Below are 144,179 nucleotides of genomic sequence, written 5' to 3'. Positions count from 1 at the left end.
CCCCCCCGTATAACTAATCCCGTCCTTATAACCCGTTATATCCTGTATATTCCTCATATTATATATTATATACTCTCCGGCCGTATAACTAATCCCGTCCTTATAACCCGTTATATCCCTGTATATTCCTCATATTATATATTATATACTCTCCGGCCATATAACTAATCCCGTCCTTATAACCCGTTATATCCCTGTATATTCCTCATTTTATATATTATATACTCTCCGGCCGTATAACTAATCCCGTCCTTATAACCCGTTATATCCTGTATATTCCTCATATTATATATTATATACTCTCCGGCCGTATAACTAATCCCGTCCTTATAACCCGTTATATCCCTGTATATTCCTCATTTTATATATTATATACTCTCCGGCCGTATAACTAATCCCGTCCTTATAACCCGTTATATCCTGTATATTCCTCATATTATATATTATATACTCTCCGGCCCTATAACTAATCCCGTCCTTATTACCCGTGATATCCTGTATATTCCTCATATTACCGTATTTGCTCGATTATAAGACGACCCCGATTATAAGACGACCCCCAAAATCTGAATATTAATTTAGGAAAAAAAGAAAAAGCCTGATTATAAGACGACCCCATAGGAAAAAAGTTTTACTAGTAAATAAATAATAATTCATGTAAACTATTTGTTTGTTTTTAATTTCCTTTTATTTACCAACCTGCCCTCCAGTTATGCACATCTGCCCCCAGGCATGCCTTATACCCTCCTATATGCCACTCTGTCCCATGATATGCCTTTTAACCCCCTATATGCCACTCTGGCATATAGGGGGTTAAAAGGCATATCATGGGACAGAGTGGCATATAGGGGGACACTTACATACTCAGACACTACCCACCCAGACACTTACCTACCAACTGAGACACTTACACTTACCTACCCACTGAGACACTTACACTTCCCTACCCACCCAGACACTTACCTACCCACCCAGACACTTACACTTACACTTACCTACCCACCCAGACACTTACACTTACCTACCCACCCAGACACTTAACTACCCACTCAGGCACTTCACTCACCGTGATGCCTCAGCAGGCGCTTGCTGCAGCTCCCGCGGGATTACAGCATGACGCTGTGTGACCCCGCTAGGCCCCGCCTCCTCCAGAAAATTGAAGAGGTCTGTGCAGGGACAGCGCAGTACCGCCGGGTTCCGGTCTTCTGGAGGAATCTCCCCAACCGGCTCTGCTTCCCCACAGTGGGCGGGCTATCCGGGGAAGGTATGCGCTTATGCAACCTCGGCTGCTGCCGGCACTTTCGCCGGCGCTCGGTGATAGTCGCCGGCGCTCGGTGATAGACGCCGGCAGCAGCTGAGGTTACCATACAGGAGGATCCAGGTCCCCTGCAGCGGTGCGGGGGATCTGGATCTTAGTCTCCTAATCAGACCTCTATTTGAGGTCTGATTAGAAGACGACCCCGATTACAAGACGAGGGTTATTTTTCAGAGCATTTGCTCTGAAAAAAACCTCGTCTTATAATCGAGCAAATACGGTATATATTATATACTCTCCCTGTATAACTAATCCCGTCCTTATAACCCGTTATATCCCTGTATATTCCTCATTTTATATATTATATACTCTCCGGCCATATAACTAATCCCGTCCTTATAACCCGTTATATCCTGTATATTCCTCATATTATATATTATATACTCTCCGGCCGTATAACTAATCCCGTCCTTATAACCCGTTATATCCTGTATATTCCTCATATTATATATTATATACTCTCCGGCCGTATAACTAATCCCGTCCTTATAACCTGTTATATCCTGTATATTCCTCATATTATATATTATATACTCTCCCCCGTATAACTAATCCCGTCCTTATAACCCGTTATATCCCTGTATATTCCTCATATTATATATTATATACTCTCCGGCCGTATAACTAATCCCGTCCTTATAACCCGTTATATCCCTGTATATTCCTCATATTATATATTATATACTCTCCGGCCGTATAACTAATCCCGTCCTTATAACCCGTTATATCCCTGTATATTCCTCATATTATATATTATATACTCTCCGGCCGTATAACTAATCCCGTCCTTATAACCCGTTATATCCCTGTATATTCCTCATATTATATATTATATACTCTCCGGCCGTATAACTAATCCCGTCCTTATAACCTGTTATATCCCTGTATATTCCTCATATTATATATTATATACTCTCCGACCGTATAACTAATCCCGTCCTTATAACCCGTTATATCCTGTATATTCCTCATATTATATATTATATACTCTCCGGCCGTATAACTAATCCCGTCCTTATAACCTGTTATATCCTGTATATTCCTCATATTATATATTATATACTCTCCCCCCGTATAACTAATCCCGTCCTTATAACCCGTTATATCCCTGTATATTCCTCATATTATATATTATATACTCTCCGGCCGTATAACTAATCCCGTCCTTATAACCCGTTATATCCTGTATATTCCTCATATTATATATTATATACTCTCCGGCCGTATAACTAACCCCGTCCTTATAACCCGTTATATCCTGTATATTCCTCATATTATATATTATATACTCTCCGGCCGTATAACTAATCCCGTCCTTATTACCCGTTATATCCTGTATATTCCTCATATTATATATTATATACTCTCCGGCCGTATAACTAATCCCGTCCTTATAACCCGTTATATCCTGTATATTCCTCATATTATATATTATATACTCTCCGGCCGTATAACTAATCCCGTCCTTATAACCCGTTATATCCTGTATATTCCTCATATTATATATTATATACTCTCCGGCCGTATAACTAATCCCGTCCTTATAACCTGTTATATCCCTGTATATTCCTCATATTATATATTATATACTCTCCGACCGTATAACTAATCCCGTCCTTATAACCTGTTATATCCTGTATATTCCTCATATTATATATTATATACTCTCCCCCCGTATAACTAATCCCGTCCTTATAACCCGTTATATCCCTGTATATTCCTCATATTATATATTATATACTCTCCGGCCGTATAACTAATCCCGTCCTTATAACCCGTTATATCCTGTATATTACTCATATTATATATTATATACTCTCCGGCCGTATAACTAATCCCGTCCTTATAACCCGTTATATCCTGTATATTCCTCATATTATATATTATATACTCTCCGGCCGTATAACTAATCCCGTCCTTATAACCCGTTATATCCCTGTATATTCCTCATATTATATATTATATACTCTCCGGCCGTATAACTAATGCCGTCCTTATAACCCATTATATCCTGTATATTCCTCATATTATATATTATATACTCTCCGGCCGTATAACTAATCCCGTCCTTATAACCGTTATATCCTGTATATTCCTCATATTATATATTATATACTCTCCGGCCGTATAACTAATCCCGTCCTTATAACCCGTTATATCCCTGTATATTCCTCATATTATATATTATATACTCTCCGGCCGTATAACTAATCCCGTCCTTATAACCCGTTATATCCCTGTATATTCCTCATATTATATATTATATACTCTCCCCCCCCGTATAACTAATCCCGTCCTTATAACCCGTTATATCCCTGTATATTCCTCATATTATATATTATATACTCTCCGGCCGTATAACTAATCCCGTCCTTATAACCCGTTATATCCTGTATATTCCTCATATTATATATTATATACTCTCCCCCGTATAACTAATCCCGTCCTTATAACCCGTTATATCCCTGTATATTCCTCATATTATATATTATATACTCTCCCCCCGTATAACTAATCCCGTCCTTATAACCCGTTATATCCCTGTATATTCCTCATATTATATATTATATACTCTCCGGCCGTATAACTAATCCCGTCCTTATAACCCGTTATATCCCTGTATATTCCTCATATTATATATTATATACTCTCCGGCCGTATAACTAATCCCGTCCTTATAACCCGTTATATCCTGTATATTCCTCATATTATATATTATACACTCTCCGGCCGTATAACTAATCCCGTCCTTATAACCCGTTATATCCCTGTATATTCCTCATATTATATACCCCCCGTATAACTAATCCCGTCCTTATAACCCGTTATATCCCTGTATATTCCTCATATTATATATTATATACTCTCCCCCCGTATAACTAATCCTGTCCTTATAACCCGTTATATCCCTGTATATTCCTCATATTATATATTATATACTCTCCCCCGTATAAATAATCCCGTCCTTATAACCCGTTATATCCTGTATATTCCTCATATTATATATTATATACTCTCCCCCCGTATAACTAATCCCGTCATTATAACCCGTTATATCCCTGTATACTCCTCATATTATATATTATATACTCTCCCCCGTATAACTAATCCCGTCCTTATAACCCGTTATATCCCTGTATATTCCTCATATTATATATTATATACTCTCCGGCCGTATAACTAATCCCGTCCTTATAACCCGTTATATCCCTGTATATTCCTATTATATACTCTCCCCCCGTATAACTAATCCCGTCCTTATAACCCGTTATATCCCTGTATATTCCTCATATTATATATTATATACTCTCCGGCCGTATAACTAATCCCGTCCTTATAACCCGTTATATCCCTGTATATTCCTCATATTATATATTATATACTCTCCGGCCGTATAACTAATCCCGTCCTTATAACCCGTTATATCCTGTATATTCCTCATATTATATAATATATTCTCCGGCCGTATAACTAATCCCGTCCTTATAACCCTTTATATCCTGTATATTCCTCATATTATATATTATATACTCTCCGGCCGTATAACTAATCCCGTCCTTATAACCCGTTATATCCTGTATATTCCTCATATTATATATTATATACTCTCCCCCCGTATAACTAATCCCGTCCTTATAACCCGTTATATCCTGTATATTCCTCATATTATATATTATATACTCTCCGGCCGTATAACTAATCCCGTCCTTATAACCCGTTATATCCTGTATATTCCTCATATTATATATTATATACTCTCCGGCCGTATAACTAATCCCGTCCTTATAACCTGTTATATCCTGTATATTCCTCATATTATATATTATATACTCTCCGGCCGTATAACTAATCCCGTCCTTATTACCCGTTATATCCTGTATATTCCTCATATTATATATTATATACTCTCCCCCCGTATAACTAATCCCGTCCTTATAACCCGTTATATCCTGTATATTCCTCATATTATATATTATATACTCTCCGGCCGTATAACTAATCCCGTCCTTATAACCCGTTATATCCTGTATATTCCTCATATTATATATTATATACTCTCCGGCCGTATAACTAATCCCGTCCTTATAACCCGTTATATCCTGTATATTCCTCATATTATATATTATATACTCTCCCCCGTATAACTAATCCCGTCCTTATAACCCGTTATATCCTGCATATTCCTCATATTATATATTATATACTCTCCCCCGTATAACTAATCCCGTCCTTATAACCCGTTATATCCTGTATATTCCTCATATTATTTATAATATACTCTCCGGCCGTATAACTAATCCCATCCTTATAACCCGTTATATCCCTGTATATTCCTCATATTATATATTATATACTCTCCGGCCGTATAACTAATCTCGTCCTTATAACCCGTTATATATCCCTGTATATTACTCATATTATATATTATATACTCTCCGGCCGTATAACTAATCCCGTCCTTATAACCCGTTATATATCCCTGTATATTACTCATATTATATATTATATACTCTCCGGCCGTATAACTAATCCCGTCCTTATAACACCTTATATCCCTGTATATTCCTCATATTATATATTATATACTCTCCGGCCGTATAACTAATCCCGTCCTTATAACCCGTTATACCCTGTATATTCCTCATATTATATATTATATACTCTCCCCGGCCGTATAACTAATCCCGTCCTTATAACCCGTTATATCCCTGTATATTCCTCATATTATATATTATATACTCTCCGGCCGTATAACTAACCCCGTCCTTATAACCCGTTATATCCTGTATATTCCTCATATTATATATTATATACTCTCCGGCCGTATAACTAATCCCGTCCTTATAACCCGTTATATCCTGTATATTCCTCATATTATATATTATATACTCTCCGACCGTATAACTAATCCCGTCCTTATAACCCGTTATATCCCTGTATATTCCTCATATTATATATTATATACTCTCCGGCCGTATAACTAATCCCATCCTTATAACCCGTTATATCCTGTATATTACTCATATTATATACTCTCCGGCCGTATAAATAATCCCGTCCTTATAACCCGTTATATCCTGTATATTCTTCATAATATATATTATATACTCTCCGGCCGTATAACTAATCCCATCCTTATAACCCGTTATATCCTGTATATTACTCATATTATATACTCTCCGGCCGTATAAATAATCCCGTCCTTATAACCCGTTATATCCCTATTTATTTCTCATATCGTATATTCTGTTGCCCATTATATCCCTGTATAATATATATAAAAATTTTTGCTTTAATGTTAGTTTAGAGGCTTCCCACTTACCCCCGGAGACCTCTTAATGCCTCTGCTAGTCTACTTGTTGCTTTTTGTGATTTAATGTCCGGTGTCGCCCGTACTACGGTCTAAAAAAAAAAGCCTACCCCCCCTTAGTGTATCTACGCCTATAGCGTGCTCCGTACCTTTACTCCCATTAGCTTATTATCCACCGTACGGTATCAATATATTCACAACATTACCTTCAACTGCCGCCACTACACTAGACTAAGAGGGCTTGGCTCACAAGCTTACAATCTAGAGGGGATCAGGTGAGGAGAAGTAGAGCGCTTGGGGGTAAGGGAGCAGGAGAGATGCCCGCATAAATAAATAAAGTGTAGAAGCGAGCGGAAGGATTAGGAGTCCAGCAGTGTCTCTACGGGGTGATAAAGGATAAATGGATCAGTAACAGGGGGCAGGATTGTGGACGATGGAGGGATGCGTTGCAGGTTTTAAGAGGGCGGTAGGGGAGAGTTTTACTGGTGGGGCAGGGGTAGTAAGAGGGCAGATATATTTATTATTTACACACACGGGACATTCAACGAGTTTATTAAAAAAACAAACACTTTTCTACAGTCAGCTTCCTTTGAAGGTCAACATCAACTTTACAAACGCCTGAGCGCCTCTGCTCCTCTGTCAACTGCTCAGGCACCCACTTTACTGAACACTCACACTCAGCTTTCCTGCGGCCTCTTCAGCCGTTACTCTTCCGATCACTTCCAGGACTCTTCATTCCTCGCGCTCTCGGCTGGGGGTCCGGAGCGCTCCGCATCCGTCACACCAGTGCTTCTCAATCCGCTCCGAGGACTCTACGAGAGAGAGCTTTACCCCCGTACCGAGCACACGCCAAGAAGAGCGAGGGTTATACAGTGAATGCAATAAATCTGTTATATCGAATGGCGAGAATCTGTCAGAACAGTCACCTAAACCTGTGACGCTTCGATTAATGCCCCCCCCGTCACCTCTGTGCAAGTATCTGCCCACAAGCCCCCCCCCCCGTTATCAGCAGCCCCGGGGCAGGTGCTCGACCTCCGGTAACCCGAAGGAGTATCCTGCCGGCAGTCGTTTGGCATCGGGTAAAGCGAACGGGGGCTCCAGGGGGCACTCGATCTGCTTGCAGTAAAGCAAACGGGGCCCCGGCTCAGCCTCCAGGGACTTTGTTTATCCCATAGCAAGGAGCGAGAACAGGTCCACTCCTCCCCGACGCTCCCTGCTGTACAGACGCCTCGGATCCTGAGGCCGCGCTCCCGCGAGGGAATTCTTTCCTCGCCTCCCCCGGATCTCAATCTTTTTTCCTGAAGACAGGCAAACGCAGTAAAGGAATTCATGAACGGCGCACAAAGCTCTTCTGAAGCATTAAGGGGGATTGCGGAAGGTCAGACTAGATGCAGCAACATCATATTCCCTTCTAAATGGGGGCCAGTTCAGCGAGTCACATGGTCAAGGAAAACATTTCCCGGCCGGTCGGCCCCATCCAGCCCCCGTCTCTCCTGCTGTAACGACTCAAACCTTAATCAGTCGTCGGTCTCGTCTTAGATTCAGGAGCCGTATGTCTATCCCATGCATGTTTAATCCCCTCACTGTATTACCACTTCTGCTGGGAAGCTGTTCCACTTATCCACCAACCTCTCAGTAAAGCTTCCTTCCATTCAAGCCTCTTGTAACATTTTTCCTTCTGCTTCTGTTCCAGATGTTTGCAACGTCTGCCCCCCCTGAGATGTTCCATACCCTGGGCTGCTCCGCGCCGTACAGGACCAGGTGGACCCCCTTATAGGGCTCCTCGGACCTGAAACCACCCAAAATATCCCCGCAGCTCTCTCCGCTCCCTGCATCTGGACCCCTATGGAAAAAACGAATAAAGCGGCGCGGTAGGAGGGGAAATCGGGAATAGTTAAAACAGACTATCCGCACTCCCTGAAACGAAGCTTACCCAGGTAATAACCCCCCCCAAAAAACAGCGGCTGTAAACAAATAACCGAATAAGAGTGATACGCGTTACCGTACAGAGAGCGTCACAGAAGTCTCCGGCACGCAGTGCCGCTTATTCCGAGGCCTCTCTCTATCATCCTTCCACGCGCTTCCCGCAGCGAAGCCGTCAGTTCCCTCTCTCCAAACGCCGTCCAGCTCGAGGGCCGCAGTGTGCAGGCTCAGCCCGACCCAAACACAGAGCTCGGCCCTCCATTCGCAGTCACATTCATGCACACACAAACATTCATACACCCTCTAAGAGCTATGTCAACGTAGGGCTCACGGGCGATTCCAGAGCCAGTGGCTTCCGGTGTTACAACCGGTTTCTGGAGCAAAGGCCCGGGTCCGGCGGCTGCCGTTACCGGAACACACGGACAAAGGCTGAAATCCCGCAGATTAACACAGCCTGCGGAACAATAAAAACATTTAACACCCACACTGCACCTAAACATGCGGGATTTACCCCAAACACATAACAAAGCTGCCCTCTACCCCTCAGAAACCCTGCGCCCTCGCACAACACTATCACCCGTTACATAGCGCCAACCGATTCCGCCGCGCCGTACAAAGGCCACAAAATACACGGAAATGTTCCGTTAAAACAAAAGCCGCGGCTCCTGGCGGGTTAATTGAGGACGGATCTCACCGATGCAGTAACATTCGCTTTAAGCAACGTTTTTCTGGAAAGAAGCAGCAGAGGCCTAAGGAACTCATAGAAGCCACGGCCTTTCCTGAAAGCCTGCCCGCGTTACTCGCCCAGTATCCAGGCTGTGCTTCTACGCAATCCCGGGGATGTGCGGCCTACAGCGGGAGATACTGAATCTAGGTAGGATTACTCCAGTTGTGTTGATGCGGTAACTGCTACCGTATTCAATAAACCGGACGTGGAAAAATGGAATTCAGAGCCGCCACGCACACGTAAATCGAAAGAAGAGTTAGGAGCGGCGGTAAATGACCACCATAACCCAATTGCGCATGCACGCAACCGCCCATATTACCCGAAGCTCATTGGTTGAGATGCACGTCCATATTGGCTGGTTCCCGCCTTCCGTATCACCAGCCAATCACAGAGTCCGAACTCTTCCCCAAAAATAGAGCGTCAGAGGGGACCTTCCAGCAGATAGTTTCGTAAACAGAACATGTGTGCGCATGCGCGGCTAAAATCCGCCCTCCCGGTTGACGTCGTGGGATTGGACCAATCCTAGGTCCAGATTGGCTTGTCGGCCCGTGCATTTTGGTCCCGGAGACCCCGCATATGGACTCTCACTCTATATAAGAAAGGAGACAGCGCACTCTGGCTTTAGTTGCGCGGAGAGCGCCAGCGGCGAACACCTCGGAGAGGAAGCTGCTGCTGTGAGCCCCCGCGACCAGTTGATTATAACGTATATACACAAGGCATCACCGCAACCATGCACGGGCCGCCCACCGGGGACAGCGCGTGCCCGTTACGAATAATCAAACGGGTCCAGTTCGGTGTTCTGGGCCCAGATGAGCTGGTGAGAGACTGGCGGAGAGGGCGGAGTCTACGGGAAGGGCGGGCTTGGAGCCGGAAGTCAGAGGCCCATGTGATTGGCTGCGAGTGTTATTGTTTTTGGCTGGGAGAATGCTGCCCCCTAAACATGTCCCGGGCACCGGTTTACTGTGTGAGGGGGTCTTTGTGTTGGGGGCCATTCTGTTGTGATGGGGGGTGCCTGGGTTCACGCTGCTGGCTGCAGTGTCCCGGGTGATATGCTGGGGTTACGGGGGTAATGTGTGTTACTGGTCTGGTTTTGGGGTATTGGGGTAGGTTATGCTGTGCCCCGGGGTGATACGCTGGTATTATGGGGTTAATAGTGTTGGTGTATCAGGGTAGAGTTATGCTGTGTGCAGTGTCCCGGGTGATATGCTGGTGTTACGGGGGTAATGTGTGTTACTGGTCTGGTATTGGGGTAGGTTGTGCTGTGTGATACGCTGGTATTATGGGGTTAATAGTGTTGGTGTATCAGGGTAGAGTTATGCTGTGTGCAGTGTCCCGGGTGATATGCTGGTGTTACGGGGTTAATGTGTGTTACTGGTCTGGTATTGGGGTAGGTTGTGCTGTGCCCCGGGGTGATACGCTGGTATTATGGGGTTAATAGTGTTGGTGTATCAGGGTAGGGTTATGCTGTGTGCAGTGTCCCGGGTGATATGCTGGGGTTACGGGGGTAATGTGTGTTACTGGTCTGGTTTTGGGGTATTGGGGTAGGTTATGCTGTGCCCCGGGGTGATACGCTGGTATTATGGGGTTAATAGTGTTGGTGTATCAGGGTAGAGTTATGCTGTGTGCAGTGCCCCGGGGTGATACGCTGGTATTATGGGGTTAATAGTGTTGGTGTATCAGGGTAGAGTTATGCTGTGTGCAGTGTCCCGGGTGATATGCTGGTGTTACGGGGTTAATGTGTGTTACTGGTCTGGTATTGGGGTAGGTTGTGCTGTGCCCCGGGGTGATACGCTGGTATTACGGGGTTAATAGTGTTAGTGTATCAGGGTAGGGTTATGCTGTGTGCAGTGTCCCGGGTGATATGCTGGGGTTACGGGGTTAATGTGTGTTACTGGTCTGGTATTGGGGTAGGTTGTGCTGTGCCCCGGGGTGATACGCTGGTATTAAGGGGTTAATAGTGTTGGTGTATCAGGGTAGAGTTATGCTGGCTGCAGTGCCCCGGGTGATATGCTGGTGTTACGGGGTTAATGTGTGTTACTGGTCTGGTATTGGGGTAGGTTGTGCTGTGCCCCGGGGTGATACGCTGGTATTATGGGGTTAATAATGTTAGTGTATCAGGGTAGAGTTATGCTGTGTGCAGTGTCCCGGGTGATATGCTGGTGTTACTGGGTTAATAATGTTGGTGTATCAGGGTAGGGTTATGCCGTGTGCTGTGCCCCGGGGTGATACGCTGGTATTACGGGGTTAATAGTGTTGGTGTATCGGGGTAGGGTTATGCTGTGTGCAGTGCCCCGGGTGATACGCTGGTATTACGGGGTTAATAGTTTTGATATATCGGGGTAGGTTATGTTGGCTGCAGTGTCCCGGGGGAGTACGCTGGTATTATGGGGTTACTGGGGTAGGTTATGGTGGGTGTGTGTCCTGGGGTTATACGCTGGTATTACGGGGTTAATAATGTTGGTGTATCGGGGTAAGTTATGCTGTGTGCAGTGTCCCGGGTGATACGCTGGTGTTACGGGGTTAATGTGTGTTACTGGCATGGTGTTGGTGTACGCTGGTATTACGGGGTTAATAGTTTTGGTGTATCGGGGTAGGTTATGTTGGCTGCAGTGTCCCGGGTGATACGCTGGTATTATGGGGTTTATAGTGTTGGTGTATCGGGGTAGGGTTATGCTGTGTGCAGTGCCCCGGGTGATATGCTGGTGTTACGGGGTTAATGTGTGTTACTGGTCTGGTATTGGGGTAGGTTGTGCTGTGCCCCGGGGTGATACGCTAGTATTACGGGGTTAATAGTGTTGGTGTATCAGGGTAGGGTTATGCTGTGTGCAGTGTCCCGGGTGATATGCTGGGGTTACGGGGTTAATGTGTTACTGGTCTGGTTTTGGGGTATTGGGGTAGGTTGTGCTGTGCCCCGGGGTGATACGCTGGTATTACGGGGTTAATAGTGTTGGTGTATCAGGGTAGGGTTATGCTGTGTGCAGTGTCCCAGGTGATATGCTGGGGTTACGGGGTTAATGTGTGTTACTGGTCTGGTTTTGGGGTATTGGGGTAGGTTGTGCTGTGCCCCGGGGTGATACGCTGGTATTACGGGGTTAATAGTGTTGGTGTATCGGGGTAGGTTATGTTGGCTGCAGCGTCCCGGGGGGATACGCCGGTATTATGGGGGTACTGGGGTAGGTTATGGTGGGGGCTACTGGTGGGGTGTTTGTGGCTGTAAGTTGAGTTTAATGGTTCTCTTTAATTGCCCCCTCAGAAAAGGATGTCCGTCACCGAGGGCGGCATTAAGTATCCGGAGACGATGGAGGGCGGACGCCCCAAACTCGGCGGGCTGATGGATCCTCGGCAGGGGGTCGTGGAAAGGACGGGACGCTGTCAGACATGTGCCGGTACGCTTCTCCCCGGGACCCCCCGATGCTTTAGGTTTTGAGGGCCCCTCGGCTCCTCGTGGGTTTTAGGGGTGCTCGCGTGTGTGTTGGGGGGCATTTACCTCGCATGCCGCCTATAAACTCTTCTCCTTGCCGTGTCTCTGCCCGCAGGTAACATGACTGAGTGTCCCGGGCACTTCGGGCACATCGAGCTGGCCAAGCCCGTCTTCCACGTGGGCTTCTTGGTGAAGACCATGAAGGTTTTACGGTGCGTCTGCTTCTTCTGCTCCAAGCTCCTCGTGGATGCGGTGAGTCGCCTGCGTTGCCTTGGTAATGGGGTATATCCGGGGTCTCCTCCCGGCCCTCGCTCTCCGGCGCTAACCTCCATGTTCCTCCCGTCTGCAGAACAACCCGAAGATCAAGGATATCCTGACAAAGTCTAAGGGGCAGCCGAAGAAGCGTCTGACCCACGTGTATGAGCTGTGCAAGGGCAAGAACATCTGCGAAGGCGGGGAAGAGATGGACAACAAGTTCGGCGTGGAGCAGAACGAGGGGGATGAAGACATCCAGAAGGAGAAGGTGAGTCCAGGGTGGAATTGTTTTTGGCCCTTTGAGGGGCAGTTGCAGAGTCTGGGGGGGGTTTGGTGGTCTCGGTTTGGAAGCCGTGCTCCCGGTCCGTTGGTTAGGGTGGGCTTTGCTTTCGCGTCATGTGACTAATCGTGAATAATGTGCCGCAGGGACACGGTGGCTGCGGCCGCTACCAGCCGCGCATCAGACGCTCCGGCCTGGAGCTGTACGCCGAGTGGAAGCACGTCAACGAGGACTCGCAGGAGAAGAAGATCCTGCTCAGCCCCGAGCGGGTGCACGAGATCTTAAAGCGGATCACGGACGAGGAGTGCTTCATCCTGGGCATGGAGCCTCGCTACGCCCGTCCGGAGTGGCTCATCGTGACCGTCCTGCCGGTCCCCCCTCTGTGCGTGCGCCCGGCGGTCGTTATGCAAGGATCGGCCAGGAACCAGGTGAGGGGAGACTGCCGTGGCTTCTGGTTGGCGTGGTTTATGCTGTATGAGGTGGAAGCCAGGGCGTAGGTGACCAGTCTGCTTTAACCGCGCAAAATAAACCCGGCAGACCGTTCTCTGGACACACCTGGCGGGCTGTTGCCGTAGTAACTCTAAGGAACGGCCGCCTCTGTGTACGCTCAGCCCGATGCTCACGTGTCCGCTCTCCAACCTCTTCCCCCAGGACGACTTGACGCATAAACTGTCCGACATCGTGAAGATTAACAACCAGCTGAGACGCAACGAGCAGAACGGAGCGGCGGCTCACGTGATCGCGGAGGACGTCAAGCTTCTGCAGTTCCACGTGGCCACCATGGTGGACAACGAGCTTCCCGGACTCCCGCGGGTAAGAAGGTGATAGGGGAGAGAGAAACTCCACGCTTGTGAGCTTTTGTTGTCGTTGTAGGGTTGTAAGGACCGGTTATGTCGTTTGTCTCGGTCGTGTAACTGGTTCTCTACCCGTGGTTTGACCCCGGCTGTAGCGCACACTGGTGGGGGGGTCCGGTGACCAGGGACGTGGGTAGGTCTGACGCCGCTCGCTTGCTCTTCCTACAGGCCATGCAGAAGTCTGGGCGACCCTTGAAGTCTTTGAAGCAAAGATTGAAGGGGAAGGAAGGCCGAGTGCGAGGAAACCTTATGGGGAAGAGAGTGGACTTCTCCGCCCGGACGGTCATCACCCCGGACCCCAACCTCTCCATCGACCAGGTCGGGGTCCCGCGATCCATCGCTGCCAACATGACCTTCCCAGAGATCGTCACCCCCTTCAACATCGACAGGTGGGATAGGAGCTCGCGCCTCGGGGTGGGGGGTGTTCTTTTAGACCCCCGCCGCGGTCCCCCCGCCACGCGGTCCCCTCGCTGAGCTGTCGTTGTGTTTGCAGGCTGCAGGAGTTGGTGCGCAGAGGGAACAGTCAGTACCCGGGGGCCAAGTACATCATCCGAGATAACGGCGACCGCATCGACCTCCGCTTTCACCCCAAACCCAGCGACCTCCACCTGCAGATAGGGTATAAGGTAAGCGTCACCCCCCCGCTCAGAGCGCCGGACGGCCAGTGGGAGCGGCTTGGCCCGCCTTCGCCTCCTCGCCGGGGTTAAAGGGACTCTGTTTCAGCGTCGGTGTTTGTTCTCCGACAGGTGGAAAGGCACTTGTGTGACGGGGACATCGTCATCTTCAACCGACAGCCCACGTTGCACAAAATGTCTATGATGGGTCACAGGGTGCGGATTCTGCCGTGGTCCACCTTCCGACTTAACCTCAGGTAAGACCCCCCCAGCTGGGTAGGAAGACGTCCCCCTGTCCCGCGGGGCTCGCTCACCGCAGCCTCTCTCTCGTTCGCTCACCGCAGCCTCTCTCTCGTTCGCTCACCGCAGCCTCTCTCTCGTTCGCTCACCGCAGCCTCTCTCTCGCTCGCTCACCGCAGCCTCTCTTGTCTCCGGCAGCGTCACCACTCCGTACAACGCCGACTTTGACGGCGACGAGATGAATCTTCACCTTCCTCAGTCGCTGGAGACCAGGGCCGAGATCCAAGAGCTGGCTATGGTGCCGCGCATGATCGTGACACCTCAGTCGAACCGGCCCGTCATGGGTATTGTGCAAGACACCCTGACCGCGGTGCGCAAGTTCACCAAGCGCGACGTCTTCATGGAAAGGGTGAGACATGGGTGATGGGAAGTTTCTCGGTGTTTCGTAATGAAGGGAAAGTTTAATGGCGGATCAGACCCTTCGGCCCCATATAGTTTATACAGACTCGTACCTTAACCAGTCGCTGGCCCTCGTCTTAGATTCAGGAGCCGGATGTCTATCCCATGCATGTTTAATCCCTTCGCTGTATTGCCCTCTACCACCTCTGCTGGAAGGCAGCTTCCTTCTTAATGTAGTTTTGCTGGTGATGGCACAGATGTTCATGTCGGTCACGCTTTGTCTCGTCTCCTCCAGGGTGAAGTTATGAACCTGCTCATGTTCCTGTCCACGTGGGATGGGAAGGTCCCTCAGCCGGCCATTCTCAAGCCGCGGCCCCTCTGGACCGGAAAGCAGATCTTCTCTCTAATTATTCCGGGTCATATTAATGCCGTCCGAACCCACAGTACGCATCCCGACGACGAAGACAGCGGGCCGTACAAACACATCTCACCCGGAGACACAAAGGTTTGTTTCCTGCTGGCCTAAACCAGAATCCGTTCTCTTTGGGGTTTTTCCTCCCCGACTAACCAGAGCCTCTGTTCAGGTGATCGTGGAGAACGGGGAGCTGATCATGGGGATTCTGTGCAAGAAGTCGCTGGGAACGTCGGCCGGCTCGCTGGTCCACATATCGTACTTGGAGATGGGGCACGACACCACTCGTCTGTTCTACTCCAACATTCAGACCGTCATCAACACCTGGCTGCTCATCGAGGGTACGTGCGAGGTCTGGGGCCACCGGGGCGGAATATTCCGGCCGGGGTATCGGGGGGAGCGTGACTGGGAGAGGGACGGAGGGGTGGAAATACACGGTTTAGACGTTCTCCGTTTGCTGCAGGTCACACCATCGGTATTGGAGACTCCATCGCTGACGCCAAAACCTATCAGGACATCCAGAACACCATCAAGAAGGCCAAGCAGGATGTGATAGAGGTGAGTGGGCCTCACGCGGCCCCCGGCAACAGATCCCGGCCAGGCTTTCTCCGCCCCTTTTTGTTGGATTCATGACTCCGTTCCTTCTCCACCAAGGTCATCGAGAAGGCTCACAACAACGAGCTGGAGCCCACTCCCGGAAACACCCTCCGACAGACCTTCGAGAACCAGGTGAACAGGATCCTGAACGATGCCAGAGACAAGACTGGCTCCTCCGCCCAGAAATCCCTGTCCGAGTACAACAACTTCAAATCCATGGTGGTGTCTGGAGCCAAAGGCTCAAAGATCAACATCTCGCAGGTGAGGAGGAGACTTCTGTGGCACCCCTGGGGGTCTCTTCTCCGTGTGGAGGTCGGGGGACGCGAGATCTCACGTGAATCCCTCTTTGCCAGGTCATCGCTGTGGTCGGGCAGCAGAACGTGGAGGGTAAGCGAATTCCGTTCGGATTCAAGCACCGAACCCTTCCTCACTTCATCAAAGACGACTACGGTCCGGAAAGCAGAGGCTTCGTGGAGAACTCGTACCTCGCCGGCCTCACGCCCACAGAGTTCTTCTTCCACGCCATGGGCGGAAGAGAAGGTCTGATTGATACAGCTGTGAAAACCGCCGAAACAGGTAAGCGCTCAGCGTGGCGGCTCGTCACCGCTCCTCTCCATGCGCAGCCTCCGGCCCCGTCCCCCAATACCCGTCTTCTCCACTCCCACAGGCTACATCCAGAGACGTTTGATCAAGTCTATGGAGTCTGTCATGGTGAAGTACGACGCCACCGTCCGAAACTCCATAAACCAGGTGGTGCAGCTGAGATACGGCGAAGACGGCCTGGCCGGCGAAGGCGTGGAGTTCCAGAACTTGGCCACCCTGAAGCCCTCCAACAAGGCCTTCGAGAAGAAGTGAGTACTGGGATCTCGGCCCCACCGTGGCCCCCGCGGCGTGCGCTTCCGCCTCGCTGGCTTTTTGTGACCCTGTGCTTCTGCTGCCCCCAGGTTTAAGTTCGATTACACCAACGAGCGCGCCATGCGGCGGACCCTGCAGGAGGAGGTGGTGAAAGATGTCCTCAGTAATGCCCACATCCAGAACGAGCTGGAGAAGGAGTTTGAGAAGATGAGAGAGGACAGAGAGGTGCTGAGGGTGATCTTCCCCACCGGCGACAGCAAGGTAAGAGAGGAACGCGGTGGGTCTCGGAGGCGCGCATGGTGCGCGGGCTAGCTGGCCAATTTGTGACTGAACGTGTGACTTGTTCCATGCGCAGGTCGTCCTTCCGTGTAATCTTCTGAGGATGATCTGGAACGCGCAGAAGATCTTCCACATTAATACCCGGATGCCAACGGATCTTCACCCTCTTAAAGTGTTGGATGGTGAGTGGCGTGCGCTCCCTCGCTCGCCTAGGGTCGCCCTGCTAGTCCCCGCATAGTCCTGTAGTCTGACGCCGGCTTCCAGGACCGCTCTGGGTACAGATATTGTTGGATAAACCGGGTTTCCGTTGTTTCTGGCCGGTAAAGCGAAGAGGTCGCCGGTCTATACCGCGCTGTCCCGAGCCTGTGATGCCAGTCTCGTCTCACATTATGTTGTCTTTACGAGCCACCTCTTCCGACTCGTGCTGCACGGTAGTGACGACCCCTGTGCGTGTGAATTACTTCTCAGGTGTCAAAGACCTCAGCAAGAAACTGGTGATCGTGAACGGGGACGATCCACTAAGTCGGCAAGCGCAGGAGAACGCCACCCTCCTCTTCAACATCCATCTGCGCTCGACGCTGTGCAGCAGGCGCATGGTGGAGGAGTTCAGGCTCAGCGGGGAGGCCTTCGATTGGCTTCTCGGGGAGATTGAGTCCAAATTCAACCAAGCCGTGGTAAGAGTCGCCGGGCCGTCCGATGAAGTCTGTCTGCGCGTTCAGCGCTCGCGGCCAGCCTAACGGGGTCTCTGCTTCCTCCTCAGGCCCATCCCGGTGAGATGGTGGGAGCTCTGGCGGCTCAGTCTCTGGGGGAGCCGGCCACTCAGATGACTCTGAACACTTTCCACTACGCCGGCGTGTCGGCTAAGAATGTCACCCTGGGGGTGCCACGTCTGAAGGAGCTGATCAACATCTCGAAAAAGCCAAAGACACCTTCGCTGACCGTGTTCCTGCTGGGACAGTCCGCCCGCGATGCCGAGCGCGCCAAGGTAAGGAACGCGGACCCCCGGAAACCCACAAAACCCCTACAATTCACCAATAACTGGACGCGATCGGCCCGTAACCGCTTAACGCTCTCCAACAGGACATCCTGTGCCGCTTGGAGCACACGACCCTGCGCAAGGTGACCGCCAACACCGCCATCTACTACGACCCCAACCCTCAAAACACCGTGGTGGCCGAAGACCAGGAGTGGGTGAACGTCTACTACGAGATGCCGGACTTCGACGTGACCCGCATCTCTCCCTGGCTGCTGCGCGTGGAGCTGGACCGGAAACACATGACCGACAGAAAACTGACCATGGAGCAGATCGCCGAGAAGATCAACGCAGGTCGGTCCTCGCCCTCCAGCCTTACATCGGCCACCTCGCGTCCGGCGGGGATTTTTACCCCTCTTATACCCCCCCTTATACCCCCTCTGGTCTGTTCCAGGTTTTGGCGATGATCTGAACTGCATCTTTAACGACGACAACGCCGAGAAACTGGTTCTCAGAATCCGCATAATGAACAGCGAGGAGAACAAAATGCAGGACGTGAGTGCGGGGCTGATAGAGCAGCGGCGTGCGAGTCGCGCATGTTGAGTTAGCGGGTCGCAGCCGTTCTCTCCCTCCGCAGCCCCGCTCAGTTCTCTTGCTCTTTTATCCCCCAGGAGGAAGAGGTTGTGGATAAGATGGATGACGACGTTTTCTTGCGCTGTATCGAGTCCAATATGTTGACGGACATGACTCTACAGGGTATTGAACAGATTAGCAAGGTAAGAAGCGCACGTCTGCGCATGCTGGGACTTTAATGGGAACACCCACCAAATGTATGTGTTACTAACGCCCCTCTGGACGTACATGTACGTCGAGGTGATGTGATGCACCTATGGAGGTCATGTCATGACTTTTATCTCCTAACGACCCTGCTAGCTGATCAGTACTGGGGGGGGCAAAATTACGATAAATATATTTAAAAATGCAATGAGGATACTTGTTGAGGAGTGCAGTGATGTCATCGTGATGTCACAGGCATCCGTTATTTTTAACCCCACTACTAGAAGTAAAGGAGAAAACCAGTCACAGCCCCAGACCCCTTAATCCGGTATAAAATACAATATGTGGTAATAGTAAGGATGGATGTTGCCCCTCTGGGGTATTTCTGTAACCAGCGGTGGCACAGATTGTAGTTTGTGTATTTCTATGGGGGGGGGCAGTGTTATGGTGTACGGCACTGGGGTTTCTGCTCATGGAACTTTTTCCTGTGTAAGATGTATGTAATATCCGTGGCTTGGTACACGCGTGTCTCCTCCAGGTGTATATGCACCTGCCTCAGACCGACAACAAGAAGAAAATCATCATCACGGAAGACGGAGAGTTCAAAGCTCTGCAGGAGTGGATTCTGGAGACGGACGGCGTCAGTTTAATGCGCGTGCTCAGCGAGAAAGACGTGGATCCTGTGCGCACTACTTCCAACGACATCGTGGAGATATTCACGGTGAGAGCGCCTGCCCCTTCTCTCCCCCCCCCCGGCACAGCCCTCCCCTTCTCCCCCCTCGGCGCGGCCCGCCCCTTCTCCCCCCTCGGCGCTCCTTTCTAACGCTCTGTCGCGCTCACGTTACAGGTCCTGGGCATCGAAGCGGTGAGGAAAGCTCTGGAGAGAGAGCTGTACCACGTCATCTCATTCGACGGTTCCTATGTGAACTATCGGCACTTGGCGCTTCTGTGCGACACCATGACCTGTAGGGGCCATCTCATGGCCATCACCCGTCACGGAGTCAACAGGCAGGACACTGGGCCGCTCATGAAGTGTTCCTTTGAGGAGACTGTAAGTTTTGGGGGGTTTTGTGGTGTTTGGGTGACTCCATTGTTTTGGGGGGTTTTGTGGTGTTTGGGTAACTCCATTGTTAATGTCTCTAGGTCGACGTTCTCATGGAAGCGGCGGCTCATGGAGAGACTGACCCCATGAAGGGGGTGTCTGAGAACATTATGCTGGGTCAGCTGGCCCCGGCCGGCACCGGCTGCTTTGACTTGTTACTGGATGCGGAGAAGTGTAAATTTGGGATGGAGATTCCTACCAACATTCCGGGACTGGGAGCCGCCGGACGTGAGTTGTGGGAGTTATATTTAGTTTTGCGGATGGGCTGGGTTCAGGGTGCATAGTTTCCCCCAAGGGGGCAGTTATGGAGGTAGTGCTGCGTATCGGCCGACGGGCAACCAAACCTCAGGGCTCCATGTCTTCAATGTCTCATTTCAATTTCCAACAGCGACTGGAATGTTCTTTGGAACGGCCCCTAGCCCGATGGGCGGAATGTCCCCTGCTATGACCCCGTGGAATCAGGGAGCCACCCCAGCGTATGGCGCATGGTCCCCCAGTCTGGGTGAGTATATAAGCTGAGAGGAGTCATTCACTCAGCCTCGTGGTGGCTCGGTTGGCCGGCTTTTGACAGCGTTGTGGCCCCCTGGCTTTGTTCCGCCTCTGTATAATGAATATGTCCAACACCTGTCTGTCTTTTATAGGGAGCGGTATGACCCCTGGGGCAGCTGGTTTCTCTCCCAGTGCCGCGTCAGACGCCAGTGGCTTCAGCCCAGGGTACTCTCCAGCATGGTCCCCCACGCCCGGTTCTCCTGGATCCCCCGGACCGGCCAGTCCGTATATACCTTCTCCAGGTACGTGACTTGATGAAGCTGCGAGCAGTTAACGGTCGTTTTGCGTAATGGCGGCAGGGTGGTTTTTGCGTAATGGCGGTGGGGTCGGTGTGCGTAATGGCGGCAGGGTCGTTGTGCTGTTCGGTGCTTCGGTACGGCGTAGGGCTTCTTCTGACCTTGTTTGTCTTTTGGTTGCAGGTGGCGCCATGTCTCCAAGCTACTCCCCAACATCTCCTGCTTATGAGCCTAGGAGCCCCGGTGGATACACCCCGCAAAGCCCAAGCTATTCCCCCACCTCTCCTTCTTACAGTCCTACTTCCCCCTCTTATTCTCCTACAAGCCCTAACTATAGCCCCACTTCTCCCAGCTACTCCCCCACAAGTCCCAGCTACTCCCCTACATCTCCGAGCTATTCTCCTACTTCTCCAAGTTATTCACCCACCTCACCGAGCTACTCCCCGACGTCTCCCAGCTACTCGCCCACCTCGCCCAGCTACTCTCCCACTTCTCCCAGCTACTCCCCAACTTCACCCAGCTACTCGCCCACCTCGCCCAGCTACTCCCCAACTTCACCTAGTTATTCCCCGACATCTCCCAGCTACTCGCCAACTTCACCTAGTTACAGCCCTACTTCCCCCAGTTATTCTCCAACCTCCCCATCCTACAGCCCTACATCTCCATCCTACTCGCCTACGTCACCCAACTACTCGCCTTCATCCCCCAACTATACTCCTACGTCCCCCAGTTACTCGCCCACCTCTCCCAGTTACAGTCCAACCTCTCCCAGTTATTCTCCCACATCTCCCAACTACAGCCCTACCAGCCCCAGCTACTCTCCCACATCCCCCAGTTACTCTCCTTCCAGCCCACGCTACACACCCCAGTCTCCCAGTTACACTCCCAGTTCGCCCAGTTACAGCCCAAGCTCCCCCAGCTATTCCCCGACCAGCCCAAAATATACCCCGACCAGCCCCTCTTACAGCCCCAGCTCCCCCGAATATACGCCAACATCGCCAAAGTACTCCCCTACATCACCAAAATACTCTCCTACGTCCCCCAAATACTCTCCGACCTCCCCCACCTACTCTCCCACAACACCCAAGTATTCCCCTACGTCTCCGACCTATTCCCCCACCTCTCCTGTCTACACCCCGACCTCCCCGAAATATTCTCCGACGTCTCCGACTTACTCTCCGACCTCCCCGAAGTACTCACCGACGTCGCCCACCTACTCTCCTACCAGTCCCAAGGGCTCCACTTACTCTCCCACGTCTCCTGGATACAGCCCGACGTCGCCCACCTACAGCCTTACGAGCCCGGCCATCAGCCCCGACGACAGCGACGAGGAGAACTGAGGGCGCGGTCCGTGACGTTGGTGCGGGAGGATGTTTCCAGGCCTGGATAACATCCATTGGTGTATATAGTATTTACCCCTCCTGGAAACGGGTGCCCCGGGCCCCTTCAGGGCAGCTTGGCGCTCTGTCGTGGGCGCCGTTGTGCTCGGACGGAGAGGCGTCCTGCGTTTTTACTGCTGAAACTTCTTACTGTGCAAAAGACACGATCGTACTTATTCCCTGGGATTCCGAGCCGCGAATACCCAGAATTCCCCTCAGACGACCTGCGATTCCAAAGGCCAGAATTTTAAGTCTTCGGTTGTGTTTTGGAGCCAAACCTGTAACTCGCTTGAATATAAACATTTTGGGGAGAGTTATGGCATTTTACTGTTTCGTTGGTTTTTTTTTTGTTTTTTTTTTGTCCTAAAAAGATGGTTTCTGGAGATGTCGTTAATGACGTTACTATGTATTTTTGGTAACCGTCTGTAAAGTGACCCTCTGCTATTTCTCAATAAATAAATTAATTTTGCATCGTCTGGTGTCTGCTTCGCAGCTTGCCGGCCGTCGGCTGGAACTGGTCACGTGGGTGGTGCGGGTTAGTCGAGGGAGGAAAGGTTTGTCAGATCTTTAGACACTCGGGCGGCCCCTGTGAAGACCCCAGAGCGAGGTTTTTAGGGAAATATCATGGTGTTAGAGAGCACATTGTAGAGAGACCTCAGTGAAACAAAAGAAAGGAAAGCCTCTGGCCTGCTAACTATTTGAATAAACAGAATCGGGGCTGCGTGAAGCCGTAAAGTAGACCTTTAAGAGACATTTAAATTCTTTAGATTTTACTAAACTACCACTCTAAACTATTAGAAAGATAAAATGTTGCGCATGTTTCTTCTGATCTGTTCGTGATCAGAAAGCAGGGCTTTACAGCCTAGCGTTACAGATTGCAATGACTGCAATCAACCACCAGAGGGGGCAATAGGAGAAGATTATCATCTAGAAAGAGCCAGCTGAGGCTCTTCCGCGTTCAGCAATGACAGGGAGAGCCCAGGCTGGCGTTAGATCTCCGGTGGAGCGGTACGGCGATGTCTCTGCCACTGTTACGCGGTCAGGATGTAGCTGTAAGTCCTACCGGTCTTGACACGGCTTTTAAGGAGAGGCGGGAACGTCCTGAGGGCAGAAGGTTTTAAAATCCCTCCGCTTGTTGGATGCGACGCGGAATCAGCCGGGCTTTGGCTCAATGCAGGGCCGTGAAAGCGTTTCCAAACCATTGGTCTAGGGCCTCACAGTATCGAGCTACGGGATTGGTTGTAGTCTAATACCAGTTTATAGTCTGTAATACCCAATTCACTTAACCCTGCGGTCGTCCACCTGCTCAGGACTTTTGTCAAAATTGGGAGAAGTAAAATGGTTGTGGGAAGGGGCAATCAAACGACTTTTATGAAACAAGAAGCTGGTTCTAGGCATGAGAGTCACAACTGTCCCTGGTGTTTAGATTGCGGCGAAGGACAAAATTCGAAGAAAATCATAAACATTTGCAGTGTTTTGAGGGGTTTTTTTAGGGTCCCCCCCACACATGCTCTCACAGTAATTATTTTCACGTTTATGATTTGAAAGGAAACCATTATTTGTGCTACAAAAAATGTTAGAAGAAGACCTAGACGGCCTCGAAAGCTTGACCTCCTTTTATAACCAATAAAGGTGTCTCCTTTCCCAGTTAATTAAGGAGGAGGCGGAACGAGATAATTGACCCAGATCATTTCCAGGTCAATTGCTGCCTCGTCTGAGTCTCTAATTTATTGCTGCCAGACAAGGAGCAAAGAAGACGAATTCACCGAGAATTCTCATTTTCTGGTTGAGTAAAACCACTGTGGCTGACGTGACGTCAAATCTCAGGGAGCGAGGCGACGGAAAAAAAAAATAACCGTGTTGGCTGGGAATCTAACCCGAGTTAACCGCTTGGAAGGCAGCTATGCTCACCATTATACCACCAACGCTGCACGGTGACTGTCCTCCTGCGCTCACCACTATACCACCAACGCTGCATGGTGAGTGTCCTCCTGCCCTCACCACTATACCACCAACGCTCGGTGACTGTCCTCCTGCCCTCACCACTATACCACCAACGCTCGGTGACTGTCCAACTTTGAAACGTACTGGGCACAATACTGGACGATGTGGGATCTGCGACTTCCACTGCTGGGGGAGAACCCGTTGCCGGAGTGGGAAGACGAATTGAGGGGTCTCATATATACAGAGCTTGACCTCCAGAGCCGCTACCAGGGTTTCTCCCAGCAGTTAGCAGGTGAAGACCACAGCGACCCTCTGATGCTGTATAGCCCCGTCGACCCAGGACTGATATATGATGCCTTCTAATTTGACTCGTCCTTCGGAAGCCCCTGCCAGTACCGCAGGGATACAATCTGGGACAACCGTGCAGAAGTCCTGGTTTATGCTATTCCCCCCGAGCTGGAGGCTGTTATGGATTGCCTGGTCCAAGAAGAATGGCAGCTCGAGAGGGACTATAAAGAATTGGTGCGGAGAGTGGGGCTCCAGGAATTACAAGGAGACTGAGAGCATGATACTACAACTTGCGGGAGTGGGACCGAGGTCCTCTTCACCTACTCCGCGGCCCCTGCCTTTGTGAGAGGAACCGAGGTCCACATCGGCAAGAAAAAGCGGAGGAGGAAGCCAAAAGCTACAACCCAAGTCCCCACCAACAACCCTGGCTGCTCTCCCCCGGCGGGAGAGATGCCTGTCCCCACCACCCGAGTAAGTGGCACAATCCCTCTCACCAAACCCCTAGCTATGCCCGTAGAAGCCAGTGCCCCAGACTGTCCCCCTGATTTCCCGAGTGTCCTGGGAGAAGGCCAGGTCACTGCCCCAGAGGATCCCTATGAAGTCCCCGGTGACCCGGTAGAGGCATCGTTCCCCGACCTAGTGAGGACGCCAGAGGGGCTGCCGAGTTCCCTGGGTCCTCTCAGTAGCTTGGCGCACGCTCTGGTTCCTATCCCTGTGTTTTCCAACATGTCCCTTGACTCCCTGAGTATCCTGGAAGAAGCCCAGATCCCTGTTCATATGTATCACCCTTGTCGTCCCGAGATTCCCGCAGAGCCACCTGGCCCTGCGTGCACCCCTGAATTTCCCCATGTCCTGGTAGCGACACTTATCCCAGAGAGGGAGATTGAGGGTCTGCGTAGCCCTCCCGATGCTTTAGTATTGACACTGGTCCCTATCCCCAAAGTGTTTCCTGAGTCCCTGGGTGAAATCCAGGCCCCTGTCTCTGAGTACAACCCTTTTGTGCCCAAGATCTCAGCAGAGCTGCTGAGTGCACCCAGTAACCCCGTAAGGGTACTGGCCCTCAGCCATGATAATGCCCCAGACCTGCCCGCAGAGACCCTGGTCCCTGTGCCTCTTTCTGCGGCGCTTGGTGGCCCAGGAGTGGCACCGAGTGTAGTCCCGGTGGTAGACGTTGTGTTTCCTGTTGGCTTTTCCCAGCTCCCTGCAGAACCACCGGTCTCCAAAGCTACCTTTGGTAGCTCCATACCAACCCCGGTACCCATCCCGGAGTGTCCTGTAGGTCCCCTCAGTGTTTCCCGATCGAGGCCCCTCTTCCTACCTCTACGTGTTTCCCAGGTTCCCCGAGTGGCCCCGGCCCGATGAGCACGGCTTTCTTTCTATGTAACCACCCTAGCCTGGCATCTGCTCCAGACCCAGTTCCCAAGCCCAAGACCCCCGGTGAGGCGGATAGCCATGTGCTCCCGGCTGAGCTGGGACAGTCCTCCAAGTCACAGAGGACTACTGACTATCTTTTTGGGCAACCAGGGCCCTGGCCCACCCTCTCTGGATGCTTCTGACAAAGGAGGCCATGAACTAAGGGCTGCACCTTTGAACTTTGTCCACTCGGACAGCCTGCAGCAGACCCGTGTGGATCTGCCTGGTCTGCCGGACCGTTGGTCAAGGGGGAGATCTGTGACAGGGCCAGGCTAGCCGGCTCATATGTTCGTGTAACGTTTAGCCGGGTCACGGAGTGCTTTTGTTTCCGGTTCCGTATACCGTGACCGGTAATATATTATATTGTGTGTTTATTATTGTGTATTCGGCCCAGAGACTGAATGTGGCTGCAGCTCCGGCCTTCAAAGAGATGATCAGGTAACCCGGCTGGGGCTCTTAATCAGCCAGCACAGCCCTGTCTGCCTAGACGGCCCCCGCACTACAGGGGGGATAACACAGGTGGGGGAACCCATTGTATCCCTTAATCCCCTCACCTGATACATCCCCTGTATACTGATGGGATTTGTGATGGATGTAAGTGATGGGATTGGGGGTTGGGTTCGGTGCGCAGTGAATTGAGATTATATATAAAGTTTGTTTGTAAATAAAGTTCTTGTTTTACTGTGAATGGTGGTCTGACTGATCCGTGGATAGCAGGAGCTCCGTATGAGGGACTGACTGGTGATTCCTCAGCCCTCAAACAGGGGGACCCAGCCTTGGGTATGGTGACCCTGTAACACCACCAACACTTGGTGACTGTCCTGCTGCGTTCACCACTATACCACCAACGCTCGGTGACTGTCCTGCGTTCACCACTATACCATCAACGCTCGGTGACTGTCCTCCTGCGTTCACCACTATACCACCAACGCTCGGTGACTGTCCTCCTGCGTTCACCACTATACCATCAACGCTCGGTGACTGTCCTCCTGCGTTCACCACTATACCACCAACGCTCGGTGACTGTCCTCCTGCGCTCACCACTATACCACCAACGCTCGGTGACTGTCCTCCTGCGCTCACCACTATACCACCAACGCTCGGTGACTGTCCTCCTGCGCTCACCACTATACCACCAACGCTCGGTGACTGTCCTCCTGCGCTCACCACTATACCACCAACACTGCACGGTGACTGTCCTCCTGCGTTCACCACTATACCACCAACGCTCGGTGACTGTCCTGCGTTCACCACTATACCATCAACGCTCGGTGACTGTCCTCCTGCGTTCACCACTATACCACCAACGCTCGGTGACTGTCCTCCTGCGTTCACCACTATACCATCAACGCTCGGTGACTGTCCTCCTGCGTTCACCACTATACCACCAACGCTCGGTGACTGTCCTCCTGCGCTCACCACTATACCACCAACGCTCGGTGACTGTCCTCCTGCGCTCACCACTATACCACCAACGCTCGGTGACTGTCCTCCTGCGCTCACCACTATACCACCAACACTGCACGGCGACTGTCCTCCTGCGTTCACCACTATACCATCAACGCTCGGTGACTGTCCTGCTGCGCTCACCACTCTACCACCAACGCTCGGTGACTGTCCTCCTGCGTTCACCACTATACTACCAACGCTCGGTGACTGTCCTCCTGCGCTCACCACTATACCACCAACACTGCACGGTGACTGTCCTCCTGCGTTCACCACTATACCACCAACGCTCGGTGACTGTCCTACTGCGCTCACCACTATACCACCAACGCTCGGTGACTGTCCTCCTGCGTTCACCACTATACCATCAACGCTCGGTGACTGTCCTCCTGCGTTCACCACTATACCACCAACGCTCGGTGACTGTCCTCCTGCGCTCACCACTATACCACCAACGCTCGGTGACTGTCCTCCTGCGCTCACCACTATACCACCAACGCTCGGTGACTGTCCTCCTGCGCTCACCACTATACCACCAACACTGCACGGCGACTGTCCTCCTGCGTTCACCACTATACCATCAACGCTCGGTGACTGTCCTGCTGCGCTCACCACTCTACCACCAACGCTCGGTGACTGTCCTCCTGCGTTCACCACTATACTACCAACGCTCGGTGACTGTCCTCCTGCGCTCACCACTATACCACCAACACTGCACGGTGACTGTCCTCCTGCGTTCACCACTATACCACCAACGCTCGGTGACTGTCCTACTGCGCTCACCACTATACCACCAACGCTCGGTGACTGTCCTCCTGCGCTCACCACTATACCACCAACGCTCGGTGACTGTCCTCCTGCGCTCACCACTATACTACCAACACTGCACGGTGACTGTCCTCCTGCGTTCACCACTATACCACCAACGCTCGGTGACTGTCCTGCTGCGCTCACCACTATACCACCAACGCTCGGTGACTGTCCTCCTGCGTTCACCACTATACCACCAACGCTCGGTGACTGTCCTACTGCGCTCACCACTATACCACCAACGCTCGGTGACTGTCCTCCTGTGCTCACCACTATACCACCAACGCTCGGTGACTGTCCTCCTGCGCTCACCAATATACCACCAACGCTCGGTGACTGTCCTCCTGCGTTCACCACTATACTACCAACGCTCGGTGACTGTCCTCCTGCACTCACCACTATACCACCAACGCTCGGTGACTGTCCTCCTGCGCTCACCAATATACCACCAACGCTCGGTGACTGTCCTCCTGCGTTCACCACTATACCACCAACGCTCGGTGACTGTCCTCCTGCGCTCACCACTATACCACCAACACTGCACGGTGACTGTCCTCCTGCGTTCACCACTATACCACCAACGCTCGGTGACTGTCCTACTGCGCTCACCACTATACCACCAACGCTCGATGACTGTCCTCCTGCGCTCACCACTATACCACCAATGCTCGGTGACTGTCCTCCTGCGCTCACCACTATACCACCAACGCTCGGTGACTGTCCTCCTGTGCTCACCACTATACCACCAACGCTCGGTGACTGTCCTCCTGCGTTCACCACTATACCACCAACGCTGCACGGTGACTGTCCTCCTGCGTTCACCACTATACCACCAACGCTCGGTGACTGTCCTCCTGCACTCACCACTATACCACCAACGCTCGGTGACTGTCCTCCTGGGCTCACCACTATACCACCAACGCTCGGTGACTGTCCTCCTGCGCTCACCACTATACCACCAACGCTCGGTGACTGTCCTGCTGCGCTCACCACTATACCACCAACGCTGCACGGCAGTAGCGTACCTAGCGGGGGGCAAGGGGGGCGGTCCGCACCGGGTGCCGCTCATCAGGGGGGTGCCAACTTGCCGGCACCCGGCACCCCTCCAGAGACGGACAGTAATGTCCGCCGCTGGAGGAAAAGGCTCGCAAGGGAGCGGTATCGGAGGTCTTTAACAGACCTCCGGCTCCCTTGAGTGATTTTAAGCCGGTTCCCTTGAACCGGCTTAAAATCACTCAAGGGAGCCGGAGGTCTGTTAAAGACCTCCGATACCGCTCCCTCGCGATCCGCGCGGCAACTGCTGCTGAAGCAACACTGAAGCCGCGCCCACCGCCGTCCGTGCCCTCTGAACCGGAAGAAGACAGAAGAAGAGGAGCGAAGAGGAAGAAAAGGAGCTGACTGCTGTAAGAAGAAAAGAGGAAAGGTAGGAAATCATTCAGTGACAGTGAGAGTGGATTGGTATGTGTGGATTGGTATGTGTGGATTGGTATGTGTGGATTGGTATGTGTGGATTGGTATGTGTGGATTGGTATGTGTGGATTGGTAAATGTGGATTGGTATGCGTGGATTGGTATGTGTGGAATCTGGATTGATGTGTGTGGATTGGTATGTGTGGATTGGTATGTGTGGAATCTGTGGATTGGTATGTGTGGAATCTGTGGATTGGTATGTGTGGAATCTGTGGACTGGTATGTGTGGATTGGTATGTGTGGATTGGTAAATGTGGATTGGTATGTGTGGAATCTGTGGATTGGTATGTGTGGAATCTGTGGACTGGTATGTGTGGATTGGTAAATGTGGATTGGTATGTGTGGAATCTGTGGATTGGTAAATGTGGATTGGTATGTGTGGAATCTGTGGACTGGTATGTGTGGTATGTGTGGATTGGTAAGTGTGGATTGGTAAGTGTGGATTGGTATGTGTGGAATCTGTGGATTGGTATGTGTGGATTGGTAAATGTGGATTGGTATGTGTGGAATCTGTGGATTGGTAAATGGATTGGTAAATGTGGATTGGTATGTGTGGAATCTGTGAATTGGTATGTGTGGAATCTGGACTGGTATGTGTGGATTGGTATGTGTGGATTGGTATGTGTGGAATCTGTGGATTGGTATGTGTGGATTAGTAAATGTGGATTGGTATGTGTGGAATCTGTGGATTGGTATGTGTGGAATCTGGATTGGTATACGTGTGGATTGGTAAATGTGTGAGAGTGATGGGTGTTATGCTGTACCATTTCCAATGTATTTTTCATTATATAATTATGCTCTAAAGTACATCATAACTCCCATCACTCTATACTGTTCCATACAGTGGCAGAGCTGGGAGGCAGGGGCCTTGCACCCCCACCGCAGGACTCCTAAAAGGTAAGTGAACTTCAAAGGGGGGAGAGGGTAGATAGTTAGGAGGGGGTAGATAGGGAGAAGGGAGTGAGACGGGGGATAGGGGGTAGATAGGGAGAAGGGAGTGAGAAGGGGTAGATAGGGATAAAGGAGGGTAGCAAGAATATTGAAAGAAAGAGTCAGAATGAGAGAGCGAAAATGAATCGATTAATGTGTGGATGAATTGTGTGAATGAGTGAGAGAATTAATGAATTTGTGAGAATGCATCAATGAATATGTGTAAATAATTTGTGTGAAAGAATAAATTATTGTGTGAATGAAAGTGAATTAGTGAGTGACTGTAAAAGTGTTTGTGTTAATCATAGGTGTATAGTTGATTTGTCAAAAAGGCAAAGATGGTATAAGCAGGGTGTTTATGGGACAAAGATGGCACAGGTAGCGTGTTTATGGGACAAAGATGGCACAGGTAGCGTGTTCATGGGACAAAGATGGCGTACACTCGGCTGTTTGGGAACAATGCTGACTCATGCTGGGCTGTTTGGGGGCAAATATGGCACGTCCTATGTGTATGTAATTTGGATGCTGGTCAGGTTCTATGTGGGCAATGTGGACGCTGTTTTTTTTGGAGGGTTATTAAAGAAAGCACTATTATATGTTCAGTAAATGTTATTTAAATGTATTTATTTTACTTATAAGTTATTAATTTATTTTTTCAGATTTTACAAATTGGTTACAAATTGGTGCAATAAATATTCTTGCCAACATAATTTTGTAGATGTCTTTACATTTGGGGGGGGGTGCCACTTACAGGATCCGCCCCGGGTGCCAAATACTCTAGGTACGCCCCTGCTGCACGGTGACTGTCCTCCTGCGCTCACCACTATACCACCAACGCTCGGTGACTGTCCTCCTGCGCTCACCACTATACCACCAACGCTCGGTGACTGTTCTGATGCACGGAGTGGGAATGAAATATTGTGCAGAGGCGTGTGACACAGAGTCCGTTTCTGCCGCCGTAGAATCCATATAAAATGACATGAGCTTTTAGGACTTCAGAGGTCTCTCCCGTCTTGGCCTAGTGCCGCTGTCTCTATGACGGAGAAACAAGATGAAGCAGGTATGTATAAAGCTCAGTAGAACCTATAGATACATCGCCTATGGCAGGTGCCACGGGGACATCCGTCAATCATCCAACGACTTCATTGCGTATCATCCGCCACGCGGTGCCAGTTCTCCTTGTGCCGTCTTCTTATTTTCAGGAATAGATGAGAAGGGTTTTTTTCGCCCAGTTTTTTTTTGACTAGTAGCTTTAGATGACCTCCAAACCCTGGCAGAGGGCCAGCCGGGGTCGATGCTCCAGGGCTTCCTACGGCCATTGTGTAGACCTTATTTTTGGGACTGATTTGTTACGGTTGTGGGGAGGATATTGAAAAAATTCCACGAAGTTGAGGAATCCGGGGCAGGAAGCGCAGAGCCCGGTCAGCTCTTTCCCAAATGTACGTGCGCAGCAGCGTTAGCGCGGGCGGGTGGCGGTACGTGTGACGGAGGGGGTTCCCCCAAGCGATGGTGTAAGGGGAGAGAGAAGCTTCTGGAGAAAATCCTGTGTGGTACCAGGGAGCCAACGTTGCCACTGCATATATTATCCCAGGGGCAGAATTACATTTTCTGTATTGCACCCGCCCCCCGCCCCCCCTTTGTTGCCCTCCTGCCCCTGTCTCCAATGTGACAGGATATTCAAAAGCAGGAATGGCATGGTATATAAAGGAGTGAGCGGAGCCGGGCATCTGTTTTACACCAAGCTGGGGGAATAGACGGATGAGGGGTGCACTCGGTATGGATCGAGCTGGGAGTATGTGACGCGAGGATGTGCAGTCCCTGGGAATCGGGCATGTGGGGTGCTATCCCAGTGGATGCTGCCATATTAACAGGTCCTTTATAGTTCTATAGGGAGCCGAGGGAGGGTAGGAAACAAATCCGCAAGTGGGGCAAACACACCTAAAGTGACGATGGGGAGGTCGTGGGGGGTCCGCCGCTTACCGGAAGCATCTTCTCTTGTGTTTTTACGTGCGATTCCACAAATGGCCACCAGTGGCGTCTGGTGCACAGAGGCTTTTAGGCAGTGTTTGCCCCATGGCTGGATCCTTCCTGTGTTTCTTCATGTGCAGTCTCTTTTACTATGAGCTGCCGGTCTTCTCTAGCACCATTCGCCGAATCTCCCACAGGCAGTGATGACCTCCATTGGTCTTGGGATATATGAGAGCTGCCTCTGCCCCCCCCCCCCGGCATGGGGCAGTTGTTTAACCATGAAATAGTTAACGGGCGATGCTGATTACTGTTCTTGGGAAGGAAGAGCATTTAGTGGATTCTGTTGATTCTGCTTATTTTAGAGATAATGGGGGGGGGAGTTGTTCCTTCACTGGAAGAGATAGGGGGTTACTGGAGCGCAAGAAGTAAAGGAGTCACAGAACAGGGATCCACCGACCAGGTAACACCAGGGGTAACAGAAGGCAAGGAAAAAGGGGCATTCTCAGCTTAATAATTAGGAAAGGAAGCCGTGTCTGTACACTGTGTATGTTGGGGTGCCGTGTCTGTACACTGTGTATGTTGGGGTGCCGTGTCTGTACACTGTGTATGTCGGGGTGCAGTGTATGTTGGGGTGCCGTGTCTGTACACTGTGTATATTGGGGTGCCGTGTCTGACACTGTGTATATCGGGGTGCCGTGTCTGTACACTGTGTATATTGGGGTGCCGTGTCTGTACACTGTGTATGTCGGGGTGCAGTGTCTGTACACTGTGTATATCGGGGTGCAGTGTCTGTACACTGTGTATGTTGGGGTGCTGTGTATGTTGGGGTGCCGTGTCTGTACACTGTGTATGTCGGGGTGCAGTGTCTGTACACTGTGTATGTTGGGGTGCCGTGTCTGTACACTGTGTATGTCGGGGTGCAGTGTCTGTACACCGTGTATATCGGGGTGCCGTGTGTGTACACTGTGTATGTCGGGGTGCAGTGTCTGTACACTGTGTATATCGGGGTGCAGTGTCTGTACACTGTATGTCGGGGTGCCGTGTCTGTACACTGTGTATGCCGGGGTGCTGTGTATATCGGGGTGCCGTGTCTGTACACTGTGTATATCGGGGTGCCGCGTGTGTACACTGTGTATATCGGGGTGCAGTGTCTGTACACTGTGTATGTCGGGGTGCAGTGTCTGTAGACTGTGTATGTTGGGGTGCCGTGTCTGTACACTGTGTATATCGGGGTGCCGTGTCTGTACACTGTGTATATCGGGGTGCCGTGTGTGTACACTGTGTATATCGGGGTGCAGTGTCTGTACACTGTGTATGTCGGGGTGCTGTGTCTGTACACTGTGTATGTCGGGGTGCTGTGTATATCGGGGTGCCGTGTCTGACACTGTGTATATCGGGGTGCCGTGTGTGTACACTGTGTATATCGGGGTGCCGTGTCTGACACTGTGTATGTCGGGGTGCTGTGTATATCGGGGTGCCGTGTCTGACACTGTGTATATCGGGGTGCCGTGTCTGTACACTGTGTATATTGGGGTGCCGTGTCTGTACACTGTGTATGTCGGGGTGCAGTGTCTGTACACTGTGTATATCGGGGTGCTGTGTATGTTGGGGTGCTGTGTCTGTACACTATGTATGTTGGGGTGCAGTGTATATCGGTGTGCCGTGTCTGTACACTGTGTATATCGGGGTGCAGTGTCTGTACACTGTGTATATCGGGGTGCTGTGTCTGTACACTGTGTATATTGGGGTGCAGTGTCTGTACACTGTGTATATCGGGGTGCCGTGTCTGTACACTGTGTATATCGGGGTGCTGTGTCTGTACACTGTGTATATTGGGGTGCAGTGTCTGTACACTGTGTATGTCGGGGTGCTGTGTATATTGGGGTGCTGTGTCTGTACACTGTGTATATGGGGGTGCAGTGTCTGTACACTGTGTATATCGGGGTGCCGTGTGTGTACACTGTGTATGTCGGGGTGCAGTTTATATCAGGGTGCCGTGTGTGTACACTGTGTATATCGGGGTGCCGTGTGTGTACACTGTGTATATCGGAGTGAAGTGTCTGTACACTGTATGTTGGGGTGCAGTGTCTGTACACTGTGTATGTTGGGGTGCCGTGTCTGTACACTGTGTATATCGGGGTGCTGTGTCTGTACACTGTGTATATCGGGGTGCTGTGTCTGTACACTGTGTATATCGGGGTGCCGTGTCTGTACACTGTGTATTTCGGGGTGCTGTGTCTGTACACTGTGTATGTCGGGGTGCTGTGTATATCGGGGTGCCGTGTCTGACACTGTGTATGTCGGGGTGCTGTGTATATCGGGGTGCAGTGTCTGTACACTGTGTATATCGGGGTGCCGTGTCTGTACACTGTGTATATTGGGGTGCAGTGTCTGTACACTGTGTATATCGGGGTGCCGTGTCTGTACACTGTGTATATCGGGGTGCTGTGTCTGTACACTGTGTATATTGGGGTGCAGTGTCTGTACACTGTGTATGTCGGGGTGCTGTGTATATTGGGGTGCTGTGTCTGTACACTGTGTATATGGGGGTGCAGTGTCTGTACACTGTGTATATCGGGGTGCCGTGTGTGTACACTGTGTATGTCGGGGTGCAGTTTATATCAGGGTGCCGTGTGTGTACACTGTGTATATCGGGGTGCCGTGTGTGTACACTGTGTATATCGGGGTGCAGTGTCTGTACACTGTATGTCGGGGTGCCGTGTCTGTGCACTGTGTATGCCGGGGTGCTGTGTATATCGGGGTGCCGTGTGTGTACACTGTGTATATCGGAGTGAAGTGTCTGTACACTGTATGTTGGGGTGCAGTGTCTGTAGACTGTGTATGTTGGGGTGCCGTGTCTGTACACTGTGTATATCGGGGTGCTGTGTCTGTACACTGTGTATATCGGGGTGCCGTGTCTGTACACTGTGTATATCGGGGTGCCGTGTCTGTACACTGTGTATATCGGGGTGCCGTGTCTGACACTGTGTATGTCGGGGTGCTGTGTATATTGGGGTGCCGTGTGTGTACACTGTGTATATCGGGGTGCCGTGTGTGTACACTGTGTATATCGGGGTGCTGTGTATATCGGGGTGCCGTGTCTGACACTGTGTATGTCGGGGTGCTGTGTATATCGGGGTGCCGTGTGTGTACACTGTGTATATCGGGGTGCAGTGTCTGTACACTGTGTATATCGTGGTGCCGTGTCTGTACACTGTGTATATCGGGGTGCTGTGTATATCGGGGTGCCGTGTCTGTACACTGTGTATATCGGGGTGCCGTGTCTGTACACTGTGTATGTCGGGGTGCTGTGTCTGTACACTGTGTATGTCGGGGTGCTGTGTATATCGGGGTGCCGTGTCTGACACCGTGTATATCGGGGTGCCGTGTGTGTACACTGTGTATATCGGGGTGCAGTGTCTGTACACTGTGTATGTCGGGGTGCCGTGTCTGACACTGTGTATATCGGGGTGCAGTGTCTGTACACTGTGTATGTCGGGGTGCTGTGTATGTCGGGGTGCCGTGTCTGACACTGTGTATGTCGGGGTGCTGTGTATATCGGGGTGCCGTGTCTGACACTGTGTATATCGGGGTGCCGTGTGTGTACACTGTGTATATCGGGGTGCAGTGTCTGTACACTGTGTATATCGGGGTGCAGTGTCTGTACACTGTGTATGTCGGGGTGCTGCGTATGTCGGGGTGGCGTGTCTGACACTGTGAATATCGGGGTGCTGTGTATATCGGGGTGTCGCGTGTGTACACTGTGTATGTCGGGGTGCTGTGTATATCGGGGTGCCGCGTGTATACACTGTGTATATCGGGGTGCCGCGTGTGTACACTGTGTATGTCGGGGTGCAGTGTGTGTACACTGTGTATGTCAGGGTGCAGTGTCTGTACACTGTGTATAACGGGGGGTGCCACGTGTGTACACTGTGTATGTCGGGGTGCAGTGTCTGTACACTGTGTATGTCGGGGTGCCGTGTCTGTACACTGTGTATGTCGGGGTGCCGTGTCTGTACACTGTGTATGTCGGGGTGCCGTGTGTGTACACTGTGTATATCGGGGTGCAGTGTCTGTACACTGTGTATATCGTGGTGCCGTGTCTGTACACTGTGTATATCGGGGTGCTGTGTATATCGGGGTGCCGTGTGTGTACACTGTGTATATCGGGGTGCCGTGTCTGACACTGTGTATATCGGGGTGCCGTGTGTGTACACTGTGTATATCGGGGTGCAGTGTCTGTACACTGTGTATATCGTGGTGCCGTGTCTGTACACTGTGTATATCGGGGTGCTGTGTATATCGGGGTGCCGTGTGTGTACACTGTGTATGCCGGGGTGCTGTGTATATCGGGGTGCCGTGTGTGTACACTGTGTATGTCGGGGTGCTGTGTATATCGGGGTGCCGTGTCTGTACACTGTGTATATCGGGGTGCCGTGTCTGTACACTGTGTATGTCGGGGTGCTGTGTCTGTACACTGTGTATGTCGGGGTGCTGTGTATATCGGGGTGCCGTGTCTGACACCGTGTATATCGGGGTGCCGTGTGTGTACACTGTGTATATCGGGGTGCAGTGTCTGTACACTGTGTATGTCGGGGTGCCGTGTCTGACACTGTGTATATCGGGGTGCAGTGTCTGTACACTGTGTATGTCGGGGTGCTGTGTATGTCGGGGTGCCGTGTCTGACACTGTGTATGTCGGGGTGCTGTGTATATCGGGGTGCCGTGTCTGACACTGTGTATATCGGGGTGCCGTGTGTGTACACTGTGTATATCGGGGTGCAGTGTCTGTACACTGTGTATATCGGGGTGCAGTGTCTGTACACTGTGTATGTCGGGGTGCTGCGTATGTCGGGGTGGCGTGTCTGACACTGTGAATATCGGGGTGCTGTGTATATCGGGGTGTCGCGTGTGTACACTGTGTATGTCGGGGTGCTGTGTATATCGGGGTGCCGCGTGTATACACTGTGTATATCGGGGTGCCGCGTGTGTACACTGTGTATGTCGGGGTGCAGTGTGTGTACACTGTGTATGTCAGGGTGCAGTGTCTGTACACTGTGTATAACGGGGGGTGCCACGTGTGTACACTGTGTATGTCGGGGTGCAGTGTCTGTACACTGTGTATGTCGGGGTGCAGTGTCTGTACACTGTGTATATCGGGGTGCAGTGTCTGTACACTGTGTATATCGGGGTGCCGTGTGTGTACACTGTGTATGTCGGGGTGCTGTGTCTGTACACTGTGTATATCAGGGTGCCGTGTGTGTACACTGTGTATATCGGGGTGCCGTGTGTGTACACTGTGTATGTCGGGGTGCAGTGTCTGTACACTGTGTATATCGGGGTGCAGTGTCTGTACACTGTATGTCGGGGTGCCGTGTCTGTGCACTGTGTATGCCGGGGTGCTGTGTATATCGGGGTGCCGTGTGTGTACACTGTGTATATCGGGGTGCAGTGTCTGTACACTGTATGTCGGGGTGCAGTGTCTGTACACTGTGTATGTCGGGGTGCTGTGTATATCGGGGTGCCGTGTGTGTACACTGTGTATATCGGGGTGCAGTGTCTGTACACTGTGTATGTCGGGGTGCAGTGTCTGTAGACTGTGTATGTTGGGGTGCCGTGTCTGTACACTGTGTATATTGGGGTGCAGTGTCTGTACACTGTGTATGTCGGGGTGCAGTGTATATCGGGGTGCCGTGTGTGTACACTGTGTATATCGGGGTGCCGTGTCTGTACACTGTGTATATCGGGGTGCCGTGTCTGTACACTGTGTATTTCGGGGTGCTGTGTCTGTACACTGTGTATGTCGGGGTGCCGTGTGTGTACACTGTGTATATCGGGGTGCAGTGTCTGTACACTGTGTATGTCGGGGTGCCGTGTCTGTACACTGTGTATATCGGGGTGCAGTGTCTGTACACTGTGTATGTCGGGGTGCAGTGTCTGTACACTGTGTATGTCGGGTTGCACTATATGGTTTACATTGTGTGTCAGTGTGCTTTTTGGTGTGAGCTGCGCACGTGTTCTAGGTATTGGGGTGCACGCCGTGTATCGGGGGGTTCTTGGGACTCGTAGAGGATAAAAGTATCCCCGGTTTTCAGAAGAGACGTTCTCTCTCCTGGGAAATGCCCAACGATCACCAGGACCAGCAGTGTCTGCAGCCAGAGGAACCTCTGGGGAGCCGCGCAGGTACAGCACTGTGTAAACACGCAGACCTTAACCAGTCGCCATATGCTGATCCCGCGCATGTTTACATTCCCTCACTGGATTAGCCTTTCCCTTTACGTATTTAAAATGTCTCTCTCCTGTCTCTTCTCTCCCCCTCTCTCTTCGCTCCCTATCTTTTGGAGGAGATCCCCTCCCCCATTGGCCGTGTGGCCCTCATAGGGGGTTCTAGACCAGGATATTTCTCCTCTATAACAGGCATAGGGTTTGTGTGATTTTCTGTCCCATGGCGGTTGATAATCAAGGAGGAACTGAACGCAGATCCAAAAATAGTCCTATAGTAGCTGGAAAAGGTGACAGAGCTGCTTCTAGGGGGGTCTGGCTGGGAGTTTCGAGCCGAGACCCCAATCAGTCCGCGGTGGGGTTAATAAGGCGTGGAGGCTGATTCTCTGTATCCCTACAGTCTTCAAGATGGGCTCCTGGTACAACTCGTCCTCCTCGCGTCTCCTCAACGGCCTGTGCTGCACCTGCGCGTTATTCCTCGTCATCATCATCATCCTCATCGTGTGTCTCAGGAGTAAGTGTCCCTCAAATCAATGTCTACTCAAATACGGGGTCTTGACACAAATCCTCTGCGTTCCCCTTGCTCTGGCACTTATTACGAGACGGGGCCCGTCTCCGGCAGGGTCTGGGCTCCTCGTAGGACCTGCCTGGTAAAGGCCGCAGTTGAAGGACATCACTTCCTTGTTAATAGATGGAGGCTCCCATGAGCTCCTCGGCATGAGAGGAACCTGAGCAACCGTCCGATGCCCCAGATGGTGGGATTTGGGACCCTCCATGTTAGAGAACCAGCCGTCCATGTGAGAAATGTCCACCCATGGGGAGCCATCTCTGTGTTACCGACGTTCACAGTCGCTGACTCCGGGTTCATGGGAAAAGTTTTCATTCCGCCATTCTGTATTTATTGTCACTTTACAGACCCGAGCGTGAAAGAGCCGGATCGGAGCTTGGATTATAAGATCGGTAACCTGAGTGTGGATGTGAACTCACGAGTGGATCGCTTGTCTCAGGACGGTGAGAATGCCCCGAGGGCAAAATTTGGTTGTCCGTATTAGGATTTTCTCTAAATGCTTTTCTGTTTTTTTAGACACAAGACTGATGGACAAGCTAAAAGATGTTGAGGCGTCTCTACAAAAGATGGTGGCTGCAAGTGCTAAAGGTGGGTATAGGCTGAGCTTTCACCCCTCCTGGGGGTAATGTGAGAGTAGGCACCAGGGAGAAAGGAGAAGGATGAGGAATATCTGAAGCTACCATTGGAACCCCGAAAAGTGAAAGAATGGTGGGGAACGACCAAAGGTGTCCATTTCACCGGTCACGCAGCCACTCGGGTGCCTCTCTAACTGGTGGCATTTTAGGTCATTCAGCCTTATTCCATATCTAAACATTTCACATCATGATGGGGGTTACCATGAAAAGCTCTTGGGGCTGTGATGACAAAGAAAACCTGGGGGCAGGTGGCTGGAATTACCCCCCCCAAGCTGAATGTGACCAGTCCTCCCAGGGGGGGTTCTGATATGGGCTCTAATCGCTGTCGGTATTCTCTCCTCGGACAGACACGCTGGAGAGGGACATGCAGAGAGTGCTAGTGACCATGGCAAAGCTGCTGGAACGGGTGAAGACGCTCCAAGTTAACGGTGAGAAGATGTGTCTGCTGAGAAGCAATCAGATACACTCAAAGAGCGGCCTCAGAAGTACCTCAGGGGCCACACTTCACCAAGAGCCATAAGGACAGTTAATTCTAAAATAATCAGCTGGGACAGGATATTTAGAGGGCTAATCCTGCCGTTCCACAGCACAATTAGGTCTTCTCATCAGTGGGAACACGATAGGGTCTCTAGTAGAAGAGCCTTGGCTCTACATGGACACCTCCTATATGAAGCGGGTCTCTATTGTACACAGCGCTTGGTGAGGTCACATCATTCTACCCTCTCTCTGAAGGACTGTCCCCAGGGGCCGCTACTCAGCCTTCAGCCACCGGTTCCTCACATACATCCAGCCAATTGCTGGCTGGTACCTTCTACTCTTAAATTGAGCCCGTCCAATTGACCTCTTTTACCTGCGCATTTAATTCATTTGACCTCTCCGTTTGGTCCAGTCTTTTTGGCCTGTCTGTCTGGCCCATTCGACCTGTGCCTATGGTCAATTCAGCCTGTCCATATAGTCCCTGAGACCTGTCCATATGGTCCATCCGTTCTGTCAGTATAGTCCAGTCCATTTGACGGTTGTTCAGAGACTCATATTGACCATTAAATGCTTCTCCATCGTTGGCTTGGTCTCTTTCGCCTTGGACAGCCATCCTCCCAAACATCTGACACAGACTGACCGCTCTTTGAAATGCAAGCGGTTGGACGATGCGCTGTTATCATGAAGATCAGCCGCCATCTTTTCGTCAGGCTGTAAGGAGTGGACACTAAGTTTTGGCTGATCTCTGTCTGTATTGTGTCATATTTAGTACTCCCCGCAACCTTCATGTTTTGGACCCCGCCATTTTCTCACCCCCAGGCTCCAAAGAGGATTCCTGCCCCTTGGGATGGGCGTACCACATGCTCAGCTGTTACTACTTCTCCAAGATAGGCAAATCCTGGGATGATTCCAAAAAACTGTGCGAAGAGGATAATTCTCACCTGGTGGTTATTAACACTGAGGAGGAACAGGTGAGTGAAGCTGTGATCTATAGAGGGCAGCGTCACAGAGCTGTATGGATGGGGGGCAGCGTCACAGAGCTGTATGGATGGGGGGCAGCGTCACAGAGCTGTATGGATGGGGGGCAGCGTCACAGAGCTGTATGGATGGGGGGCTGTGTCACAGAGCTGTATGGATGGGGGGCTGCGTCACAGAGCTGTATGGATGGAGGGCAGCGTCACAGAGCTGTATGGATGGGGGGCTGCGTCACAGAGCTGTATGGATGGGGGGCAGCGTCACAGAGCTGTATGGATGGGGGCAGCGTAACAAAGCTGTATGGATGGGGGGCAGCATCACAGAGCTGTATGGATGGGGGGCAGTGTCACAGAGCGGTATGGATGGGGGGCAGCGTCACAGAGCTGTATGGATGGGGGGCTGCGTCACAGAGCTGTATGGATGGGGGGCTGCGTCACAGAGCTATATGGATGGGGGCAGCGTCACAGAGCTGTATGGATGGGGGGCTGCGTCACAGAGCTGTATGGATGGGGGGCAGCGTCACAGAGCTGTATGGATGGGGGGCTGCGTCACAGAGCTGTATGGATGGGGGGCAGCATCACAGAGCTGTATGGATGGGGGGCAGTGTCACAGAGCGGTATGGATGGGGGGCTGCGTCACAGAGCTGTATGGATGGGGGGCAGCGTCACAGAGCTGTATGGATGGGGGGCTGGAGATCGGAGATGGTTTCCGTTGACGCTCTTCTCTCTCCAGGAATTTGTTTCCATGCTTTCCAAGCGGCAGTTTATGTGGATCGGATTGACGGATGTTGATGGGGAATGGAAATGGGTTGACGGGACCAAGTATGACTCCGCCCCAAAGTAAGAGGATTCCAGATGAATCTTTGTGATAAAATCTCCCGTAACACCCGTCACGGACTTTAACGACGAACCCCTCCTGACCATTAATGCCCCGCACATGGCGTGCAGAGGACAGTATAATGATGAGCATAACTGCCTTTCATAATGGCCGGCTCTTGGCCGCAGGGTTCCTCTGAGGCGGGGATACAGCTCCCCGGCACCCTGTAACCGGGGGGTCCATGGGGGTCAGTCATTATGTGACCCCCTGGTACTAGAGAGGCAGCGAAGCAGCGGCTGCAAACAGGTATCCTCCAGGTAAAAGTACAACGTAGAGTTAAATCAGTGACATGCCCTGTATGATGTATAGTTAAATCAGGAAGATTTTCCCACTCTTGATAGAAAATAATTTTTTCTTGGTTATCTCCATGGAGACAGGCAGACTTAATTGAAGCCACGGGACACAGAACCCGCACTTACGATTCATAGCACATTCCTCAGTGGTCTCTCATTCGTGTGACGTGGTGATACTCTCTCTCACTTCGTATTGCAGGAATTGGATTGTCGGTCAGCCTGATGAGTTTTACGGCCACGGACTCGGCGGCGGGGAGGACTGTGCCCATCTACACTACAGTGGCGAGTGGAACGATGACCACTGCTCCCGCCAGTACAAATACATCTGTGAGAGGGAAGTCTAAACGAAACGCGGCCTGACACTAGAGTGTGAGTGAGGTCTCCCTGCACTCACTGAGCGCTTCAGAGCGACCTCTACTACTACAGGAGCTGCCACTGAAGACACAACCGGCACCTATCACCCCTCTCTGCTATTCCTGCACTGACCCCCCACACACACAGCTCTGTCACTGCCCCTCCATCCTGCCCCGCAGCCCTCTCTGCTATTCCTATACTAACCCCGCACACACACAGCTCTGTCACTGCCCCTCCATCCTGCCCCGCAGCCCTCTCTGCTATTCCTATACTAACCCCACACACACACAGCTCTGTCACTGCCCCTCCATCCTGCCCCGCAGCCCTCTCTGCTATTCCTATACTAACCCCCCGCACACACACAGCTCTGTCACTGCCCCTCCATCCTGCCCCGCAGCCCTCTCTGCTATTCCTATACTAACCCCCCACACACACACAGCTCTGTCACTGCCCCTCCATCCTGCCCCGCAGCCCTCCCTGCTATTCCTATACTAACCCCGCACACACGCAGCTCTGCCACTGCCCCTCCATCCTGCCCCGCAGCCCTCTCTGCTATTCCTATACTACCCCCCCCCACACACACAGCTCTGTCACTGCCCCTCCATCCTGCCCCGCAGCCCTCTCTGCTATTCCTATACTAACCCCCCCCACACACAGCTCTGTCACTGCCCCTCCATCCTGCCCCGCAGCCCTCTCTGCTATTCCTATACTAACCCCCCGCACACACACAGCTCTGCCACTGCCCCTCCATCCTGCCCCGCAGCCCTCTCTGCTATTCCTATACTAACCCCCCACACACACAGCTCTGTCACTGCCCCTCCATCCTGCCCCGCAGCCCTCTCTGCTATTCCTATACTAACCCCGCACACACACAGCTCTGTCACTGCCCCTCCATCCTGCCCCGCAGCCCTCTCTGCTATTCCTATACTACCCCCCCCACACACACAGCTCTGTCACTGCCCCTCCATCCTGCCCCGCAGCCCTCTCTGCTATTCCTATACTAACCCCGCACACACACAGCTCTGTCACTGCCCCTCCATCCTGCCCCGCAGCCCTCTCTACTATTCCTATACTAACCCCGCACACACACAGCTCTGCCACTGCCCCTCCATCCTGCCCCACAGCCCTCTCTGCTATTCCTATACTAACCCCCCACACACACAGCTCTGTCACTGCCCCTCCACCCTGCCCCGCAGCCCTCTCTGCTATTCCTATACTAACCCCCCACACACAGCTCTGTCACTGCCCCTCCATCCTGCCCCGCAGCCCTCTCTGCTATTCCTATACTAACCCCGCACACACACAGCTCTGTCACTGCCCCTCCATCCTGCCCCGCACCCCTCTCTACTATTCCTATACTAACCCCGCACACACACAGCTCTGTCACTGCCCCTCCATCCTGCCCCACAGCCCTCTCTGCTATTCCTATACTAACCCCGCACACACAGCTCTGTCACTGCCCCTCCATCCTGCCCCGCAGCCCTCTCTGCTATTCCTATACTAACCCCGCACACACACAGCTCTGTCACTGCCCCTCCATCCTGCCCCGCAGCCCTCTCTGCTATTCCTATACTAACCCCCCCACACACACAGCTCTGTCACTGCCCCTCCATCCTGCCCCGCAGCCCTCTCTGCTATTCCTATACTAACCCCCCCACACACAGCTCTGTCACTGCCCCTCCATCCTGCCCCGCAGCCCTCTCTGCTATTCCTATACTAACCCCGCACACACACAGCTCTGTCACTGCCCCTCCATCCTGCCCCGCAGCCCTCTCTGCTATTCCTATACTAACCCCCCACACACACAGCTCTGTCACTGCCCCTCCATCCTGCCCCGCAGCCCTCTCTGCTATTCCTATACTAACCCCCCCACACACAGCTCTGTCACTGCCCCTCCATCCTGCCCCGCAGCCCTCTCTGCTATTCCTATACTAACCCCGCACACACAGCTCTGTCACTGCCCCTCCATCCTGCCCCGCAGCCCTCTCTGCTATTCCTATACTAACCCCGCACACACACAGCTCTGTCACTGCCCCTCCATCCTGCCCCGCACCCCTCTCTACTATTCCTATACTAACCCCACACACACACAGCTCTGTCACTGCCCCTCCATCCTGCCCCGCACACATAATGAATGTTCTTGCACCGCGTGTCCCGTTGTCGGATTATAAAATATCATATAATGTGAGATTTAGATCCTATATGCTGATGGAGTTTATTTTATACGCAGGGAAATAAAACTATTTTTAATATGACTGAGGGTATTTATTTAATTCATATTCCCTCCAGGAATGCGGCGTTTCTGCATATAATGGCTGTAGTGTTCCTGTAATAGCGCTCTGTGCAAGCTGTCACATTATATCCAGTCTGCCGGGAAAGGAGGCTGCCGGCTCGGCTGTTACATTATATCCAGTCTGCCGGCTCGGCTGTTACATTATATCCAGTCTGCCGGGAGAGGAGGCTGCCGGCTCGGCTGTTACATTATATCCAGTCTGCAGGGAGAGGAGGCCGCCGGCTCGGCTGTTACATTATATCCAGTCTGCAGGGAGAGGAGGCCGCCGGCTCGGCTGTTACATTATATCCAGCCTGCCGGGAGGGGAGGCCGCCGGCTCGGCTGTTACATTATATCCAGTCTGCCGGGAGAGGAGGCTGCCGGCTCGGCTGTTACATTGTATCCAGTCTGCAGGGAGAGGAGTCCGCCAGCTCGGCTGTTACATTATATCCAGTCTGCCGGGAGAGGAGGCTGCCGGCTCCGCTGTTACATTGTATCCAGTCTGCAGGGAGAGGAGTCCGCCGGCTCGGCTGTTACATTATATCCAGTCTGCCGGGAGAGGAGGCTGCCGGCTCGGCTGTTACATTGTATCCAGTCTGCCGGGAGAGGAGGCTGCCGGCTCGGCTGTTACATTATATCCAGTCTGCCGGGAGAGGAGGCTGCCGGCTCGGCTGTTACATTATATCCAGTCTGCCGGGAGAGGAGGCTGCCGGCTCGGCTGTTACATTATATCCAGTCTGCAGGGAGAGGAGGCTGCCGTCTCGGCTGACACATTATATCCAGTCTGCAGGGAGAGGAGGCTGGCAGCTCGGCTGTTACATTATATCCAGTCTGCCGGGGGGAGGCTGCCGGCTCGGCTGTTACATTATATCCAGTCTGCCGGGTGGAGGCTGCCGGCTCGGCTGTTACATTGTATCCAATCTGCCAGGAGGAGGCTGCCGGCTCGGCTGTTACATTATATCCAGTCTACCAGGAGAGGAGGCTGCCGGCTTGGCTGTTACATTATATCCAGTCTACCAGGAGAGGAGGCTGCCGGCTCGGCTGTTACATTATATCCAGTCTGCCGGGGGGAGGCTGCCGGCTCGGCTGTTACATTATATCCAGTCTACCAGGAGAGGAGGCTGCCGGCTCGGCTGTTACATTATATCCAGTCTACCAGGAGAGGAGGCTGCCGGCTCGGCTGTTACATTATATCCAGTCTGCCGGGGGGAGGCTGCCGGCTCGGCTGTTACATTGCATCCAGTCTGCAGGGAGAGGAGGTAATGCCACGTCTGCTGTCAGAGGGGACACTGAGCTGTCAGCGTATCCAACCAGCAGGACTGAACTCGGGGAAAAAGCGTCCGCTAAATGACGTGAAAGAGGCTGCCCTCCTCAGCCTGAAGTACCTGTCTCTTTACAGAAGAGCGCTAGCTCTACTCCCATCACTCCAGGCCCTAGAACATGCCTGTGAGTGTTTCCTATCCAGGTTGTGGATTCCTTTGGGGAGGGAAATCACTCTGGTTTGGGTGGGCATCGTCGGGATGTAGTAAATATGGGGAAGGGTCAACCTCCAGGCTATGGTAGCTCTTAAGGGGTCCCCATCAACCATTTATACATTTCACACAAAGCGCTGCCCCTGCAAGATGTGGGGGTATAATGGATCCCCTTCTGTTTTCTACATCTCCTCTAGATTGTAAGCTTCTGGGCCCTGTAAACAGGATTTAAATTGGAATGAATGAGAGCGTTATAGAGAATACGTTGGTGGTTGCCATGGAGACGGAGCAGAGGTCGGTTGGCTGAGTATAATAAGCGTGCGTTTCGACTGCAGGTAACGTGGCATTTACCCAGCACTCAAGGTTATTTAATACCCCAGAAAATGCCTCCAAGACCCTCCTGCACTCTGCGGGGTATTTAGACTGGGGCTGCCCGAGGCGCCTCTGTCCTGACATCTTATCCTCCCGGGACACAGAGCGCCGGGTACAGCGGGCTATGGATGCCGCTAGGCCCCGGCCATCATCACAGGGGACCTCTCTGCGCTCCCAAACCTGCCCGTTGGGTAACGGGGCATCTAATAGGGCCATCTGCCCCATGTTTTGTTTTTTTAACCCTTTCCAGGTCGCCGGAACTCCTCCGTGTCTGCGCAGTTATTACCGGCAGGTGACTGTAATGACCCTTTGATGGGATAGGGTGGTGGCAATAACCAGAGAGCCGGGGCATTCCCTGTGTAGTAGAGGTTGGGTGCTATACCATTTGCAACCAGAAGGTGTCATCTGAAATAGGGACCTCCGAGGTCTCTATGTTACTCTGCATCTCACTTTTGCCCCTGAAAGGTATCAAGAAGGCATTTGGACAGAAGGTGTAGTTATCCAACGTGCACGATACCATGGTTAGGGTTAGAATTGCCCCGGTGTCCTTTCTCAGAGCAGGGGCATTTCCAGGACACATTCTTGGCAATGAATGGTTAATCACACAGGTTATTGCCCTGGTCCCGGATCCCCTCCCAACCAACTCGACATCTTCAGCTTCACTAAATAGAGCAGTTGCTGTTGGGTTGCCCTGGAACTGACCACTTGGACCTCAGTGACTTTACTTGCCCCAGGGCTATGACAACAACTGACCCAATGTTCCCACCTCCTATTGCCCCGGTGTTTCCAGGGATGTCACCCCAATATCTTCTGTCTCTCCTAGTGGCCCGCTCGCTCCACACTGTCTCGTGTCTCTCTACCTGCCCCAGGATGTCACCCCGCCACCTCCTGCTCCTGCTCCTCCTCCTGCCCCTGCTGCCGGCCGGCTCTGGGTGTGTATTTTGCCGGCTCGGGTATCTGGAGATCAGGCAGCGGTTTCACAAGCTGTGTGAGGACTACATGAGAGCCCAGGGGAGCGAGAACTGCACCCGCCACCCGGGACCATCCAGCTTCAACCAGTTCGCAATAGGTTAAAAGCCCTTTCCATCTGCCCCTTCCCAAGGCCCGGCCTATACATTCACCCCACTCCCTATACTGCCCCGCTATACAGTGCAGTGCTCCCCATACAGCTCTCCCACTCCCTATACTGCCCCGCTATACAGTGCAGTGCTCCCCATACAGCTCTCCCGCTCTCTATACTGCCCCGCTATACACTGTAGTGCTCCCCATACAGCTCTCCCGCTATCTATACTGCCCCGCTATACACTGTAGTGCTCCCCATGCAGCTCTCCCACTCCCTATACTGCCCCGCTATACAGTGTAGTGCTCCCCATGCAGCTCTCCCACTCTCTATACTGCCCCGCTATACAGTGTAGTGCTTCCCATTCAGCTCTCCCACTCGCTATACTGCTCCGCTATACAGTGTAGTGCTCCCCATACAGCTCTCCCACTCCCTATACTGCCCCGCTATACAATGTAGTGCTCCCCATGCAGCTCTGCCGCTCTCTATACTGCCCCGCTATACAGTGTAGTGCTCCCCATACAGCTCTCCCGCTCTCTATACTGCCCCGTTATACAGTGTAGTGCTCCCCATACAGCTCTCCCGCTCTCTATACTGCCCCGTTATACAGTGTAGTGCTCCCCATACAGCTCTCCCACTCCCTATACTGCCCCGCTATACAGTGTAGTGCTCCCCATACAGCTCTCACGCTCTCTATACTGCCCCGTTATACAGTGTAGTGCTCCCCATACAGCTCTCCCACTCCCTATACTGCCCCGCTATACAGTGTAGTGCTCCCCATACAGCTCTCCCGCTCTCTATACTGCCCCGCTATACAGTTTAGTGCTCCCCATGCAGCTCTCCCGCTCTCTATACTGCCCCGTTATACAGTGTAGTGCTCCCCATACAGCTCTCCCACTCCCTATACTGCCCCGCTATACAGTGTAGTGCTCCCCATGCAGCTCTCCCGCTCTCTATACTGCCCCGTTATACAGTGTAGTGCTCCCCATACAGCTCTCCCGGTCTCTATACTGCCCCGCTATACAGTGTAGTGCTCCCCATGCAGCTCTCCTGCTCTCTATACTGCCCCGCTATACAGTGTAGTGCTCCCCATGCAGCTCTCCCACTCCCTATACTGCCCCGCTATACAGTGTAGTGCTCCCCATGCAGCTCTCCCACTCCCTATACTGCCCCGCTATACAGTGTAGTGCTCCCCATACAGCTCTCCCACTCCCTATACTGCCCCGCTATACAGTTTAGTGCTCCCCATGCAGCTCTCCCGCTCTCTATACTGCCCCGTTATACAGTGTAGTGCTCCCCATACAGCTCTCCCACTCCCTATACTGCCCCGCTATACAGTGTAGTGCTCCCCATGCAGCTCTCCCGCTCTCTATACTGCCCCGTTATACAGTGTAGTGCTCCCCATACAGCTCTCCCGGTCTCTATACTGCCCCGCTATACAGTGTAGTGCTCCCCATGCAGCTCTCCTGCTCTCTATACTGCCCCGCTATACAGTGTAGTGCTCCCCATGCAGCTCTCCCACTCCCTATACTGCCCCGCTATACAGTGTAGTGCTCCCCATGCAGCTCTCCCACTCCCTATACTGCCCCGCTATACAGTGTAGTGCTCCCCATACAGCTCTCCCACTCCCTATACTGCCCCGCTATACAATGTAGTGCTCCCCATGCAGCTCTCCCACTCCCTATACTGCCCCATTCCCTTCTCACTTCATCATCTCTAACTCTCTCCCCAGTTCTGTCTGGACTCCACTCCTGTCTGCCCTCACTTTATATCCTTCTCTCTCTGCGTGTCTCTTTACCTTACTCCCTTACCTTCTCACTTTCTCGCACTCTCTCCAGTTTTCTCTTTACCCCATCCCGCTCTCCTCTGACTGTCTCTCTCGCTATCCTTTTCTTTAATCTTGTTTCCTTCTCTCCAGTTCTTTTTCCACACTAACTTCTCTCCTCACTTTCTCTCCTCGGTTCTGCCCTTACTCCACTTCCCTCTCCTCATTTTTCCTTCTCTCTACTTCGCCTCTTTGTTTGTCTGTCTCTCTAGCTCTCCATTTACCCCACTCCCATCTCTCTTTAATTTCTTTCCAGCGCTCTCTTTCCTCCATTCATTCTCTCCTCCCTTTCTCTTCTCTCTCTTGAGTTCTCTCTTCCCCCTGCTCCCTTCTTTCCTCACATTCTTTCCTCTCTTTCCCCGTCCTCTCTTTCTTCTGCTTCTATAACTCCTCACTCTCTTTCTCTTGCAGATGATGAAACTCTGCTGTTTGTTACGGAGAAAACTCATCGGGTCTTCCGGTTTTTAGGTAAAATCTCCTGACGGAGTGCGCCTCCAGCCCCCCCCCGTGCCATTATAGGAAGGGGGGGGATTTAATATGGGTGAATTCTGTATATTTAGGGGCAGGTTTCCGCTTGCATCCCCTGCAGCATGTAAGTATATATAAGGCACTATTAACCCCTGCAGTGCTGCAAGGTCCTCATGCTGCGTTATTGTGTAACATTTGGCTTTTTAACCCATTAATGAACGATGGTTATCCGGTCACCGGAAGGAAAGATTGCATCACTAATTACACGACAACATAATAAAGAAAATAATTACACGAAAAAAGCACTTCCTCATCTACTATAAACACACAACATGTCTGTGCGGCAGAAACGTGGCTGCGGTGAAGACAAACCCACAGTGCATGTGAGAGGAGGCAGCGGGGCCCGGAGTATTGGGACATAACTCTGGCCCCATTCTTTGTAGGGCCCGTCCCACACTCTGAATGCACAGGGCCCTTTCCCTCACTCCCACACTCTGAATGCACAGGGGCCCTGTCCCTGGCTCCCACACTCTGAATGCACAGGGCCCCACCCCTCACTCACACACTCTGAATGCACGGGGCCCTGTCCCTGGCTCCCACACTCTGAATGCACGGGGCCCCATCCCTCGCTCCCACACTCTGAATGCACAGGGGCCCTGTCCCTGGCTCCCACACTCTGAATGCACGGGGCCCCGTCCCTGGCTCCCACACTCTGAATGCACGGGACCCTTTCCCTCACTCACACACTCTCAATGCACAGGGCCCCGTCCCTCGCTCCCACACTCTGAATGCACAGGGGCCCTGTCCCTCACTCCCACACTCTGAATGCACAGGGCCCTGTCCCTCGCTCCCACACTCTGAATGTACGGGGCCCTGTCCCTGGCTCCCACACTCTGAATGTACGGGGCCCTGTCCCTGGCTCCCACACTCTGAATGCACAGGGGTCCCGTCCCTCGCTCCCACACTCTGAATGCACGGGGCCCTGTCCCTGGCTCCCACACTCTGAATGCACGGGGCCCCGTCCCTCGCTCCCACACTCTGAATGCACAGGGGCCCTGTCCCTCACTCCCACACTCTGAATGCACAGGGGCCCTGTCCCTCACTCCCACACTCTGAATGCACAGGGCCCTGTCCCTCGCTCCCACACTCTGAATGTACGGGGCCCTGTCCCTGGCTCCCACACTCTGAATGTACGGGGCCCTGTCCCTGGCTCCCACACTCTGAATGTACGGGGCCCTGTCCCTGGCTCCCACACTCTGAATGCACGGGGCCCCGTCCCTCGCTCCCACACTCTGAATGCACAGGGCCCCGTCCCTGGCTCCCACACATTGAATCCACGGGGCCCCGTTGTCCGGTCTCATGCTGTGCTGTTTGTCTTTAGAGATAAAGCGCGACGTGCTGGGGATAGCCGAGTACTGGGACTGGCTGCACGAGGTGAAGCTGCCGGAATTAACCTACGAAGGTGCGCATGGGCGGGGGAGGGGGCACTGATATCACATTCCATCCCAAAGCCCTCAGTCAGGGGCCCGGCTGCACCCACTAACCGCACATCACGAGCACTCTGACCGGCCACGGATAAATCATATGAGTGATCGACGGCCCTAACGGCCCCAATAACTTGTACAGAAACAGCACCATATTGCTTTATAAATTAACCCATTATTCTCCTTCTGGCCATGCCTCTAACGACACCCCCTCAAACAAAAGTCCACCCCCTCTGGCCACTGTCGCACGGGGGTCTTCCTGCTGCTCTCAGTGAGCTCCGTCACCCCAATACCCCCTCACTCCCTATTGGATCCCCCGATCCCCGCTGCTTCTGGTGGTCCCCGTGTCCAAACACCCTGTACCCCCTCACTTTGTGGTCTAGTAAAAGGGCAGAGGATGTTTCCGGGGGCAGATGGGATAAATAATCTGTGCTATTTTCTCCCCCCAGCCCTATGCCCTCCGCTGTGTGGTAAGTAGCAACGTTCATGTCTTCTTCTGTCTTCCTCTGTGCCATAAATCCACGTCCTTTCTCTCCTCTCCCCACCTACAACTCATTTATCTGTGTCTCCCCATCTGCGTGTCTCCCCATCTCCGTGTCACTAATCTGTGTCTTCTCATCTGCCTGTCACCAATCCGTGTCTCCCCATCTCCGTGTCACTAATCCGTGTCTCCCCATCTCCGTGTCACCAATCCATGTCTCCCCATCTCCATGTCACTAATCCGTGTTTCCCCATCTCCGTGTCACTAATCCGTGTCTCCCCATCTCCGTGTCACTAATCCGTGTCTCCCCATCTTTGTGTCACTAATCCGTGTCTCCCCATCTGCCTGTCACCAATCCGTGTCTCCCCATCTCCGTGTCACTAATCCGTGTCTCCCCATCTCCGTGTCAGCAATCCATGTCTCCCCATCTCCGTGTCACTAATCCGTGTTTCCCCATCTTCGTGTCACTAATCCGTGTCTCCCCATCTGCGTGTCACCAATCCGTGTCTCCCCATCTCCGTGTCACTAATCCGTGTTTCCCCATCTCCGTGTCACTAATCCGTGTCTCCCCATCTCCGTGTCACTAATCCGTGTCTCCCCATCTCCGTGTCACTAATCCGTGTCTCCCCATCTTCGTGTCACTAATCCGTGTCTCCCCATCTGCCTGTCACCAATCCGTGTCTCCCCATCTCCGTGTCACTAATCCGTGTCTCCCCATCTCCGTGTCACTAATCCGTGTCTCCCCATCTCCGCGTCACTAATCCGTGTCTCCTCATCTTCGTGTCACTAATCCGTGTCTCCCCATCTGCCTGTCACCAATCCGTGTCTCCCCATCTCCGTGTCACTAATCCGTGTCTCCCCATCTCCGTGTCACTAATCCGTGTTTCCCCATCTTCGTGTCACTAATCCGTGTCTCCCCATCTTCGTGTCACTAATTCGTGTCTCCCCATCTCCGTGTCACTAATCCGTGTCTCCCCATCTCCGTGTCACTAATCCGTGTCTCCCCATCTCCGTGTCACTAATCCGTGTCTCCCCATCTCTGTGTCACTAATCCGTGTCTCCCCATCTCCGTGTCACTAATCCGTGTCTCCGCATCTCTGTGTCACTAATCCGTGTCTCCCCATCTCCGTGTCACTAATCCGTGTCTCCCCATCTCTGTGTCACTAATTAATGTCTCCCCATCTCCATCTCACTAATCCATGTCTCCCCATCTCCTTCTCACTAGCCCGTGCCCCCCCTCCCCATGTTACTAATCCGGGTCTCCCCATCTCCATCTCACTAATCCGTGTCTCCCCATCTCCGTGTCACTAATCCGTGTCTCCCCATCTCCGTGTCACTAATCCGTGTCTCCCCATCTCTGTGTCACTAATTCATGTCTCCCCATCTCCGTGTCACCAATCCGTGTCTCCCCATCTCTGTGTCACTAATCCGTGTCTCCCTATCTCTGTGTCACTAATCCGTGTCTCCCCATCTCCGTGTCACCAATGCGTGTCTCCCCATCTCCGTGTCACTAATTTGTGTCTCCCCATCTCCATCTCACTAATTAATGTCTCCCCATCTCCATCTCACTAATCCATGTCTCCCCATCTCCTTCTCACTAGCCCGTGCCCGCCCCTTCCCATGTTACTAATCCGTGTCTCCCCATCTCCGTGTCATTTATCTGTGTCTTCTTTGTCCACTTGCAGTAGACTGGACTTATGCGTATAACTGCACCCTTTGTAGAGTGAAGAGTATGAAGTGTTTTGACAAGGAGACATGCTTTCCTGGTGAGACGCTCTGTTCCACGGGGGAGGCTCTGTTCCAGGGGGGAGGCTCTGTTCAGTGAGGGAGGCTCTGTTGCATGGTGGGAGGCTCTGTTCTGCGGGGGAGGCTCTTGCTTGGGGGGAGGCTCTGTTGCATGGGAGGAGGCTCTATTGCACGGGGGGAGGCTCTGTTGCACCGGGGGGAGGCTCTGTTCTGCGGGGGGAGGCTCTGTTGCGTGGGGGGAGGCTCTGTTGCGTGGGGGAGGCTCTGTTGCGTGGGGGAGGCTCTGTTCTGCGGGGGAGGCTTTGTTGCATGGGGGGAGGCTCTGTTGCGCGAGAGGAGGCTCTGTTGCGTGGGGGGAGGCTCTGTTGCGTGGGGGGAGGCTCTGTTCTGCGGGGGAAGGCTCTGTTGCGTGGGGGGAGGCTCTGTTCTGCAGGGGAAGGATCCCTTCGTGTCACTAATCCGTGTCTCCCCATCTTCGTGTCACTAATTTGTGTCTCCCCATCTCCGTGTCACTAATCCGTGTCTCCCCATCTCCGTGTCACTAATCCGTGTCTCCCCATCTCCGTGTCACTAATCCGTGTCTCCCCATCTCTGTGTCACTAATCCGTGTCTCCCCATCTCCGTGTCACTAATCCGTGTCTCCGCATCTCTGTGTCACTAATCCGTGTCTCCCCATCTCCGTGTCACTAATCCGTGTCTCCCCATCTCTGTGTCACTAATTAATGTCTCCCCATCTCCATCTCACTAATCCATGTCTCCCCATCTCCTTCTCACTAGCCCGTGCCCCCCCTCCCCATGTTACTAATCCGGGTCTCTCCATCTCACTAATCCGTGTCTCCCCATCTCCGTGTCACTAATCCGTGTCTCCCCATCTCCGTGTCACTAATCCGTGTCTCCCCATCTCTGTGTCACTAATTCATGTCTCCCCATCTCCGTGTCACCAATCCGTGTCTCCCCATCTCTGTGTCACTAATCCGTGTCTCCCTATCTCTGTGTCACTAATCCGTGTCTCCCCATCTCCGTGTCACCAATCCGTGTCTCCCCATCTCCGTGTCACTAATCCGTGTCTCCCCATCTCCGTGTCACTAATCCGTGTCTCCCCATCTCCGCGTCACTAATCCGTGTCTCCTCATCTTCGTGTCACTAATCCGTGTCTCCCCATCTGCCTGTCACCAATCCGTGTCTCCCCATCTCCGTGTCACTAATCCGTGTCTCCCCATCTCCGTGTCACTAATCCGTGTTTCCCCATCTTCGTGTCACTAATCCGTGTCTCCCCATCTTCGTGTCACTAATTCGTGTCTCCCCATCTCCGTGTCACTAATCCGTGTCTCCCCATCTCCGTGTCACTAATCCGTGTCTCCCCATCTCCGTGTCACTAATCCGTGTCTCCCCATCTCTGTGTCACTAATCCGTGTCTCCCCATCTCCGTGTCACTAATCCGTGTCTCCGCATCTCTGTGTCACTAATCCGTGTCTCCCCATCTCCGTGTCACTAATCCGTGTCTCCCCATCTCTGTGTCACTAATTAATGTCTCCCCATCTCCATCTCACTAATCCATGTCTCCCCATCTCCTTCTCACTAGCCCGTGCCCCCCCTCCCCATGTTACTAATCCGGGTCTCCCCATCTCCATCTCACTAATCCGTGTCTCCCCATCTCCGTGTCACTAATCCGTGTCTCCCCATCTCCGTGTCACTAATCCGTGTCTCCCCATCTCTGTGTCACTAATTCATGTCTCCCCATCTCCGTGTCACCAATCCGTGTCTCCCCATCTCTGTGTCACTAATCCGTGTCTCCCTATCTCTGTGTCACTAATCCGTGTCTCCCCATCTCCGTGTCACCAATGCGTGTCTCCCCATCTCCGTGTCACTAATTTGTGTCTCCCCATCTCCATCTCACTAATTAATGTCTCCCCATCTCCATCTCACTAATCCATGTCTCCCCATCTCCTTCTCACTAGCCCGTGCCCGCCCCTTCCCATGTTACTAATCCGTGTCTCCCCATCTCCGTGTCATTTATCTGTGTCTTCTTTGTCCACTTGCAGTAGACTGGACTTATGCGTATAACTGCACCCTTTGTAGAGTGAAGAGTATGAAGTGTTTTGACAAGGAGACATGCTTTCCTGGTGAGACGCTCTGTTCCACGGGGGAGGCTCTGTTCCAGGGGGGAGGCTCTGTTCAGTGAGGGAGGCTCTGTTGCATGGTGGGAGGCTCTGTTCTGCGGGGGAGGCTCTTGCTTGGGGGGAGGCTCTGTTGCATGGGAGGAGGCTCTATTGCACGGGGGGAGGCTCTGTTGCACCGGGGGGAGGCTCTGTTCTGCGGGGGGAGGCTCTGTTGCGTGGGGGGAGGCTCTGTTGCGTGGGGGAGGCTCTGTTGCGTGGGGGAGGCTCTGTTCTGCGGGGGAGGCTTTGTTGCATGGGGGGAGGCTCTGTTGCGCGAGAGGAGGCTCTGTTGCGTGGGGGGAGGCTCTGTTGCGTGGGAGTAGGCTCTGTTGCGTGGGGGGAGGCTCTGTTCTGCGGGGGAAGGCTCTGTTGCGTGGGGGGAGGCTCTGTTCTGCAGGGGAAGGATCTGTTGCGTGGGAGGAGGCTCTATTGCATGGGGGGAGGCTCTGTTGCACCGGGGGGAGGCTCTGTTGCGTGGGGGGAGGCTCTGTTGCGTGGGGGAGGCTCTGTTCTGCGGGGGAGGCTTTGTTGCATGGGGGGAGGCTCTGTTGCGCGAGAGGAGGCTCTGTTGCGCGAGAGGAGGCTCTGTTGCGCGAGAGGAGGCTCTGTTGCGCGAGAGGAGGCTCTGTTGCGTGGGGGGAGGCTCTGTTGCGTGGGAGTAGGCTCTGTTGCGTGGGGGGAGGCTCTGTTCTGCAGGGGAAGGATCTGTTGCGTGGGGGGAGGCTCTGTTGCAAACTTATTATGTTCCATTTTATATTTCAGTGAAGCAGGGACTTCGCTGGCCTCTGAATCTCATTTTTATGAGCTGCGCCATCTCCACATTAGTGGGAGTTTTCACCTGTTGCTATGAGTGGGTATTAACCCTATACGTTCTGTATATAGGATTTCTTGTATACACTGTATATGGGATGTAAAAGGGATTTGTTCTATACACTGTATATGGGATGTATGAGGGATGTGTTCTATACACTGTATATTGGATGTATGAGGGATTTGATCTATACACGGTATATGGGCTGTATAAGGGATTTGTTCTATACATGGTATATGGGCTGTATAAGGGATTTGTTCTATACACTGTATAGGGGATGTATAAGGGATTTGTTCTATACACTGTATATGGAATGTATGAGTGATTTGTTCTATACACTGTATATAGGATGTATTAGGGATTTGTTCTATACACTGTATATGGGATGTATGAGGGATTTGTTCTATACACTGTATATAGGATGTATGAGGGATTTGTTCTATACACTGTATATGGGATGTATAAGGGATTTGTTCTATACACTGTATATGGGATGTATGAGTGATTTGTTCTATACACTGTATATGGGATGTATGAGTGATTTGTTTTATACACTGTATATGGGATGTATAAGGGATTTGTTCTATACACTGTATATGGGATGTATGAGTGATTTGTTCTATACACTGTATATGGGATGTATAATGGATTTGTTCTATACACTGTATATAGGATGTATAATGGATTTGTTTTATATACTGTATATGGGATGTATAAGGGATTTGTTCTATACACTGTATATGGGATGTATGAGTGATTTGTTCTATACACTGTATATGGGATGTATGAGTGATTTGTTCTATATACTGTATATGGGATGTATAAGGGATTTGTTTTATACACTGTATATGGGATGTATAGATGATTTGTTCTATTCTGGAGTATAAATGGTACTATTTATCATACAGAGAAACCGACGGACTCTGTGACCTTCTGTGATTGCAGAAGGATCAGCGGCCTCTTTTTGTGTCATCTCATTCAGGCCCCCAGGGGCCGTGATCTCATCCTATTCTGAACCTCAACAGGAAGTTTTTGTTTTTAAAATGAAAAGCAGTAATTACCCGGTGGGAAATCCACGTGGAGTGGGAGAGACGTGTGTTTTGGTGTAAACATGCGCGGCCGCACAGATCTCCGCAGGTCATGTGATCTGACCCCATTATTGTATGAAAGTTTATTGCGTGGCGATATGGGGCCCCACCATTCTTGTTTTGGAGGGGGGATTCTCTCCATGTGCATTGGCCCCCCCCTGCATGTGATATACTCCCTTCAGTCAGACCTCCTTTTGTGCATGCATGGAACACGCTCCGATTGGTTTCATGGAAGCACTTTCCTGCCAAGGATTATCCACGGAAAAGTAGGGTAGCTGCTGCAGCAGGGCTGCAGCTTCTAGCTCAGATAAGTGTCTTATTTATTCCTTACAGGGGGTTAGGGTTACGCACAGAGTACTTCAGAGTACTGAAGTTCAGCAGTTTAATGTTAGAGGAATGGGGAGAGCACGGCGGCTGCAGTTTAATGTTAGAAGAATGGGGGAGAGCGCGGCGGCTGCAGTTTAATGTTAGAAGAATGGGGGAGAGCACGGCGGCTGCAGTTTAATGTTAGAAGAATGGGGGAGAGCGCGGCGGCTGCAGTTTAATGTTAGAAGAATGGGGGAGAGCGCGGCGGCTGCAGTTTAATGTTAGAAGAATGGGGGAGAGCGCGGCGGCTGCAGTTTAATGTTAGAAGAATGGGGGAGAGCGCGGCGGCTGCAGTTTAATGTTAGAAGAATGGGAGAGCGCGGCGGATGCAGTTTAATGTTAGAAGAATGGGGGAGAGCGCGGCGGCTGCAGTTTAATGTTAGAAGAATGGGAGAGCGCGGCGGATGCAGTTTAATGTTAGAAGAATGGGGGAGAGCGCAGCGGCTGCAGTTTAATGTTATAAAAATGGAGGAGAGCGCGGCGGCTGCAGTTTAATGTTATAAGAATGGGGGAGAGCGCGGCGGCTGCAGTTTAATGTTATAAGAATGGGGGAGAGCGCGGCGGCTGCAGTTTAATGTTATAAGAATGGGGGAGAGCGTGGCTGTAGTTTAATGTTGATAAATGTAATATTAAAAACAAAGCGCTGCACATTTTTCTGCTGGGCTTAATATAAAAAATAATGAATAATAAAGTGTAATAACATTAATGATAATAATTAATAGTAGTAATGATAATAAATAATAATAAATAGTAATAATAATTAATAATAGTAATTAATAGTAATAATATAATAATAATAATAATAAATAATAATTAATAATAGTAATAGTAATAATTAATAATAATAATATAATAGTAATAATAATATAATAGTAATAATAATAGCAATAATAATAATATAATAGTAATAATAATTATAACAAATAGTAATAATAATAGTAATAATAATAATATAATAGTAATAATAATAAATAGTAATAATAATATAATAGTAATAATAATAGTAATAATAATAATATAATAGTAATAATAATAATATGTTTGTTCATTAGAAGAATAGCGGTGCCGGGGTCAGCATGGGTTAATATTTGAGGTGCGCTGTACCTTTAAGCCCCTAAAGCGGTGATAATACAAAGGGGTCCGAAGGTCAGTCCTGTGTATTGGCTCCACTGAGTGTGGGACCCGGGGGATGGGATTCCAGCTGTTTGGGACTGGTGTCCATGAAGGGGTTAATATATGGGCATAACTATTTGGTAAAGTCACCAAACTCACCGGGTATGATGTCATACATCCTCGACCAGAGAGGGGCACTTTTGTTCGTGGGGGTGTGGTTAAAGGCGGGGTTGGGGCGGGGCTCAACACAGACTTTTTATGTGACCCGGTGCCCTATTGTTATCTCTGGCCCTAGGTGTAGGGCTGCAGGACTAGGGGCCCCGTTTGCGGATGATATTGGTCACCATGGGGCCCCAGTAGTCTGAAGGCAGCATGCTATTTGCCATAAATGGGTTAAATGCCTTAAAACGTGGTTTTACCAATTTTATTAACTTATAGAACATTTAACCCCTTCAATGGATGCTGCGATTAGGTTAAGCGATGCGGGCAGAATAACCTCACAGATCCACGCCCCGTCCTGGGGTAAAAATAACGTATCCCGGGGTCCCCTAACAATGTGGCTATAACAAATGGGGCAATGGGTAACGGGGGCAAAAGGTCAGATGGCAGGACTGTCCTGACAGAACCTTGACCTTTGGCAGCTATGGAGTAGTTACAGAACCTCCCAATCGGCGACCCCCTGGTTTAACCCTTTGGGGCAGCAGGGGCTTTAGAGGCAGCTGGCGGGGTAGCGTTCCCAGCCCCGTGTAGAGTATGTGGCTGAAGGGGTTAACACATTAAAGTCACGGCCGTGTATTTTATCTTACAGGTTCAGAAATCTGCCGCCAGGCGTGTCCCCGACGCACTGAGGGCCCCGGCTCCCCGGGCATGGACACGGCTCCACGTACTTACTGCCAAGCCTGCGTGTCTACTGTGTATTGTCAATAAAGCTTTCAAACTTTAAAGGGTTAATAGAAAAATGTCCCCTGCCAGGTCCCTGTGCTCTGGCAGAAGAAGGGTTAAGGGGACAGGCGGAAAAGGGGCAATTATCGCCTGGGACCCGCGTGCGGCCCCCGACAATGCTCTGCGCGGAATTCACCCCCAGTGGGTAAATAATCAGAGCTCCCACAGATACCGTGGCGATGCTGCCCTGGCCCAGATGGAAGAGAGGTTTACTTTACTGAGAGGGTGGTAGATAAGTGGAACAGCCTCCCAGCAGAAGTGGTAGAGGGTAATACAGTGAGGGGATTAAACATGCATGGGATAGACATACGGCTCCTGAATCTAAGACGAGACCAAGGTTGGAGTCTTTACAGACGGGGGCCGGAGGGGGCCGATCTGCCGGCAGGTTCTGGGTTTTTGGCAGGCGAGAGGTTAAAGTGCCGGCCCCAGGGCACAGGTGGGGGAGAGAGAGCGCGGTGTCGGATTTCGGGGAGGGACAGGTAGAGCTCCAGGTAACCAAACAAGTCAAACAGAAGGCGAGTGGGAGTGTGAGAGACCGTGCGAGAAAGCGGGGAGGAGAGAGCGTGAGGACAGCCCAGCGGAAGAGACAGTTTATATATTGGCTCAGAGACGGCCCCGCTCAGAGTGCTGGACGCAAGGCCTGGCACAGAGGTAGACCCCCTGAATAGGCTGTGAGACCCCCGAAAGATAGACTGTGAGACCCCAGAGGCCACTAAGAGACCACCTGGATAGACTGCGAGACCCCAGAGACCACCGAGAGACAGCCTGGATAGACTGCGAGACCCCAGAGGCCACCTGGATAGACTGTGAGACCCCAAAGGCCACCTGGATAGACTGTGAGACCCCAAAGGCCACCTGGATAGACTGCGAGACCCCAGAGACCACTGAGAGACAGCCTGGATAGACTGTGAGACCCCAAAGGCCACAGAGAGACATCCCTGATAGGCAGGCGATTGCCTGGACGTGGAGCGCGGGGACAGACGGCGTGTATACGGGGGTCGTTCCCAGCGCCATCCTGGTTCGCATCAAGAGTCTTCCCGGCCTCCTCACTCTGATCTCAGACCGTCCATCAGGTGAGTGTCTCGCACTGCAGTATGGAGCAATCGCCATGGAAACGAATGGAATGGAATGTCCCTGCCGATTGCCCCAGTCTGGGTACAAACTGCCCAACGTGTGAACCATTTCTCACCATAGGGGCATTATTCACTAACCGGCCTCGCCACAGGAGCTGGCAGGGGCACTGGGGGGGGGCTGGGGGGGCATTATTCACTAACCGGCCTCGCCACAGGAGCTGGCAGGGGCACTGGGGGGGGACTGGGGGGCATTATTCACTAACCGGCCTCACCACAGGAGCTGGCAGGGGGCACTGGGGGGGATTATTCACTAACCGGCCTCGCCACAGGAGCTGGCAGGGGGGCCCGGGGGGCATTATTCACTAACCGGCCTCACCGTAGGAGCTGGCAGGGGGCACTGGGGGGGATTATTCACTAACCGGCCTCGCCACAGGAGCTGGCAGGGGGGCCCGGGGGGCATTATTCACTAACCGGCCTCACCGTAGGAGCTGGCAGGGGGGACTGGGGGGCATTATTCACTAACCGGCCTCACCGTAGGTGCTGACTGGGGGCCCCGGGGGAAAAATCTGAGCATTCGCAGGGCAGACGTTTATTCCGCTGCCCAGTTGGGGTGGCCGGCCCGGTCACTGCTCCTTATTGTGTGAATCTGTTAAAGTTCACCCCAACCCACGTTTTCACAGAGGGGTTAATACGATTATTTTTACCCCCCAATGTTTACGCACTCGGGGACACACAGCTTCCTCTTTACCCCAAGTGTGGTGGTTTCCCTGCGCAGCCTTCCAGTAGAGGTGGCCTGATTTCTACGCCTGGTATAATGCCGGGGCCGGGGCCGTGTTCCTGTTTATTTATTATGTGATATTTTAGGTTCCCCAGCCAGTGTTTTAGTTATTTGAGGGTAAATTTCGGGTATTTGGGGTGCATGAAGATGTTGGAGATTATTTGGGGGTACATGCTGGCGCACTTGGGGCTGTTGAGGGGGGTACATGCTGGCGCACTTGGGGCTGTTGGGGGGGTACATGCTGGCGCACTTGGGGCTGTTGGGGGGGGTACATGCTGGCGCACTTGGGGCTGTTGGGGGGGTACATGCTGGCGCACTTGGGGCTGTTGGGGGGGGGTACATGCTGGCGCACTTGGGGCTGTTTGGGGGGGTACATGCTGGCGCACTTGGGGCTGTTGGGGGGGTACATGCTGGCGCACTTGGGGCTGTTTGGGGGGGGCACGGTTATCATAAAAAGGGCATTTTATTAACGTTCCTCCCCGGATGGGGGTAACATACCGTACCCCTGCAGGGCACCGACCAATCGGAGGCTTTCTGGTGTTTGAGGGTCAGTCGGGGATACATATGGCTGTGGCCCCTCCCCTATGGCTCCTCCCCCTCCCCGGTGTCCCCGGGTGGCGCAGGAAGCCCCGGCGGATGTGGGTTTGTATAAATAAACATGGCGCACGTGCAGGGGCCCCGCCGGATGCAGACCGCCCCACGGTCACCTGTCACGTGTCACATGTTACACTCACACCTTTAATCCGGGAGAGACCCCGCCTTACACGTGCGGCCATATGTTCTCAGCGTGGGGGCAGGTGGGGCAGATATGACCCACTCCAGGGCTGCCACATCGCGCTGCGCGTCTCCTAGTAACCAGAACCTGCCGGCAGATCGGCCCCATACGGCCCCCGTCTAGTTGTTGGACTTGTCTTAGATTCAGGAGCCGTATGTCTATCCCATGCATGTTTAATACCCTCACTGTATTACCACCTCTGCTGGGAAGCTGCTATGTTCATCTATCACCCTTTCAGGGAAGGAGCATTTTTTGTCTCCAATTCCTAGTGAATTTGGCTGATTTTCTGAATTATTCTCCATTCCGGAATGCACACCAAATGTCTGAGAGTATGAGTCATACCTCCCTAGTGTCCCTGTTTAGTTTAGCCAGTCCCTCTTTCCTCCCCATACTCAGTGTTGTTGTCTGCGTTGTATAATAAGGGCAGTTTAAGCAGCTGTTTATTATCCCGTATCGGGAACCACGGCCGTCTCGCTGTTGGAGCCGGGGGGCCGCACGCTGCCGGTCTCCCAGAAGCTGTGACCGGTGGCAGAGGCAGCATTATCTGATCATCCTACCAGAGAGGGACTGGCGCTCCTGGACGGGGACGTTTGGCAGGTACGGTGTGATGTGACGGGCTGGACGTTCTGAGCAGTCTAATCACCGCGTTGGGTCTCGTGCCCAGACACGCCAGCTCCTTCCGACACGTGAGAGCGCCGGCGGGTCAGGCGTGGCATGGGTGAGACGGCGTGTATATAATCAGCCGCCCAGCGGTGACGTGCCGCTCAGCGGGAAGCGCCTTCTAATCCGGTGCTAATGACTACCGTACTTTATATAAACGTCTCGGACGCGCCGGCCCCTGCGCTCTCTAGAGCGTCAGCTCTGCTGGTTACCGGACTGGCTTCTACCCATGGGGCGGAATAAAATAATAAACCTTTTAACCCTCTCTCCTCCAGGGTGCGGGATGGTGACAGAGGAGGGCACCGAGTGGCTCCTCTCGCTCCTCAGAGAGGTCCAGCTCGAGCAGTTCTACCCCAAGGTCCGGGATGAGCTGAACGTCACCCGGCCGGGGCACTTCGACTACGTGAAACCCGTGGACCTGGACCAAATTGGCATGGGGCGGCCAGGTAAGGGGCAAATAACGCCTTGTTACCCCGCAGCGAAAGAGCAAATTCCCTTAACGTTCTCTAAATACCCTGACATGTTCGGGGTAACCCGTTCCCTGAGCGTCTGGGGGCGGGGAGAGGCTGGCGAGGATCATTGGCCGCCTCTACAAATGGTTTCAGAGGGAAGAGACTTCTGAGGCTCTCTTCTTTCACATAAAGTTTAACGTGGATAAGTGTAAGAGGAGGCATTTGGAGCACAGATTTAAGGGAGTTTTACCCTCAGCCGTGACATCAGCGTTATTTCAAGCGGTGTGAACGGGCAATGTGAGAAAATTCTGCTCTTACAGAAAAGTAGTAGGTACCTGGAATAGCCTTCCAGTGGATGTAGTGCAGGTAAACACAGAGAAGGAATTCCAGAATGTTTGGTATGCGCAGAAATATTAAGAAGTAATAAAGAAAGGGCCAGTAGACGGGCAGCGGGTTCCTTCCGTGCCTGATATCCATAACCGGTTCTGCCTTATCACACTGAGTCACTGGTGTGTCACCGGCATCTGACCTGGATCCTGGTGGAATGAGGCCACGGCGGGTGACGCATGCAGAGGGCCAGGCGTGGACGCCTACTGTCATAATAATCCAATGCGATGAGTTTATTCAGCGAGCGGGTGAATCCAGGTGAGAAGGAGAAGCTTCCGCTCCCCAAATTCACAACCTCGCCCTTTACTGTATAATTCGCATTTCCTGTCTCCCCAAATTCACAACCTCGCCCTTTACCGTATAATTCGCATTTCCTGCCTCCCCAAATTCACAACCTCGCCCTTTACCGTATAATTCGCATTTCCTGCCTCCCCAAATTCATATCCTCGCCCTTTATCGTATAATTCGCATTTCCTGCCTCCCCAAATTCATAACCTCGCCCTTTATCGTATATAATTCGCATTTCCTGTCTCCCCCGAGTCCGGAACCTCGCTCTTTATCGTATAATTCGCATTGCCTGTCTCCCCAAATTCATAACCTCGCCCTTTATCGTATAATTCGCATTTCCTGTCTCCCCCCCGAGTTCGGAACCTCGCTTTTTATCGTATAATTCGCATTTCCTGTCTCCCCCGAGTCCGCAACCTCGCTCTATTGTATAATTCGCATTTCCTGTCTCCCCCAAATTCATAACCTTGCCCTTTATCGTATAATTCGCATTTCCTGTCTCCCCTGAGTCTGGAACCTCGCTCTATCGTATAATTCGCATTTCATGTCTCCCCCCCCTCCCCCCGAGTTCGGAACCTCGCCCTTTAACGTATAATTTGTCTCCCCTGAGCTCGGAACCTCGCTTTTTATCGTATAATTCACGTTTCCTGTCTCCCCCGAGTTCGGAACCTCGCTTTTTATCGTATAATTCGCATTTCCTGTCTCCCCCGAGTCTGGAACCTCGCTCTATCGTATAATTCGCATTTCATGTCTCCCCCCCTCCCCCCGAGTTCGGAACCTCGCCCTTTAACATATAATTTGTCTCCCCTGAGCTCGGAACCTCGCTTTTTATCGTATAATTCACGTTTCCTGTCTCCCCCGAGTTCGGAACCTCGCTCTTTATCATATAATCTCACGGTGAGAGCTCCGCCTCCTGCTAGCTGTTTTTAACCAATCGGCTGTTTTTTGCAGGACAGAGGAGATTATTCGAAGCCTTAAAGAGGAGGAAACCGCCAGTTCGTCCCAAGTCCTGGATGTACAAGGTAGGGGCCCCGGGGGCCGCGTATAAACCCAATGCAGTCCATTAGATACCTGGGAGTCCTACTGTGATGTTCACGGACCCCCCCCCGCCATCTCCCTGGACCCTTAGATGGCCTCTGATCTTCTGGAAGTGCGTTTCACGGTGCTGACTGGTGCATGTAAAGTGCTGCCCCCTGCAGGGTGGGGTTTTTTTTTTTTTTTGTAATGTAAAAGCCAAGAAACGTCCTGTAAATACCGGCCCCCTCACCTGTCATTCATTCGCAGCACCTACTGAAAAAACATTGCGTCCGTGCGCGGCTCGGAGACCGGCGGTTCTAATCCTTCTTGCTTCTATAACTCTCAGATGTTCTCGGCGAGAGGGCCGGACCAGGCGGAGTGCCCCCAGTATCCGGACAGCCCCCATTCCCCGTCCTCCCCGCAGAGCGACCCCGAATGTGCCCTGAAATGTCTGATTAACGAGCGCGACCTGAGCCTCTACGAGCGCCTGGGGGACGGCTGCTTCGGGGTGGTGCGGAGAGGAGAGTGGAGAGTCCCGAGTGGGCGGAGTGTAAGTATGGGGGAGGGGCCAGAGAATTCAGCCCTCTAACTCTTTTACTGCCCTGATTTAGTACAGAGACTGATAAAGTCCTAGGCGGCCTGAAATACTTTATAATCTTTCAACCCTCTAAATCCTTTGCAGGCTCCCTCTCTGTTCTGCCGGTGATTGCTTTTATGGGACAATTAAAGTCCTGCCCTTACTGGCCCCCACAGTGAGTGGAGGGGAACATTTTTTTTTGTTTACCCATAATAAACCAGCTGGCGGGCCGGACCACTGTGCCGGTTAGCGAAGGCCCTGTCTGCCCCTGCGGAGCGGTGGAGAAGTGGTACATGCCCCGTGAATTGCCCCGGTGAATAGCCACAAAAAATAATTTAACCAGGAAATAAAGGCCACACGCATCAGTGTTGCTGGCTGATGACATCATTCCCATACTCCGGATGACATCATTAGCATGTCCCAATCGCTGTTTGATTTCATTGGCTATTATTCAGCACTCATGTGATGTATGATGCTTATCTTCAGGTGAGCGTGGCGGTGAAGTCCCTGCGCGCAGACGTCTGCTCTGATCCAGAAGCGCTTCGAGACTTTCTCCAAGAAGTGAACTCCATGTACGCTCTCGATCACCCCCATCTCATCCGGCTGTATGGCGTGGTACTGACCCAGCCGCTAAAAATGGTGAGTGACGGTCTCGCCAAGCCAGAGGCGGTCTGATCTCCGACGGTCGCGCAACAGTCAGCGAGCGGGGGCCTCTAACGTGTCCCCCTCTCTCCTAGGTGACGGAGCTGGCCACGCTCGGCTCTCTCCAAGACACTCTGCGCTCTCGTTACGGCTGCTTCCCCCTGCAGCTGCTGTGGACGTACTCCCTGCAGGTCGCCTCCGGCATGAGTTACTTGGAGTCTCGGAAGTTCATCCACAGGGACCTGGCGGCCCGGAACATTCTGCTGACCAGCGAGGAGGTTGTAAAGATTGGAGATTTCGGACTCATGAGGGCGCTCTCTAGTCACAGCGACCATTATATCATGTCTGCCCACCGGAAGATACCCTTTGCATGGTGAGGGCAGAGACCGAGACAGAAGGGGTGCTAGGGGCAGATCGAGGAGGGCAAAGTGGAACGCAGGGCTGCGCCGTTGCCCTTGCTCCACGCTTGTAGGCCATTGTCTTCTGTTAGCAAATTCTCAGTGCCCTGCAGCGACCCCAGAACGTCCATTATGTAAAACTAGAGTCCTCTCGACTCATCCGTAAATGAGACCCGAGTGAGAATCGGGGGGTCTAATCTCCGCTGAACCTTTCAGGTGCTCCCCCGAAAGTCTGAAGATCGGGACGTTTTCTCACCCTTCGGACGTCTGGATGTTTGGGGTCACCTTGTGGGAGATGTTCACGTACGGGCAGGAGCCCTGGCTGGGACTGAGCGGGAGACAGGTAACTCTCCGAATCACGGTGTCACCCTGCCGAGGGAGGGGCGCTACGCCCGAACGTCTCCTTAACCACCGTCCGCTTGTCTCGGTAGATACTGATGAAAATTGACCGAGAGGGGGAACGCTTGGAGCGTCCAGAAGATTGTCCTCAGGCTCTGTATTCGGTCATCGCCAAGTGCTGGGCCCATCGACCAGACCACCGACCGAACTTCCACAGCCTCATCACCATGTTACAGGAGGTAAGAAGGCTGCGCTCTGAGGATCCAAGAGGGACCCTCTCTCTATTCTCACTCACTCTCTCCCCCACTCTTCTCCTTATCTCACATGGTTTCATTCCTCTCTCCAGGCCCGGCCGCCAGAGGTCAGAGCTTCTCAAGAGGTCCACGACCCAGCCTGGTTGCGTCTAGAGGCTGGTGATGTTATCACAGTCATCGAAGCGGGGTATGTCCCCTATACCCAACATACTTTGAATGGGGAGGCTGCCTAAAGGGGCGTCTGTATATTTAAGTTGTCTTCCTATTTAGATCTGATTCTCACTCCTGGAGGGGCCAGAACAGACGGACCCTGAAGGTGGGGCCCTTTCCTGTGTCTGCTATCTACCCGGAGGATCTGGCTCAGGTCCGGGGCTCGGGGCACTTGTCCGGTAGCCTGGCGCAGCTGTTGCTGGGTGATGGAGAAGCAGAGAATGAGTGAGTCCCTTGTTTTGAGCTAATTCTCCACCCCCCCCAGCTCTTTTACTTTTCCTCCCCATCACAATGCAATGTTCCCAGCAGGAGGGGCAGAGGAAAGGAGGCTGCGCGCAGAGGACTTGTGCCAACATCTGGGGTCAAACTGCTTCGGATGCAAAGTGAGTGATCACTCTGGGGAGTGGGCTCTGGCATTCATAAATCTACACTTTTAAATAAAATTTGTGCCCTTTGCTTTGGTTCTGCCGCCTTCTTCTCCGATACTCTCCTTTCTCTCCCTCTGCTTCCTAAAGCTTGTCCTCCTTCCTCTTCTCTCCCGTTATCTCACTAACTCGTTCTCTGTGCCCCACAAACAGGACTCTCCAAAAGCCTCGAGTCCATCTCGGACTTCTCTCTTCAAGGCCCCCAGAACCACGGGCCTCCACCCAAGAGCCGCGTCAGAGACCTCGAGAGCATTTTGCCCGGCGAACCGACGCCGCGTAGAATGAGCGACCTACCCCCACGGCGCGTTCTTGCCCACATTCGCATGCCGGTGCTCCCCAAACCTAAACCCCCCTCTTCCAAGGACAGGTTCCTCCCTCTGCCCCATGCAGATTACCCTCCGCACCCAATGGTTCGGGTTAATAAGGAGAAGATATCTGCTTCTACCCCTCTTCTGTGTGGTGGAGACACCGGGGCGGTATCACGACCCCCGCTGGGGGTTTCTCTGTCTGACGGCGGATCTGCAGGCAAAGGCGGCGGGCAGCGAGGAGTCGGGGAGAGTGAATTTCAGAGGAAGGTGAAAGAGGTCAGTGTAATTTATCTTCATCGTAAGACACAATGTTATATTATTGCTTTATGTTTTGGGCTCCAGGGTCACCCGGCAGAGAAGGTGGCTTCTCCATCTTATATACACACACACACACACACACACACACACACACACACACTAATGTATTCAGTTTGATTGACGTTTTAAGAATATCTGTGTCCCTCTCCTGTCTGCGTTCCGCTCGGCTTGTCCTGTGGAACCTCTATAACCGTCTCAAACGTTCCAATCCCCAGGTTGAGGATCGAGTCCACGGTGCGACCACCGAGGAAAGCCGGGAAGCTCTCCGTGTCCACGCCGGGGATGTCACGCGGGCCGTTCAGGCTCTTAAGGTGGGAATCTTCTTCTACCAATTCTCGGCAATCTCAGCCAGACTGTCCCGAGTGCAGAGCACAAGTCCTGTTCTCACCTCCCTCGTCCTGGTAGATCTTCTAGACATAGAACCCACCTGTGGGGTCCCCCCCCAGTACCCCCCATTTATCTTGCATTATTGATGTAGTCTTTAACTCTTTGTAAGTCTAAAAGGTCTCAGAAGGGTAAATATTCAGTGATAGAACCTGGTTGCCGTTGGTGGCCATGACCTTCAGCCGTGTCTGGTTCATGGTCAGTGTAAGAGCTTCTTAGCAGGTCTTTTTCGGCACTCGAGGCTATAAGGACTCTCCCTCGTTTTTAGTGAAAAACACAGAAACTCTTCAAACCACCCAAACCGAGAGGAAACTGGAAAGTCTGGTTTGTGCCGCTGGGTCCAGGCGAGGCGCTCGCGGGGTGTTTGGGGGGGAAACTTGTTATTTTAGGAGATGTTTACTGACACCGGTTACTGAATGTGCGACGAGAACAAAAACCAGGGGTTTCTGCGTGGGATTCTAGAATTTATCGCCCACTTGTTTTTTAGAAAATCTTCCCGCAGCATTTCCGCGCCCGTTAACTCTTTCCTCCCCCTCCAGGTGGAGCAGCTGTACAACGTGAGCCGCCACACCAAAGACGATTGTCGCCGGATCCTGGATAAGTGTCAGTGGAACCTGGAGGCCGCTTCCCGCTACGTTCTCCGCCGCGCACATCTCCAGTGAACCCCACGGCGGAGCTTCGTTTGTATATTAACTCATTACGTGCCTTGCTCCTGGTCCGCGACCTTGTGGCGTCCGGTACCATTTTAGGTCTGCTTTACACGGTGGGAGGTGCTGGCCACTCTCCTGATGACCGACTGGGCAATTGGAGGAGGTGAAGGTGCCAACCTGGGCCTACCTCAGATATTCTGAACGATTTGTGGGGACCACGCTCAGGTTGGACGGCGTGAGCTTCTGTCTGATGCTCACCAAAGATGGTGACGAAAGGCGCTGGTGTGTCAGATATCGGTGAGCAGAGAAAATGGCGGACAATGGTCCCAAACTGGGGGTTGTGTCTGTAACTGGACACGGCTATAGAAGTAATTTTTGGGGCTTAACAAGACTTTGTCCTCCTTTGTCTTGGGGCCACCTTTTCTTATTGAAAGCCCGTTAGGTGTCCTGGGTGTGAGCCATTAGAAAGGGAATCCGCCAACAGAGAGGCTCATGTGATACACGATGGTGGCACCAAAGGCCGACCCAAAAAAGGCTGTTCTGTACATGCGTGTCACGGGCCACGCAGACCTCATGAAGACCAATGTTCTGTCCTCCGGTACTCGATAATACGATGTGTCATATGGGGCCTTTTTGGCCCCCGCTAGACAGTAAAGATTTACTTTCACTATTAACCCTGCGACTGCTGGTGGAATCCAGGATCCGGCCGCAGACCGTGCCGTAAACATTCCATGATCTATACCCTCCCTGTACTATATATGTATATATCTGTATTTTCCACATATATAAATATTTTAAACATAACTGTCTCCGGTGTCTACCTCTGATGGGGTAAAAAGGCGTGTCACGTGACTTTACACGAACATATGAGCCAGCTGTCACACACAGGAGTTATTCTTATAAGCAGGGGCAGATGAAGGTCAGGTAGGGCCCCGGGGCGCTGCTGTAACATGTGGCCCCCTCCACATACATGATATTCCGTATGTCACACGGTGCGTTAGTACGCCATTGGCTGCTCAGCAGGGTTACTGCTCTTCTCTTCTACAAACGTTTTTATTGCCCCACAGACCGAGCGCAAATCTCGTGAAAGTTATTGGGCTAACAGGATGTTGATACGCCACGGATTACCTGTCCGGAGGGGCCGAAAAAACAAAATCAAAAAAAGAAAATCATTGCATCTGTCATGGAAGCTGCTTCTGCTCGTGTGCTGCAGAGACACCCCCCTATATATATATATATATATATATATATATATATATATATATATATACACACACACACGTGTGTAGCCTCCACTGTCACTGGCTGTAAGGAGCTTCCTACGGGCAGGTCCTGTCACATGACAGGAAGTAGGAAGCTGACTCTGCCATCACTGATGCCCCTAATGGAGTCTGTGTCTCTGCAAGTATCCAGCAGGAGATGGGGGCCCCCATGAACCCAGCGGCCCCGTCTGACCTCCCACATCACCCGCCACAAGTACTGTGTGCAGAGCAGCCTAATGCAGAGATTGCACTGCAGCGTGCCAGCGGGGGCCCCTCCACACCCGGGCCCTGGGAAAACTGCCCCTGCCTATAACTCAGTCATCGCCACCCTCCTGATAGGTTAAGGGGGCACTTCACACATTATTTCTATACATTATATGACCTGTGTTACCCTCTAATGGGTAATAAGGCATCACAAAGATTATTCCTACGAATTATAGGGTCAGTAACCCCCCCTGGGGGTAAGAGGGCATCTCACACACCTGGATTATTCCTATAAATGATAGGGTCTGTGTATCCTGGACTGAGCTGCCACCTGCTGGTCACTGGAGGCAGCGCAGCCGGGTGCAGCAAGCGTAGGAATGCCCCCCCCCGAACCAATGGGGAAGGGGATATGACTGGCGGAAAGGAACGCTTTGTGTCGCTCTCATTCATTGGTCACGTTTACAACTCTGTATCAAGCAGGTATATAACCTGAGGCGGCGCTTTCTTACTTTCTTTTCTATCAGGATCAGGCAGGGAGAAGATCTGGAACTTTCCCTCCCCCCGCCCGGAATGGGTCGCTAAGAGGACTAATATTGGTATCTTGGTGACGGAGCCGGTGGTGGCCGATGCCACCGGATGGAAGCTCCTCAAGTTGCGTGGATGAGCCCTGGCCCACATGATTGTGTCGGGGGTCTTATTGGGGAAGAGTAAAGTTATTCTACTGATATCTGTATGGATGCTATAGGCCTAAGCAGTCACGAGCTGCTGTATTACTGTATTACCCTCTACCACTTCTACTGGGAGGCTGTTCCACTTATCTACCACTCTCTCATTGTTTTGTTTTTTAAGAAAGTGACTTTATTGTTTTGGCTGGAAATCAAACTGCTATTTACGGTAAATCCGGTGATAACCGCAGCCGGTTTCATCCTCGCACCCAGAAAGCTAATCAGGGCTTTCACAGCCCTCGCCATCCTGGCCCCCACGGATCCCACGCCTGCACAGAACACACCAGACACTGACACGTATGTAATTACATATATTCACACATGTCATATATCCGTAATAAATAGTAAAATCTGTGACATATAAAAATACATGGAATCGTAAAGAGGAGGCCACGGCGTGCCACGTGCCGATAAACGGACAGAAATCTGATTGGTCGGGGATTTCCTCCACGTTCTGCAATGGAGAGAACAGCAAAGTGGGCGGGGATTCACTGTTTGGAAAGAACCATTCTATAGGAAAGGGGGGCATTATCAAAAAGGACTATGAACGTTACAGCTTTAATCCCGGTTCCAATCGTAACGCATTACTTTCTTTTATATATACATGACACAAAAATGCAGAGAAGTCGTCCAGAGTCATGTGACTTGCTCCTTCGCTCCGCCGGGGTCCGCATGTGCCCCCTAACATCCCCTCATTAGTTTCTTCTTCCATTCACTCACTTGCCGCGTTGGGCTTAATTATTTTGGCGTCTGTTCCGCTCATAATATAAAAAGTCCTGCAGTGGAGAGAGAGATCTACTTAGAGCGCGGTAATACTCGTTACTCATGCGCAAGTAACGGATAAAGGATCCTTTTCTCACCCCATGATAGTATGCTGTCCCAGCGATGCCACCGATTGTACGCAAAAACCCACCAAAGAAATGGCAGCTTCTGCTAACATTTGGCTAAAGCGTGTTTCAGATCCCTTCCCCTTTTGTGGGGTCACATGGCAGGTTCCTACCCGCCGCGGGCCCTCCGGGGCCACGTCAGATACTTACAATGAAGACGGCGCATGACACGAGCAGAGCCTTCAGCTTCACGTCCAGGTCCAAAGGGAACTGAATCTCGAAACTGTCGTTGATGCTTAACATGCCTTTCCACACGCGTGTGATGACTCCAAGGGGAGAGTTATCTTTATGCAGCTTGATCTGGAGGGCGACACAGGTATACACATGTCCAAAACACGCATGTCACACACGTGTATGATGGTGAGCACGCATGCGCAGCCACAGCAAAAAAGGAAAACACACACACACGTGTACCCTTATCCCACAGAGCCGACTCTCACACACGCATATTCCCCTATCCCACAGAGCTGACACTCATTGACACTATCACCCAATCAGAAGGCTCCATGTTGTGATGTGGTATTAGCAGCAGTACTTACCTTGAAGTGAGCATCACTCATGAAGCCGGCCCCCCAGCCGGGACCTCGCACCTTCAAAACCGGCTCCCTCTGCTGAGTCAGGAGTGTGAAAGATGATCTCATACTCGTCCAGTTTTTTTCAATGTACCCCGAACGCATCCCCCCGGCGACCGAGAGCACCTGCATCTAAAAACAACGACAGGGGCTCGGACTTCCGTGCTTGTGGCAGCACCATGAGATTTCTGAGGGAAAAACAAGCCTTCTGGCTCGTCTGGTGTCTGTAGATGAGTGTTTAATAATAATACCGGTAATAACGCTTCTACTACCCCTTAATGTTCCATCACCTTTACTCACCATAACTCATGTGATGGTGTCTCGCTCACTCATTCTCAGGTGATCCCCCCTCCCAGAGGATTCCCACGGGACACCCGCGTGTCCATCTCACAGCTCTTTCTGACTTTTCTTTATGTCCCCATCCCGCCTTTTGAGGGCCTCCGCCTCGCTTTCTACCCCCATAGAGTTCAGTGCTGGGAACTCCACCTCTTGCCCCCTCCCAGGTGTAAAACGTGTCCTTATCCCTATTTCCCACTCCCTGCAATTCTGGCTCCACCCGCTGGCGGCATCGGGAATTGCAGAACACCACAACTTACGCCTGACCGGAGAACGGCAGATCGCGTGGTGTGTTTGTCGCTCCCCCATATAACCTCCGGTCAGTAAGATATTTGGGGCGAGGGAGGCAATCGTAAAAGATATCAGGGATATATGGGTTTGCCCCATTGGGGGAACCCGGGGTGGGGGGACCCTGTTTCCCATTCATCAGGACATTACACAGCAGGGGGCCGGGGAGACGGCCGGAATGGAGGATATTATATTTCCTGTTATCACCCTTCCTCAATTCTCCACTGATGGTTGGGTGGGGAGCCATCGATGGCTGAACTCTTTGGGCAAAAGGGAGGGGGTTTGGCGGAGGTACGCAGGTCGAGTACCGGAGCTCCGCCACAACGCGTTAGCTGCGTCACTTCTCACCTGAGTTTCCCAGTAAAAGAACACGGAGCGTGAAAGGAGATTAAGAACTTCATATCCCTGAAGGTCACGGATGTGAATATTGAAACTGGGGCCACAGCAGGCCCTTTCCTCCTCCGCCCTGTACAGTAACTGCCCGTCCCCACTCAATATATCATAGGTGCAGTAATTCTGGAACATGCTGTCACCTGCAGGGTAATTCAATAATCAGATTTTAGCCAATCAAAGAAAACCAGAACAGAAGACCCACCCCCGAGGATCTTCACAGAAACCAAACTGTCAAATCAATTACCCCAAAGACCCGGATCGTACGAGACCTGGGGCAAAATTCTGCGGTTATTTTCATCTAATCATAACCTATGTGGCAAAATTGTATTTTTTAGGAATATTTTTTTTTTTTTTTTTAGACATAAATAGAAATTTTAGAATATGGCACATTCACTAAATTATATTCAGTCCGTGTCGGTTGGTCCAGACAGAGAACCCGTAGCCGACAGAGGTCCTTCGTGCGTGTTCTGCGCATGTGACGTGGGATCACTACGTGTTAAAAAGGCTGTTATTTCTGTGTAGGATGTAGAACTTACGCGTCTGTTTAACTCGCACCGAACCAACCTGCCGAGAGAGAAAGAGACCAATCAGAACGAGATCCCCCCCCCACATACTCCTAGTGAGACCCCCACACCCAGAGAGAACCCTGCAGAGCGAGACCCCCACATCCAGTGACAACCCTGCAGGACGAGACCCCCACATCCAGTGAGAACAACACAAACCGAGACTCTCTGTCTGAATGAGAACCCTGCAGAATGAGACCCCCCTCATACTCCTAGTGAGACCCCCACACCCAGAGAGAACCCTGCAGAGCGAGACCCCCACATCCAGTGAGAACCCTGCAGGACGAGACCCCCACATCCAGTGAGAACCACACAAACCGAGACTCTCTGTCTGAATGAGAACCCTGCAGAATGAGACCCCAACCCATTTAACTGCTGTGCAAAGAGTCTTTCATCCATTCCAAAGGACGGAGAACAAAGCACCAAAGGTAGCCTAGAATTACCCCTCCGCAGGTAGCCTAGAATTACCCCTCCGCAGGTAGCCTAGAATTACCCCTCCGCAGGTAGCCTAGAATTACCCCTCCGCAGGTAGCCTAGAATTACCCCTCCGCAGGTAGCCTAGCATTATCCCTCCGCAGATAGCCTAGAATTACCCCTCCGCAGATAGCCTAGAATTACCCCTCCGCAGGTAGCCTAGAATTACCCCTCCGCAGGTAGCCTAGAATTACCCCTCCGCAGGTAGCCTAGAATTACCCCTCCGCAGGTAGCCTAGAATTACCCCTCCGCAGGTAGCCTAGCATTACCCCTCCGCAGGTAGCCTAGAATTACCCCTCCGCAGGTAGCCTAGCATTATCCCTCCGCAGATAGCCTAGAATTACCCCTCCGCAGGTAGCCTAGAATTACCCCTCCTCAGGTAGCCTAGAATTACCCCTCCGCAGGTAGCCTAGAATTACCCCTCCGCAGGTAGCCTAGAATTACCCCTCCGCAGGTAGCCTAGAATTACCCCTCCTCAGGTAGCCTAGCTTTACCCCTGCGCAGGTAGCCTAGCATTACCCCTGCGCAGGTAGCCTAGCATTACCCCTGCGCAGGTAGCCTAGCATTACCCCTCCGCAGCTAGCCTAGAATTACCCCTCCGCAGGTAGCCTAGAATTACACCTCCGCAGGTAGCCTAGAATTACCCCTCCGCAGGTAGCCTAGCATTACCCCTCCGCAGGTAGCCTAGAATTACCCCTCCGCAGGTAGCCTAGCATTATCCCTCCTCAGGTAGCCTAGAATTACCCCTCCGCAGGTAGCCTAGCTTTACCCCTGCGCAGGTAGCCTAGCATTACCCCTGCGCAGGTAGCCTAGCATTACCCCTGCGCAGGTAGCCTAGCATTACCCCTCCGCAGGTAGCCTAGAATTACCCCTCCGCAGGTAGCCTAGAATTACCCCTCCGCAGGTAGCAGTTCAATTCCTTTAAGGTCTCTGTGGAATCTTACCTGGAGAAGACATTCAAGACCTGGTGGTGCTACTGGGACCCCCGCCATAACGATCTGCCACCTGCCAGACAGAAAAACACACTACTACTACAACGCGACACTACTACACCGCGACACATATACACAGCACCTCCCCGTCACACACTACTACACCACAACACATATACACAGCACCTCCCCCTCACACACTACTACACCACAATACATATACACAGCACCGACCTCCCCTCACACACTACTACACCACGACACATATACACAGCACCTCCCCCTCACACACTACTACACCACAACACATATACACAGCACCGACCTACCCCTCACACACTACTACACCACGACACATATACACAGCACCAACCTCCCCCTCACACACTACTACACCACAACACATATACACAGCACCTCCCCCTCACACACTACTACACCACAACACATATACACGGCACCGACCTCCCCTCACACACTACTACACCACAACACATATACACAGCACCGACCTCCCCTCACACATTACTACACCACAACACATATACACAGCACCTCCCCCTCACACACTACTACACCACAACACATATACACAGCACCCCCCCCTCACACACTACTACACCACGACACATATACACAGCACCGACCTCCCCTCACACACTACTACACCACAATACATATACACAGCGCCAACCTCCCCCTCACACACTACTACACCACAACACATATACACAGCACCGACCTCCCCTCACACACTACTACACCACAAAACATATACACAGCACCGACCTCCCCTCACACACTACTACACCACAACACATATACACAGCACCGACCTCCCCTCACACACTACTACACCACGACACATATACACAGCACCGACCTCCCCTCACACACTACTACACCACGACACATATACACAGCACCTCCCCCTCACACTACTACACCACAACACATATACACAGCACCTCCCCCTCACACACTACTACACCACAACACATATACACGGCACCGACCTCCCCTCACACACTACTACACCACAACACATATACACGGCACCGACCTCCCCTCACACACTACTACACCACGACACATATACACAGCACCTCCCCCTCACACACTACTACACCACAACACATATACACAGCACCTCCCCCTCACACACTACTACACCACGACACATATACACAGCACCTCCCCCTCACACACTACTACACCACAACACATATACACAGCACCGACCTCCCCTCACACACTACTACACCACAACACATATACACAGCACCGACCTCCCCTCACACACTACTACACCACAACACATATACACAGCACCGACCTCCCCCTCACACACTACTACTCTACAACACATATACACAGCACCTCCCCCTCACACACTACTACACCACAACACATATACAAAGCACCGACCCCTCACACACTACTACACCACAACACATATACACAGCACCGACCTCCCCCTCACACACTACTACACCACAACACATATACACAGCACCAACCTCCCCTCACACACTACTACACTATAACACATATACACAGCGCCGACCCTCACACACTACTACACCACAACACATATACACAGCACCGACCTCCCCCTCACACACTACTACTCCACAACACATATACACAGCACCTCCCCCTCACACACTACTACACCACAACACATATACACAGCACCTCCCCCTCACACACTACTACACCACAACACATATACACAGCACCGACCTCCCCCTCACACACTACTACACCACAACACATATACACAGCACCGACCTCCCCTCACACACTACTACACCACAATACATATACACAGCGCCGACCCTCACACACTACTACACCACAACACATATACACAGCACCGACCTACCCCTCACACTACTACACCACGACACATATACACAGCGCCGACCTCCCCTCACACACTACTACACCACAACACATATACACAGCACCGACCTCCCCCTCACACACTACTACACCACAACACATATACACAGCGCCGACCTCCCCCTCACACACTACTACACCACAATACATATACACAGCACCGACCTCCCCCTCAGACACTACTACACCACAACACATATACACAGCACGACCTCCCCTCACACACTACTACACCACAACACATATACACAGCACCGACCTCCCCCTCACACACTACTACACCACAACACATATACACAGCACCGACCTCCCCTCACACACTACTACACCACGACACATATACACAGCACCGACCTCCCCCTCACACACTACTACTCCACAACACATATACACAGCACCTCCCCCTCACACACTACTATACCACAACACATATACACAGCACCGACCTCCCCTCACACACTACTACTACACCACAACACATATACACAGCACTGACCTCCACCTCACACACTACTACACCACAACACATAAACACAGCACCGACCTCCCCCTCACACACTACTACACCACAACACATATACACAGCACCGACCTCCCCCTCACACACTACTACACCACAACACATATACACAGCACCGACCTCCCCCTCACACACTACTACACCACGACACATATACACAGCACCGACCTCCCCCTCACACACTACTATACCACAACACATTTACACAGCACCGGCCTCCCCTCACACACTACTACACCACAACACATATACACAGCACCGACCTCCCCCTCACACACTACTACACCACAACACATATACACAGCACCGACCTCCCCCTCACACACTACTACACCACAACACATATACACAGCACCGACCTCCCCCTCACACACTACTACACCACAACACATATACACAGCACCTCCCCCTCACACACTACTACACCACAACACATATACACAGCACCGACCTCCCCCTCACACACTACTACTCCACAACACATATACACAGCACCTCCCCCTCACACACTACTACACCACAACACATATACACAGCACCGACCCCTCACACACTACTACACCACAACACATATACACAGCACCAACCTCCCCTCACACACTACTACACTACAACACATATACACAGCACCGACCTCCCCCTCACACACTACTACACCACATCACACATACACAGCAGCGACCTCCCCTCACACACTACTACACCACAACACATATACACAGCACCGACCTACCCCTCACACTACTACACCACGACACATATACACAGCGCCGACCTCCCCTCACACACTACTACACCACAACACATATACACAGCACCGACCTCCCCCTCACACACTACTACACCACAACACATATACACAGCGCCGACCTCCCCCTCACACACTACTACACCACAATACATATACACAGCACCGACCTCCCCCTCAGACACTACTACACCACAACACATATACACAGCACGACCTCCCCTCACACACTACTACACCACAACACATATACACAGCACCGACCTCCCCCTCACACACTACTACACCACAACACATATACACAGCACCGACCTCCCCTCACACACTACTACACCACAACACATATACACAGCACCGACCTCCCCTCACACACTACTACACCACAACACATATACACAGCACCGACCTCCCCTCACACACTACTACACCACAACACATATACACAGCACCGACCTCCCCTCACACACTACTACACCACGACACATATACACAGCACCGACCTCCCCCTCACACACTACTACACCACGACACATATACACGGCACCGACCTCCCCTCCCACACTACTACACCACGACACATATACACAGCACCTCCCCTCACACACTACTACACCACGACACATATACACAGCACCGACCTCCCCTCACACACTACTACACCACAACACATATACACAGCACCGACCTCCCCTCACACATGCGGCAGCACCAGCCTCCTGTCACACACTACTACTCCACAACACATATACACAGCACCGACCTACCCCTCACACTACTACACCACGACACATATACACAGCGCCGACCTCCCCTCACACACTACTACACCACGACACATATACACGGCACCGACCTCCCCTCCCACACTACTACACCACGACACATATACACAGCACCTCCCCTCACACACTACTACACCACAACACATATACACAGCACCGACCTCCTCTCACACACTACTACACCACGACACATATACACAGCACCGACCTCCCCTCACACACTACTACACCACGACACATATACACAGCACCGACCTCCCCCTCACACACTACTACTCCACAACACATATACACAGCACCTCCCCCTCACACACTACTACACCACAACACATATACACAGCACCTCCCCCTCACACACTACTACACCACAACACATATATACAGCACCGACCTCCCCCTCACACACTACTACTACACCACAACACATATACACAGCACTGACCTCCACCTCACACACTACTACACCACAACACATAAACACAGCACCGACCTCCCCTCACACACTACTACACCACGACACATATACACAGCACCGACCTACCCCTCACACACTACTACTCCACAACACATATACACAGCACCTCCCCCTCACACACTACTATACCACAACACATATACACAGCACCGACCTCCCCTCACACACTACTACTACACCACAACACATATACACAGCACCAACCTCCCCCTCACACACTACTACACCACAACACATATACACAGCACCGACCTCCCCCTCACACACTACTACACCACAACACATATACACAGCACCGACCTCCCCCTCACACACTACTACACCACGACACATATACACAGCACCGACCTCCCCCTCACACACTACTATACCACAACACATTTACACAGCACCGACCTCCCCTCACACACTACTACACCACGACACATATACACAGCACCTCCCCCTCACACACTACTACACCACAACACATATACACAGCACCGACCTCCCCCTCACACACTACTACTCCACAACACATATACACAGCACCTCCCCCTCACACACTACTACACCACAACACATATACACAGCACCGACCCCTCACACACTACTACACCACAACACATATACACAGCACCAACCTCCCCTCACACACTACTACACTACAACACATATACACAGCACCGACCTCCCCCTCACACACTACTACACCACATCACACATACACAGCAGCGACCTCCCCTCACACACTACTACACCACAACACATATACACAGCACCGACCTACCCCTCACACTACTACACCACGACACATATACACAGCGCCGACCTCCCCTCACACACTACTACACCACAACACATATACACAGCACCGACCTCCCCCTCACACACTACTACACCACAACACATATACACAGCGCCGACCTCCCCCTCACACACTACTACACCACAATACATATACACAGCACCGACCTCCCCTCACACACTACTACACCACAACACATATACACAGCACCGACCTCCCCTCACACACTACTACACCACAACACATATACACAGCACCGACCTCCCCTCACACACTACTACACCACGACACATATACACAGCACCGACCTCCCCCTCACACACTACTACTCCACAACACATATACACAGCAGCTCCCCCTCACACACTACTACACCACAACACATATACACAGCACCTCCCCCTCACACACACTACTACACCACAACACATATATACAGCACCGACCTCCCCCTCACACACTACTACTACACCACAACACATATACACAGCACTGACCTCCACCTCACACACTACTACACCACAACACATAAACACAGCACCGACCTCCCCCTCACACACTACTACACCACGACACATATACACAGCACCGACCTCCCCCCTCACACACTACTACACCACAACACATATACACAGCACCGACCTCCCCTCACACACTACTACACCACAACACATATACACAGCACGACCTCCCCTCACACACTACTACACCACGACACATATACACAGCACCGACCTCCCCTCACACACTACTACACCACGACACATATACACAGCACCGACCTCCTCTCACACACTAGTACACCACGACACATATACACAGCACCGACCTCCCCCTCACACACTACTATACCACAACACATTTACACAGCACCGACCTCCCCTCACACACTACTACCACGACACATATACACAGCACCGACCTCCTCTCACACACTAGTACACCACGACACATATACACAGCACCGACCTCCCCCTCACACACTACTATACCACGACACATATACACAGCACCTCCCCCTCACACACTACTACACCACAACACATATACACAGCACGACCTCCCCTCACACACTACTACACCACGACACATATACACAGCACCTCCCCCTCACACACTACTACACCACAACACATATACACAGCACCAACCTCCCCTCACACACTACTACACCACAACACATATAGACAGCGCCAACCTCCCCCTCACACACTACTACACCACAACACATATACACAGCACCGACCTCCCCCTCACACACTACTACACCACAACACATATACACAGCACCGACCTCCCCCTCACACACTACTACACCACAACACATATACACAGCGCCAGCCCCCCTCACACACTACTACACCACGACACATACACAGCACCGACCTCCCCCTCACACACTACTACTACACCACAACACATATACACAGCACTGACCTCCACCTCACACACTACTACACCACAACACATAAACACAGCACCGACCTCCCCCTCACACACTACTACACCACGACACATATACACAGCACCGACCTCCTCTCACACACTAGTACACCACGACACATATACACAGCACCGACCTCCCCCTCACACACTACTATACCACAACACATTTACACAGCACCGACCTCCCCTCACACACTACTACCACGACACATATACACAGCACCGACCTCCTCTCACACACTAGTACACCACGACACATATACACAGCACCGACCTCCCCCTCACACACTACTATACCACGACACATATACACAGCACCTCCCCCTCACACACTACTACACCACAACACATATACACAGCACGACCTCCCCTCACACACTACTACACCACGACACATATACACAGCACCTCCCCCTCACACACTACTACACCACAACACATATACACAGCACCAACCTCCCCTCACACACTACTACACCACAACACATATAGACAGCGCCAACCTCCCCCTCACACACTACTACACCACAACACATATACACAGCACCGACCTCCCCCTCACACACTACTACACCACAACACATATACACAGCACCGACCTCCCCCTCACACACTACTACACCACAACACATATATACAGCGCCAGCCCCCCTCACACACTACTACACCACGACACATACACAGCACCGACCTCCCCCTCACACACTACTACACCACAACACATATACACAGCGCCAACCTCCCCCTCACACACTACTACACCACGACACATATACACAGCACCGACCTCCCCTCACACACTACTACACCACAACACATATACACAGCGCCGACCTCCCCTCACACACTACTACACCACAACACATATACACAGCACCGACCTCCCCTCACACACTACTACACCACAACACATATACACAGCACCCACCTCCCCTCACACACTACTACACCACGACACATATACACAGCACCGACCTCCCCTCACACACTACTACAACACAACACATATACACAGCACCGACCTCCCCTCACACACTACTACACCACAACACATATACACAGCACCCACCTCCCCTCACACACTACTACACCACGACACATATACACAGCACCGACCTCCCCTCACACACTACTACAACACAACACATATACACAGCACCGACCTCCCCCTCACACACTACTACACCACGACACATATACACAGCACCTCCCCCTCACACACTACTACACCACAACACATATACACAGCACCGACCTCCCCTCACACACTACTACACCACAACACATATACACAGCGCAGGTACAGCACAGACAGCGGCGGCTCCTTGGTCTCTCTCACCGTTGTTTGTCGTCTCTCTGATTTTTTCCATCTCTCTCTCTCGCCTCTTAAATTCCCTTAGTTGTTGCACAATCTTGGAGTTAACGAGAAGCCGCCTCTACACGTGTGTTGTGTTAACTCTGTGCGATGCCGTGTGATGTGCAGCACACGCCTATCCGTGTTTCCATGTCTTTTATAATATGTTGATCACCCAGTCTATTGATAAAACACACACAGGTATGGAGGGGGGGGCTCACCGGATCCTTACCGAGAATCCCTGCCGGAAAACCCAGGCAGGACTTATATGATCATCGGTCTTGTCTTAAGAAGCCATATGTCTATTCCAAGCATGTTTACATTTCCTCACTGTATTAACTCCTACCACCTCTGCTGGGAGTGTGCTCCACTCATCTACTACCCTCTCAGTAAAGTAAAGCTTATTTACATTGCATGTAGGGCGGGTCCTAGAGAGGTCTCTGGGTTCAGCAGGAAGTGGATTCCTTGATCCCTGATCCAGTGGATCCGGTTTTTGGATAATTTCTGCCCCGGGGTAAATGCCAGCAAAGGTCACCTGGAAATCCCCAGGGCCGGCTGTCCTGAAAACCTCTGGATGCCCCGTGATTCACAAGCTGCCCACCCATGTGTGTATGTATTATGTGTGTATGTATATGTATTATGTGTGTATTTATATGATATGTGTGTATGTATATGTATTATGTGTGTATGTATATGATATGTGTGTATGTATATGTATTATGTGTGTATGTATGTGTATTATGTGTGTATGTATGTGTATTATATGTGTGTATGTATATGTATTATGTGTGTATGTATATATATGTATTATATGTGTGTATGTATATGTATTATGTGTGTATGTATGTGTATTATGTGTGTATGTATGTGTATTATATGTGTGTATGTATATGTATTATGTGTGTGTATGTATATGTATTATATGTGTGTATGTATGTGTATTATATGTGTGTATGTATATGTATTATGTGTGTATGTATATGTATTATATGTGTGTATTTATATGTATTATATGTGTGTATGTATATGTATTATGTGTGTATGTATGTATATGTATTATATGTGTGTATGTATGTGTATTATATGTGTGTATGTATATGTATTATATGTGTGTATGTATGTGTATTATATGTGTGTATGTATATGTATTATGTGTGTATGTATATGTATTATATGTGTGTATTTATATGTATTATATGTGTGTATGTATATGTATTATGTGTGTATGTATATGTATTATATGTGTGTATGTATGTGTATTATATGTGTGTATGTATGTATATGTATTCTGTGTGTGTATGTATATGTATTATATGTGTGCATGTATATGTATTATGTGTGTATGTATATGTATTATATGTGTGTATTTATATGTATTATATGTGTGTATGTATATGTATTATGTGTGTATTTATATGTATTATATGTGTATGTATATGTATTATGTGTGTATGTATGTATATGTATTCTGTGTGTGTATGTATATGTATTATATGTGTGCATGTATATGTATTATGTGTGTATGTATATGTATTATATGTGTGTATTTATATGTATTATATGTGTGTATGTATATGTATTATGTGTGTATTTATATGTATTATATGTGTATGTATATGTATTATGTGTGTATGTATGTATATGTATTATATGTGTGTATGTGTATTATGTGTGTATGTATATGTATTATGTGTGTATGTATATGATATGTGTGTATGTATGTGTATTATATGTGTGTATGTATATGTATTATGTGTATATGTATTATATGTGTGTATGTATATGTATTATGTGTGTATGTATGTGTATTATATGTGTGTATGTATGTGTATTATATGTGTGTATGTATATGTATTATGTGTGTATGTATGTGTATTATATGTGTGTATGTATATGTATTATGTGTATATGTATTATATGTGTGTATGTATATGTATTATGTGTGTATGTATGTGTATTATATGTGTGTATGTATATGTATTATATTTGTGTATGTATATGTATTATATTTGTGTATGTATGTGTATTATATGTGTGTATGTATGTGTATTATATGTGTGCATGTATATGTATTATGTGTGTATGTATATATATGTATTATATGTGTGTATGTGTATTATGTGTGTATGTATATGTATTATGTGTGTATGTATATGATATGTGTGTATGTATGTGTATTATATGTGTGTATGTATATGTATTATGTGTATATGTATTATATGTGTGTATGTATATGTATTATGTGTGTATGTATGTGTATTATATGTGTGTATGTATGTGTATTATATGTGTGTATGTATATGTATTATGTGTGTATGTATGTGTATTATATGTGTGTATGTATATGTATTATGTGTATATGTATTATATGTGTGTATGTATATGTATTATGTGTGTATGTATGTGTATTATATGTGTGTATGTATGTGTATTATATGTGTGTATGTATATGTATTATGTGTGTATGTATGTGTATTATATGTGTGTATGTATGTGTATTATATGTGTGTATGTATATGTATTATGTGTTTATGTATGTGTATTATATGTGTGTATGTATGTGTATTATATGTGTATGTATATGTATTATATGTGTATGTATATGTATTATATGTGTGTATGTATATGTATTATGTGTGTATGTATATGTATTATATGTGTATGTGTATGTATTATATGTGTGTATGTATGTGTATAATATGTGTGTATGTATATGTATTATGTATATGTACTATATGTGTGCATGTATGTGTATGATATGTGTGTATGTATATGTATATGATATATGTATGTATGTGTATTATATGTGTATTATATATATGTATTATATATGTGTATGTATGTGTATTATATGTGTGTATGTATGTGCATAATATGTGTGTATGTATATGTATTATGTGTATATGTATTATATGTGTGCATGTATGTGTGTGATATGTGTGTATGTATATGTATATGATATATGTGTATGTATGTGTATTATATGTGTGTGTGTATGTGTATTATATGTGTGTATGTATGTGTATACTATGTGTGTATGTATATGTATTATATGTGTGTATGTATATGTATTATATGTGTGTATGTATATGATATGTGTGTATGTATGTGTATTATATGTGTGTATGTATGTGTATTATATGTGTGTATGTATATGTATTATATGTGTGTATGTATGTGTATTATATGTGTGTATGTATATTATATATGTTATATATACTATATGTGTGTATGTATGTGTATTATATGTGTGTATGTATGTGTATTATATATGTGTATGTATATTATATGTTATATATATTATATATGTCTATGTATGTGTATTATATGTGTGTATGTATATTATATATGTTATATATACTATATATGTGTATGTATGTGTATTATATGTGTGTGTGTATGTGTATTATATGTGTGTATGTATATGTATGTATATTATATATTATATATGTGTGTATGTATATGCATTATATGTGTGTATGTGTATTATATGTATGTATGTATGTGTATAATATGTGTGTATGTATATGTATTATATGTGTGTATGTATATGTATTATATGTGTGTATATATGATATGTGTGTATGTATGTGTATTATATGTGTGTATGTATATGTATTATATTTGTGTATGTATATGTATTATATTTGTGTATGTATGTGTATTATATTTGTGTATGTATGTGTATTATATATGTGTATGTATGTGTAGTATATACCGTATTTGCTCGATTATAAGACAAGGTTTTTTTCAGAGCAAATGCTCTGAAAAATACCCCTCGTCTTCTAATCGGGGTCGTCTTCTAATCAGACCTCAAATAGAGGTCTGATTAGGAGACTAAGATCCAGATCCCCCGCACCGCTGCAGGGGACCTGGATCCTCCTGTCCAGTAACTCCGTGCAGGCACACTAACGATTGGCCCCGCCCCTTTCATTATGAATCCTCCCCCCTGCCTCCAGTGATGTCAATGAAGGCAGAGAGTCGTTCAAAGATTCGGATCTTACAGGGATCCGAATCTTACAGTGATCCGGATCACTGTAAGATCCGGATCACTGTAAGATCCGGATCATTGTAAGATCCGGATCATTGTAAGATCCGGATCTTTGAACGACTCTCTGCCTTCATTGGCATTCTAATCATTAAGAGAATGTCACCATACTGTTATAAATAAATACATTAATAATCACTGCCCCCAGGATTTACATTCCCCTTTACCTGCAACTGCACCTTAAGCTAACTTTATTAAATTAATTAAATTAACCCTCACCATTAAATTAACCCTAAACACCCCATCAACCATGACTGCCCCTAAAATTAACCCTTAACACCCCATCAACCATGACTGCCCCTAAAATTAACCCTTAACACCCCATTAACCATAACTGCCCCCAAATTAACCCTAAACACCCCATTAAGCATAACTGCCCCTAAATTAACCCTAAACACCCCATTAAGCATAACTGCCCCCAAATTAACCCTAAACACCCCATTAAGCATAACTGCTCCCAAATTAACCCTAAACACCTCATTAAGCATAACTACCCCTAAATTAACACTAAAGACCCCATTAAGCATAACTACCCCCAAATTAACCCTAAACACCTCATTAAGCATAAATGCCCCTAAATTAACACTAAAGACCCCATTAAACATAACTGCCCCCAAATTAACCCTAAACACCTCATTAAGCATAACTGCCCCTAAATTAACACTAAAGACCCCATTAAGCATAACTGCCCCTAAATTATCCCTAAACACCCCATTAAGCTTAACTGCCCCTAAATTAACACTAAAGACCCCATCAACCATACCAATTTATTAGGTAATTTATCTGGAGTACATGCAATTAATTTAGGGGCAGTTATGGTTAATGGAGTATTTAGGGTTAATTTCAGGGGCCGTTATGGTTAATGGAGTATTTAGGGTTAATTGCAGGGGCCGTTATGGTTAATGGGGTCTTTAGGGTTAATTTCAGGGGCCGTTATGGTTAATGGGATCTTTACGGTTAATTTCAGGGGCAGTTATGGTTGATGGGGTATAAGGGTTAATTTTATGCTGATGACTGAGGGTTAATTTAATTAATTTAATAAAGTTAACTGTAGGTGCAGTTATAGGTAAATGGGGGCAAACTCAGGGGAATCTAAATCCTGGGGGCAGTGTGAACATTATTAATGTATTTATTTATAAAAGTATGGTATCAGTTGTCGGAAATGGGATATATTTGGGGAAAAAGGGGATTCCAGGTGCCGACACACCTTCGTCTAGGGGTTAATAACTTAAATTCAGGTAGCTCGAATAATCGCAAGAAAATGCTTCTTTGATAGGAAAATGGAGGGTTTAATGCTGTGATGGAGCCTATGAAGGCTAACACACACAGGGTTACATTGGGAATGAAGTTGTGACTGCAGCAAGGATGGGAAGATTGTAACAAACTGCAGCAAGGATGGGAAGATTGTAACAACTAATGACATACAAGGAGTTCTTATAGGGTGGGATCAAAGGTACATTACTATTGGTTAACTAATATCAAAAGACAATGCTAACACTATTACACAACATACAATTTACAATCCTATTGATAAACTAATCTCAAAAGACAATACATACAATTTACAATCCTATAGATACAATCCTAGGGATACAACATCAAAAGACAATACTAACACTATACAATGTACAATCCTATGGATGAACAGATTAAAAGACAATACTAACACAATCACACTATCACACACTATTTACAAACAGACTATACAGACAATGTAATTCAGGATTTACAGATGTCCTTTGATGTGGGCTTCGGGGGGCTACATTTGCACTTCAATAAGTCTCCGTCTGTCCTTTTTGTGAGCATGTGAATTGAACTGGCCAAATATTGTTTGGTTACTCAGATCACTTTAACTCCTTCTACACCTATAATGACTGTAATTTATATTTGTCATATAATTATGTTATACTGCTCCCTAGGGTGTCTCACATAGTCTGCATGCTACCTCCACATCAGTGATATTCTCTGAATGATTCGAATCTCTGTAAGATCCGGATCCTTGTAAGATTCGAATCATTCGACTCTTCGGATGATTCGACTCTTCGGTTCATTCGACTCTTCGGATCATTCGACTCTTTGGATCATTCGAATCATTGAACGACTCTCTGACTCTATGAGTCATCGTTCCTGTGTGAATGAATGAGCTGTAACCTGACCCCAGAGTTGTGTCTGAGTGCTCTGCAGATGACTCACAGCTCTAGGATCAGGTTACAGCTGCATGATTCACAGACTGAACCGCTGCAAATGAATCGTTCAGTCTAATGAACCGATTCATCCGGATCACTAAAAAGAACCGGATCAAATGAACGATTCGTTCATGATCCGGACATCACTAAGAGAGGGGAGAGAGGGGAGAGAGGGGTGAGAGAGAGAGTGTGTGTTAAATGGGGGCATAGGGCATTTCTGGAGTGGCTTTAAGGGGGCATTTAATAGAGCACTCTGCCTCCTGAAATGCCTTATACCTCCCTATATGGCACTGTGCCCCATAATATGCATTTTAACCCCCTAAATGCCAGAATGGGATATAGGGGTATAAGGCATTTCTGGAGGCACATAGGGGGTCAAAAGGCATACCATGGGCACAGTGGCATATAGAGGGTTAAAAGGCATATCATGGGGCACAGTGCCATATTGGAGTGGCAAGCCTGGGGGCAGATGTGCGTAACTGGGGGGCAGGTTGGAAAATACAAGAAATAAAAACAAAAAAAAAATATTTTTCTCAATCATAGCTTTTATTAAAAAAAAATAGTTTACATGAAGTAACATTTACTGGTAAAACTTTTTTCCTTTGGGGTCGTCTTATATTCAGGCTTTTTCTTTTTTTCCTAAGTTAATATTCAGATTTTGGGGGGTCGTCTTATAATCAGGGTCGTCTTATAATCGAGCAAATACGGTATGTGTATGTATATTATATATGTTATATATATTATATATGTGTATGTATGTGTATAATATGTGTGTATGTATATTATATATGTGTATTATATGTGTGTATGTATGTGTATTATATGTGTGTGTATATTATATTTTATATATGTGTATTATATGTGTGTATGTGTATTATATGTGTGTGTGTATGTGTATAATATGTGTGTATGTGTATTATATGTATGTATGTGTATTATATGTGTGTATGTATGTGTATAATATGTGTGTATGTGTATAATATGTGTGTATGTATATTATATTTTATATATGTGTATTATATGTGTGTATGTATGTGTATTATATGTGTGTATGTGTATTATATGTATGTATGTGTATTATATGTGTGTATGTATGTGTATAATATGTGTGTATGTGTATAATATGTGTGTATGTATATTATATTTTATATATGTGTATTATATGTGTGTATGTATGTGTATTATATGTGTGTGTGTATGTGTATTATATGTGTGTATGTATGTGTATAATATGTGTGTATGTGTATTATATGTATGTATGTGTATTATATGTGTGTATGTATGTGTATAATATGTGTGTATGTGTATAATGTGTGTATGTATATTATATATATTATATATGTGTATGTATGTGTATTATATGTGTGTATGTATATGCATTATAGGTGTGTATGTATTTGTGTGTGTATGTGCAGTGTCTACGTGTAAACGCAGCGTATATGTTTCGTTTCAGGGGAATATTCATATACGTTCTTCATCTTCGGGTTTTTTTTGCATTTTCTGCCGGTTGCCATGGAAATTACGTGAAACGGTGATGACATCAATAAATGATCGCGTAGAAGTTGAATGGGGAATTTGAGACCAAGTTTACATACTTGCCTAACATTTGCAACTTACCTACAATCCGAATTCTACAGGACATGACTGGAAAAAACAGGACTATCCCGGGAAATTCGGGACTGTTGGCAGGTATGTGGATGGAAGAAATTGGGTCAAAAATTCAAAATAAGCTTAGAGTTATAGAGTTAATGTAAGGGTAAGGACGGTAATCGTGCACCGGTTTGGCTAAAGATCAATTAATTTATTATCTGATTTTAAATTAAATAGGTGTTATTAAATGCATGTTATCACAAGAGCGAGCTGATTGGACAAGCGAAGATCAGCTGACGCAATCAATGGCCCATACTCCTCGCAAGCGCAACACAAAAAACAAGTCTGCCATAACACAGACACCTGTATACACTCTGCCATAAACACAGATCTCAGCGCCTGCCTGCAGAGTATCTCCGCTCCTGTGACTGCGCAGAGTATCTCCGCTCCTGTGACTGCAGAGTATCTCCGCTCCTGTGACTGCGCAGAGTATCTCCGCTCCTGTGACTGCACAGAGTATCTCCGCTCCTGTGATCCCGCAGAGTATCTCCGCTCCTGTGACTGCAGAGTATCTCCGCTCCTGTGACTGCGCAGAGTATCTCCGCTCCTGTGACTGCAGAGTATCTCCGCTCCTGTGACTGCAGAGTATCTCCGCTCCTGTGACTGCGCAGAGTATCTCCGCTCCTGTGACTGCAGAGTATCTCCGCTCCTGTGACTGCAGAGTATCTCCGCTCCTGTGACTGCAGAGTATCTCCGCTCCTGTGACCGCGCAGAGTATCTCCGCTCCTGTGACTGCGCAGAGTATCTCCGCTCCTGTGACTGCAGAGTATCTCCGCTCCTGTGACTGCGCAGAGTATCTCCGCTCCTGTGACTGCAGAGTATCTCCGCTCCTGTGACCGCGCAGAGTATCTCCGCTCCTGTGACTGCAGAGTATCCCCGCTCCTGTGACTGCAGAGTATCTCCGCTCCTGTGACCGCGCAGAGTATCTCCGCTCCTGTGACTGCAGAGTATCTCCGCTCCTGTGACTGCAGAGTATCTCCGCTCCTGTGACTGCAGAGTATACCCACTCCTGTGACTGCGCAGAGTATCTCCGCTCCTGTGACTGCAGAGTATCTCCGCTCCTGTGACTGCAGAGTATCTCCGCTCCTGTGACTGCAGAGTATCTCCGCTCCTGTGACTGCAGAGTATCTCCGCTCCTGTGACTGCAGAGTATCTCCGCTCCTGTGACTGCAGAGTATCTCCGCTCCTGTGACTGCACAGTATCTCCGCTCCTGTGACTGCAGAGTATCTCCTCTCCTGTGACTGCAGAGTATCTCCGCTCCTGTGACTGCAGAGCATCTCCGCTCCTGTGACTGCAGAGTATCTCCGCTCCTGTGACTGCAGAGTATCTCCGCTCCTGTGACCGCGCAGAGTATCTCCGCTCCTGTGACTGCAGAGTATCTCCGCTCCTGTGACTGCGCAGAGTATCTCCGCTCCTGTGACTGCAGAGTATCTCCGCTCCTGTGACTGCAGAGTATCTCCGCTCCTGTGACCGTGCAGAGTATCTCCGCTCCTGTGACTGCAGAGTATCTCCGCTCCTGTGACTGCAGAGTATCTCCGCTCCTGTGACTGCACAGAGTATCTCCGCTCCTGTGACTGCAGAGTATCTCCGCTCCTGTGACTGCGCAGAGTATCTCCGCTCCTGTGACTGCAGAGTATCTCCGCTCCTGTGACTGCGCAGAGTATCTCCGCTCCTGTGATCCCGCAGAGTATCTCCGCTCCTGTGACTGCAGAGTATCTCCGCTCCTGTGACTGCGCAGAGTATCTCCGCTCCTGTGACTGCAGAGTATCTCCGCTCCTGTGACTGCAGAGTATCTCCGCTCCTGTGACTGCAGAGTATCTCCGCTCCTGTGACTGCGCAGAGTATCTCCGCTCCTGTGACTGCAGAGTATCTCCGCTCCTGTGACTGCAGAGTATCTCCGCTCCTGTGACTGCAGAGTATCTCCGCTCCTGTGACTGCAGAGTATCTCCGCTCCTGTGACCGCGCAGAGTATCTCCGCTCCTGTGACTGCGCAGAGTATCTCCGCTCCTGTGACTGCAGAGTATCTCCGCTCCTGTGACTGCAGAGTATCTCCGCTCCTGTGACTGCGCAGAGTATCTCCGCTCCTGTGACTGCAGAGTATCTCCGCTCCTGTGACCGCGCAGAGTATCTCCGCTCCTGTGACTGCAGAGTATCTCCTCTCCTGTGACTGCAGAGTATCTCCGCTCCTGTGACTGCAGAGTATCTCCGCTCCTGTGACTGCAGAGTATCTCCGCTCCTGTGACCGCGCAGAGTATCTCCGCTCCTGTGACTGCAGAGCATCTCCGCTCCTGTGACTGCAGAGTATCTCCGCTCCTGTGACTGCAGAGTATCTCCGCTCCTGTGACTGCAGAGTATCTCCGCTCCGGTGACTGCAGAGTATCTCCACTCCTGTGACTGCAGAGTATCTCCGCTCCTGTGACTGCAGAGTATCTCCGCTCCTGTGACTGCAGAGTATCTCCGCTCCTGTGACTGCAGAGTATCTCCGCTCCGGTGACTGCAGAGTATCTCCGCTCCTGTGACTGCAGAGTATCTCCGCTCCTGTGACTGCAGAGTATCTCCGCTCCTGTGACTGCAGAGCATCTCCGCTCCTGTGACTGCAGAGTATCTCCGCTCCTGTGACTGCAGAGTATCTCCGCTCCTGTGACTGCAGATTATCTCCGCTCCTGTGACTGCAGAGTATCTCCGCTCCTGTGACTGCAGAGTATCTCCGCTCCTGTGACCGCGCAGAGTATCTCCGCTCCTGTGACTGCAGAGTATCTCCGCTCCTGTGACCGCGCAGAGTATCTCCGCTCCTGTGACTGCAGAGTATCTCCGCTCCTGTGACTGCAGAGTATCTCCGCTCCTGTGACTGCAGAGCATCTCCGCTCCTGTGACCGCGCAGAGTATCTCCGCTCCTGTGACTGCAGAGTATCTCCGCTCCTGTGACTGCAGAGTATCTCCGCTCCTGTGACTGCAGATTATCTCCGCTCCTGTGACTGCAGAGTATCTCCGCTCCTGTGACTGCAGAGTATCTCCGCTCCTGTGACTGCAGAGTATCTCCGCTCCTGTGACTGCGCAGAGTATCTCCGCTCCTGTGACTGCGCAGAGTATCTCCGCTCCTGTGATCCCGCAGAGTATCTCCGCTCCTGTGACTGCAGAGTATCTCCGCTCCTGGGACCGCGCAGAGTATCTCCGCTCCTGTGACCGCGCAGAGTATCTCCGCTCCTGTGACTGCAGAGTATCTCCGCTCCTGTGACTGCAGAGTATCTCCGCTCCTGTGACTGCAGAGTATCTCAGCGCCTGCCTGCAGAGTATCTCCGCTCCTGTGACTGCAGAGTATCTCCGCTCCTGTGACCGCGCAGAGTATCTCCGCTCCTGTGACTGCAGAGTATCTCCGCTCCTGTGACTGCAGAGTATCTCCGCTCCTGTGACTGCAGAGCATCTCCGCTCCTGTGACTGCAGAGTATCTCCGCTCCTGTGACTGCAGAGTATCTCCGCTCCTGTGACTGCAGAGTATCTCCGCTCCTGTGATTGCAGAGTATCTCCGCTCCTGTGACCGCAGAGTATCTCCGCTCCTGTGACCGCAGAGTATCTCCGCTCCTGTGACCGCGCAGAGTATCTCCGCTCCTGTGACTGCAGAGTATCTCCGCTCCTGTGACTGCAGAGTATCTCCGCTCCTGTGACTGCAGAGTATCTCCGCTCCTGTGTCTGCAGAGTATCTCCGCTCCTGTGACCGCGCAGAGTATCTCCGCTCCTGTGACTGCGCAGAGTATCTCCGCTCCTGTGACTGCAGAGTATCTCCGCTCCTGTGACTGCACAGAGTATCTCCGCTCCTGTGACTGCAGAGTATCTCCACTCCTGTGACTGCAGAGTATCTCCGCTCCTGTGACTGCAGAGTATCTCCGCTCCTGTGACTGCAGAGTATCTCCGCTCCTGTGACTGCAGAGTATCTCCGCTCCTGTGACTGCAGAGTATCTCCTCTCCTGTGACTGCAGAGTATCTCCGCTCCTGTGACCGCGCAGAGTATCTCCGCTCCTGTGACTGCAGAGTATCTCCGCTCCTGTGACTGCAGAGTATCTCGGCTCCTGTGACTGCAGAGTATCTCCACTCCTGTGACTGCAGAGTATCTCCACTCCTGTGACTGCAGAGTATCTCCGCTCCTGTGACTGCAGAGTATCTCCGCTCCTGTGACTGCAGAGTATCTCCGCTCCTGTGACCGCGCAGAGTATCTCCGCTCCTGTGACTGCAGAGTATCTCCGCTCCTGTGACTGCAGAGTATCTCCACTCCTGTGACTGCAGAGTATCTCCACTCCTGTGACTGCAGAGTATCTCCGCTCCTGTGACTGCAGAGTATCTCCGCTCCTGTGACCGCGCAGAGTATCTCCGCTCCTGTGACCGCGCAGAGTATCTCCGCTCCTGTGACTGCAGAGTATCTCCGCTCCTGTGACTGCAGAGTATCTCCGCTCCTGTGACTGCAGAGTATCTCCGCTCCTGTGACTGCAGAGTATCTCCGCTCCTGTGACTGCAGAGTATCTCCGCTCCTGTGACCGCGCAGAGTATCTCCGCTCCTGTGACAGCACAGAGTATCTCCGCTCCTGCGACTGCAGAGCATCTCCGCTCCTGTGACCGTGCAGAGTATCTCCTCTCCTGTGACTGCAGAGTATCTCCGCTCCTGTGACTGCGCAGAGTATCTCCGCTCCTGGGACTGCAGAGTATCTCCGCTCCTGTGACTGCAGAGTATCTCCGCTCCTGTGACTGCAGAGTATCTCCACTCCTGTGACTGCAGAGTATCTCCGCTCCTGTGACTGCAGAGTATCTCCGCTCCTGTGACTGCAGAGTATCTCCGCTCCTGTGACTGCAGAGTATCTCCGCTCCTGTGACTGCAGAGTATCTCCGCTCCTGTGACCGCGCAGAGTATCTCCGCTCCTGTGACAGCACAGAGTATCTCCGCTCCTGCGACTGCAGAGCATCTCCGCTCCTGTGACCGTGCAGAGTATCTCCGCTCCTGTGACCGCGCAGAGCATCTCCGCTCCTGTGACTGCAGAGTATCTCCGCTCCTGTGACTGCAGAGTATCTCCGCTCCTGTGACTGCAGAGTATCTCCGCTCCTGTGACTGCAGAGTATCTCCGCTCCTGCAGATGGAATGGAATACTGAGCGGGTAAGAGATAAGTGGAACAACCTCCCAGCAGAAATGGTAGAGGGTAATACAGTGAGGGAATTTAAACATGCACGGGATAGACACATGGGTCCTGAATCTAAGACAAGGCCAATGATGGGGGCGGCATTGGGGCCGATCTGTTGGCACGTTCTGGGTTTCTAAATAAAAGCCGGAAATACATTGTGAATGCTCAGTAACTTTGAGACACAGATTCTTCCCAAAAGAGTTGAATAAGCAGATTTTATTGCTCGTCATCAGCCAGACTACTCTCTCCACCATGAAAACAACACACGTCTTATATACCGTTTACAAACAAGAGAGCTACGTGCTAAGATCTGTCTACGTAGCAAGTGTCCTGAAATATACAGAAAGATACAGAAAACCATTCCTCCTATTATGGTCAGTTTATGGCAAAGACCATGTTTGCAGCTGAGATGATCAATCGCTTCTGACCCCCCTCATTGTGGTCCTTGAATAGACTTGGTCAGTTTCTTTTAACTAACTTGGAGCAAGAAATAGCCAACCACCTGTCCACTCTTAACCTTTCATTGCACAGAGTCACACAGAAAAGGACACTCAGGGTTAACATAAAAATATCTGCTGAGAAGCTGAAGGCACATATTCAATATTCACAACATATTTTGACCTTAATAAAGTTCCAGATTTTGATTTCCATGTCGGCATACAGTGCTGCCACCAACGGAACCCGGCCTTAAAGTGTCGGTGTCACCACGTCCTGCCATAGACCAGAGATTTCCCCTCCGCCTACACCACAATCTGCCCCTCTATTTGCCCCTCTGTGGGTCACAGGTTCAGGGCTGACATCTTCATTGAGGTTCAGTAATTTGTATCCTGGACTGAGCTGCCACCTGCTGGTCACTGGAGGCACCGCAGCCGGGTGCAGTAAGCGATTTCCTGTGGAAAAAATCCAGAGGAATGAGCTGCCACGGGGCAATAGTTTGATAGAGGCTGAGCTGCCACGGGGCAATGATCTGCCAGAGAAATGAGCTGCCATGGGGCAATAATGTGATAGAGGCTGAGCTGCCACGGAGGAATGAGCTGCCATGGGGCAATAATCTGATAGAGGCTGAGCTGCCACGGAGGAATGAGCTGCCATGGGGCAATAATCTGATAGAGGCTGAGCTGCCACGGAGGAATGAGCTGCCACGGGGCAATAGTTTGATAGAGGCTGAGCTGTAGGGCTGCAACTAACGATTATTTTCATAATCGATTAGTTGGCCGATTATTTTGTCGATTAATCGATTAATCGGATAAAAAAAATGAATGTAAATTTTTCATTTATTTAAAATAATTTAATAAACAAATGATGTTAAATACAAACAGCAGAATAAAAAAAACTTTGATAAAATGCATTTCTTGTCTTTATTTCCCAACCAGCCCCCCCAATTTATGCACATTTGAGCTGACATGCCCCGCTGCCTCCTAGACATGCCACGCTGCCTCCCACATATGCCACTCCACGCTGCCTCCCACATATGCCACTCCACGCTGCCTCCCACATATACCACACCACGCTGCCTCCCACATATACCACTCCACGCTGCCTCCCACATATGCCACTCCACAAAGCCTCCCACATATGCCACTCCATGCTGCCTCCCACATATGCCACTCCACGCTGCCTCCCACATATGCCACTCCACGCTGCCTCCCACATATACCACACCACGCTGCCTCCCACATATACCACTCCACGCTGCCTCCCACATATGCCACTCCACGCTGCCTCCCACATATGCCACTCCACGCTGCCTCCCACATATACCACTCCACGCTGCCTCCCACATATACCACACCACGCTGCCTCCCACATATACCACTCCACGCTGCCTCCCACATATACCACACCACGCTGCCTCCCACATATACCACTCCACGCTGCCTCCCACATATGCCACTCCACAAAGCCTCCCACATATGCCACTCCATGCTGCCTCCCACATATGCCACTCCACGCTGCCTCCCACATATGCCACTCCACGCTGCCTCCCACATATACCACACCACGCTGCCTCCCACATATACCACTCCACGCTGCCTCCCACATATGCCACTCCACGCTGCCTCCCACATATGCCACTCCACGCTGCCTCCCACATATACCACTCCACGCTGCCTCCCACATATACCACACCACGCTGCCTCCCACATATACCACTCCACGCTGCCTCCCACATATACCACACCACGCTGCCTCCCACATATACCACTCCATGCTGCCTCCCACATATACCACTCCACGCTGCCTCCCACATATACCACACCACCCCCACATATGCCACTGTGCCTGATACGCCTTATACCCCCTGATACACCACTCCATCCTCCGCAGACATGCCACTCCACTCTACCCCCAGATATGCCACTGTGGCCCCAGATATGCCTTATACACCCTGATACACCACTCCGTCCTCCTCAGACATGCCACACTGCCCTCCCCACATATGCCTTATATACTGTTTATGCCTTATACCCCCAGATATGTCACTCCATCCTCCCCAGATATGCCTTATACCCCCCAGATATCTCATAGTCCCCTCATAGAGTCACAGACCTGGTCACAGCACACTGACACCATACTTTTATAAATAAGCACTGGGTTAATCTTCACGGCCCCCAGGATTTAGATTCCCTTTAGTTTGGCCCCCCTTTATCTCTAACTGCGCCTTAAGTTACCTTTATTAAATTAACCCTCAGTCCTCATCATTAAATTAACCCTAAACACCCCATTAACCATAACTACCCCTAAATTAACTCTAAATACCCCACCAAAACAACTACCCTAAATAGGGACGTACTAAACAGCATATTGGGGATGATGGGATGATGGGATGATTGGCTGCAATACTCAGCACTATCAATAGGTGTCAGTATACTTTTTACACTCATGGTAAATCACAGTAAGTTCTTTTTGGTAGTTCTTGATACTAAGTTGCAACAAATACACTGCAAAAAGAAGCTGCAAATGTTTAACTATTTACTTGCTGAAATATATACAGTTTTATAACGAAATCATGGTAAATTATATAGAAATAATAGAAACATTTTAAGTAATCAACATATTGATATAATATGGTACATGTATGTGCAAACACCATATTTTACCTGTTTTGATTGGCACAATATGGGAATATATATTATTATTATTATTACATGGGTATTATGGGTGGAATATTAGAGTTTCACATGCTAAGGAACACATTTGACCCATTTCTGATAAGAATATGGGTATAATTATTATTATTACATGGGGATTATGGGTGGAATATTATAGTTTCACATGCTAAGGAACATATTTGACCCATTTCTGATAAGAATATGGGTATAATTATTATTATTACATGGGGATTATGGGTGGAATATTATAGTTTCACATGCTAAGGAACATATTTGACCCATTTCTGATAAGAATATGGGAATATTATTATTTTTACATGGGGATTATGGGTGGAATATTATAGTTTCACATGCTAAGGAACATATTTGACCCATTTCTGATAAGAATATGGGAATATTATTATTTTTACATGGGGATTATGGGTGGAATATTATAGTTACACATGCTAAGGAACACATTTGACCTGTTTTTGATAAGAATATGGCTATAAATACTTTTTTTATATGGGGAATATGGGTGGAATATTATAGTTACACATGCTAAGGAACATATTTGACCCATTTTTGATAAGAATATGGGAGTATTATTATTTTTATATGGGGATTATGGGTGGAATATTATAGTTACACATGCTAAGGAACATTTTTGACCCATTTCTGATAAGAATATGGGTGTACTCATTTTTTTACATGGGGATTATGGGTGGAATATTATAGTTACACATGCAAAATAACAAATTTGACCTGTTTCTGATAAGAATATGGGTATACTATTTTTTTTCATGGGGATTATGGGTGGAATATTATAGTTACACATGCTAAGGAACATATTTGACCCATTTCAGATAAGAATATGGGTATACTCATTTTTTTACATGGGGATTATGGGTGGAATATTATAGTTACACATGCTAAGGAACACATTTGACCCGTTTCTGATAAGAATGCGGCTATAGATATTTTTTTACATGGGGATTATGGGTGGAATATCATGGTTATAGATGCCAAGGAACAAATTTGACCTTTTTCCGATAAGAATATGGAAGTATTATTATTTTTACAGGGGGATTATGGGTGGAATATTATAGTTACACATCCTAAGGAACACATTTGACCTGTTTCTGATAAGAATATGGCTATAAATAATGCTTATATATGGGGATTATGGGTGGAATATTATGGTTACACATGTTTAGTACCTTATTTAACAAGTTTCTGTTAAGAATATGGCTATAATTATTTTCTACATGGGGATTTTGGGCGCAATATCAAGGTTACACATGCCATGGAACATAATTGACCTGTTTCTGATAAGAATATGGGTAAAATCATTTTTCTACATGGGGATTATGGGTGGAATATTATGGTTACACATAGCTAGTGATGTATTTCACTTGTTTCTCGTAAGAAAATGGGTATGATTAATTTTTTTCATAGATATTATGGATACTATGATATGATTGCATGTGCCATGTAACATATTTGATCTATTTCTGTTAAGAAAATGGTTATAAATGTTTTTCTACATGGGGATTATGGGTGAATTGTCATGGTTACACACCCTTAGTAACATATTCGACCCATTTCTGATAAGAATGTTGGTATATTTTTTCTACATGGGGATTATGGGTGGAATGTCATGGTTACACGTGCCCAGTAACATATTTATGAATAATATGCTTACACATGCTAAATCATATATCTACCCTTTTTCTGATAAGAATATGGATATTTTTCAACATGGGGATTATTGGTGCAATATCATGGCAAGGAACACATTGGAGCTTTTTTTGATGGAAATATGGCTATAATTATTTGACATGGGGATTATGGTGAAATAGCATGGTTGCACATGTCAAATAACACATCTGTCCTTTTTTATGGATAGTTGGGTATGATTTTTATATATGGGAATCACTGATAGACTACAAGCTTTCATATAGGGAAGGTAGGATCAGTCATGTATTGTTACCTTCATTTTGGGGCGTTGATTGGTGTTTTATATGCAACGACTCCTTATACTTTTTTGTTGGAATTGAGTATTACTTCATGGCGTATAGAGAAAGCTAATGGTCTTCTGCTAACTCATGAAAAAGCGAGTGGGTATTTTCTATAACCCTTATCACAGACTGTTTACTTTTCTTGAGATGTTGCACTATGATGTTTTGATATATTTTTCAATGCAATTGGCCATTAAGCCATCACTTCTAAAGAGGATTGTTTATTCCTTTTCTTATGCCGGTAAATATATAGTGTCCAAGGTGTGGCATTGTGCACCATTTCCACCAGTTTCATTACTTACCTAATTAAGATGGAATCATTGTCCATGATGTATTTTTATATGGCCAACACTTCTTATTTATTTCTTCAAGCGTTTTCATTTGTACCCCGCCACCTGCTGACTCCCACGCTTGGCTACCTTGCCCCTTGCGGCTGAGTACCTTGCACAGCTACCCTGCCTCTTGCGGCTTAATACCACGCACCTCTACTCTACGGAGTCCAGCGACTGCGTCCAACTGCTTACTACTGAGTCTAGTATCTGCTCCCAGCCGGTTACTACAGACTCCTGTATCTCCTTCTGCAATTACTGTTGTTGGTCTCAGTAACAGCCTGAGTTTTTTCCCTATTTATTCATCCTACTATACTTCCCATCAGAGCACCTCAACCATGTGTTCCTGCTCATCCACCTCTGGTATCCTCAGTAAGTTATTCTTTTTATGGTGTTTGCACACAGATAAAAAGAATATGATTTTCATGGTTTATGCCAAATATGGCAAACAAAAAGGAAAATACATTAGGTAAAATTTTGCGCTATTCTTTTTTGCAATGTACACAAACAAAATATTTTGATATTCAACCCACATATAAAAATATTTATAACCATACTCTTAAAAGAAACTGGTCAAATATGTTACTATGAATGTGTAAGCATATTATTCCTCCCATAATCCCCTTATATGAAAATAATTATACCAATTTACTTATAAGAAACACATCAAATATGTTACTGGGCACGTGTAACCATGATATTCCACCCATAATCCCCATATAAAAAATATCTATAACTATATTCCTATCAGAAACAGGTCAAATGTGTCCCTCTGATCATTCTATTCCTCCCATAATCCCTATGTAGAAAAAATATACCAACATTCTTATCAGAAATGGGTCGAATATGTTACTAAGGGTGTGTAACCATGACAATTCACCCATAATCCCCATGTAGAAAAACATTTATAACCATTTTCTTAACAGAAATAGATCAAATATGTTACATGGCACATGCAATCATATCATAGTATCCATAATATCTATGAAAAAAATTAATCATACCCATTTTCTTACGAGAAACAAGTGAAATACATCACTAGCCATGTGTAATATTCCACCCATAATCCCCATGTAGAAAAATGATTTTACCCATATTCTTATCAGAAACAGGTCAATTATGTTCCATGGCATGTGTAACCTTGATATTGCGCCCAAAATCCCCATGTAGAAAATAATTATAGCCATATTCTTAACAGAAACTTGTTAAATAAGGTACTAAACATGTGTAACCATACTATTCCATCCATAATTCCCATATATAAAATTATTTATAGCCATATTCTTATCAGAAACAGGTCAAATGTGTTCCTTAGCATGTGTAACTATAATATTCCACCCATAATCCCCATGTAAAAATAATAAAATTCCCATATTCTTATCGGAAAAAGGTCAAATGTGTTCTTTGGCATTTGTAACCATAAAATTCCACCCATAATCCCCATGTAAAAAAATATTTATAGCCATATTCTAATCAGAAACAGGTCAAATATGTTCCTTAGCATGTGTAACTATAATATTCCACCCATAATCCCCATGTAAAAATAATAATACTCCCATATTCTTATCAGAAATGGGTCAAATATGTTCCTTAGCATGTGTAACTATAATACTCCACCCATAATCCCCATGTAAAAAAATAATTGTACCCATATTCTTATCAGAAATGGGTCAAATATGTTCCTTAGCATCTGTAACCATGATATTCCACCCATAATCCCCATGTAAAAAAATAATTATACCCATATTCTTATCAGAAATGGGTCAAATGTATTCCTTAGCATGTGTAACTATAATATTCCACCCATAATCCCCATGTAAAAAAATGAGTATACCCATATTCTTATCAGAAACGGGTCAAATATGTTCCTTAGCATGTGTAACTATAATATTCCACCCATAATCCCCATATAAAAATAATATTACTCCCATATTCCTTTCAGAAAAAGGTCAAATTTGTTCCTTGGCATGTGTAACCATGATATTCAACCCATAATCCCAATGTAAAAATAATAATATTCCCATATTCTTATCAGAAATGGGTCAAATGTGTTCCTTAGCATGTGTAACTATAATATTCCACCCATAATACCCATGTAATAATAATAATAATATATATTCCCATATTGTGCCAATCAAAACAGGTAAAATATGGTGTTTGCACATACATGTACCATATTATATCAATATGTTGATTACTTAAAATGTTTTTATTATTTCTATATAATTTACCATGATTCCGTTATAAAACTGTATATATTTCAGCAAGTAAACAGTTAAACATTTGCAGCTTCTTTTTGCAATGTATTCGTTGCAAATTAGTATCAAGAACTACCAAAAAGAACATACTGTGATTTACCATGAGTGTAAAAAGTATACTGACACCTAGTGATAGTGCTGAGTATTGCAGCCAATCATCCCATCATCCCCAATATGCTGTTCAGTACGTCCCCCCTAAATACCCCATTAACCATAACTGCCCCTAAATTAACCCTAAACACCCCATTAACCACAGCATCCCCTAAATTAACCCTAAAGACCCTGTCAACCACTACAGCCCCTAAATTAACCCTAAACAAACCATTAACCACAACTGACTCAAATTAACCCCAAACACCCCATTAACCACAGCTGCTCCTAAATTAACCCTAAACACCCCATTAACCATAGCTGCCCCTAAACACCCCATTAACCATAAATGCCCCTAAATTAACCCTAAACACGCCATTAACCATAACTGCCCCTAAATTAACCCCCACCTCCCCTAACTTTCAGTAGCCCAAATATTAATTTTATACTTACAGTTAGATGAGTGTCACAGCCATGTGGTTCTGGAGAAGGAAGGGGCGGGGCCAGTTGTCACAGTGATTACAGGGAGGGACTGGTAAGTAGGAGCTGCTGCTGTGAGTCACTCAAACGGATTATATAATGAGGGGTATTTTTCAGAGCGTTTGCTCTGAAAAAACCCTCATTTTATAATCGATAATAATCGATTCAACTAATCGATAATGAAATTCGTTGGCAACGAATTTCATTATCGATTATTATCGATTATATCGATTAGTTGTTGCAGCCCTACTGAGCTGCCATGGAGGAATGAGCTGCCACGGTGGAATGAGCTGCCATGGGGCAATAATCTGATAGAGGCTGAGCTGCCACGGGGACACCCGCCAGACGTGGCTTCCTTCTGCCCGTAGTCACCAGGAATACAAGACTTGGATCATTAGGTGGAAATAGCACCGAAGACAGCAGGAAATACGGCCTCTCAAGAACCTCGGTGACGCCATAACATAGCATTACAGTGACAAAGACAGCAGCGAGACTCACCCCAATAACAAGACAGCAGCGAGACTCACTCCAATAACAAGACAGCAGCGAGACTCACTCCAATAACAAGACAGCAGCGAGACTCACCCCAATAACAAAACAGCAGCGAGACTCACTCCAATAACAAGACAGCAGCGAGACTCACCCCAATAACAAGACAGCAGCGAGACTCACCCCAATAACAAAACAGAACTCGTATGGAGCTAAAACAGGCACTGACTTTATTGAAGACAGAACAGATATTTATACAGACAACATAATTCGATGAGGAATAAAATCCCATCAACTGCCAGACAGCCTGGCGCCTCCATACAGCTCTATGGCCAGCAATGCCCAATGACAAAGAGTCACTATTTCAGGGTGATCCAGACGGAGCGGCGTCAATCCCAGGGTACCAATGGGGAGCTCAGGGTCCGAGGATGTTATGGTCCAAAAAGCTATTTGATCCGACCTCGGGACCCTGAGCGACAGGGAATAGTCCGCACGGTAGCCAGGCTAGAGTTCCATAGCCGCGGCTGGTAAACACCAGTCATAAAAATTGGTAATAAAACCAAGGTTCCCAAACGAGCTCCCTCTCCGTAACCAGCTCCGTAACGATCTCAATGTAACCCCAAAAGAGTGACGCAGTTCCAATTGTCAGCGGTCATCCCCATACAGTTCCATGGATTAGCGGCTAGGTCCCAGTCAGGCCTATGGAGCCTTTCCGGCCATATAGAGTCCCCATAGCCGGCTAGTTCATGGGAGTCTGGTTACAGCATACCAGACAGGGTTCACCGGTCACCCTGTGCCCCCCAATGAGCACATGGTTACTTAGACATAAGAGTGGGCTAGACAGGCAGGGAGTCTCCCCAGGAATCCATCAGTGTCCCCCCTCAAACTCAAATCTACCCCCATGTGTCCTCAGCCTCATGGGGTTACCGTGATAGGTAACTTAACCAGGTAACTTAACCAGGAAACTTAACCAAACTAATTTAACCAGGTAACTTAACCAAACTAACTTAACCAGGTAACTTAACCAAACTAACTTAACCAGGTAAAAACACCCTCGGTAATCACCACTGGTACCTCGGTTCCCCGCCACCTGCAAGGCCCCAATGCAAGCAACCTCAAAAAGGCGGGAAAGTCTTCCACTTCTCTGTCCAAAACAAAAGGAAGCCCTGACTAAAACCCACTCCTTATATAGCCTACCTACACTTCCTGTCACCCCCACTATTTTAACCCTATCTTTACCTCATAAAATACCAGATCTAGCCTCTAACATAATCATAGCCGGATCATGTCGCCCCTTGTTTTAGTTTAGGGCATCTGGGGCTCACTATACCACCAACATTTACACGTGGAATACCCTGGAGAGGCTGACAGATGCATGCTGGGAAATATGGGAAAAGTACCACACATAAGAAGCAAATAAACCCCGAAACGGATTAAATATATAGAATTTCTGGCAAATCCATTATTTACGGTAATTCCGGTGATAACCGCAGCCGGTTTCATTCTCGCGCCCAGAAAGCTAATCAGGGCTTTCACAGCCCTCGCCATCCCGGCCCCCACGCCTGCACAGAACACACCAGACACTGACACGTATGTTATTACATATATTCGCACACGTAATAAATAGTAAGATCTGTGAAATATAAAAATATATGGAAGCCGCTATAACCAGACGCGTAAAGAGGAGGCCACGGCGTGCCACGTGCCATCTGCCGATAAAAGGACTGAAATCCGATTGGTCGGGTACTTCCTCCACGTTCTGCAATGGAGAGAAAAGAATGGACGGATTTTATTAATCACATTTCGTGTGGCTTCCTTTAATCCAATAAATCTCTCATCATCGATACAGTGGTTTGCAGTGAAGCAAAGTGGGCGGGGATTCACTGTTTGGAAATAACCATTCTATGGGAAAGGGGGGCATTTTCAAAAAGAACCAATCTCAGTTCCAATCGTAAACGTATTACCGTACTTTATGCAAATCCTGGAATCTAATTTTATTTTTCATATACAATCGTTCCGCCGGGGTCCGCATGTGGCCCCTAACATCCCCTCATTAGTTTCTTCTTCCATTCACTCACCTGCCGCGTTGGGCTCAATTATTTTGGTCTCTGTTCCGCTCATAATATAAGAAATCCTGCAGTGGAGAGAGAGATCTAATAAGAGCGCGGTAATACTCGTTACTCATACGCTTCAAACATACGCCGCGCTAACCTCACCCCCCCCATGCAGTTGCCTCTCCCCTGCTGCGGATAAGAATTCCCATTCACTTTGAGGCCAGTGACCCCCACAAAGTGGAGTGAGCGCTGGGGCTCTGGGGCTGCAGCTTCTTAAGGATACATATTAAGGGCTTTCTTTTTGGGCAGCAGGGGCCACTGGGCATCCCTTAAAAAAGGATCGCTTACTATTTAGTGGCATCACATGGCAGGTTCCTACCCCACCACAGGCCCCCCAGGGGGTGCATTAGGAAGAGCAGATACTCACAATGAAGACGGCGCATGACACGAGCAGAGCCTTCAGCTTCACGTCCAGGTCCAAAGGGAACTGAATCTCGAAACTGTCGTTGATGCTTAACATGCCTTTCCACACACGTGTGATGACTCCAAAAGGTGAGTTTTCTTTGTACAGCGTGATCTGGAGGGTGACACAGGTATACACATGTCCAAAGCATGCATGTCACACAGCAAAACATGCATGTACAGCCATGGCAAAAAAGGAAAACACTCTCACACACGCGTGTACCCTTATCCCACAGAGTTGACTCTCACACACGTGTACCCTTATCCGACAGAGCCGACTCTCACACACGCGTGTACCCTTACCCACAAAGCCGACTCACACACATACGTGTACCCTTATCCCACAGAGCTGACACTCACACACGCGTGTACCCTTACCCCACAGAGCTGACACTCGCATGTATCCTTAACCCACAGAGCTCACACCTACACACGCTCATACCCTTATCCCACAGAGCTGGTACGCTTAGCAGCGATGCTATAATCCAATCAGAAGGCTCCATGTTGTGATGTGGTATTAGCAGCAGTACTTACCTTGAAGTGAGCATCACTCATGAAGCCGGCTCCCCAGCCGGGACCTCGCACCTTCAAAACCGGCTCCATCTGGGGTGTCAGGAGTGTGAAGGATGATGTCATACTTGCCCAATTTTTGTCAATGTACCCCAATAGCATCCCCCCGGCGACCGAGAGCACCTGCATCTAAAAACAACAACAAGCTGTGTCACTGACATGTAAGAAGTGTTTGACCCCATCTCACCTTCCCAGGGGACCCGTGTGACCCCATCTCACCTTCCCAGGGGACCCGTGTGACCCCATCTCACCTTCCCAGGGGACCCGTGTGACCCCATCTCACCTTCCCAGGGGACCCGTGTGACCCCATCTCACCTTCCCAGGGGACCCGTGTGACCCCCATCTCACTTTCCCCACCTAGCCCCATGTCAGTCATTCTCAGGTGATCCCCTTCCCAGAAGATTCCTAGCTACCCATGAGACGCCCGCGTGCCCATCTCACATCTCTTTCTGACTTTACATCAAATGTTCTCTATGTCTCCATCCCGAGTAAAACACGTTTGTTGCACCTCTTCTCACCTGAGTTTCCCAAGAACAGAATGAGGAGGGTAAAAGGAGATTAAGAACTTCATATCCCTGAAGGTCACGGATGTGAATATTGAAACGGGGGCCACAGCAGGCCCTTTCCTCCTCCGCCCTGTACAGTAACTGCCCGTCCCCACTCAATATATCATAGGTGCAGTAATTCTGGAACATGCTGTCACCTGCAGGGTAATTCAATAATCAGATTTTAGCCAATCAAAGAAAATGAGAACAGAAGACCCACCCCCGAGGATCTTCACAGAAACCAAACTGTCAAATCAATTACCCCAAAGACCCGGATCGTACGAGACCTGGGGCAAAATTCTGCGGTTGTTTTCACAATCTAATTGTAAGCTTTGTGGCAAAAAAAACATTTTTAGGGACTATGTCATTTTGTAATTTTTTTTTAGCCATAAATGCATATTTTAGAATACGGCACATTCAGAAAATGATATTCAGTCTGTGTCCAGTCAGATCTGAGGCCGGACAGACGTGTTCTGTGCGTGTTCTGCGCATGTGACGTGGGATCACTACGTGTTAAAAAGGCTGTTATTTCTGTGTAGGATGTAGAACTTACGCGTCTGTTTAACTCGCACCGAACCGACCTGCCGAGAGAGAAAGAGACCAATCAGAACCCGGCAGAACGAGATCCCCCCCACATACTCCTAGTGAGACCCCACACCCAGAGAGAACCCTGCAGAGCGAGACCCCCACATCCAGTGAGAACCACACAAACCGAGACTCTGTCTGAATGAGAACCCTGCAGAATGAGACCCCCCTCATACTCCTAGTGAGACCCCCACACCCAGAGAGAACCCTGCAGAGTGAGACCCCCTACAACAAAATGAGAACCACACAAAGCGAGACTCCCCTATCCCCTGTGAGAACCCTACAGAGCGAGACCTCCACTCCAATTAACTCCTGTGCTAAGATTCCTTCATACATTCCAAAGGATGGACAACAATTACCAAATTACCCCTCCGCAGGTAGCCTAGAATTACCCCTCCGCAGCTAGCCTAGAATTACCCCTCCGCAGCTAGCAGTTCAATTCCTTTAAGGTCTCTGTGGAATCTTACCTGGAGAAGACATTCAAGACCTGGTGGTGTTACTGGGACCCCCGCCATAACGATCTGCCACCTGCCAGACAGAAAAACACACTACTACTACACCGCGACACTACTACACCGCGACACATATACACAGCACCTCCCCGTCACACACTACTACACCACAACACATATACACAGCACCTCCCCCTCACACACTACTACACCACAACACATATACACAGCACCGACCTCCCCTCACACACTACTACACCACGACACATATACACAGCACCTCCCCCTCACACACTACTACACCACAACACATATACACAGCACCGACCTCCCCCTCACACACTACTACACCACAACACATATACACAGCACCGACCTCACCTCACACACTTCTACACCACAACACATATACACAGCGCCGACCTCCCCCTCACACACTACTACACCACGACACATATACACAGCACCGACCTCCCCCTCACACACTACTACACCACAACACATATACACAGCACCGACCTCCTCTCACACACTACTACACCACAACACATATACACAGCGCCAACCTCCCCCTCACAGACTACTACACCACAACACATATACACAGCACCGACCTCCCCTCACACACTACTACACCACAACACATATACACAGCACCGACCTCCCCTCACACACTACTACACCACAACACATATACACAGCACCTCCCCCTCACACACTACTATACCACAACACATATACACAGCACCCACCTCCCCTCACACACTACTACACCACAACACATATACACAGCACCGACCTCCCCCTCACACACTACTACACCACAACACATATACACAGCACCTCCCCCTCACACACTACTACACCACAACACATATACACACCACCGACCTCCCCCCCTCACACTACTACACCACAACACATATACACAGCACCGACCTCCCCCTCACACACTACTACACCACAACACATATACACAGCACCGACCTCCCCTCACACACTACTACACCACGACACGTATACATAGCACCGACCTCCCCTCACACACTACTACACCACAACACATATACACAGCACCTCCCCCTCACACACTACTACACCACAACACATATACACAGCACCCACCTCCCCTCACACACTACTACACCACGACACATATACACAGCACCGACCTCCCCTCACACACTACTACACCACGACACATATACACAGAGCCGACCTCCCCTCACACACTACTACACCACAACACATATACACAGCACCGACCTCACCCTCACACACTACTACACCGCGACACATATACACAGCACCGACCTCCCCTCACACACTACTACACCACGACACATATACACAGCACCGACCTCCCCCTCACACACTACTACACCACGACACATATACACAGCACCCACCTCCCCTCACACACTACTACACCACAACACATATACACAGCACCGACCTCCCCTCACACACTACTACACCACAACACATATACACAGCACCGACCTCCCCTCATACACTACTACACCACAACACATATACACAGCACCGACCTCCCCTCACACACTACTACACCACAACACATATACACAGCACCGACCTCCCCCTCACACACTACTACACCGCAACACATATACACAGCACCGACCTCCCCCTCACACCCTACTACTCAACAACACATATACACAGCACTGACCTCCCCTCACACACTACTACACCACAACACATATACACAGCACCGACCTCCCCTCATACACTACTACACCACAACACATATACACAGCACCAACCTCCCCTCACACACTACTACACCACGACACATATACACAGCACCAACCTCCCCTCACACACTACTACACCACGACACTTATACACAGCACCGACCTCCCCTCACACACTACTACACCACAACACATATACACAGCACCGACCTCCCCCTCACACACTACTATACCACAACACATATACACAGCACCGACCTCCCTTTCACACACTACTACACCACAACACATATACACAGCACCGACCTCCCCTCACACACTACTACACCACAACACATATACACAGCACCGACCTCCCTCTCACACACTACTACACCACAACACATATACACAACACCTCCCCCTCACACACTACTACACCACGACACATATACACAGCACCGACCTCCCCCTCACACACTACTACACCACGACACATATACACAGCACCTCCCCCTCACACACTACTACACCACAACACATATACACAGCACCGACCTCCCCTCACACACTACTACACCACAACACATATACACAGCACCGACCTCCCCTCACACACTACTACACCACAACACATATACACAGCACCGACCTCCCCTCACACACTACTACACCACAACACATATACACAGCACCGACCTCCCCTCACACACTACTACACCACAACACATATACACAGCACCGACCTCCCCCTCACACACTACTACACCACAACACATATACACAGCACCGACCTCCTCTCACACACTACTACACCACAACACATATACACAGCACCGACCTCCCCTCACACACTACTACACCACAACACATATACACAGCACCGACCTCCCCCTCACACACTACTACACCACAACACATATACACAGCACCGACCTCCCCTCACACACTACTACACCACAACACATATACACAGCACCGACCTCCCCTCACACACTACTACACCACAACACATATACACAGCACCTCCCCCTCACACACTACTACACCACAACACATATACACAGCACCCACCTCCCCTCACACACTACTACACCACAACACATATACACAGCACCGACCTCCCCCTCACACACTACTACACCACAACACATATACACAGCACCTCCCCCTCACACACTACTACACCACAACACATATACACACCACCGACCTCCCCCCCTCACACTACTACACCACAACACATATACACAGCACCGACCTCCCCCTCACACACTACTACACCACAACACATATACACAGCACCGACCTCCCCTCACACACTACTACACCACGACACGTATACATAGCACCGACCTCCCCTCACACACTACTACACCACAACACATATACACAGCACCTCCCCCTCACACACTACTACACCACAACACATATACACAGCACCCACCTCCCCTCACACACTACTACACCACGACACATATACACAGCACCGACCTCCCCTCACACACTACTACACCACGACACATATACACAGAGCCGACCTCCCCTCACACACTACTACACCACAACACATATACACAGCACCGACCTCACCCTCACACACTACTACACCGCGACACATATACACAGCACCGACCTCCCCTCACACACTACTACACCACGACACATATACACAGCACCGACCTCCCCCTCACACACTACTACACCACGACACATATACACAGCACCCACCTCCCCTCACACACTACTACACCACAACACATATACACAGCACCGACCTCCCCTCACACACTACTACACCACAACACATATACACAGCACCGACCTCCCCTCATACACTACTACACCACAACACATATACACAGCACCGACCTCCCCTCACACACTACTACACCACAACACATATACACAGCACCGACCTCCCCCTCACACACTACTACACCGCAACACATATACACAGCACCGACCTCCCCCTCACACCCTACTACTCAACAACACATATACACAGCACTGACCTCCCCTCACACACTACTACACCACAACACATATACACAGCACCGACCTCCCCTCATACACTACTACACCACAACACATATACACAGCACCAACCTCCCCTCACACACTACTACACCACGACACATATACACAGCACCAACCTCCCCTCACACACTACTACACCACGACACTTATACACAGCACCGACCTCCCCTCACACACTACTACACCACAACACATATACACAGCACCGACCTCCCCCTCACACACTACTATACCACAACACATATACACAGCACCGACCTCCCTTTCACACACTACTACACCACAACACATATACACAGCACCGACCTCCCCTCACACACTACTACACCACAACACATATACACAGCACCGACCTCCCTCTCACACACTACTACACCACAACACATATACACAACACCTCCCCCTCACACACTACTACACCACGACACATATACACAGCACCGACCTCCCCCTCACACACTACTACACCACGACACATATACACAGCACCTCCCCCTCACACACTACTACACCACAACACATATACACAGCACCGACCTCCCCTCACACACTACTACACCACAACACATATACACAGCACCGACCTCCCCTCACACACTACTACACCACAACACATATACACAGCACCGACCTCCCCTCACACACTACTACACCACAACACATATACACAGCACCGACCTCCCCTCACACACTACTACACCACAACACATATACACAGCACCGACCTCCCCCTCACACACTACTACACCACAACACATATACACAGCACCGACCTCCTCTCACACACTACTACACCACAACACATATACACAGCACCGACCTCCCCTCACACACTACTACACCACAACACATATACACAGCACCGACCTCCCCCTCACACACTACTACACCACAACACATATACACAGCACCGACCTCCCCTCACACACTATTACACCACAACACATATACACAGCACCGACCTCCCCCTCACACACTACTACACCACAACACATATACACAGCACCGACCTCACCTCACACACTACTATACCACAACACATATACACAGCACCTCCCCCTCACACACTACTACACCACAACACATATACACAGCACCGACCTCCCCCTTACACACTACTACACCACAACACATATACACAGCACCTCCCCCTCGCACACTACTACACCACAACACATATACACAGCACCGACCTCCCCCTCACACACTACTACACCACAACACATATACACAGCACCTCCCCCTCACACACTACTACACCACGACACATATACACAGCACCGACCTCCCCTCACACACTACTACACCACGACACATATACACAGTGCCAACCTCCCCCTCACACACTACTACACCACGACACATATACACAGCACTGACCTCCCCTCACACACTACTACACCACGACACATATACACAGCACTGACCTCCTCTCACACACTACTACACCACGACACATATACACAGCACCGACCTCCCCTCACACACTACTACACCACAACACATATACACAGCACCTCCCCCTTACACACTACTACTCCACAACACATATACACAGCACCTCCCCCTCACACACTACTACACCACAACACATATACACAGCACCGACCTCCCCTCACACACTACTACACCACAACACATATACACAGCACCGACCTCCCCTCACACACTACTACACCACAACACATATACACAGCACCGGCCTCCCCCTCACACACTACTACACCACGACACATATACACAGCACCAACCTCCCCCTCACACACTACTACACCACAACACATATACACAGCACCGACCTCCCCTCACACACTACTACACCACGACACATATACACAGCACCGACCTCACCTCACACACTACTATACCACAACACATATACACAGCACCTCCCCCTCACACACTACTACACCACAACACATATACACAGCACCGACCTCCCCCTCACACACTACTACACAACGACACATATACACAGCACCGACCTCCCCCTCACACACTACTACACCACGACACATATACACAGCACCAACCTCCCCTCACACACTACTACACCACAACACATATACACAGCGCCGACCTCCCCTCACACTCTACTACACCACAACACATATATACACAGCACCGACCTCCCCTCACACTCTACTACACCACAACACATATACACAGCACCAACCCCCTCACACACTACTACACCACAACACATATACACAGCACCGACCTCCCCTCACACACTACTACACCACAACACATATACACAGCGCTGACCTCCCCTCACACACTACTACACCACAACACATATACACAGCACCGACCTCCCCCTCACACACTACTACACCACAACACATATACACAGCACCGACCTCCCCTCACACACTACTACACCACAACACTTATACACTGCACCGACCTCCCCCTCACACACTACTACACCACAACACATATACACAGCGCCGACCTCCCCTCACACACTACTACACCACAACACATATACACAGCACCGACCTCCCCCTCACACACTACTACACCACAACACATATACACAGCACTTCCCCCTCACACACTACTACACCACAACACATATACACAGCACTTCCCCCTCACACACTACTACACCACAACACATATACACAGCACCGACCTCCCCCTCACACACTACTACACCACAACACATATACACAGCACCGACCTCACCTCACACACTACTATACCACAACACATATACACAGCACCAACCTCCCCCTCACACACTACTACACCACAACACATATACACAGCACCGACCTCCCCTCACACACTACTACACCACAACACATATACACAACACCTCCCCTCACACACTACTACACCACAACACATATACACAGCACCGACCTCCCCCTCACACACTACTACACCACGACACATATACACAGCACCTCCCCTCACACACTACTACACCACAACACATATACACAGCACTGACCTCCCCTCCCATACTCCTGCAAAGTGACACTACTACACGGTACAGCGCAGACAGCGGCAGCACCGGCTCCTTGGCCTCTCTTACCGTTGTCTCTCGTCTCTCTAGTTTCCTTCCTCTCTCTCGGCTCTTACGTTCCTTCTGTTGTTGCACAATCCCGGGGGATTCATAATCAGCCACCTCTAGGCGTGTTTTGTGTAAACCCTGCGTGTGCTGCTGCCATAAAACCCAGAACCTCAGGCCCGGCTGCTCTGATGGCAGGACTTATACGGTCTTATCATAAGAAGCCATCCCTTACAAAAAATTACTGCAGTTTTCTGGACATGAAAAAACTGCAATACTGCACTTTTACTGCACATTTACCGCACTTTTTTTTTATATTGCAAACCTACAGTTGTGCTTCAATGTACTGCAGCTTTATTGCATTTGTACTTCCATACAAAAATAACTGCAGTACAGTGAAGTACAAATGCAGTAAATGTGCTGTAATAGTGCAGTAAAACCACTTCTACCACCTCTGCTGGGAGTCTGATCCACTTACCTACCACTCTCTCAGTAAAGTATAGCTTATTAACATTACATGTACGGTATCACAAAGACACAGGCGTGTCCAGTACACGGGATAGTGTACCATGTAACACAATAACACACCCTTTGGATCGGCCAGCTGCTCATTTCCTCTTGGATCTGGTACAGAAAATGCAGGAATGAGATCGCTGTGACTTCTGCAACCTGCCCCAGAGCTCCTATATCAAGGGCTTTCTATCTAAGACTGAAAGGGTTAATGCCTGAGCTCATTCAGAAAAATGAGAGAAGGGGCAGGATGAGAACTGGGGGGCAACAGCAGAGCCGGGGAAATGGGGGGGCAGGAGCAGAGTCGGGGGAATGGGGGGGCAGGAGAAAAGGTGGTAGATGCTAGTGAGAAAGGGGAGAGCTAAGGAGAAATGAGAGAGAAAACGGGGAGTATACGTGTGTGTATGTATGTGTATGTATGTGTGTATGTATGTGTATGTATGTATATATGTGTATGTATGTGTATGTATGTATGTGTGTATGTATGTGTGTATGTTTGTGTATGTATTTGTGTATGTGTGTATTTATGTATGTATGTGTGTATATAGGTATGTGTGTATGTATGTATGTGTGTATGTTTGTGTATATATTTATGTATGTATGTGTGTATAAAGGTATGTGTGTATGTATGTATGTATGTATGTGTGTATGTATTTGTGTATGTAGGTATGTGTGTATGTATGTGTGTATGTTTGTGTATGTATTTGTGTATGTGTGTATTTATGTATGTATGTGTGTATATAGGTATGTGTGTATGTATGTATGTGTGTATGTTTGTGTATATATTTATGTATGTATGTGTGTATAAAGGTATGTGTGTATGTATGTATGTATGTATGTATGTATGTGTGTATGTATTTGTGTATGTAGGTATGTGTGTATGTATGTGTGTATGTTTGTGTATGTATTTGTGTATGTGTGTATTTATGTATGTATGTGTGTATATAGGTATGTGTGTATATAGGTATGTATGTGTGTATGTTTGTGTATGTATTTGTGTATGTGTGTATTTATGTATGTATGTGTGTATATAGGTATGTGTGTATATAGGTATGTATGTGTATGTATGTATGTGTAGTATAGTCACATGTCTTATGAATTAGGAGTCGGGTGTCAGTATGTGTAAAGCTCTGTGATAGATAAGGAAATGCCCAGGCACATAAGAACAACATGGCGAAGGACCTCTGTTTACGGTGCCCGGCCAGCGTCAGAAGATGGAGGGCCAGCCTGCACCACAGAACAGAAGCCACCTAGAGATAACCCCACGGCGTAAAGACACTGGCCTCTGGAAGATTCTGGAAAAGTCCCCACGATGGCTATAAAAACCCACGACCGCGACCACAAACTTCGCAGCCTCGCCTGAGGTGTTAGTGGGGACGTTCACGGGCAGCCCGGGACGGATCCGAGACGAGTGGCTCTTCGAAAAGAATGTTCTGAGGGGTTTCCCAGCCCCTGCTGAGTGGCGAATTAATCAGCTAGAGGAATGATAACTACTCGGCTCGCTGATGTATTACTGTATTGACACTATAGCATTGATTGCTTAACTCTTTTTACACACACACACATACATATAAGTTTACACACACATATACATACATATAAGTTTACACACACATATACATACATATACGTTTACACACATATACATGCATATAAGTTTACACACACACACATATACATACATATACATTTACACACATATACATACATATAAGTATACACACATATACATACATATACGTTTACACACACATATACATACATATAAGTTTACACACACACATATACATACATATAAGTTTACACACATATACATACATATAAGTTTACACACATATACATACATATACATTTACACACATATACATACATATAAGTTTACACACACATATACATACATATAAGTTTACACTCACACATATACATACATATAAGTTTACACACACATATACATAAAAAAAGTTTACACACACACATATACATACATATAAGTTTACACACATATACATACATATAAGTTTACACACATACATACATATAAGTTTACGCACACACATATACATAAATAAAAGTTTACACACACACATATACATACATATAAGTTTACACACATATACATACATATAAGTTTACGCACACACATATACATACATATACATTTACACACATATACATACATATAAGTTTACACACATATACATACATATATGTTTACACACACACATATACATACATATACCTTTCCACACATATACATACATATAAGTTTACACACACATATACATACATATAAGTTTACACACACATATACATACATATAAGTTTACACTCACACATATACATACATATAAGTTTACACACACATATACATAAATATAAGTTTACACACACACATATACATACATATAAGTTTACACACACATATACATACATATAAGTTTACACACACATATACATACATATAAGTTTACACACACATATACATACATATAAGTTTACACACACATATACATACATATAAGTTTACACACACACATATGCATACATATAAGTTTACACACACACATATGCATACATATAAGTTTACACACACACATATGCATACATATAAGTTTACACACACACATATGCATACATATAAGTTTACACACACATATACATACATATAAGTTTACACTCACACATATGCATACATATAAGTTTACACACACACTGCCCTTTGATTTTGGAATCAAAACATTTGCTACTGCAAACATTTTTAGATGAAATGTTCCATTTTATTCAGTGGAACAAAACAGCGATCGCATTATTCCTCACCATATTCTTCTAAGAAACTTTTATTTCTTTATTCATTCATGTAAACTATTTTTTCATATTTAAGAAAAGCTGTGAATGAGTAAATTTTGTTTTTATTTCCTTTTATTTGCCAACCTGCCCCCCCAGTTATGCACATCTGCCCCCAGGCTTGACACTCTGCCCCCAGAAATGCCTTATACCCCCCTATATGACACTCTGCCTCCAGAAAAGCCTTCTGACCCCCCCCCCCACGACTTACCACTGCTTCTGACTCCCTGGTGTCTGGTGGGGGCAGCGGGTGGAGGCCGGCGTTCGTGAAATTAAGGGGGCCGGCGTGCACGCACCACACTGCCCAATGGCCCTGCCTCAGCACTTCGTCCCACATCTTAAAAGGGGTGGGACGAAGAGCTGAGGCACGGCCATTGGGCGCCGCGGTGCTTGCACGCGAGCCCCTTTGATTTCATTAGGCGCCGGCCCACCGGGACGTTTCCAGGTATCCCGGTGGGCCAGTCCGTCCCTGGCCTCACCCCTCCGCTGCCCCTGCAAAGACAGACAGAGGAAGGGATAGGCAGGACGGCCTAAATCAGGACAGTTGGGGGGCATGTAATATGTGATATGTATAGAGTGTATAGTGTTGGTTAGATGCAGTATATAAGGTACTAGCTCTGCTTACAGACAGTATACGGTATGCTGGATCTTTATAAACGTAAGCTGAGTATGATGTCAGCACATCATGTGCTGTGATGCCAGTGATGTCATAGGGATGATCAGTGTCTGGCGTGCCTTGCTCTTCTTTCCAGTTGACTTCTCTTCTTGTAAATTAGACTGTCCTGTAAGAGCAATAACACATTGTACAGCGCTGCGGAGTATGACGGCGATATATAAATAATAATAATAACACATTGTACAGCGCTGCGGAGTATGACGGCGATATATAAATAATAATAACACACATTGTACAGCGCTGCGGAGTATGACGGCGATATATAAATAATAATAACACACATTGTACAGCGCTGCGGAGTATGACGGCGATATATAAATAATAATAACACACATTGTACAGCGCTGCGGAGTATGACGGCGATATATAAATAATAATAATAACACATTGTACAGCGCTGCGGAGTATGACGGCGATATATAAATAATAATAATAACACATTGTACAGCGCTGCGGAGTATGACGGCGATATATAAATAATAATAACACACATTGTACAGCGCTGCGGAGTATGACGGCGATATATAAATAATAATAACACACATTGTACAGCGCTGCGGAGTATGACGGCGATATATAAATAATAATAATAACACATTGTACAGCGCTGCGGAGTATGACAGCGATATATAAATAATAATAATAACACACATTGTACAGCACTGCGGAGTATGATGGCGATATATAAATAATAATAATAACACACATTGTACAGCGCTGCGGAGTATGACGGCGATATATAAATAATAATAACACATTGTACAGCGCTGCGGAGTATGACAGCGATATATAAATAATAATAATAACACATTGTACAGCGCTGCGGAGTATGATGGCGATATATAAATAATAATAATAACACACATTGTACAGCGCTGCGGAGTATGACGGCGATATATAAATAATAATAACACACATTGTACAGCGCTGCGGAGTATGACGGCGATATATAAATAATAATAACACACATTGTACAGCGCTGCAGAGTATGACGGCGATATATAAATAATAATAACACACATTGTACAGCGCTGCGGAGTATGACGGCGATATATAAATAATAATAATAACACATTGTACAGCGCTGCGGAGTATGACGGCGATATATAAATAATAATAACACATTGTACAGCGCTGCGGAGTATGACGGCGATATATAAATAATAATAATAACACACATTGTACAGCGCTGCGGAGTATGACGGCGATATATAAATAATAATAATAACACATTGTACAGCGCTGCGGAGTATGACGGCGATATATAAATAATAATAACACACATTGTACAGCGCTGCGGAGTATGACGGCAATATATAAATAATAATAATAACACATTGTACAGCGCTGCGGAGTATGACGGCGATATATAAATAATAATAATAACACACATTGTACAGCGCTGCGGAGTATGACGGCGATATATAAATAATAATAATAACACATTGTACAGCGCTGCGGAGTATGACGGCGATATATAAATAATAACACATTGTACAGCGCTGCGGAGTATGACGGCGATATATAAATAATAATAACACATTGTACAGCGCTGCGGAGTATGACGGCGATATATAAATAATAATTATAACACACATTGTATTATAATGTGCGGAAGGTGCGGAACACTGTTAGGGGGAGGGGTCTGTGTGGACACTGTGCGGGGGAGGTGTGGAACACTGTTAGGGGAGGGGTCTGTATGCACACTGTGCGTGGGAGGGGTCTGTGTGGACACTGAGCGGGGGGAGGGTCTCACCAGGTACAGGCAGGATCCCAGCAGCGCCGCTTTTATGGTCACCTCGAGGTCTAACGGAAACGAGACCACAAACTGCTCATTCTCATTCTTAATCATCCCCACCACGTGCTGCTCGTCATGAGACTTCACCTGAGACAGAGAGACAGCCAATTACTGTGTGCGGGCAAGACACCTCCCTGTAGGGGAGGGGCAGACTATAGCCCCCATATAACCTCACAGGAGGAGGGGCAGACTATATCACGCCGTATCACGCCGCAGTGGGATGGGCAGACTATAGCCCCCCCATATCACACTGCAGGGGGAGGGGAAGACTATAGCCCTCCGTATCACACCACAGGGGGATGAGCAGACTACAGCCCCCCTTATCACACCGCAGGGGGAGGGGCAGACTATAGCCCCCCGTATCACACCGCAGGGGGAGGGGCAGACTATAGCCCCCTGTATTACACTGCAGGGGAAGGGAGGGGCAGACTATAGCCCCCCTGTATTACACCGCAGGGGGAGGGGCAGACTCCCAGCTACCCTTTTACCTCAAAGCTGACATTCCCAAAGATATTGGTTCGGAATCCGGGGCCGATGATCATCAGGACGACGTTCTGCGCGGAGTTCTTCACCGATAGGTGGGTGACCATGTTGTTCCAGTGCAGGGTGACAAACGCCAAGATCTCCCCCGAAATATCGCAGACCTTCATCTGTTGGGAAACAGCATCAATTACCCACGAGACGACCGCACAGCACAGAGCACACGCCGGCACACGAGCATTCCCGGGTATCTCACCTTATAAACTACGCATCATCCACCACGCTTACATCCTCCACACGCCACTAACCATATACACACACGCTAACACCATACACTTACATCCTCCACACACCACTAACCATAAACACACGCTTACACCATACACTTACATCCTCCACACACCACTAACCATAAACACACGCTTACACCACACACTTACATCCTCCACACGCCACTAACCATAAACACACGCTAACACCACACATACCTGTCATGATTAACTCATATAACGTAATGGAAGGGTAACCCAGCAGAGGTGGTTAGTTTCTTTGTTTAAGCATTCAATGAGTTAATCTGAGGTTGATTTAATGTGTTTCTTTGTGAATGCCCTCTGTATCTGTTCTGGCTAGAGGTGTCATCTTCCCAAAGGACCCCTGTGGTGATTCATGGCCTAACTGATAAGGATCCTTAGTTATAGGAATTCCATTCCTATCTTAAGTGGGGGGTTTCCATCACCTTTACCCCACCATAACTTACTGGCACATCAAAGATGGGACCCGATTCTTGGGGATGGTGTCATATAATCGGTCATGTGGTCAGAGGGGCGTTTGCTTGCAAAAGTCTGATTTAGGGACAATGCAGAGACCTCAAAGCAGAACTCCATGATATACTCTGATCGGAACAACATCATAAGAAACCATCTGGACTTAAGGAGTTCCCACAGGCCTACTTATTGGAGAGACTCGTGAGTGAGGGTCCTGCGTATTGGAGAAACTCGTGAGTGAGGGTCCTGTGTTTAAGTCCTATTGTTTTTAAGAACTGTTTGCTGTTTTATTTTTCTTTTGTATGTCTTGTTTTTTGTAATTCTGGCACTGTGTAATCTTTGTATTTTTGTTATTAAAATATTCATAATCTAAGTCTGTCTTTGGGCTCTAGTATCGATATCCACGAACCCGAAGAGAGGATAATACGTTACCGTATTGTTATTGAGTTCTACAGGATATATATATATGTTGTTGGCCCGGGGGGGGGGTTATATATATAGAGATAAAGGTTCTAATTCGGATTTCTCACGAATCCGGTATCAAAATCGTGAGTGGTGGCAGACTACCTGGGGGGATACAGGCAGGATTTGGGGGTTAATTTGGTGTAACTTATGCCCTGTTAAGGGGTCTAGTTAGTAAATCCAGAGGCCTGGTGCTATTAACCCCTTCATGCCCACGCCCTCCACACAGTCACGGCTTGGCAAGTAGTCCTGGCCGTGACAATACCCCCCTCACAGTCCTGTGCCCCAGACTGGACACATCCGCCCGTCAGCTCCTTCCCTCTCCCAGTAAGCGGACGCGCCTGTGGCTGTCCGAAGAAAGCAGTCACAGACCAGCACTTCCCTCAATCATGAGACAGAACTTCATGCTTTGAGGTTAAAACAGAACTCTCTTTATTACAAACACACAGGACTTATATACAATCTCCATTCACTGTGCACCGAACCCAACCCCCAATCCCATCAACCACATCCCCTCACAAATCCCATCAGCCACATCCCCTCACAAATCCCATCACTCCCATCCCCTCACAAATCCCATCACCCCATCCCCTCACAAATCCCAACACCCCCATCCCCTCACAAATCCCATCAGCCACATCCCCTCACAAATCCCATCACCCCCATCCCCTCACAAATCCCATCAGCCACATCCCATCACCAATCCCATCAGCCACATCCCCTCACAAATCCCATCACCCCCATCCCCTCACAAATCCCATCACCCCCATCCCCTCACAAATCCCATCACCCCCATCCTCTCACAAATCCCATCACCCCCATCCCCTCACAAATCCCATCAGCCACATCCCCTCACAAATCCCATCACCCCCATCCCCTCACAAATCCCATCAGCCACATCCCCTCACAAATCCCATCAGCCCCATCCCCTCACAAATTCCATCGGCCACATCCCCTCACAAATCCCATCAGCCACATCCCATCACCAATCCCATCAGCCACATCCCCTCACAAATCCCATCAGCCCCATCCCCTCACAAATCCCATCACCCCCATCCCCTCACAAATCCCATCAGCCACATCCCCTCACAAATCCCATCACCCCCATCCCCTCACAAATCCCATCAGCCCCATCCCCTCACAAATCCCATCGGCCACATCCCCTCACAAATCCCATCAGCCACATCCCCTCACAAATCCCATCGGCCACATCCCCTCACAAATCCCATCAGCCACATCCCCTCACAAATCCCATCACTCCCATCCCCTCACAAATCCCATCAGCCACATCCCCTCACAAATCCCATCACCCCCATCCCCTCACAAATCCCATCACCCCCATCCCCTCACAAATCCCATCACCCCCATCCCCTCACAAATCCCATCAGCCACATCCCCTCACAAATCCCATCACCCCCATCCCCTCACAAATCCCATCAGCCACATCCCCTCACAAATCCCATCACCCCCATCCCCTCACAAATCCCATCAGCCCCATCCCCTCACAAATTCCATCGGCCACATCCCCTCACAAATCCCATCAGCCACATCCCATCACCAATCCCATCAGCCACATCCCCTCACAAATCCCATCAGCCCCATCCCCTCACAAATCCCATCACCCCCATCCCCTCACAAATCCCATCAGCCACATCCCCTCACAAATCCCATCACCCCCATCCCCTCACAAATCCCATCAGCCCCATCCCCTCACAAATCCCATCGGCCACATCCCCTCACAAATCCCATCAGCCACATCCCCTCACAAATCCCATCGGCCACATCCCCTCACAAATCCCATCAGCCACATCCCCTCACAAATCCCATCACTCCCATCCCCTCACAAATCCCATCAGCCACATCCCCTCACAAATCCCATCACCCCCATCCCCTCACAAATCCCATCACCCCCATCCCCTCACAAATCCCATCACCCCCATCCCCTCACAAATCCCATCACCCCCATCCCCTCACAAATCCCATCACCCCCATCCCCTCACAAATCCCATCAGCCACATCCCCTCACAAATCCCATCACCCCCATCCCCTCACAAATCCCATCAGTATACAGGGGATGTATCAGGTGAGGGGATTAAGGGATACAATGGGTTCCCCCACCTGTAGTGCGGGGGCCGGCGGGGCAGACAGGGCTGTGCTGGCTGATTAAGAGCCTCAGCCAGATTATAGGATCGTCTCTTTGAAGGCCGGAGCTGCAGCCACATTCAAACCGGGTACACATAAATATAATAATAATAATAACAGTGAAGATCAGACAGGGTTCTTCACAATAATGCAAAACCACCAACCATAAACAAGGGCTAACACCACAAACGTACACAAAGTCATGCTAACACCATACACATAAATACATGCACTCTCCCGCCTTCCTCTCCCTCACTCCACTAATCGTAGACTCATCCCTGACATTAACATCAAACCCTGACATGCACTCACGCTAATGTTACACACTCACACTTACATCTCCCTCCTCAACTCCCTCGCACCACTAACCCTACACACATGCTGGCACTACACACTTCCACGAAATACACACACTCTCCCACCTGTCCCTCCTTGACACCACTCACCGTAACACCCTACACTGACACACACAGGTCGATACAACATGCCCACTGGGCTAAGAGCCCCCGGGAATCTGTCCATTCGGAAGACCCTTTAAAAGAAAGCACTCTATGTAGTGATGGAGAGTCAGAGGTCCTCGCTGGTCCTGGCTGGTGAATGAGACACGGTCTCACCTCTCTGGTGCAGGCGCAGGCACAGTTCTCCGTCAGATCCATCACTCCATTTCCACCATTATCCAGGATTTTCACATCATACAAGGGGCCGCAGCAGCGGACGCTCTCGTCGGCCTGAAACACTCGCTGCCCGTTGGAGTTGAGGATCTCGAAGGAACGTCCCCATCCCTGGGAGGTCTTAACTAGGAGCGCGAGGAGAGCGGAGGTCACACGCGAAGGTGGAGAGGAGGAACGGGGAAGGTGGGGGGTCAGTGGCCGGGAGCCCATGTCGGCTGGGTCCACACTAGACGTGGGTCTGTTACCCCAAACCCTCCACGAACCTGATAAATCCCCAAAACTCCGGAAAGTAAAGCAGAAAGTTGCATGTTTCGGGATTTTTACTCAGAACTGGGCGTATTTTTTTATTTTTTCAGCGACTCGTAAGTCTCTTCATTAAGTCATTGATCGCTAATTAATTGCCCTCACATTCCCCCCCTGCGGACCCTGCTCATGCCTCGCGGCCTGCTCTTCTTGACTCAAACACCTGCTAGAGTCAGAATTGGGACGTTTTTTTGCTTGTCATTCCTGGCCTGACTCCCACCCCGTCCCGGGGCAAAATGCCAGCGAGGGCAAACGTTCGTTATGATGAAATGGATGTCATAACCGAGACCGACCCAAGCAACAGGAGTGCAGCAATAGCGGGGGTGAGGGCATGGGCGTAGAGGAACCGGGGGGGACAGATCCCACACAGGGCTGCAGGGTAAGTGACCAAAGTGGCTAGGGAGAGGGTAGATAGTGTGAGAAGGGGGGGTAGGGAGAGGGTAGATAGTGTGAGAAGAGGGGGTAGGGAAAGGGTAGATGATAGTGTGAGAAGGGGGGGTAGGGAGAGGGTAGATAGTGTGAGAAGGGGGGTAGGGAGAGGGTAGATAGTGTGAGAAGGGGGGGTGGGGAGGGGGTAGATAGCGTGAGAAGAGGGGGTAGGGAGAGGGTAGATGATAGTGTGAGAAGGGGGGGTAGGGAGAGGGTAGATAGTGTGAGAAGGGGGGTAGGGAGAGGGTAGATAGTGTGAGAAGGGGGGGTAGGGAGAGGGTAGATAGTGTGAGAAGGGGGGGTGGGGAGGGGGTAGATAGTGTGAGAAGGGGGGGTGGGGAGAGGGTATTAAGGCCGCTTACATTTCTCCTTCACTGTCAGGTAGTTTATCTGAAAGAAGACGAGAAGACAATATATTCACAGCAAGAAATAGCATACATGCCAACAGGCCCGAATGTGACAGCAAAGTCCTGAACACTGTGCTTATGCCCCACGTATTTAACCTGTCCCCCCAGCTGCACACAGCGCCCACGCTCACCGGCAGAGCCCTCCCTATTACAGGATGATGGATAGCCCCAGGATATGGCGGCATCACCGGGATGGGGGGGGAGGGGGCCGCTCCAGGTGAAGAGCGATGGGGGTAATGATACCTGGGGGGGTAATTATAAATGGGGGGTAATTATACCTGGGGGGGCAGAGATGGGAAACATCTAGAGGAAAATCTGCACATGACTTCAGGGAGATAAGAATGAGGAGAGCAAAGGGTTAAACATGGGGGGGCAGTGCAGCGGTGCCGTTATGGGGTAAGTTCGGGGGCTGTTGCTACGTGTGAGTAAAATAAATAAATGAAGAACCCGACCCCGCCAGCACATACATCACATGACGGCATATGATGTCATAGTTCCTCTCGGGAGACATCTCTGTCCTGGGGTATGAAATAAATGTACCCCCCCTTTTGGAGCTGGTACCTGAGTGAGGTATTCCAGGCCTGGTGGGACCCCTTTTAGTTGCCCACTGTCTGCAGGGGGGGCAGTTGGAGGGTAACTGTCCGGCGGAGCATACGGGGCAATCGTCTGATAACTGGGAGGTACATCTTGGGTGGGTTTAGACTGGAGGTCCGCAAGATCTGCAAAAAAAATGCGTTTTCTGTCAAAAAAAAACGAAATGTAGATTTTTGTTTGCGATTCCACCTTCCACAGAAGACACCCAAACCCCCCCACGGAAAACACCCAAACCCCCCCACGGAAAACACCCAACCCCCCCCACGGAAACACCCAACCCCCCCACGGAAACACCCAACCCCCCCACGGAAACACCCAAACCCCCCACGGAAACAACCAAACCCCCCACGGAAACAACCAAACCCCCACGTAAAACACCCAAACCCCCTCACGGAAACACCCAAACCCCCCCACGGAAAACACCCAAACCCCCCACGGAAACAACCAAACCCCCCACGGAAACAACCAAACCCCCACGGAAAACACCCAAACCCCCCACGGAAACAACCAAACCCCCCACGGAAACACCCAACCCCCCCCCCAAGGAAACACCCAAACCCCCCCACGGAAAACACCCAAACCCCCCCACGGAAACACCCAACCCCCCCACGGAAACACCCAAACCCCCCACGGAAAACACCCAAACCCCCCACCGAAACACTCAAACCCCCCCACGGAAAACACCCAACCCCCCCCACGGAAAACACCCAAACCCCCACGGAAAAACTCAAACCCCCCATGGAAACACCCAAACCGCCAACCCCCCCCACAGAAAACACCCAAACCCCCCACGGAAACACCCAAACCACCAAACCCCCCCACGGAAAACACCCAAACCCCCCACGGAAAACACCCAAACCCCCCCACGGAAACACCCAAACCCCCCACGGAAACACCCAAACCCCCCCACAGAAAACACCCAAACCCCCCCACGGAAAAACTCAAACCCCCCACGGAAAACACTCAAACCCCCAACGGAAACACCCAAACCCCCCCACGGAAACACCCAAACCCCCCCACGGAAAAACTCAAACCCCCCACGGAAACACCCAAACCGCCAACCCCCTCCACGGAAAACACCCAAACCCCCCACGGAAACACCCAACCCCCCACGGAAACACCCAAACCCCCCACGGAAACACCCAAACCCCCCACGGAAACACCCAACCCCCCCCACGGAAACACCCAAACCCCCCCACGGAAACACCCAAACCCCCCCACGGAAAACACCCAAACCCCTCCACGGAAAACACCCAAACCCCCCACGGAAACACCCAAACCCCCCACGGAAACACCCAAACCCCCCCACGGAAACACCCAAACCCCCCACGGAAAACACTCAAACCCCCCACGGAAACACCCAAACCCCCCACGGAAAACACTCAAACCCCCCACGGAAACACCCAAACCCCCCACGGAAACACCCAAACCCCCCCACAGAAACACCCAAACCCCCCACGGAAAACACTCAAACCCCCCACGGAAACACCCAAACCGCCAACCCCCTCCACGGAAAACACCCAAACCCCCCCACGGAAAACACTCAAACCCCCCACGGAAACACCCAAACCCCCCACGGAAAACACTCAAACCCCCCACGGAAACACCCAAACCCCCCACGGAAACACCCAAACCCCCCCACAGAAACACCCAAACCCCCCACGGAAACACCCAAACCCCCCACGGAAAACACTCAAACCCCCCACGGAAACACCCAAACCCCCCCACGGAAACACCCAAACCGCCAACCCCCTCCACGGAAAACACCCAAACCCCCCCACGGAAACACCCAAACCCCCCCACGGAAAACACCCAAACCCCCCACGGAAACACCCAAACCGCCAAACCCCTCCACGGAAAACACCCAAACCCCCCACGGAAACACCCAAACCCCCCCCACGGAAAACACCCAAACCCCCCCACGGAAACACCCAAACCCCCCCACGGAAACACCCAAACCCCACCCCCACGGAAACACCCAAACCGCCAAACTCCCCCACGGAAAACACCCAAACCGCCCACGGAAAACACCCAAACCGCCAAACCCCCCCATGGAAAACACCCAAACCCCCCCACGGAAACACCCAAACTGCCAACACCCCCCACAGAAAACACCCAAACCCCCCACGGAAACACCCAAACCCCCCCCACAGAAAACACCCAAACCGCCAAACCCCCCCACGGAAACACCCAAACCCCCCCACGGAAAACACCCAAACCCCCCACGGAAAACACCCAAACGGCCAAACCCCCCACGAGTTCCCGGGGCCCCTTTACCTGTCATTGGAGGAGGAGCGCGGACGGCTCTTCAGTCTGTAACACGCAGGTTAGTGCAGGAGCGAGGACACAGGAGGAGGTGCCAGAATAAAACGTTTTACTTTACTGAGAGCGTGGTAGATAAGTGGAACAGCCTCCCAGCAGAAGTGGTTAAGTGATTGTGGTTTGGAGTCTTTCCAGCAGACGGAAAACAAGGCAGAAAACGAAGCCGTTGGCTCTTACCGGCAATTTTCTGTGAATCCGACACACAAAGCAGGTGGTAATAACACATATGCAAATGAGGATAGTAGACATTATAATATGGATTACATGGCGTAATGGGCGGAGTCATAGGGACATTATATAGAGTAATGCGCCCAGTCTTATGGGCCGTTATATATGTAGTAATGGGCGGAGTCTTACGACCGTTATACGGAGTAGTGGGCAATGATTTAGGGGCGGTGATATGTGGTCTTAGGGACAGTTATATGGAGTAATGGGAGGAGCTTAGGGACTGTTATATAGAGTAATGGGAGGAGTCTTGGGGCAGTTATATAGGGTAATGGGAGGAGTCTTAGGGACAGTTATATGGAGTAGTGGGAGGAGTCTTGGGGCAGTTATATAGGGTAATGGGAGGAGTCTTAGGGACAGTTATATGGAGTTATATTCTTTTAGAACTTGGTCTTTTAACCCTTCGGAATCCCAGGCGGTCGCTGTTTGCGGGGGGGGGATCTGGGGGCTCGTGGTGTTAATCACTTACCGGAGTCCGGAATCTTCTTATGATTCTGGAAATAGGGAGTGACAGAGAAACATAACAGAGGAGGGCGATGGACCCAATCCAGGGAGGGAGGGCGCAAGGAGGGCGCAGGGAGAGCAAGCTGGGGGAGCACCCAGAGAAGGAGGGAGCAGCGAGAGGTGGGAGAGCAGAGCAGCGAGAGGGGGGAGAGCAGCGAGAGGGGAGAGAGCAGAGCAGCGAGAGGGGGGAGAGAGCAGCGAGAGGGGAGAGAGCAGAGCAGCGAGAGGGGAGAGAGAGCAGCGAGAGGGGGGAGAGAGAGCAGCGAGAGGGGGAGAGAGAGCAGCGAGAGGGGAGAGAGCAGCGAGAGGGGAGAGAGCAGAGCAGCGAGAGGGGAGAGAGAGAGCAGCGAGAGGGGGAGAGAGAGCAGCGAGAAGGGGGAGAGCAGCGAGACAGGCGGTTATCAGAACATGGCAGAGAGGACTCGCAGATTGTGTTTGTTGACAGAGCGCATTACATTAATGTATATGGCGCCAGCAGAAGCCGTAGCGCTGTTACAAAAGGGAGAGCGAAAACGACGAATAACGCGTCTGACGTGAGCCCCTCGGTGACCACCGCTTCATAAACAACCGCAGCGGCCAAACGGGCCGAGAAATGGAAATCTTTATTCCAAGCCGTGAACTGATAACCGGTGCAGGCGTTAACCCCTTCAGCACAACGAGACCCTTGATCCCTTCCCACCGCCGATGCTTGCCGTGAAGAGGATGTTCCCCTTTTCCCGCTTTAATTCCGGCCCAACTACCCCCCCCCCGCGCAGCACCGGGGTCATCCAGAGGGCATTAACCCAGAAAAACCCGTCCTGTTATATTTATCACGGATATATCTATAACCCGTCCTGTTATATTTATCACCGATATACCTATAACCCGTCCTGTTATATTTATCACCGATATACCTATAGCCCGTCCTGTTATATTTATCACCGATATACCTATAACCCGTCCTGTTATATTTATCACCGATATACCTATAACCAGTCCTGTTATATTTATCACCGATATATCTATAGCCCGTCCTGTTATATTTATCACCGATATACCTATAGCCCGTCCTGTTATATTTATCACCGATATACCTATAACCAGTCCTGTTATATTTATCACCGATATATCTATAGCCCGTCCTGTTATATTTATCACCGATATACCTATAACCCGTCCTGTTATATTTATCACCGATATATCTATAGCCCGTCCTGTTATATTTATCACCGATATACCTATAACCCGTCCTGTTATATTTATCACCGATATATCTATAACCCGTCCTGTTATATTTATCACCGATATACCTATAACCCGTCCTGTTATATTTATCACCGATATATCTATAACCCGTCCTGTTATATTTATCACCGATATACCTATAACCCGTCCTGTTATATTTATCACCGATATATCTATAACCAGTCCTGTTATATTTATCACCGATATATCTATAACCAGTCCTGTTATATTTATCACCGATATACCCATAACCCGTCCTGTTATATTTATCACCGGTATATCTATAACCAGTCCTGTTATATTTATCACCGATATACCTATAACCCGTCCTGTTATATTTATCACCGGTATATCTATAACCAGTCCTGTTATATTTATCACCGATATACCTATAACCAGTCCTGTTATATTTATCACCGATATATCTATAACCAGTCCTGTTATATTTATCACCGATATACCTATAACCAGTCCTGTTATATTTATCACCGATATACCTATAACCCGTCCTGTTATATTTATCACCGATATACCTATAACCCGTCCTGTTATATTTATCACCGGTATATCTATAACCAGTCCTGTTATATTTATCACCGATATACCTATAACCCGTCCTGTTATATTTATCACCGGTATATCTATAACCAGTCCTGTTATATTTATCACCGATATACCTATAGCCCGTCCTGTTATATTTATCACCGATATACCTATAACCAGTCCTGTTATATTTATCACCGATATATCTATAGCCCGTCCTGTTATATTTATCACCGATATACCTATAACCCGTCCTGTTATATTTATCACCGATATATCTATAGCCCGTCCTGTTATATTTATCACCGATATACCTATAACCCGTCCTGTTATATTTATCACCGATATATCTATAACCCGTCCTGTTATATTTATCACCGATATACCTATAACCAGTCCTGTTATATTTATCACCGATATATCTATAACCCGTCCTGTTATATTTATCACCGGTATATCTATAACCAGTCCTGTTATATTTATCACCGATATACCTATAACCCGTCCTGTTATATTTATCACCGGTATATCTATAACCAGTCCTGTTATATTTATCACCGATATACCTATAACCCGTCCTGTTATATTTATCACCGATATACCTATAACCAGTCCTGTTATATTTATCACCGATATATCTATAACCCGTCCTGTTATATTTATCACCGGTATATCTATAACCCGTCCTGTTATATTTATCACCGGTATATCTATAACCCGTCCTGTTATATTTATCACCGATATACCTATAACCAGTCCTGTTATATTTATCACCGATATATCTATAACCCGTCCTGTTATATTTATCACTGATATACCTATAGCCCGTCCTGTTATATTTATCACCGATATACCTATAGCCCGTCCTCTTATATTTATCACCGATATACCTATAACCCGTCCTGTTATATTTATCACCGATATACCTATAACCCGTCCTGTTATATTTATCACCGATATATCTATAGCCTGTCCTGTTATATTTATCACAGATATATCTATAACACGTCCTGTTATATTTATCACCGATATATCTATAACCAGTCCTGTTATATTTATCACCGATATACCTATAACCCGTCCTGTTATATTTATCACCGATATATCTATAACCCGTCCTCTTATATTTATCACCGATATATCTATAGCCTGTCCTGTTATATTTATCACCGATATATCTATGACCCGTCCTCTTATATTTATCACCGATATACCTATAACCCGTCCTGTTATATTTATCACCGATATACCTATAACCAGTCCTGTTATATTTATCACCGATATATCTATAACCAGTCCTGTTATATTTATCACCGATATACCTATAACCCGTCCTGTTATATTTATCACCGATATACCTATAACCCGTCCTGTTATATTTATCACCGGTATACCTATAACCCGTCCTGTTATATTTATCACCGATATACCTATAGCCCGTCCTCTTATATTTATCACCGATATATCTATAGCCTGTCCTGTTATATTTATCACCGATATATCTATAACCAGTCCTGTTATATTTATCACCGATATACCTATAACCCGTCCTGTTATATTTATCACCGATATACCTATAACCCGTCCTGTTATATTTATCACCGATATATCTATAACCAGTCCTGTTATATTTATCACCGATATATCTATAACCCGTCCTGTTATATTTATCACCGATATACCTATAACCCGTCCTGTTATATTTATCACCGATATACCTATAACCCGTCCTGTTATATTTATCACCGATATACCTATAACCCGTCCTCTTATATTTATCACCGATATATCTATAGCCTGTCCTGTTATATTTATCACCGATATATCTATAACCAGTCCTGTTATATTTATCACCGATATACCTATAACCCGTCCTGTTATATTTATCACTGATATACCTATAGCCCGTCCTGTTATATTTATCACCGATATACCTATAACCCGTCCTGTTATATTTATCACCGATATACCCATAACCCGTCCTGTTATATTTATCACCGGTATATCTATAACCCGTCCTGTTATATTTATCACTGATATACCTATAGCCCGTCCTGTTATATTTATCACCGGTATATCTATAACCCGTCCTGTTATATTTATCACCGGTATATCTATAACCCGTCCTGTTATATTTATCACCGATATACCTATAGCCCGTCCTGTTATATTTATCACCGATATACCTATAACCCGTCCTGTTATATTTATCACCGATATACCTATAACCAGTCCTGTTATATTTATCACCGATATATCTATAACCAGTCCTGTTATATTTATCACCGGTATATCTATAACCCGTCCTGTTATATTTATCACCGATATATCTATAACCCGTCCTGTTATATTTATCACCGATATACCTATAACCCGTCCTGTTATATTTATCACCGATATATCTATAACCCGTCCTGTTATATTTATCACCGATATACCTATAACCCGTCCTGTTATATTTATCACCGATATACCTATAACACGTCCTGTTATATTTATCACCGATATATCTATAACCCGTCCTGTTATATTTATCACCGATATACCTATAACCAGTCCTGTTATATTTATCACCGGTATATCTATAACCCGTCCTGTTATATTTATCACCGATATACCTATAACCAGTCCTGTTATATTTATCACCGGTATATCTATAACCCGTCCTGTTATATTTATCACCGATATACCTATAACCAGTCCTGTTATATTTATCACCGATATACCTATAACCCGTCCTGTTATATTTATCACCGATATACCTATAACCAGTCCTGTTATATTTATCACCGATATATCTATAACCCGTCCTGTTATATTTATCACCGATATACCTATAACGAGTCCTGTTATATTTATCACCGATATACCTATAACCCGTCCTGTTATATTTATCACCGATATACCTATAACCCGTCCTGTTATATTTATCACCGATATACCTATAACCCGTCCTGTTATATTTATCACCGATATACCTATAACCAGTCCTGTTATATTTATCACCGATATATCTATAGCCCGTCCTGTTATATTTATCACCGATATACCTATAACCAGTCCTGTTATATTTATCACCGATATATCTATAGCCCGTCCTGTTATATTTATCACCGATATACCTATAACCCGTCCTGTTATATTTATCACCGATATATCTATAGCCCGTCCTGTTATATTTATCACCGATATACCTATAACCCGTCCTGTTATATTTATCACCGATATATCTATAACCCGTCCTGTTATATTTATCACCGATATACCTATAACCAGTCCTGTTATATTTATCACCGATATATCTATAACCCGTCCTGTTATATTTATCACCGATATACCCATAACCCGTCCTGTTATATTTATCACCGGTATATCTATAACCAGTCCTGTTATATTTATCACCGATATACCTATAACCCGTCCTGTTATATTTATCACCGGTATATCTATAACCAGTCCTGTTATATTTATCACCGATATACCTATAACCCGTCCTGTTATATTTATCACCGATATATCTATAACCAGTCCTGTTATATTTATCACCGATATATCTATAGCCCGTCCTGTTATATTTATCACCGATATACCTATAGCCCGTCCTGTTATATTTATCACCGATATACCTATAACCAGTCCTGTTATATTTATCACCGATATATCTATAGCCCGTCCTGTTATATTTATCACCGATATACCTATAACCCGTCCTGTTATATTTATCACCGATATATCTATAGCCCGTCCTGTTATATTTATCACCGATATACCTATAACCCGTCCTGTTATATTTATCACCGATATATCTATAACCCGTCCTGTTATATTTATCACCGATATACCTATAACCAGTCCTGTTATATTTATCACCGATATATCTATAACCCGTCCTGTTATATTTATCACCGATATACCTATAACCAGTCCTGTTATATTTATCACCGATATATCTATAACCCGTCCTGTTATATTTATCACCGATATACCCATAACCCGTCCTGTTATATTTATCACCGGTATATCTATAACCAGTCCTGTTATATTTATCACCGATATACCTATAACCCGTCCTGTTATATTTATCACCGGTATATCTATAACCAGTCCTGTTATATTTATCACCGATATACCTATAACCCGTCCTCTTATATTTATCACCGATATACCTATAACCCGTCCTCTTATACTTATCACCGATATATCTATAGCCTGTCCTGTTATATTTATCACCGATATACCTATAACCCGTCCTGTTATATTTATCACCGATATATCTATAACCAGTCCTGTTATATTTATCACCGATATATCTATAACCCGTCCTGTTATATTTATCACCGATATACCTATAACCAGTCCTGTTATATTTATCACCGATATACCTATAACCCGTCCTGTTATATTTATCACCGATATACCTATAACCAGTCCTGTTATATTTATCACCGATATACCTATAACCCGTCCTGTTATATTTATCACTGATATACCTATAGCCCGTCCTGTTATATTTATCACCGATATACCTATAACCCGTCCTCTTATATTTATCACCGATATATCTATAGCCTGTCCTGTTATATTTATCACCGATATACCTATAACCCGTCCTGTTATATTTATCACTGATATACCTATAGCCCGTCCTGTTATATTTATCACCGATATACCTATAGCCCGTCCTGTTATATTTATCACCGATATACCTATAACCCGTCCTGTTATATTTATCACCGATATACCTATAACCCGTCCTGTTATATTTATCACCGGTATACCTATAACCCGTCCTGTTATATTTATCACCGGTATATCTATAACCCGTCCTGTTATATTTATCACCGATATACCTATAACCCGTCCTGTTACATTTATCACCGATATACCTATAACCCGTCCTGTTATATTTATCACCGGTATATCTATAACTCGTCCTGTTATATTTATCACCGATATACCTATAGCCCGTCCTGTTATATTTATCACCGATATACCTATAACACGTCCTGTTATATTTATCACCGATATATCTATAACCCGTCCTGTTATATTTATCACCGATATATCTATAACCCGTCCTGTTATATTTATCACCGATATACCTATAACCAGTCCTGTTATATTTATCACCGGTATATCTATAACCCGTCCTGTTATATTTATCACCGGTATATCTATAACCCGTCCTGTTATATTTATCACCGATATACCTATAACCAGTCCTGTTATATTTATCACCGGTATATCTATAACCAGTCCTGTTATATTTATCACCAGTATATCTATAACCCGTCCTGTTATATTTATCACCGATATACCTATAACCCGTCCTGTTATATTTATCACCGATATACCTATAACCCGTCCTGTTATATTTATCACCGATATACCTATAACCCGTCCTGTTATATTTATCACCGATATACCTATAACCCGTCCTGTTATATTTATCACCGATATACCTATAACCCGTCCTGTTATATTTATGGCCCCGACACACATTTGAGGGCAGCCGGGTAGGGGCAGAAATGACTCCGGACGCAGTTCGTTCTCTTCTCATGGGGTATTTTAATAGGTAAAGGAAAAGCGATACACGGGGGGGGGCTGTGGTAAGGGGGTAATTAACACTTTAAAGCCCCAAACTCTATGTTACAGATCCCGGCACTCAATTTGCCCAAGAAAACCATAATTAATACATACCCCACCGCCCCCCCAACAAGTATATCCCATAGGAGCAGGGTTATTCCTCCCCGTTAAGTTGCTGATTGTTGTTGATTGGTTCAGGCAGCCCCTGGGTGGGGGAGGGAGATGGGGTAATGCCTGCTCTGCCCCAGGCTGCCTCTGGTCTCGGCTTCCTTCGTAATACAGACGTGTGCTATGGGGGCGTCCCGGGATATTGTTCTGTGACACGCAGGAAACGGCTGCCCTTTCACGTTTAACGAAGACAACTTTAACACTTGGCCCTTGTGACATAACTATGACATCATGACACTGGCTCCGCCCCCCTAGTCATTGCTCCGCCTGTTCAGCAGTTCTTTCCTCTTGGAGTAAATCAGGGAGTCCTGCGGGGAAAACACAGAAATAGGACGGAATTTATGAAAAAGAACCGGTGATCGGGACGCTAGCGGTATATCATCCGGCACTACGGCTGTCCGCAGGGGCCAAGGCCAGAGGTCAGCGGACGGTCGCCCTCTTGTGCTAACCGGCTTTTAAAAAGAAATAATTACACAGAATGGTCAGCAATGCCTGTCGATGGCGCGGGGGGGGGGGCGGGGGAGTGTAATATTTTAGGGCTGCAGCTAACGATTATTTTCATAATCCATTAGTTGGCCGATTATTTTTTCGATTAATCGGATAAAAAAAAATTATGTAAATTTCTCATTTATTTAAAAAAAACGGATGTTAAAAACAAACTGGAAGGAACAACAAAGGACTACCTGCTGAGGAAGCCAGCAGAGGCGAAACGCGTGGAGGGAAGACTTCTTACTTACTTTATATTTATTTTTATAATCATGACTAATACCGAAGGGGCGACTCCCCCAATAACTGTATTTCCCGATTATTTCTGGAGGCGGCTGAATCTTATTGGAGGGAGTCGGAGTGATACCCCAGGACGGAAGCTTCCGGACACAGACTCCATACTGTTATAATAAACACATTAATAATCTTCACGGCCCCCAGGATTTACATTCCCCTCAGTCTGCCCCCCTTTACCTCTAACTGCACTTTCAGTTAACTTTATTTGCGATCTGCCCCCTGCTGTCCACCGAGCCCAACGGGGTATCTGATGCCGGGCAGGCCCATGCTGGGGCCCCACGGGGGTATCTATCGTGCCCTCATTGGGACCGCTGTTTGTACTCTCGCACCTTCCACGAATATTCTCACCAGATAGAAGCAGCCGCCCAGCAGCAGAGCCTTCGCCGTCACGTCCAGATCCGCCGGGAACGTCACCATGAACTGCTCGTTCTCATTCCTGATCACCCCCACCACGTGCTGCTCGTCACGGGACTTCACCTGACACCGAGAGACAGCCAATTACTGATCCTCGTGTCACCCCACGGGGGGAGGGGCAGGTCACCCGCGGGGGGGCAGGTCACCCCACGGGGGGGGAGGGGGTGCAGGTCACCCCTCCATCTTACCTCGAAGCTGACATTCCCAAAAATATTAGTGCTGAAGCTCGGCCCGAGGATCAGCAGAATCACCTCGCTGCTTTGGTTCATCACGGACAGGTGAGTGATCATGGAGGACCAGTGAAGCTGAACGTATCCGAGGAGACCCCCCGCCTGATCATAAACCTGTATCTGTAACGAGACAACGGGTCGTCAACAGGACCCGCCCCTGTATAATGTATAGATAAATCAGTGACCGGCCCCCTGTATAATGTATAGATAAATCAGTGACCGGCCCCCTGTATAATGTATAGATAAATCAGTGACCGGTCCCCTGTATAATGTATAGATAAATCAGTGACCGGCCCCCTGTATAATGTATAGATAAATCAGTGACCAGCCCCTGTATAATGTATAGTTAAATCAGTGACCGGCCCCTGTATAATGTATAGATAAATCAGTGACCGGCCCCCTGTATAATGTATAGATAAATCAGTGACCGGCCCCCAGTATAATGTATAGATAAATCAGTGACCGGCCCCTTCATAATGTATAGATAAATCAGTGACCGGCCCCCTGTATAATGTATAGCTAAATCAGTGACCGGACCCCTGTATAATGTATAGTTAAATCAGTGACCGGCCCCTGTATAATGTATAGATAAATCAGTGACCGGCCCCCTCTATAATGTATAGATAAATCAGTGACCGGCCCCCTGTATAATGTATAGATAAATCAGTGACCGGCCCCCTGTATAATGTATAGATAAATCAGTGACCGGCCCCCTGTATAATGTATAGATAAATCAGTGACCGGCCCCCGTATAATGTATAGATAAATCAGTGATCGCCCCATTGAATTATACATCATACGGGGCCAGCTCTGACCTTTCATAATAAATAGCACAGTGAGCCCAGCCCCACAGACTCTCCCACTTAGTAAACAGGGCCCCATTGTATTTCCTCCCCAGTGTCTCACCCGCCGGGTGCAGGTACAGCCGCAGTTCTCCAGTAAGTGCAGGGCGTCTCTCCCGCCGGGCTCCGTGAGCATGACGTCATACACGGGGCCGCAGCACTGCACCCGCTGCGTGGCCTGGAACATGCGCTGCCCGGCCGCGTCCAGCACGTCGAAGGAGCGACTCCATCCCTGCGACACGGTGACTGCAGGAGAGCGCAGGGTTAACGTGGGGGGCAGATCACTCCCTGGGGGGCATTGTTGGGGCAGATCACGGGGGGGGGGTTCACAGATCCACAACAGGAGAAGCAAAGCGGGTAAGAAACGCACCAAGAGCCCAACATCTGCCTGATCCTCCGTGATGGCCCCGCCGAGCCGTATGTCTGTCCCATGCATGCCTACATCCCCTCACTGTATTACCCTCTACCACCTCTGCTGGGAGGCTGCCCCACTTACCCACTACCCTCAGGCTAATACATTAAGAGATTAAGTGCGACCCGCCGGCAGATGAACGAAAGTACGGGAAACCCTCAGTGAGGGAAGAGCTTAAACCTCAAGGGCTCCCAACG

General features: G+C 49.0%; 8 protein-coding genes and 1 long non-coding RNA gene across 11 annotated transcripts in view; 5 read left to right on the top strand and 4 right to left on the bottom strand.

Annotated features, from left to right (window-relative positions):
• Positions 1 to 9,918: 9,918 nt before the first annotated feature.
• POLR2A (RNA polymerase II subunit A) lies at positions 9,919 to 22,967 on the top strand. Its single transcript, XM_053462697.1, has 29 exons — positions 9,919 to 10,093; positions 12,530 to 12,662; positions 12,813 to 12,949; positions 13,047 to 13,220; positions 13,379 to 13,660; positions 13,884 to 14,045; positions 14,255 to 14,475; positions 14,580 to 14,712; positions 14,833 to 14,957; positions 15,139 to 15,349; positions 15,635 to 15,844; positions 15,924 to 16,092; positions 16,215 to 16,309; positions 16,406 to 16,609; positions 16,702 to 16,924; positions 17,016 to 17,199; positions 17,293 to 17,464; positions 17,559 to 17,664; positions 17,951 to 18,156; positions 18,243 to 18,467; positions 18,563 to 18,809; positions 18,910 to 19,010; positions 19,127 to 19,231; positions 19,771 to 19,953; positions 20,080 to 20,283; positions 20,376 to 20,562; positions 20,723 to 20,836; positions 20,976 to 21,125; positions 21,303 to 22,967. The coding sequence occupies exons 1-29, from the start codon at positions 10,007 to 10,009 to the stop codon at positions 22,457 to 22,459; spliced, it is 5,907 nt and encodes a 1,968-aa protein (XP_053318672.1). The 5' UTR covers positions 9,919 to 10,006; the 3' UTR covers positions 22,460 to 22,967.
• Positions 22,968 to 38,851: 15,884 nt separating this feature from the next.
• Positions 38,852 to 43,161, top strand: LOC128492235 (asialoglycoprotein receptor 1-like). The gene is made up of 8 exons (XM_053464710.1): positions 38,852 to 38,948; positions 39,388 to 39,501; positions 39,903 to 39,998; positions 40,072 to 40,143; positions 40,538 to 40,618; positions 41,487 to 41,638; positions 42,375 to 42,481; positions 43,011 to 43,161. The coding sequence occupies exons 1-8, from the start codon at positions 38,885 to 38,887 to the stop codon at positions 43,153 to 43,155; spliced, it is 831 nt and encodes a 276-aa protein (XP_053320685.1). The 5' UTR covers positions 38,852 to 38,884; the 3' UTR covers positions 43,156 to 43,161.
• Positions 43,162 to 48,151: 4,990 nt separating this feature from the next.
• On the top strand, positions 48,152 to 54,424 carry TMEM95 (transmembrane protein 95). Its single transcript, XM_053464096.1, has 4 exons — positions 48,152 to 48,350; positions 50,578 to 50,634; positions 52,016 to 52,096; positions 54,285 to 54,424. The coding sequence occupies exons 1-4, from the start codon at positions 48,152 to 48,154 to the stop codon at positions 54,422 to 54,424; spliced, it is 477 nt and encodes a 158-aa protein (XP_053320071.1).
• A 1,957-nt stretch (positions 54,425 to 56,381) lies between these two features.
• LOC128492882 (uncharacterized) lies at positions 56,382 to 60,820 on the top strand. The gene is made up of 3 exons (XR_008354144.1): positions 56,382 to 56,468; positions 57,267 to 57,354; positions 60,691 to 60,820. It is a non-coding gene; the product is annotated as an uncharacterized LOC128492882 (long non-coding RNA).
• An 894-nt stretch (positions 60,821 to 61,714) lies between these two features.
• TNK1 (tyrosine kinase non receptor 1) lies at positions 61,715 to 71,560 on the top strand. Its single transcript, XM_053462699.1, has 14 exons — positions 61,715 to 61,897; positions 64,386 to 64,556; positions 66,186 to 66,256; positions 66,598 to 66,801; positions 67,315 to 67,467; positions 67,566 to 67,843; positions 68,085 to 68,211; positions 68,300 to 68,446; positions 68,554 to 68,648; positions 68,732 to 68,896; positions 68,981 to 69,054; positions 69,250 to 69,680; positions 69,938 to 70,033; positions 70,646 to 71,560. Exons 2-14 carry the CDS (start codon positions 64,394 to 64,396, stop codon positions 70,766 to 70,768), a joined length of 2,127 nt encoding a protein of 708 aa, XP_053318674.1. The 5' UTR covers positions 61,715 to 61,897; positions 64,386 to 64,393; the 3' UTR covers positions 70,769 to 71,560.
• Positions 71,561 to 73,080: 1,520 nt separating this feature from the next.
• LOC128492292 (phospholipid scramblase 3-like) lies at positions 73,081 to 118,686 on the bottom strand. 2 transcript variants are annotated; one of them, XM_053464795.1, is made up of 8 exons: positions 118,674 to 118,686; positions 111,903 to 111,963; positions 111,404 to 111,431; positions 110,824 to 111,008; positions 110,270 to 110,434; positions 109,701 to 109,850; positions 109,298 to 109,353; positions 108,810 to 108,978 (listed from the first exon to the last, which is right to left on the bottom strand). In XM_053464795.1, the coding sequence occupies exons 2-7, from the start codon at positions 111,948 to 111,950 to the stop codon at positions 109,312 to 109,314; spliced, it is 618 nt and encodes a 205-aa protein (XP_053320770.1). In that variant the 5' UTR covers positions 111,951 to 111,963; positions 118,674 to 118,686; the 3' UTR covers positions 108,810 to 108,978; positions 109,298 to 109,311. The 2 variants fall into 2 exon arrangements, with proteins under 2 accessions (XP_053320771.1, XP_053320770.1); XM_053464796.1 differs by lacking the exons at positions 108,810 to 108,978; positions 118,674 to 118,686 and adding an exon at positions 73,081 to 73,401 and having other exon boundaries at positions 111,903 to 111,982.
• Positions 73,394 to 77,485, bottom strand: LOC128492293 (phospholipid scramblase 3-like). The gene is made up of 6 exons (XM_053464797.1): positions 77,405 to 77,485; positions 75,960 to 75,987; positions 75,379 to 75,563; positions 74,374 to 74,538; positions 73,985 to 74,134; positions 73,394 to 73,723 (listed from the first exon to the last, which is right to left on the bottom strand). The coding sequence occupies exons 1-6, from the start codon at positions 77,450 to 77,452 to the stop codon at positions 73,682 to 73,684; spliced, it is 618 nt and encodes a 205-aa protein (XP_053320772.1). The 5' UTR covers positions 77,453 to 77,485; the 3' UTR covers positions 73,394 to 73,681.
• Positions 118,687 to 122,539: 3,853 nt separating the features above from the next.
• On the bottom strand, positions 122,540 to 133,050 carry LOC128491834 (phospholipid scramblase 2-like). The gene is made up of 7 exons (XM_053464172.1): positions 133,007 to 133,050; positions 130,697 to 130,854; positions 130,091 to 130,118; positions 128,940 to 129,121; positions 124,966 to 125,127; positions 124,436 to 124,564; positions 122,540 to 122,785 (listed from the first exon to the last, which is right to left on the bottom strand). Exons 1-7 carry the CDS (start codon positions 133,011 to 133,013, stop codon positions 122,723 to 122,725), a joined length of 729 nt encoding a protein of 242 aa, XP_053320147.1. The 5' UTR covers positions 133,014 to 133,050; the 3' UTR covers positions 122,540 to 122,722.
• Positions 133,051 to 141,147: 8,097 nt separating this feature from the next.
• The window catches only part of LOC128491862 (phospholipid scramblase 3-like), a 3,916-nt gene continuing 884 nt past the window's right edge, over positions 141,148 to 144,179 (bottom strand). Inside the window, exons 4-7 of one of the 2 annotated variants that reach the window (XM_053464221.1) lie at positions 143,632 to 143,816; positions 142,687 to 142,845; positions 142,433 to 142,561; positions 141,148 to 141,609 (exon numbers count right to left, since the gene is read on the bottom strand). In XM_053464221.1, the coding sequence (XP_053320196.1) occupies positions 141,553 to 141,609; positions 142,433 to 142,561; positions 142,687 to 142,845; positions 143,632 to 143,816 (530 nt within the window). In that variant the 3' untranslated portion in view covers positions 141,148 to 141,552. Of the gene's footprint in view, positions 141,610 to 142,432; positions 142,562 to 142,686; positions 142,849 to 143,631; positions 143,817 to 144,179 lie in introns of both variants that reach the window. The other variant, XM_053464220.1, reaches the window with a different exon arrangement.

Source organism: Spea bombifrons, chromosome 4 (assembly GCF_027358695.1).
Source record: "Spea bombifrons isolate aSpeBom1 chromosome 4, aSpeBom1.2.pri, whole genome shotgun sequence".
Lineage (NCBI taxonomy): Eukaryota > Metazoa > Chordata > Amphibia > Anura > Pelobatidae > Spea > Spea bombifrons.
Note: the sequence above shows the minus strand (reverse complement) of the source record. Positions and strands in the feature narration are given on the sequence as shown.

Excerpts from the sequence above, each read along its gene's own strand:
- POLR2A (XM_053462697.1), top strand. The coding sequence starts at position 10,007 with ATGCACGGGCCGCCCACCGGGGACAGCGCGTGCCCGTTACGAATAATC. Across the intron at positions 14,476-14,579 it reads ACCCCCTTCAACATCGACAG|GCTGCAGGAGTTGGTGCGCA; the intron begins GTGGGATAGGAG and ends TTGTGTTTGCAG. Across the intron at positions 19,232-19,770 it reads GTATTGAACAGATTAGCAAG|GTGTATATGCACCTGCCTCA; the intron begins GTAAGAAGCGCA and ends TGTCTCCTCCAG.
- LOC128492235 (XM_053464710.1), top strand. The coding sequence starts at position 38,885 with ATGCCCAACGATCACCAGGACCAGCAGTGTCTGCAGCCAGAGGAACCT. Across the intron at positions 38,949-39,387 it reads ACCTCTGGGGAGCCGCGCAG|TCTTCAAGATGGGCTCCTGG; the intron begins GTACAGCACTGT and ends GTATCCCTACAG. Across the intron at positions 39,502-39,902 it reads CCTCATCGTGTGTCTCAGGA|ACCCGAGCGTGAAAGAGCCG; the intron begins GTAAGTGTCCCT and ends GTCACTTTACAG.
- TMEM95 (XM_053464096.1), top strand. The coding sequence starts at position 48,152 with ATGTCACCCCGCCACCTCCTGCTCCTGCTCCTCCTCCTGCCCCTGCTG. Across the intron at positions 48,351-50,577 it reads CTTCAACCAGTTCGCAATAG|ATGATGAAACTCTGCTGTTT; the intron begins GTTAAAAGCCCT and ends TTTCTCTTGCAG. Across the intron at positions 52,097-54,284 it reads GCCGGAATTAACCTACGAAG|TAGACTGGACTTATGCGTAT; the intron begins GTGCGCATGGGC and ends GTCCACTTGCAG.
- TNK1 (XM_053462699.1), top strand. The coding sequence starts at position 64,394 with ATGGTGACAGAGGAGGGCACCGAGTGGCTCCTCTCGCTCCTCAGAGAG. Across the intron at positions 66,802-67,314 it reads GAGTCCCGAGTGGGCGGAGT|GTGAGCGTGGCGGTGAAGTC; the intron begins GTAAGTATGGGG and ends GCTTATCTTCAG. Across the intron at positions 68,897-68,980 it reads GATGGAGAAGCAGAGAATGA|GAGGGGCAGAGGAAAGGAGG; the intron begins GTGAGTCCCTTG and ends TGTTCCCAGCAG.
- LOC128492293 (XM_053464797.1), bottom strand. The coding sequence starts at position 77,452 with ATGGCGGGGGTCCCAGTAGCACCACCAGGTCTTGAATGTCTTCTCCAG. Across the intron at positions 75,988-77,404 it reads GTCTTGAATGTCTTCTCCAG|GTTGGTTCGGTGCGAGTTAA; the intron begins GTAAGATTCCAC and ends CTCTCTCGGCAG. Across the intron at positions 74,135-74,373 it reads TGAGTGATGCTCACTTCAAG|ATCAAGCTGCATAAAGATAA; the intron begins GTAAGTACTGCT and ends GTCGCCCTCCAG.
- LOC128492292 (XM_053464795.1), bottom strand. The coding sequence starts at position 111,950 with ATGGCGGGGGTCCCAGTAACACCACCAGGTCTTGAATGTCTTCTCCAG. Across the intron at positions 110,435-110,823 it reads TCTGTTCTTGGGAAACTCAG|ATGCAGGTGCTCTCGGTCGC; the intron begins GTGAGAAGAGGT and ends TGTTGTTTTTAG. Across the intron at positions 109,851-110,269 it reads TGAGTGATGCTCACTTCAAG|ATCACGCTGTACAAAGAAAA; the intron begins GTAAGTACTGCT and ends GTCACCCTCCAG.
- LOC128491834 (XM_053464172.1), bottom strand. Across the intron at positions 125,128-128,939 it reads CCTGCGCCTGCACCAGAGAG|ATGAAGGTCTGCGATATTTC; the intron begins GTGAGACCGTGT and ends GTTTCCCAACAG. Across the intron at positions 122,786-124,435 it reads TGGGATCCTGCCTGTACCTG|GACAGTCTAATTTACAAGAA; the intron begins GTGAGACCCTCC and ends TTGCTCTTACAG.